At 37.8% G+C, this 144,179-nt stretch overlaps 5 protein-coding genes across 8 annotated transcripts; 1 reads left to right on the top strand and 4 right to left on the bottom strand.

The window, feature by feature from the left end:
• The first annotated feature begins 28,502 nt into the window (after positions 1–28,502).
• Positions 28,503–31,108, top strand: LOC149845103 (uncharacterized). The gene is made up of 4 exons (XM_089986997.1): positions 28,503–28,840; positions 29,012–29,795; positions 29,913–30,195; positions 30,984–31,108. Exons 1-4 carry the CDS (start codon positions 28,503–28,505, stop codon positions 31,106–31,108), a joined length of 1,530 nt encoding a protein of 509 aa, XP_089843123.1.
• A 10,968-nt stretch (positions 31,109–42,076) lies between these two features.
• Positions 42,077–44,990, bottom strand: LOC149845104 (uncharacterized). Of its 3 annotated transcripts, none has more exons than XM_089995514.1 (5): positions 44,087–44,990; positions 43,197–44,029; positions 42,814–43,074; positions 42,534–42,653; positions 42,077–42,456 (listed from the first exon to the last, which is right to left on the bottom strand). In XM_089995514.1, the coding sequence occupies exons 1-5, from the start codon at positions 44,391–44,393 to the stop codon at positions 42,406–42,408; spliced, it is 1,572 nt and encodes a 523-aa protein (XP_089851640.1). In that variant the 5' UTR covers positions 44,394–44,990; the 3' UTR covers positions 42,077–42,405. The 3 variants fall into 3 exon arrangements, with proteins under 3 accessions (XP_089851640.1, XP_089851641.1, XP_089851639.1); XM_089995515.1 differs by having other exon boundaries at positions 44,315–44,978; XM_089995513.1 differs by having other exon boundaries at positions 43,197–44,983.
• Positions 44,991–50,536: 5,546 nt separating this feature from the next.
• Positions 50,537–63,704, bottom strand: LOC149845105 (protein FAR1-RELATED SEQUENCE 5-like). Its single transcript, XM_089997463.1, has 3 exons — positions 63,508–63,704; positions 60,491–63,091; positions 50,537–50,762 (listed from the first exon to the last, which is right to left on the bottom strand). The coding sequence occupies exons 2-3, from the start codon at positions 62,595–62,597 to the stop codon at positions 50,743–50,745; spliced, it is 2,127 nt and encodes a 708-aa protein (XP_089853589.1). The 5' UTR covers positions 62,598–63,091; positions 63,508–63,704; the 3' UTR covers positions 50,537–50,742.
• Positions 63,705–70,058: 6,354 nt separating this feature from the next.
• LOC149845106 (peptidyl-prolyl cis-trans isomerase FKBP53-like) lies at positions 70,059–87,780 on the bottom strand. 2 transcript variants are annotated; one of them, XM_089997465.1, is made up of 11 exons: positions 87,711–87,780; positions 87,489–87,562; positions 72,504–72,733; positions 72,281–72,414; positions 71,863–72,181; positions 71,535–71,768; positions 71,137–71,410; positions 70,617–70,704; positions 70,481–70,522; positions 70,313–70,361; positions 70,059–70,235 (listed from the first exon to the last, which is right to left on the bottom strand). In XM_089997465.1, the coding sequence occupies exons 1-11, from the start codon at positions 87,721–87,723 to the stop codon at positions 70,157–70,159; spliced, it is 1,536 nt and encodes a 511-aa protein (XP_089853591.1). In that variant the 5' UTR covers positions 87,724–87,780; the 3' UTR covers positions 70,059–70,156. The 2 variants fall into 2 exon arrangements, with proteins under 2 accessions (XP_089853591.1, XP_089853590.1); XM_089997464.1 differs by having other exon boundaries at positions 71,137–71,413; positions 87,711–87,779.
• A 27,538-nt stretch (positions 87,781–115,318) lies between these two features.
• Positions 115,319–139,603, bottom strand: LOC149845107 (MLO-like protein 11). Its single transcript, XM_089997466.1, has 15 exons — positions 139,230–139,603; positions 138,788–138,845; positions 138,317–138,561; positions 138,004–138,120; positions 136,079–136,139; positions 128,166–128,260; positions 119,954–120,028; positions 119,558–119,643; positions 118,061–118,110; positions 117,914–117,954; positions 117,660–117,830; positions 117,508–117,543; positions 117,334–117,401; positions 117,171–117,231; positions 115,319–115,856 (listed from the first exon to the last, which is right to left on the bottom strand). The coding sequence occupies exons 1-15, from the start codon at positions 139,356–139,358 to the stop codon at positions 115,485–115,487; spliced, it is 1,665 nt and encodes a 554-aa protein (XP_089853592.1). The 5' UTR covers positions 139,359–139,603; the 3' UTR covers positions 115,319–115,484.
• Between the last annotated feature and the right edge of the window lie 4,576 nt (positions 139,604–144,179).

The raw sequence follows: 144,179 nt of genomic DNA on the forward strand, positions 1-144,179 counted from the left end.
TTTATATGGTTTAGACAGAGAGGTATGTCACGGATAGTGACAAAGTGTACAAGTTGAAAAAATCCTTGTACGGACTTAAACAATCACCAAGACAGTGGTATTTGGCTTTTCATAAAGCAATAACCAAGATTGGATATGTAGCCAATCAGTTAGACCACTGTGTGTATGTTTGGAAAAGTGAGAGTCACTTTTGCATTCTATCATTATACGTAGATGATATATTGCTGATCGGGAACAATAATGAAATGATAGTCAACATAAAAAGTTGGTTGAATACTAACTTTGAAATGAAAGATATGGGTGAAGCCTCATATATTTTGGGAATTAAAATCACCCGAGACAGAATAAAAAATTCTCAGTTTGAGTCAAGAAAGATATATTGACTATATCTTAAAGAAATATAGAATGCATGACTCGAAACCCATTGGTACTCCTGTCGCTAAAAGAGTGAATCTGAGTAAAAGTGACTACCCAGGAGAAGGCCAACAAAGATTGAATGTGTCTTATATACAAGTTGTTGGAAGCTTAATGTATCATATGTTGTGTATAAGACCTGATATAAGCTTTGTTGTTGCTCTTGTAAGCAGATACCAGAGTAATCCTGGTTGGCCTCACTGGCAAGCAGTTAAGAGAATATTCTGATATTTGAAAGGCTCAAAGGGATTACAACTAAGCTTTCAATCTAATAAACTTGACTTGATCGGATATTCTGATGTGAACTTTGTAGGTTGCAAAGACAACAACAAGTCCACCTCTGGCTATATTTTTCTATTTGGGAAAGGTGTAGTAGCCTGGTCTTGTAAAAAGCAAGGATGTGTGGCCTTACATACTCAGGAAGCTGAGTATATTGCATGTAATGCAGCCACAACTTTTGCAGTGTAGATTAGTAGGTTCATTTGCGATTTAAAGCTTGATCTAGCATTTGAACTTGTTCAACTTTTCTGTGATAACCAGGATGATAGCTCAAAGAGCAAACATATAATGGTAAAATACCATTATATACATGATATGATTGAAAGAAACGAGATAATTGTTGATTATCTACCAACATCAGACATGGTCGCTGATCCTCTTACAAAAGGGATCCCTGAGGATATGTTTTCAAGGCATGTTGCTCGCATAGGATTAAAGTATCTTTGATTACGATGAAAATCCTTGAAGGAAAACCGTAATCTTCTATGGGAAGCCGACACTAGTGGGAGCAAGGCCGACAGATTCATGGCCAAATGAGAGATGTTGGAGTGTGTGGCCATGATCCACACACTTCGGCATATCCACGAACAGGGCCCGTTTGTGAATATGCATGTGTTGTTTTCAAAACTGTTTTTTAAACTAAAATTTATTTTCAACATATTTCAGTTTTGGCCCGTTTCTAATATCTCTCGTTGTGCTTACTGCAACAGCTGAGCCTGAAGAAAATCGAGAGAGAAATTATAAATAATCATGCTCAGCCAAATGTTAAGTATGGAAAAAATTCTAAGCAACTCTTACTTAGCTCTCTCGAAGCAAACCTCAAACACTATCTTCCTTCTTTCTCCTTGTTCTTTTCTTTTCTGAAACTCCGAGCAGCAGCCCGTTCATGGACTCCCCTTTCTGCTGTGCACCCAACAGGCCTCTCTCATCTTGGCCCCTTAGGTGGTTACCTAAAAGGATGTTATCCCATGCTGGGAATCATCAAATTCAGGACCATTTCTGTTCTTGACCTCTGGCCATGGCCCGAAGAGAGTGTGCCCTCCCATATTCCATATCACCAAAGTTGGCGATATCGAAAAAGAACCACACACTTGGCCAGAGTCCCAGTCTCCAACTGACCGGAAAGATCAGGCATGACACATTTTGCCGAGGCATGTTCCAGTGATCGGCCGAAGTAATTAGCCACATAAAGCACAAAAAAAATCTGTGCGCAGTGATTTTGTGTGAGACAGAAAATTTCTGACTACTGCATGCACAGCACAATCTTCTGTGTTTTGTGTGGTCCGAGTACTTTGTAAAGTAGTGGAGCCCTATCACTAGATCTGCTCTGCATTTTGCCCTTACCTCTTGACAGAACCATTTCCTTGTCATGTTGATACCAAGAATTACAGAATAATCAGTGGGGTGTCTGTCTGAGTTTTGTCTTCTGTGTTGTGTCTGAGTTTTTTTTTTTTTTGGAAGGAACGCATCTGTGAATATTCAACATCACGGATTTTTAGTGATAATGAATATGACCCAATCTCTTGCATGAATACTCACTTGGTGTAGGAGCCACTGATGTTCACTTATGAAGGAGCCAGCACTCTGCAAAGCATCCAGGGCCCATCTATCTGAAAGATGGACGGTGCTCCAAAAGGAAGCAATATTACTTATTTGTGATGAACGATGCAAGGTAGACGGAATCGTGTGATAGAGCATGACGACACAGCCTGCCCCAGGCAATACTAACCATCTGAGATGGACGGTGCTTGTGACAGACGGTGTTATGGTGATAGAGCATAAAACCCACCATGCTGGCGTCTGGGGATTTTATTATTGTGAACTTATTGCAGTACATTTTCTATTTGTGAACCCACTAGCACAAAAGAAAAAGTGGGCATTTAGAGCTTAAACTAAGGCTTTCTCATCTCTTTCCTTCATAATCAAGGTTGCAGAAGCTTAAATGACAAATTTTTGCGTTATTAAATCTTAATTGGCAACTCTTTTTTACTATAGTGTAATTATGGCATAAGCCAATGCAAGTCACTCTTTCTACAGTCGCTAACAATTTTCAAGGTTTATAGAATTCTTAAGTGTCTTGGCTTTGGAGTCTTGCAATTCTAGGTTGTACCAGGTATTGTTTCTCAGGAATATCAATGTTGTCAGTATCAGCCCTGAATGGTTTGGCCAACGATTCAGGTGAATCGGCTAAAAAATAATTAAAAAATATTTCATGTCAATCAGAACGTGACATGCGTTAAAACCATTAAGATGATATTAAAAATTAATTTAAGCATTTTTACATTTATTAAAAAATAACCGATTCAGGTTAGTATCCAATCGATTTTCTGCCAAAATGATACATATTAGCCCGATAAGCACCGATAATGATAACATTGAGGAATATCACATACACAAATATGTTGAAGCATTTTCACAAGGTTTGTCCTTTTAGGCGAATAATCTCTGAAAATTCTTGTAAAAAAGTCAACAAAATGACCGAGAAAGTATTTAAAGAAAAGAAATTAAAAAAAAATCAGTTATCTAAACTACATAAAGACAATCTTTATTGCAATATTGCCAGAATGCTATTTACAATTTTAAAAATAAAATCATTTTTTAAAACAAGGCATCAATCTTAGGATATTATTATTATTGATGTGTTGAAAGTACCATGATATTTAAGTTCACCATATTTTGAAGGATGAAAACGCATTTTAAAATTTAGGGAAAAGTCAATTAGAGAACAACCTTTTGCCCTAAATTCCAAAAATGGCTCTCACTTTTTCGAAATTCTTAATATGGGGTCTCGAGCAACACTAGTTCAAGAAGTGGTGGCTGTGGTGGTTGGGAAGCTCGCTCAGGATGATGAAATCCAATAGAGAGAAAAGATGGGGAACTTGAGAGCCCTATCAAACCTCTTAGAATGAGAAACACCCCATGAGGTGGGAACTTTAAGGTGCGTTTGCATGTCAAAGAAACCATGTCCTAAATCTGCAAGGACTTTAGTTCCTCTCATTTCCTTTTGCAGGGATTACAAATACCATGATTGCTATATAGAGAAGAGTGACATGAACACAAAATCTTACACATTTTGATTCAAAATTGGGTCCTTAAATATCCAAACCAAACTCAGCAACAACTAGATCTAGCTGTGAGCAGAACTGAGTTTGTCTACATTTAAGTTTCTAACATGTTTTCAACCATATCTGAGGTACATAGTTACAAAGAAACAAGGTCTACAAGTTATTGAAATTCTTTAGCAGATACAACAATATTTCCCTCCACCATTGATAAGATCTCTTGATTGGGAACCAAAAAAATTCATTTTTGTACCCTTCACATCACCATCTACAGCAAAATCACACCCACAAAAAAGCTAACAAAACCCCAAAGTCAACATCCTGTCATCTCTTTTAGCATATCATTCACATGCCATAGAATCAAGAATCATAGCAACAGATTTTCAAAACCAAAAAACCAACCGTACACCCAAGAAAAAAAAAGAATCCACCACCCCAGTTGCAGCAATCACCCCAAAATCACAGAAAACATTTAAATCTTAAGCACCCAATTGTATATGCCCTATACCAGCAACAGATTCCCACAACAGAAACCCCTCATATAAGTCCTAGAATGGAAGATATACCTTAAATTAGCACTTCCTAAAACAACCACTCGTTGGATGCTCTAATTGGGTTTGTCTTCTGCTTTGGTTCCCACCAAGGCAAAAGACATTTCTCTGAGCTCAGCAGCAAGCCTCTACTGATGCAGACAAGAGTTTTGGCTGGAGAAAAAATGGGGAAAAGGGAAGGGCGAGAAGAGAGAGCTTGCTCTAATTAGAAAGAAAAGCTCATGCATGGAATCGTCTCTCAACGGGGGGTGACAGGAATGAGTCCATGCAAAATGTGCCTTTCATAGAAACAAAATCCTCACATGAAGCAAGGATTGTATTTCTTATGTTTGCATGATGCATGGAAAATGATCAAGCTCAATTGAAAGAGGGAGAGAATCAAAATCGACCTCTATATTTTCCATCTCCTCCAACTCCAATTGATCCAATAACAGTATCTCAACGACATTCTCGCGTCTTTTAGAATAGGTTTGTACAAACCTATTCTCTCTAGTCTGCACTTGCTCCCCCTAAGCGTCCATATGCTTAATAACTCCGTCATTCTCAGAAAATGACACCAACAAAGAAAAATCAATCTCATCTCCATCCTTATCTTTAATCTGACTGAAGTAAAGTGTGCCTTCTTTATCTTCTTCGTCTCTTCCCCAGGTACGTCATATTCTAAGTGTTATGCAAATGCAGCTTTTAAAGAGGAGTGACAACAAGCTATGGCAGAAGAGTTAAATGCACTGGAGATAGTGCATGAATGGAATCTTGTAAAGCCTCCACCCGGAAAGAATGTGGTTGAGCGTAAGTACGTATACAAGATAAAGAACAAATTAGATGAGTCAACTGAGAGGTACAAGGAAAGGTTGGTGGCAAAGGGTTACAATCAGTAGTTTGAAATTGACTTTGATGATACATTTGCTCTAGTGGCACATATAACCACCCTAAGGACTTTGTTAGTTGTGGCAGCCATAAGACAACGGAAGTTATGGCAATTCGATGTAAAGAATGCTTTCTTCAATGGTGATTTGGAGAAGATATACATGGAGTTACTTCAAGGTTACACTGATCCAGAGGTCAGAGTGTGTAGGTTAAGGACAACCTTATATGGGCTTAAGCACGTACCAAAATTTTAACACGCCAGTTAAGTTTCTTGGATTTGAGCAGAGATACCATGATCCAGCCTTATTTTTACCATCCTCTTGTAAAGGAAAGTTTATATTATACGTGGATGACATGATTATTACAGGTGAAGAGTTGCAAAAAGTAGAAGATACCAAGTAAAAATTGGCAAGTATTTTTGAGATGAAAGACTGGACACTTGAAATACTTCCTTGGTTTGAAAGTTTCATATTCAAGAAGAGGGCTTTACTTGTCTCAACACAAGTATGCAATTGATCGGGTTATAAATGCAAGACTGGTAGATGACTAAGAAAGTTGAGTCTCTCATGGAAGCAAATGCAAAGTTAAGGACAATAGATGGTGTTGAGCTAGAGGACTCAGTAGTGTATAGACAACTTGTTGAAAGCTTTATATACCTGACTATATCTAGGTCAGATATTACTTATGCAATTCATAAGGTTAGTCAGTTCATGAGCTCTTCCAGATAGGTTTACCTTGTTGCTATTCTCAGGATCATTAAATACATGAGAGACACCATGTCATTTGGCATGTTTTTCTCTGCATCCTCTACCACAAACCTTCGAGCCTTTTGTGATGCAGTCTTTGGAGGATCTACTTAAGACCATCTCTCTACCACAGGGTTTTGTGTCTATTGGAAGCTCCCTAATTTCATGAAAGAGCAAAAAGAAGCAAAGAGATTACTTATTTACAGTTGAGGCAAAAGAAGCAAAGAATCATCATGAATGGATGAGTGCTATAAATGATGAAAGACGAACCTTAGAAAAATTCAAAATCTAGGATATAAAAAATCTTTCTTATGGAAAGAAGACGATAGGTTTAGATGGGTGTATAAAATTAAAACCAAGAGTGTTGGAACTTTAGACAAACATATGACTTCCGTTCGAACCCTTATAGTTGTAGCCGCAATTAGAAGTTGGCCTATTTATCAAATAGATGTCAAGAATGCCTTCCTCAATAGCGAATTGAAGGAAAAAGTTTATATCGATCCATCATCTGGATATGAGGTTCCTGTTGAAAAGGTGCTTCACTTAAGGAAAGTCTTTTATGGTTTGAAACAGGTGCCTAAAGCCTGGTATGATCGTTTTGGTTCTTTTGTAGTTAAACTAGGTTTTACTTCTTGTTATATTGACGCTATTAAGAGATCTGATGCAGATATTGTTATTCTTATTCTCTACATTGACGACATGTTCATCACTGAAGGAGACAAACAAGAAGTTACTTTTATTAAGAATGTTCTAAAACAAAGCTTTGAAATCACTGATTTAGGTTTTCTTAGATACTTTTTAGGGATTGAGGTTGCATATTCTACTCGTGGCTATTTTCTAACTCAATCCAAGTTTGCTTGTAACATTATAGACAAGTCTCAAATTACAGATGAGAAAAGGGTGGACACACCTAAAATGATAAATGCAAAAATGAAGATAGATTATTTCACACCTCTGAACGATCATACTCCTTACTGCCAAATGATTGAGGCTCACACAGATTTGACCATAACCAGACCTAATATCTCACATGTCGTCCATACAACCAGTCAATTTCAATATTCTCCTACCACAGTGCACATGAGTGTCATTATGTGTATCATTAGATATTTACAAAATTTTGTTTCTAAAGGAATTGTTTTGTCTTCATCCTCCTCACTCGAATTGATTGTTTATACTGATTTTGACTAAGGATGAGATCCTAATGATAGACACTCAACTATAGGTTTTTGTGTCTCTGTAGGTGACTCGTTGGTGTCCTGAAAATTCAAGAAGTAGCAGAAGGTGTCATTATCGTTAACCGAAGCTGAGTACCGAGTCATGGATACCACAACATCTGAAATTACGTGGTTTAGAATATTATTGGAAGACATGAGGGTGCATATACAATCGCTCTCAAGGTTATGCGGTGATAATAAAAGCGTTATCTACATAGTTGGCAATCAATGTTTCATGAACACACCAAACATATTGAGATGGATAGGCACTATGTTCCTGAAGAGTACTTGAAAAAGACCATCATCCTGCCATATGTAGCATCGGAATTTCAGTTAGTTGACTTTTTTACGAAAGCTCTTCCTTCTCCCTGGTTTTACTTTTTGCTTGACGAACTTTTGATTATTACACTATAAGTTTGAAGGGTAGTGTTAAAGTATATATATAATGTAATAGGCTAAGTCACACAGACTCGGCTAGGGAGGTGCCGCACCCGAGTCGACACGCCCCGACATGAGTGCGGACATGGGTGCGGCTTCGGACTCGGTCTGGACTCGGTCAACGCCGAGTCGGACTCGGTCAACGCCGAGTCAGACTCGGTCAACGCCGAGTCAGACTCGGTCAACGAGTCGAGGCCGAGTCCGTCCACATTTTGGACTCGATCAACTTTGCCTGAGTCTAAAAATGTCCATTTATCTCTAAAAAAATGAATTTTTTTATTTAAAAAAAATTATAAAAAGAGTCAGTGCACAGTGCTGTGCAGACTGTGACTATGCTGCAGTCACAGACTGTGACTGTGCACAGTCACAGACTGTGTTGTGTCTGTGCACTTTTTAAAAAAATAATATATATATATATATATATATATATATATATATATATATATATATATATATATATATATATATATATATATATATATATATATATATATATAGCTGAGTCCCCGTGTCTAAAAATTTTAAAATTGTGCCGCACCCGTGTCGCACCCGCACCCATGTGACATAGGTAATAGGTAATATCTATTAGGGGTATTTTAGTTTTTTTACTTTATGCAATTAGTTGTGTTCATTAGGAGCATTTTAGGGTTTCTATTTTTTTATATTTTCACCCATGTATCAAGGGCATTATAGACTTTAGAATGCCCTTGAAATAGAGTAGTTGGGAGTAGTGTTGTACATATTATACTGTATCGTACAATATGTATCGTTACTTTTAGAGAAACTGATACAATACACTTGTATCACAATACAAGTGTGTATCATATCTGTATCGGTTGTATCGTATGATACATACTTGCACTGACCCATATCGTAGAGGCCATCAAGAGGCATTTACATTTTAAATGCCTCTTGAGGGATGACTCCCTCATTTATATAGAGGCCATTAGAGGGGAACCCACGCACCCTAGGAGCCGTGAGAGCGATTTGGGGGGCCGATCCGTGTGCAAGGGAGAGGACTTTTGTGATTTTCTCAAGTAAGAGTACATTTCCACCCTTTTTTCACTCAAGGAAGTGGGTTAAGGTAAAAACTTTTATTATTTGTTGCTTATTGAGTTTTTTTGGCGAAACTGTCAGGACTTAAGTTTGTTATGTGTGTGTAAACTTCTTTGTTGAATATTTATAAGTTTGTATGCCTATATTTTTATTTGGTGGTTAATTGGTTATGTTTTATTTTAGATCTTTCGATATCGCCTTCACGTTCATGTCGTACAGATGCATGACAATACTATAGAAGCATGAATGATGTACCACGACCAGGGTCATCATTGAGATGTCTGTTTTGTGATGCTATTATTAGAGGTGGACCGCATAGATTTAAGCAACATATTGCAGGTCAAGTTCAAAATGTATGTCCATGTGATTCTCCTCTAGTCCTGCCACTTTTTATTCTGATGTTATTGCTGAACTAGAAGAAATTCGAAGAAGAATTTTGCAAAAATGCAAAAATGAAAGACTTCCAACCATTGTTCCAAATACTAAAGATGATGATAATGACCCACTTGCCAAAAAAATGATCGAAGATAAAGAGATCATTGTGCAGCAGTTGGATGCAACACTGAGGAAATATTGTCTTAATGTTTGGCAAATAGGCTCTAGAAAATAGTTTAGTTTTAGGATCTTTATAATTTACAACTTTAGAAATGAAGATTGGAATGGAAGACGTTGGTTAAATGTAATGTTTTTAGTCATCATGAACTCTTAGTAGTTTAGTTATAACTTATGGCATTTTAGTATGACTTGGATGTGAATTTAATATTGTTAGTTAAGACTTTAACTATGTTTAAAATTTAAATTATGTAGATGCTTTTTATTTACATTGTCAGTTATCAGTTGAATGGTTTGTTATTAATTTCAGCAAGAGGAGAAGAAGAAGAAGATGATGATTATGATTATTGAGGTTTTATATAATATTTTGTTTTTGTTTATGTAATATGAAAGTATAAGTCTTGTGGCATGTTCTTAATTGTAAGTCTTATGTAGCTCATAGAGGCATAAATGCTTCATATGTGATTTTTATGGTTGTATTTTGTGCAATTCATCATTTTTTTATGTGATATGATTTCTTTAGAATTTTTGTTGATTTTTTTTATTTTTCTAGATTTTTTTGGATTTTTTAGAAATTATTTATTAAAAATTTATGATACGTTTACAATGAGATGCAATATGATACGGTGTTACTTTGGGCCCGATATAACCTTGGTTGAGAGTGCTCCCAACAGCTATATCTCTAGTCATTGAGAGTACTCCCAATGGCTCTTGGTGGTCCCTTTTCTGTATAAATAGAGGATGAATCCCCTCTTGTTTGTAATGCTTTTTCAAGCGCTCATTGGAATACAAATTCTACATTTTTTTATGTTCTTTGTCTTGCCCATTAGTGGTGTTTGCGTTTGTATCTTGACCCATAAGTGGTCCCTGGTTGTGCTCGTACTTGTGTGATTTGTAAGCCCATAAGAGGCATTTCTTTGTGTATTTTGTATTTCATTACAGATTGATCAAATTAAAGTGTTAGCATCCAGCAATATTTAAGTATTTCAACCTTTGGCATCACATCTTCCACTATGCATGAGAACCTTTATACTTAGATCACAACAAAATTTAACTATTCACTTGTTTAATCATCATGATTTATTTGAAAAAGATTAAAGAATTTTCATGAAAAATAAAAATGAATATAAGTAACCACTTAGAATTGATACAATCCATAGTATTATTTTTTTTCAATAATGATTCATTTAATGAATATTCTTCCTAACATCATTTTCATTCATTTTTTTAAGCAAACTTTTGCAAATCCGCCACTCAATTAAGCACTACACTTATGTGGGAGCAAAAATATTCAGCCTTGTGTTTTTAAGACGAAAAGTGCAATTTAATTTCATCAATAAGACTAGCTTCTAAACAATAGGACAAACAATGATGCATGAGAGTAATATTCCACATTTATTATAGACTGGGGAGTTTCAACCAATTTCTGTCACACAAATACTTCTCAGCATATACAAACCATTGTCATCCATATCGGCGATATTTTGAAAATATTGCGAGAAATATTGATATTTTAAGGTAGCAGATATTAAAATTAATATCTCACGATATTTTCAAAATATCGCCAGAAGACGAAATATCGTGATATTATCACGCTAATATCATGATATTTTGGGGAAAAACTCTTTTTCTTAGTTTGCATTTCCGATTTTTTTGTTTCTTTTATATTTTAAAACCTTTAAAACTATGTCACAGGGGATTCGGCTAGCAGGGTTCTGCACCTGTGTCGACGCGACTCGACGCGGGTGCGGGTGCGGTCAACCCGACCCTGGGTGCGCCGCACCCAGGGTCATTTCGGTTCATTTTTTCGGATTTTTTTAGAAAAAAAACTTTGCCCTATGAAATGGGCTGCGGAATTTAAAAAAAACCTTTGGATTTTTGGGACCCGCACTTGGGGGGAACCCCAGACCCCCTTATATATATACATTTTTGCCCCTACCGCACCCTGGTTTTTTGGAAGTGCCGAATCCCCGCATCCGCACCCATGTGACATAGCTTTAAAACATGTTTCTTTATATTTTTGGAAGAAAAATAATGCAAAACTTATTATTTTCTTAGCTTTTTTGTTGTTATTTATATTTTAATTTTTTTTTTAAACTCTCGAGATTTGTCAACTTTTGAAAATATCTTAGAGAAATACCCTCACCCAAAAATTACCCTTAACGATAGAGGTAACTATGATACAAACCATGTCAGCATAACAACATACAAAATAGGTTGTAACACTCCATTAACAGAATCCAACACTATGTCCTACTCATGATCTTGATTCTTTAATTCTTTTTATAATTTGTCATTAATGTAACCACCTTTTACGTTTGATTTTGTGAATTGGAATATAACAATTTATTGCTCAATGATCGAATGTTAATTTGATTAGTTGTAACCTTATACAGTATAGCAGCATCTAACATATAATTAGAAATAAACATATACTCTTGTCCCGCTTTTTTCATAAAATTGTCATATCCATGTCAAGTATCATATCATATTCCATGTTGTGTCCATGCTATGTAGCATAATCGTACATGTAGATGGACTACCATCAACTACTATAGAATGAGTAGTTCCATATTTCTTGCATGGTCAACCTTCCATGGGATGCAAAATCTATGGCTACATTTGTTATGGTCCTATTAATGAGTATGTCTGCTGTGGTTTTACACAGGCCAGGGTTTTCACTTGACTGCCATCTCCCAGAAAGAAGCTTAAATTAAGTGAATACATGGCACTTATTTATCTGACGACTTTTTTAAGGAGTATGGGCAGTAAATTATGACAACTCCTAGTCTTTTGGAAATTCAAAACTTCTTACGCTCCTGTTTCTAGCTATCTAAGGCAAGCGAAAGAATTAATATTTGATGGATGGTATGTTACGACAATGAAGTTGTACACGACACTTCATGTACAAAGTTTTGATGATGAACAAGTGAATCAACTGCATTTCAGCTAAGGTAATGAAGAAAGATAACAAGAATTGAAGAATTCAATGAAGAATCTTTGAAGACTTGTGTGCAAATGTAAATTTCCTTAAATGTCTTAGATTCTTGTAAGAGCCTTACTTAGAGTGCATATCTCACTTGCATTACACCTAAAAATTCTTTTGAATTTTTTTTCTAAAAGAACCCTTGACAAAAATTATTTTAGAAAACTCTTTACTCACATTTTCATGTTCCCTGTGCCTGAGCTCGGCACTGGGTTGTGCAAAGGAGTGTGGCATGTGCACGGGTTGGTGCAACGTAGGTGCTGAAAAGGTGTGTGCATGTCACTGATTGCGTCATGTGCCTAAGCTTGGCACTGGACAGTGGAAGGAGTGTGTGACATGTGCACTGGCAGGATACAGTGCACATTCATAAGAAGTGTGTGTATGCCACAGATTGTGTCTTGTGCTGGAGTGTGGCACAGGGTTGTGCAAGGAGTGTGGCATGGGCACAGGTATGGTGCAGTGCAGATGCGACAACAGATGCACGGATGTGTGTGAAGTGCGGTGGAAGTGCCCCAAGAGTGATGGATTGGTTGGTTGCGGCGTGCATGAGGCAGTCGGGCCAGCCCCGTGGCAAACAGGCCTAGCTCATGTGTGCAGAGTTCAGTGCACATGCATAACAGTGGTGTCGCATGTTGCACAGACCATTGTCGTGCGTGATGCATGTGGCATGCGAAGCACAACATGCGGTGGGCACGTGGTTGCGGTGAGCTTGGTAAGGGCTTGGCATGTGCAGCAATGTGGGCACAATTGTGTGCACAATCTTTGAGGCGATAATCCAACGAGCATTTGAAGTTGTTTGGGGCCAAGATCGAAGATTCACCGTGTAAATGGACTATGGGGAACGCATGGGCGAAGGCAGATTTGAAGAATTCTGAAGTTGAGAAATTTATGGTTCCCCAAGTGTTATTCAGGTTCCTCTTGCTGGCAGGGGCCTAGCTCCTAAAACATCTATATAGAGGACCTCCTGTTTGAGCTGTCTGGCACATGTTGCAGCAGCTTGGCATAGGCACCCCCCTATATCGCACGGGCAGCACTATGAGTGCATGGGGGTGTCCGTGTATAGTGCAAATCCCCCATGGGACGTAGGTAAAGGCCTTGGGTGTGCGGGTAGGCGACTCTTGGTGCGGCGGTGCGGTCCCAACCGTGCATGGTGGCACGGGGTTGTGCAAGTGAGTGCACAGCGCCAACGAATGAGTTTGGGTGGTGCTTTTCGCTATGACATTGAATCATCAATTGGTCTTCGGACTGGGGGTCGAAAGACCTTGTCCCTTCGGTGGTGAGGTTATGGTTGGGGTGTGCCCATGGGGTTGTGCAAGTGAGTGCACAGCGCCAACGAATGAGTTTGGGTGGTGCTTTTCGCTATGGCATTGAATCATCAACTGGTCTTCGGACTGGGGGTCGAAAGACCTTGTCCCTTCGGTGGTGAGGTTAAGGTTGGGGTGTGCCCATGGGGCCGCTATCTACTCCATGGCACGCGAGGCTAAGGCATCTGTGCGTTTTTGGCTCGGATGGCTGGAATTGAGGAAAGATGGCTTGCAATGATAGTTGGAGGCATGACATGCATCGGTAAAGGCTTTGGGATGTATTATGCTCCTCATGACCCGTGTTGGATGTTGGTTAAGTTGGTAGTGTTGCGAAGGCATGTTTCAGCTCTTTTCAACGTGCGCTTGCCTGTGGGAGTAGTAAGGCATGTTTTGTAAGATCTCGTGTTTTCGGATCTTAGTCAATTCATGAAAATTTTGAAATTTGGCCAATTCTGGTAAGAAAATCGTTTGAGGATTGAGTTTTAGACCAAGGTCTTAGAGTTTGGGTTTGACCCAAGTCTCATCATCAGGGTCTAGACAAGCCAATCGAAGTGTGGCAAAGAGTTTTAATTTCAACTTTTAAATTCAAGCGAAATTCAAGCAAATTCGGGTTATTTTCGGGCGAAATTCAGAATTTGATATTCATGTAATATATCATTGGATGCGCCTCGAAATTCTGAGTGCAATGGTATTTTACTTTTTCAAATCTGAGTTCTGGTTGGCCTAGAAATCACGTTTTTCAAAACTTTTAGCAGTTTGTTGAAATAGATCCGAAATTGGATCGGATTGCATCCAAAGTGTAGGATCCAAATTTTTATGGATTTGGGTCCTAGTTAGGTCCTATAAAAATATGGAGTTGATTCAAGTCTTAATCCAAATTTTTTTATGAGTATGGGTTTGGATCTTGGATCTGAATCCGGATTCAAATCCAAGCTCAACATTTTTATGGCTTTAAATTCAGCTAGGAGATTTAAATTGGGGTTACTAGCATATAAAAAGTCTCCATGGTCAACATGACCAATTTTGGGAACCTTTGAATATTTAAGAATAAGTAAATTCAAAAAAATAAATTTATTAATTTAATAATTTTTATTAATTTCGGGATTTGGGTTAACCCTCTTCCCTAATTAAAAAGAGTTTAGAGGTTTCCATATCTTTTAGAAAAGGAAGGTCAAAAAGTCAAACAAAATATTAAATAAGTAAAGGAGTCTAAAAAAAAAATCTGGAAACTCCCTAAAGAGAGAGACCTAAGTCTGGAAACTCTCTAAAGAGTTTCCAGCTATATTAGAAGAGAAAGGAGGGGGGGGGGGGGGCAGCCCTTCTCTCTCATTTTTCACCCTAGAGAAAAAAAAAGAGGGGAGAGAAGAAGAAGAAGAGAGAGAGAGAGAGGGGAGAAAGAAAGGGAGAGTGAAGGAGGTAGAAGAAGAAGGTTGGAGGCATCGGAGCTCAGCCCAAACGCCTTCCACAGCCTCTATTCATTTTTTCCTCAAAAGGTACGGGTACCTCTTCTTGAAACGAATGAGAAATCGGGTGGAGGTGGGGTTTCCATGCATCTCTTGATGGAAATCCATGGAGGAGCAGTGGATCCACGATTTCCACAGCTACCCATTTTTATATTATGTATTTTCCTTGCTTTTCAACAAAAAAAAGGGTATATACTAATATGTATCACATAGTGACTGCATGGGTTTTGATGCTGACGTTTTTGACAGCATACACAGGCCCAAACTGGACCTGTGTACATGCTGTTGGACCCAGCCGACAGGGTCGGTTGGGCTGGGTGTTTTCCTTTCAAAAAAAATATATGATTTAACTAAATAGCAGTTTTGCGTAATTTTTATGTTGTCGTTTTTGACAGCATACACAGGCCCAAACTGGACCTGTGCATACACTGTTGAGCCCAGCCAACAAGGTCGGTTGGACTGGGCATGGCTGTAACAAAAATAAAATAAAATAATGTGAAATCTGTTTTGTTTTTGGGGTTCGGCTGATTGGTTGGTTGGCTGGCAGCCAGCCGAGTGGCACTCGGCTGACTGCCAGCTGCTGGCCGAGCCGACAGGCCCAGCCAAGTGATTGGCTGGGTGCGGTGTTGGTTTTGGCAGGACTGGGGCAGGCCCAGTCGACCCAGTCGATTGGGTGTTGGCTTGGGGCATTGGGCTTTGAAAAAAATATATATATAGAAAAATTTTTCTGTATAGGTGGGGGTTTCCTGACAGCATACACAGGCCCAAACTGGGCCTGTGAATATGCTGTCAGACCCAGCCGATAGGGTCGGCTGGGCTGGGTTTGATCTTTTCATACATACATACATACATATATATATATATATATATATATATATATATATATAACCAACAGTTTTTTTTTTTTTGTTACTGTTGGCAGGCTGGCACCCAGGAAAGGGGTATAACGTGGGCAGTTAAATTTTCATATGAGAATGTCATATTTCATGTTCATTGTCAAGGGATTAATTTGGTACATATATGACTGTACCTTGGAGGCATGTTGATGCCACTGCATACATTACATGTGGTTATGATTCTTGCATTAGTGCTTCGGTGATCAAAATGAATCATCGAGGGTTTGGTAAGCCCGAGCTGTGGAATTGTTTTCCCTTACTCATTTCAATGCATCGCAAAAATCATGTTTTATTAATATTTCATTTTTATTGCACTGTTCTATATGTTTCCACATGCCGGAGTCCTGTGATGGCTCTCGCGAGATAGATACGAGCTTTTATCTTTATTTTTGCATATGATGTTGCAAAACTTAAGAAATTAATTTTTAATAAAAAATAATAATAATGCATAGTGTAATATACCTTCTGGGATCACCCATCTGGAGAATGGGGATCTTAGAAATCCGGTCTTGGGGAGACTGTGAGGATACAAAACTCCGTGTGATTATTTTGGTCCCCTGAACCCGATATTGAGGTTCCTTCTCCTAACCACGGTTTTAGGGAGAGTCCGCCACTTTACCTGGGGGTGGTGTGTTTTGACACAGCTGTTGTTTTTGGTACCAAGGAAGTGACACTTGTGGGTGTGGGGTGTCCCTTGTGTCCCCGACATTAGATGTGGAGGTCTAATGTTCCGAAGGTGATTCGGTCGAGGGCCAAGTTGGAACCCAGTAATAAAATATAATTGTGTGTTAAGCTACCCTGTGAACCTAACTTGACCTCGGGGTTTGTACCCGTTTGGTGTATCCGCGGGCAACGGTAATTAAAAAGAGAAACTTAAAGTTGTATGCATTTAATAGGGCATGCATAAGGAAACAAAAGACTTAAATGGAAGATAATAAAATGATTCATGCATTGCACAAAAGTCATGCATTTTCCTGTTATGCATTAGATCATGCATACTTTAATGGTTCCCTTAATCAATACATGATGGTAAGTGTTGAATGTTTATTTCTTTTTGCATGCTGAAGTTTTAGTACATGCTACAACTTTACTGTTTTTGCATGCTTAGCAATTATGATTGTTGCATGAATAAATTCCCAAATGCTAAAAAAAACTGTCTTGCTTGTATTTCCCTCAATTGCTGCATGATATCTTATATTAACCTTTTATCTCACTTGTTTCATTAAGAAGTAGCTGTGCTCAGGATTTCGATTCTGACACCCTACTTCATTGGTTTTTCGCAGGAACAGGTGATCAGTGAAGTCGACGGCTACTGTGAGGGCGCGGGAGTCACAATGAGTTTTGAGAGTTTCCTTTGTGGACAGAGTGATTCTTTATTTTGGTTCTTCAGTCTAGTGTCTTGTCACGTACTTATTTTTTATCAGTGGTTACATTACTTTCTGTTGAGTGAAACACTGTTTTTGAGATTAGTCCTTAACTCATGAATAAAGGTATTGGTTTAGTTTTATGGATGTTGATTGCAAGATCTTTTGTGGTATCTGGCTATCCAGTTGGAATTGGAACTGTGAGGACCCCGGGTCTCTAGGAAGTTTTCCGCACTGTTTAAAAAAAAATCCGCATTTTCAAAGGGGATGAGTTGGGGTCGTTACGATAAAAAAAATCCGCATTTTAAAAAAAATACTTGCAATTTTATCGTCTTTGAGTGTTTAATTTGTATTATTGATATGTGAGCCCTGTCCTGAAGCGTCAACAAGTTGTGACTCGTCCTCCAGAGCAGTCTTCTTCATTGGTATGGTTGTTTAATACTTTTACTTAAATTATATAAGTTCTGTGTGATTATGGTAATTATAGTTCAATGTTCTTTGGTGTGAATTTAAAAGTCCGGTGTGATTACAGGAACGATTATTGTTCGTGATCAACCCTAAGGGGGTAGTATCAATAAGAGTCTAATTTGTAGAAGGATGTGCATTGTAGATGTCTCATTATACCCGCAGAGGCACTTCGTCTCCTACTACTGCTCCCACGAACTGGCAGGAGCAAAGATATTTCATGATGGAGGCCATTCATACCCTGACGGAGACCATGACGGCTCAGGCGACACAAACAGCGCAGGCGCTGCAAGCGGCCCAGAACCTCCAGGCGGCACATGCTGCACAAACGGCCCAAGCGGCACAGGCTGCACAGGCAGCCGCGCAGGCAGCAACTCGTGACCCTCCTGTCAATATTATTCCAAACACGGGTGGTGTTTCTTTCGAAAGATTTCTGAAGTTGGACTCGCTTTCTTTTTTAGGAAAGGCAGACCCAGAGGCTGCCGAGAGCTGGGTCGAGGAGATTGAGAGGGTGTTCGACGTCTTACTTGTCCCTAAGGAGAGAAAGACACATTTTGGCGCGTACCGCTTGAAGGGCGATGCCAAGAATTGGTGGGACACCCTGCGAAGGGTGAAGTTCGCCGATTGGGATGAGATTCCATGGGAGACGTTCAGAGAGGAGTTTCTGGACGCATACGTTCAGAGAGGAGATTCCATGGGAGACGTTCAGAAAGACACATTTTGGACTCGATCAACTTTGCCTGAGTCTAAAAATGTCCATTTATCTCTAAAAAAATGAATTTTTTTATTTAAAAAAAATTATAAAAAGAGTCAGTGCACAGTGCTGTGCAGACTGTGACTATGCTGCAGTCACAGACTGTGACTGTGCACAGTCACAGACTGTGTTGTGTCTGTGCACTTTTTAAAAAAATAATATATATATATATATATATATATATATATATATATATATATATATATATATATATATATATATATATATATATATATATATATAGCTGAGTCCCCGTGTCTAAAAATTTTAAAATTGTGCCGCACCCGTGTCGCACCCGCACCCATGTGACATAGGTAATAGGTAATATCTATTAGGGGTATTTTAGTTTTTTTACTTTATGCAATTAGTTGTGTTCATTAGGAGCATTTTAGGGTTTCTATTTTTTTATATTTTCACCCATGTATCAAGGGCATTATAGACTTTAGAATGCCCTTGAAATAGAGTAGTTGGGAGTAGTGTTGTACATATTATACTGTATCGTACAATATGTATCGTTACTTTTAGAGAAACTGATACAATACACTTGTATCACAATACAAGTGTGTATCATATCTGTATCGGTTGTATCGTATGATACATACTTGCACTGACCCATATCGTAGAGGCCATCAAGAGGCATTTACATTTTAAATGCCTCTTGAGGGATGACTCCCTCATTTATATAGAGGCCATTAGAGGGGAACCCACGCACCCTAGGAGCCGTGAGAGCGATTTGGGGGGCCGATCCGTGTGCAAGGGAGAGGACTTTTGTGATTTTCTCAAGTAAGAGTACATTTCCACCCTTTTTTCACTCAAGGAAGTGGGTTAAGGTAAAAACTTTTATTATTTGTTGCTTATTGAGTTTTTTTGGCGAAACTGTCAGGACTTAAGTTTGTTATGTGTGTGTAAACTTCTTTGTTGAATATTTATAAGTTTGTATGCCTATATTTTTATTTGGTGGTTAATTGGTTATGTTTTATTTTAGATCTTTCGATATCGCCTTCACGTTCATGTCGTACAGATGCATGACAATACTATAGAAGCATGAATGATGTACCACGACCAGGGTCATCATTGAGATGTCTGTTTTGTGATGCTATTATTAGAGGTGGACCGCATAGATTTAAGCAACATATTGCAGGTCAAGTTCAAAATGTATGTCCATGTGATTCTCCTCTAGTCCTGCCACTTTTTATTCTGATGTTATTGCTGAACTAGAAGAAATTCGAAGAAGAATTTTGCAAAAATGCAAAAATGAAAGACTTCCAACCATTGTTCCAAATACTAAAGATGATGATAATGACCCACTTGCCAAAAAAATGATCGAAGATAAAGAGATCATTGTGCAGCAGTTGGATGCAACACTGAGGAAATATTGTCTTAATGTTTGGCAAATAGGCTCTAGAAAATAGTTTAGTTTTAGGATCTTTATAATTTACAACTTTAGAAATGAAGATTGGAATGGAAGACGTTGGTTAAATGTAATGTTTTTAGTCATCATGAACTCTTAGTAGTTTAGTTATAACTTATGGCATTTTAGTATGACTTGGATGTGAATTTAATATTGTTAGTTAAGACTTTAACTATGTTTAAAATTTAAATTATGTAGATGCTTTTTATTTACATTGTCAGTTATCAGTTGAATGGTTTGTTATTAATTTCAGCAAGAGGAGAAGAAGAAGAAGATGATGATTATGATTATTGAGGTTTTATATAATATTTTGTTTTTGTTTATGTAATATGAAAGTATAAGTCTTGTGGCATGTTCTTAATTGTAAGTCTTATGTAGCTCATAGAGGCATAAATGCTTCATATGTGATTTTTATGGTTGTATTTTGTGCAATTCATCATTTTTTTATGTGATATGATTTCTTTAGAATTTTTGTTGATTTTTTTTATTTTTCTAGATTTTTTTGGATTTTTTAGAAATTATTTATTAAAAATTTATGATACGTTTACAATGAGATGCAATATGATACGGTGTTACTTTGGGCCCGATATAACCTTGGTTGAGAGTGCTCCCAACAGCTATATCTCTAGTCATTGAGAGTACTCCCAATGGCTCTTGGTGGTCCCTTTTCTGTATAAATAGAGGATGAATCCCCTCTTGTTTGTAATGCTTTTTCAAGCGCTCATTGGAATACAAATTCTACATTTTTTTATGTTCTTTGTCTTGCCCATTAGTGGTGTTTGCGTTTGTATCTTGACCCATAAGTGGTCCCTGGTTGTGCTCGTACTTGTGTGATTTGTAAGCCCATAAGAGGCATTTCTTTGTGTATTTTGTATTTCATTACAGATTGATCAAATTAAAGTGTTAGCATCCAGCAATATTTAAGTATTTCAACCTTTGGCATCACATCTTCCACTATGCATGAGAACCTTTATACTTAGATCACAACAAAATTTAACTATTCACTTGTTTAATCATCATGATTTATTTGAAAAAGATTAAAGAATTTTCATGAAAAATAAAAATGAATATAAGTAACCACTTAGAATTGATACAATCCATAGTATTATTTTTTTTCAATAATGATTCATTTAATGAATATTCTTCCTAACATCATTTTCATTCATTTTTTTAAGCAAACTTTTGCAAATCCGCCACTCAATTAAGCACTACACTTATGTGGGAGCAAAAATATTCAGCCTTGTGTTTTTAAGACGAAAAGTGCAATTTAATTTCATCAATAAGACTAGCTTCTAAACAATAGGACAAACAATGATGCATGAGAGTAATATTCCACATTTATTATAGACTGGGGAGTTTCAACCAATTTCTGTCACACAAATACTTCTCAGCATATACAAACCATTGTCATCCATATCGGCGATATTTTGAAAATATTGCGAGAAATATTGATATTTTAAGGTAGCAGATATTAAAATTAATATCTCACGATATTTTCAAAATATCGCCAGAAGACGAAATATCGTGATATTATCACGCTAATATCATGATATTTTGGGGAAAAACTCTTTTTCTTAGTTTGCATTTCCGATTTTTTTGTTTCTTTTATATTTTAAAACCTTTAAAACTATGTCACAGGGGATTCGGCTAGCAGGGTTCTGCACCTGTGTCGACGCGACTCGACGCGGGTGCGGGTGCGGTCAACCCGACCCTGGGTGCGCCGCACCCAGGGTCATTTCGGTTCATTTTTTCGGATTTTTTTAGAAAAAAAACTTTGCCCTATGAAATGGGCTGCGGAATTTAAAAAAAACCTTTGGATTTTTGGGACCCGCACTTGGGGGGAACCCCAGACCCCCTTATATATATACATTTTTGCCCCTACCGCACCCTGGTTTTTTGGAAGTGCCGAATCCCCGCATCCGCACCCATGTGACATAGCTTTAAAACATGTTTCTTTATATTTTTGGAAGAAAAATAATGCAAAACTTATTATTTTCTTAGCTTTTTTGTTGTTATTTATATTTTAATTTTTTTTTTAAACTCTCGAGATTTGTCAACTTTTGAAAATATCTTAGAGAAATACCCTCACCCAAAAATTACCCTTAACGATAGAGGTAACTATGATACAAACCATGTCAGCATAACAACATACAAAATAGGTTGTAACACTCCATTAACAGAATCCAACACTATGTCCTACTCATGATCTTGATTCTTTAATTCTTTTTATAATTTGTCATTAATGTAACCACCTTTTACGTTTGATTTTGTGAATTGGAATATAACAATTTATTGCTCAATGATCGAATGTTAATTTGATTAGTTGTAACCTTATACAGTATAGCAGCATCTAACATATAATTAGAAATAAACATATACTCTTGTCCCGCTTTTTTCATAAAATTGTCATATCCATGTCAAGTATCATATCATATTCCATGTTGTGTCCATGCTATGTAGCATAATCGTACATGTAGATGGACTACCATCAACTACTATAGAATGAGTAGTTCCATATTTCTTGCATGGTCAACCTTCCATGGGATGCAAAATCTATGGCTACATTTGTTATGGTCCTATTAATGAGTATGTCTGCTGTGGTTTTACACAGGCCAGGGTTTTCACTTGACTGCCATCTCCCAGAAAGAAGCTTAAATTAAGTGAATACATGGCACTTATTTATCTGACGACTTTTTTAAGGAGTATGGGCAGTAAATTATGACAACTCCTAGTCTTTTGGAAATTCAAAACTTCTTACGCTCCTGTTTCTAGCTATCTAAGGCAAGCGAAAGAATTAATATTTGATGGATGGTATGTTACGACAATGAAGTTGTACACGACACTTCATGTACAAAGTTTTGATGATGAACAAGTGAATCAACTGCATTTCAGCTAAGGTAATGAAGAAAGATAACAAGAATTGAAGAATTCAATGAAGAATCTTTGAAGACTTGTGTGCAAATGTAAATTTCCTTAAATGTCTTAGATTCTTGTAAGAGCCTTACTTAGAGTGCATATCTCACTTGCATTACACCTAAAAATTCTTTTGAATTTTTTTTCTAAAAGAACCCTTGACAAAAATTATTTTAGAAAACTCTTTACTCACATTTTCATGTTCCCTGTGCCTGAGCTCGGCACTGGGTTGTGCAAAGGAGTGTGGCATGTGCACGGGTTGGTGCAACGTAGGTGCTGAAAAGGTGTGTGCATGTCACTGATTGCGTCATGTGCCTAAGCTTGGCACTGGACAGTGGAAGGAGTGTGTGACATGTGCACTGGCAGGATACAGTGCACATTCATAAGAAGTGTGTGTATGCCACAGATTGTGTCTTGTGCTGGAGTGTGGCACAGGGTTGTGCAAGGAGTGTGGCATGGGCACAGGTATGGTGCAGTGCAGATGCGACAACAGATGCACGGATGTGTGTGAAGTGCGGTGGAAGTGCCCCAAGAGTGATGGATTGGTTGGTTGCGGCGTGCATGAGGCAGTCGGGCCAGCCCCGTGGCAAACAGGCCTAGCTCATGTGTGCAGAGTTCAGTGCACATGCATAACAGTGGTGTCGCATGTTGCACAGACCATTGTCGTGCGTGATGCATGTGGCATGCGAAGCACAACATGCGGTGGGCACGTGGTTGCGGTGAGCTTGGTAAGGGCTTGGCATGTGCAGCAATGTGGGCACAATTGTGTGCACAATCTTTGAGGCGATAATCCAACGAGCATTTGAAGTTGTTTGGGGCCAAGATCGAAGATTCACCGTGTAAATGGACTATGGGGAACGCATGGGCGAAGGCAGATTTGAAGAATTCTGAAGTTGAGAAATTTATGGTTCCCCAAGTGTTATTCAGGTTCCTCTTGCTGGCAGGGGCCTAGCTCCTAAAACATCTATATAGAGGACCTCCTGTTTGAGCTGTCTGGCACATGTTGCAGCAGCTTGGCATAGGCACCCCCCTATATCGCACGGGCAGCACTATGAGTGCATGGGGGTGTCCGTGTATAGTGCAAATCCCCCATGGGACGTAGGTAAAGGCCTTGGGTGTGCGGGTAGGCGACTCTTGGTGCGGCGGTGCGGTCCCAACCGTGCATGGTGGCACGGGGTTGTGCAAGTGAGTGCACAGCGCCAACGAATGAGTTTGGGTGGTGCTTTTCGCTATGACATTGAATCATCAATTGGTCTTCGGACTGGGGGTCGAAAGACCTTGTCCCTTCGGTGGTGAGGTTATGGTTGGGGTGTGCCCATGGGGTTGTGCAAGTGAGTGCACAGCGCCAACGAATGAGTTTGGGTGGTGCTTTTCGCTATGGCATTGAATCATCAACTGGTCTTCGGACTGGGGGTCGAAAGACCTTGTCCCTTCGGTGGTGAGGTTAAGGTTGGGGTGTGCCCATGGGGCCGCTATCTACTCCATGGCACGCGAGGCTAAGGCATCTGTGCGTTTTTGGCTCGGATGGCTGGAATTGAGGAAAGATGGCTTGCAATGATAGTTGGAGGCATGACATGCATCGGTAAAGGCTTTGGGATGTATTATGCTCCTCATGACCCGTGTTGGATGTTGGTTAAGTTGGTAGTGTTGCGAAGGCATGTTTCAGCTCTTTTCAACGTGCGCTTGCCTGTGGGAGTAGTAAGGCATGTTTTGTAAGATCTCGTGTTTTCGGATCTTAGTCAATTCATGAAAATTTTGAAATTTGGCCAATTCTGGTAAGAAAATCGTTTGAGGATTGAGTTTTAGACCAAGGTCTTAGAGTTTGGGTTTGACCCAAGTCTCATCATCAGGGTCTAGACAAGCCAATCGAAGTGTGGCAAAGAGTTTTAATTTCAACTTTTAAATTCAAGCGAAATTCAAGCAAATTCGGGTTATTTTCGGGCGAAATTCAGAATTTGATATTCATGTAATATATCATTGGATGCGCCTCGAAATTCTGAGTGCAATGGTATTTTACTTTTTCAAATCTGAGTTCTGGTTGGCCTAGAAATCACGTTTTTCAAAACTTTTAGCAGTTTGTTGAAATAGATCCGAAATTGGATCGGATTGCATCCAAAGTGTAGGATCCAAATTTTTATGGATTTGGGTCCTAGTTAGGTCCTATAAAAATATGGAGTTGATTCAAGTCTTAATCCAAATTTTTTTATGAGTATGGGTTTGGATCTTGGATCTGAATCCGGATTCAAATCCAAGCTCAACATTTTTATGGCTTTAAATTCAGCTAGGAGATTTAAATTGGGGTTACTAGCATATAAAAAGTCTCCATGGTCAACATGACCAATTTTGGGAACCTTTGAATATTTAAGAATAAGTAAATTCAAAAAAATAAATTTATTAATTTAATAATTTTTATTAATTTCGGGATTTGGGTTAACCCTCTTCCCTAATTAAAAAGGGTTTAGAGGTTTCCATATCTTTTAGAAAAGGAAGGTCAAAAAGTCAAACAAAATATTAAATAAGTAAAGGAGTCTAAAAAAAAAATCTGGAAACTCCCTAAAGAGAGAGACCTAAGTCTGGAAACTCTCTAAAGAGTTTCCAGCTATATTAGAAGAGAAAGGAGGGGGGGGGGGGGCAGCCCTTCTCTCTCATTTTTCACCCTAGAGAAAAAAAAAGAGGGGAGAGAAGAAGAAGAAGAGAGAGAGAGAGAGGGGAGAAAGAAAGGGAGAGTGAAGGAGGTAGAAGAAGAAGGTTGGAGGCATCGGAGCTCAGCCCAAACGCCTTCCACAGCCTCTATTCATTTTTTCCTCAAAAGGTACGGGTACCTCTTCTTGAAACGAATGAGAAATCGGGTGGAGGTGGGGTTTCCATGCATCTCTTGATGGAAATCCATGGAGGAGCAGTGGATCCACGATTTCCACAGCTACCCATTTTTATATTATGTATTTTCCTTGCTTTTCAACAAAAAAAAGGGTATATACTAATATGTATCACATAGTGACTGCATGGGTTTTGATGCTGACGTTTTTGACAGCATACACAGGCCCAAACTGGACCTGTGTACATGCTGTTGGACCCAGCCGACAGGGTCGGTTGGGCTGGGTGTTTTCCTTTCAAAAAAAATATATGATTTAACTAAATAGCAGTTTTGCGTAATTTTTATGTTGTCGTTTTTGACAGCATACACAGGCCCAAACTGGACCTGTGCATACACTGTTGAGCCCAGCCAACAAGGTCGGTTGGACTGGGCATGGCTGTAACAAAAATAAAATAAAATAATGTGAAATCTGTTTTGTTTTTGGGGTTCGGCTGATTGGTTGGTTGGCTGGCAGCCAGCCGAGTGGCACTCGGCTGACTGCCAGCTGCTGGCCGAGCCGACAGGCCCAGCCAAGTGATTGGCTGGGTGCGGTGTTGGTTTTGGCAGGACTGGGGCAGGCCCAGTCGACCCAGTCGATTGGGTGTTGGCTTGGGGCATTGGGCTTTGAAAAAAATATATATATAGAAAAATTTTTCTGTATAGGTGGGGGTTTCCTGACAGCATACACAGGCCCAAACTGGGCCTGTGAATATGCTGTCAGACCCAGCCGATAGGGTCGGCTGGGCTGGGTTTGATCTTTTCATACATACATACATACATATATATATATATATATATATATATATATATATATATATAACCAACAGTTTTTTTTTTTTTGTTACTGTTGGCAGGCTGGCACCCAGGAAAGGGGTATAACGTGGGCAGTTAAATTTTCATATGAGAATGTCATATTTCATGTTCATTGTCAAGGGATTAATTTGGTACATATATGACTGTACCTTGGAGGCATGTTGATGCCACTGCATACATTACATGTGGTTATGATTCTTGCATTAGTGCTTCGGTGATCAAAATGAATCATCGAGGGTTTGGTAAGCCCGAGCTGTGGAATTGTTTTCCCTTACTCATTTCAATGCATCGCAAAAATCATGTTTTATTAATATTTCATTTTTATTGCACTGTTCTATATGTTTCCACATGCCGGAGTCCTGTGATGGCTCTCGCGAGATAGATACGAGCTTTTATCTTTATTTTTGCATATGATGTTGCAAAACTTAAGAAATTAATTTTTAATAAAAAATAATAATAATGCATAGTGTAATATACCTTCTGGGATCACCCATCTGGAGAATGGGGATCTTAGAAATCCGGTCTTGGGGAGACTGTGAGGATACAAAACTCCGTGTGATTATTTTGGTCCCCTGAACCCGATATTGAGGTTCCTTCTCCTAACCACGGTTTTAGGGAGAGTCCGCCACTTTACCTGGGGGTGGTGTGTTTTGACACAGCTGTTGTTTTTGGTACCAAGGAAGTGACACTTGTGGGTGTGGGGTGTCCCTTGTGTCCCCGACATTAGATGTGGAGGTCTAATGTTCCGAAGGTGATTCGGTCGAGGGCCAAGTTGGAACCCAGTAATAAAATATAATTGTGTGTTAAGCTACCCTGTGAACCTAACTTGACCTCGGGGTTTGTACCCGTTTGGTGTATCCGCGGGCAACGGTAATTAAAAAGAGAAACTTAAAGTTGTATGCATTTAATAGGGCATGCATAAGGAAACAAAAGACTTAAATGGAAGATAATAAAATGATTCATGCATTGCACAAAAGTCATGCATTTTCCTGTTATGCATTAGATCATGCATACTTTAATGGTTCCCTTAATCAATACATGATGGTAAGTGTTGAATGTTTATTTCTTTTTGCATGCTGAAGTTTTAGTACATGCTACAACTTTACTGTTTTTGCATGCTTAGCAATTATGATTGTTGCATGAATAAATTCCCAAATGCTAAAAAAAACTGTCTTGCTTGTATTTCCCTCAATTGCTGCATGATATCTTATATTAACCTTTTATCTCACTTGTTTCATTAAGAAGTAGCTGTGCTCAGGATTTCGATTCTGACACCCTACTTCATTGGTTTTTCGCAGGAACAGGTGATCAGTGAAGTCGACGGCTACTGTGAGGGCGCGGGAGTCACAATGAGTTTTGAGAGTTTCCTTTGTGGACAGAGTGATTCTTTATTTTGGTTCTTCAGTCTAGTGTCTTGTCACGTACTTATTTTTTATCAGTGGTTACATTACTTTCTGTTGAGTGAAACACTGTTTTTGAGATTAGTCCTTAACTCATGAATAAAGGTATTGGTTTAGTTTTATGGATGTTGATTGCAAGATCTTTTGTGGTATCTGGCTATCCAGTTGGAATTGGAACTGTGAGGACCCCGGGTCTCTAGGAAGTTTTCCGCACTGTTTAAAAAAAAATCCGCATTTTCAAAGGGGATGAGTTGGGGTCGTTACGATAAAAAAAATCCGCATTTTAAAAAAAATACTTGCAATTTTATCGTCTTTGAGTGTTTAATTTGTATTATTGATATGTGAGCCCTGTCCTGAAGCGTCAACAAGTTGTGACTCGTCCTCCAGAGCAGTCTTCTTCATTGGTATGGTTGTTTAATACTTTTACTTAAATTATATAAGTTCTGTGTGATTATGGTAATTATAGTTCAATGTTCTTTGGTGTGAATTTAAAAGTCCGGTGTGATTACAGGAACGATTATTGTTCGTGATCAACCCTAAGGGGGTAGTATCAATAAGAGTCTAATTTGTAGAAGGATGTGCATTGTAGATGTCTCATTATACCCGCAGAGGCACTTCGTCTCCTACTACTGCTCCCACGAACTGGCAGGAGCAAAGATATTTCATGATGGAGGCCATTCATACCCTGACGGAGACCATGACGGCTCAGGCGACACAAACAGCGCAGGCGCTGCAAGCGGCCCAGAACCTCCAGGCGGCACATGCTGCACAAACGGCCCAAGCGGCACAGGCTGCACAGGCAGCCGCGCAGGCAGCAACTCGTGACCCTCCTGTCAATATTATTCCAAACACGGGTGGTGTTTCTTTCGAAAGATTTCTGAAGTTGGACTCGCTTTCTTTTTTAGGAAAGGCAGACCCAGAGGCTGCCGAGAGCTGGGTCGAGGAGATTGAGAGGGTGTTCGACGTCTTACTTGTCCCTAAGGAGAGAAAGACACATTTTGGCGCGTACCGCTTGAAGGGCGATGCCAAGAATTGGTGGGACACCCTGCGAAGGGTGAAGTTCGCCGATTGGGATGAGATTCCATGGGAGACGTTCAGAGAGGAGTTTCTGGACGCATACTTTCTCTCTTACGCCGAGGAGCATATGCAACAAAGGTTCCTCGATTTGTCTCAGGGGACCATGAGTCTCGTGGACTACACTACCAGGTTCCGGAGCCTTGAGAAGTATAACCCAAACCTCTTCAAGAATGAGAAGGCAAGGGCAGCTAGATTTGTGCGTGGACTGAAGGATGGGTTACGGACTCGTGTGTTCGGGGGTCGTTCTTCTACCCTGGCCGAGGCGATCGAGTCAGCCACCGTACTGACCGAGGATTGGGAACGATCCAAAGGTGGCTTTCAGAAGAAAGGTGGCAACAGAGGGGGTTCTTCAGGCGGGACCAGGAAGAACCCACCAACAGGAGGGGGGGTGCAGAACGGGAAGAGGCAGCGGACCCGTGACGGGCGACAGCAGGGCGTGCAACAGGGCCGACCTCAGCCGCGGAGACAACAGGGGAAGGCCCAGCCGGCATGTCGCAGATGCGACAAGAATCATCCACTAGGTTTTTGCCCATCGTTCAAGGGGGTCTGCTACCAGTGCCAGCAGCCAGGGCACATTGCCCCCTTCTGTCCGAACAAGTCTGCGGTTCCGGGTGGACAGCCGCAGCAACCACAGCAGCAGAGGCCTCAACAGCAGCAGGGTCAACGCAAGACCAGTGGGCGGGTCTACGCAGCGACATCAACCTCCCAGGATGATCAGGCTGATCTGATCGAAGGTATATTCTTAGTTGTCGAACACTTTGCACGTGTTATGTTTGATTCAGGTGCAACACACAACTTTATTTCTTCTTCGTTTGCAAAGTTGCTTGATTTAGTTCCATCTAGCCTCGAGAGGGCTCTTGATGTGATGTCACCTATGGGTGCATCCTCTTCCTACGGGAAGTATTTCCGAGCAGTATGCGTGGTGATAGAAGGCCATGAGTTGTCCGCCGATTTGGTCATTTTGGATATGACATTTTATGATGTCATCTTGGGTATGGACTGGTTGTCCAAGCATAATGCAACCCTCCAGTGTCGGGGCAAGAAGGTAATCTTGGAGCACCCCAAATTGTCTGCATTGTTGTGTCATTCGACGAGACCGACCGATGGGGTGAGGATCATGTCAGCTTTGAAGGTCTCCAAGTACCATAAGAAGGGTTGCATGGTATTCTTGGCCAGTGTTTCTGCTCAAAACAGTCAGACGACGCCCTTGGATCAGTTAGATGTTGTCCGCGAATTCTCGGATGTTTTTCCCGAAAAATTGTCGGGTTTGCCTCCGCATCGAGAAATTGAGTTCTTGATCGAGCTAGTGCCTGGTACGGCACCAGTCTCTCGCGCCCCGTATCGCATGACACCTGCCGAGTTAGGGGAACTGAAAAAGCAGTTGCAGGAGCTTCTTGACAAAGGATTTATTAGACCGAGTGTGTCCCCTTGGGGTGCCCCGGTCCTCTTTGTTAAGAAGAATGATGGTTCAATGCGACTTTGTATTGACTACCGCATGCTGAATCAAGTAACGGTGAATAACAAGTACCTTTTGCCTAGGATCGATGATTTGTTTGATCAGTTGAGAAGGGCCAAGGTATTCTCGAAAATCGATCTTCGTTCGGGATATCATCAGCTGAGGATTAAAACCGAAGATATTCCTAAAACAGCGTTCAGGTCCAGATATGGGCATTATGAATTTCTAGTGATGTCCTTTGGACTTACAAATGCCCCTGCGGCATTTATGGATCTGATGAATCGGGTTTTCAAGTTGTGGCTGGATTCTTTTGTCATAGTGTTCATAGATGACATCCTGATATACTCGGAGAGTGTGGAAGATCACTGAGAGCATTTGCGACTCGTGTTGCAGACACTGAGAGAACATCAACTTTACGCTAAATTCTCAAAGTGTGAGTTTTGGATCGATAGGGTGATGTTTCTTGGTCACGTGATATCCGTGAGAGGTGTAGAGGTTGATCCAGCCAAGGTGGAAGCAGTTTTGTCATGGGAACAACCGAAGACGGTGACGGACATTAGAAGTTTCTTGGGATTGGCGGGTTATTATCGTCGATTCATTCAAGATTTCTCGCGTATAGCTGCTCCAATGACTCGGTTGTTGCAGAAAGGAATGAAGTTCGAGTAGTCCTCTCGCTGCGAAGACAGTTTTCAAGAGTTAAAGAAGAGGTTGACCACAGCGCCGGTTTTGACATTGCCTTCCGGTACGGGTGGTTTTGTGGTATACAGTGATGCGTCGGGGACTGGACTGGGTTGTGTTCTTATGCAGCATGGAAAGGTCATAGCATACGCTTCCCGACAGCTAAAGGTGCATGAGAAGAATTATCCCACACATGACTTGGAGTTAGCGGCAGTAGTTTACGCGCTGAAGATTTGGCGCCACTACTTTATGGGAAAACGTTTGAGGTCATGTCCGACCACAAAAGCCTCAAATATATCTTCACCCGGAGGGACTTGAATTTGAGGCAACGTAGGTGGTTAGAGTTCCTAAAGGATTACGACTTCTCCATCGCTTACCATCCGGGTAAGGCAAATATGGTGGCTGATGCACTTAGTAGAAAGGCGTCAGTCACAACAACTAGCTTGATTGGACGCAGTTGGAATCTGGTCGAGGAGTTCGTGCGATGGCAACCTTTTTCTGATGACTCCGAGCGCATCCTTTGTGCCAGGATGCAGGCACGACCAGAGATCATAGATCGAATTGAGGAACTCCAATCAGAAGATCCGGACTTTGAAAAGTTGTGCGAAAGTGCTCAGAAGCCAGAAGCGCAGTTTCGCCGGGAGGAGGACAGAACCATTATGTTCAGAGACCGATGGTGGGTTCCAAAAGCGTTAAGGGAAGAGTTGATGAGTGAAGCTCACAGGTCGAAGTATTCCGTTCACCCTGGTTCCACCAAGATGTTCAAAGATCTTCAAAGGACTTATTGGTGGAATGGGATGAAACGGGACATCGCGGAGTTCGTATCTCGGTGTCTTACTTGCCAGCAAGTGAAGATTGAACACCAGAGACCAGGTGGACTTTTGCAGCCTCTTGAGATTCCAGAATGGAAGTGGGATGATATCTCAATGGACTTTATCGTAGGGCTGCCTAAGACCCGACGACAACGAGATGCCATATGGGTGATAGTGGATCGTTTAACAAAGAGTGCTCATTTTCTTCCGATCAGGATTAGTCAAAGCTTGGAAAGCTTGGCCGATCTCTACGTAGAGGAGATTGTTAGGCTTCACGGAGTGCCTCGTTCGATAGTATCAGATCGGAATCCGAGGTTCACATCTCGATTCTGGCGCCAGCTTCAGAAAGCCCTTGGCACTACCTTGAAGTTTAGTACTGTTTTCCATCCGCAGACAGATGGGCAGTCAGAACGAACGATTCAAACGCTCGAGGATATGTTGAGAGCGTGCGCTTTGGATTGGGCAGGTGATTGGGACAAACATGTGAAGCTTGCAGAGTTTTCTTATAACAATAGCTTTCATGCTAGTATTGGTATGGCCCCGTATAAAGCACTGTATGGCCGACCGTGTAGATCTCCGGTTTGTTGGGATGAGGTTGGAGTGAGAGCAATGGAGTCTCCAGAAATCGTCCAGCATTATGCGGACCAAGTGCGTTTAATTCGGCAAAGGTTGATTGCAACTCAAAGTATGCAAAAGAGTTATGTCGATCAGCGGCGTAGAGAGCTCAGTTTTGAGGTAGGCGATCACGTGTTTGTTCGAATCTCGCCTACGAAAAGTATCTTCCGGTTTAGAAAGAAAGGAAAGTTGAGTCCTAGGTATGTTGGACCTTTCGAAGTCCTTGGACGTGTCGGAGAGACTGCATATCGGGTAGCACTTCCTCCTCAGTTTTCGCAGATTCACGATGTTTTTCATGTCTCGATGTTGAGAAAGTACGTACCTGACCCCTCACACGTAATTCACTATGAGGCGATCGAGGTACAACCTGACTTAACTACGAACAAGAAGCCGATAGAGATTGTGGAACGCCAGGAAAGGGTGCTACGCAGTAGGACGATTCCGTTCGTTAAGGTGCGTTGGCAGCATCATGGGCCAGATGAATGCACTTGGGAGCCTGATGCAGATATGCGTCAACACTAGCCTCTTTTATTTGGTACGTTCTAATTTCGAGGACGAAAGTCTTTTAAGGGGGTAGGGATGTAAGATCTCGTGTTTTCTGATCTTAGTCAATTCATGAAAATTTTGAAATTTGGCTAAGTCTGGTAAGAAAATCGTTTCAGGCTCGAGTTTTAGACCAAGGTCTTAGAGTTTGGGTTTGACCCAAGTCTCATCATCAGGGTCTAGACAAGCCAATCGAAGTGTGGCAAAGAGTTTTAATTTCAACTTTTAAATTCAAGCGAAATTCAAGCAAATTCGGGTTATTTTCGGGCGAAATTCGGAATTTGATATTCATGTAATATATCATTGGATGCGCCTCAAAATTCTGAGCGCAATGGTATTTTACTTTTTCAAATCTGAGTTCTGGTTGGCCCAGAAATCACGTTTTTCTAAAATTTTAGCAGTTTGTTGAAACAGATCCGAAATTGGATCAGATTGCATCCAAGGTGTAGGATCCAAATTTTTATGGATTTGGGTCCTAGTTAGGTCCTATAAAAATCTGGAGTTGATTCAAGTCTTAATCCAAAATTTTGTATGAGTATGGGTATGGATCTTGGATTTGAATCCGGATCCAAATCCAAGCTCAACATTTTTATGGCTTTCAATTCAGCTAGGAGCTTTAAATTGGGGTTACTAGCATATAAAAAGTCTCCATGGTCAACATGACCAATTTTGGGAACCTTTGAATATTTAAGAATAAGTAAATTCAAAAAAATAAATTTATTGATTTAATAATTTTTATTAATTTCAGGATTTGGGTTAAGAGAGTTTAGGGTTAACCCTCTTCCCTAATTAAAAAGGGTTTAGAGGTTTCCATATCTTTTAGGAAAGGAAGGTCAAAAAGTCAAACAAAATATTAAATAAGTAAAAGAGTCCAAAAAAAAATCTGGAAACTCCCTAAAGAGAGAGACCTAAGTCTGGAAACTCTCTAAAGAGTTTTCAGCTATATTAGAAGAGAAAGGAGGGGGGGGGGGGCAGCCCTTCTCCCTCATTTTTCACCCTAGAGAAAAAAATAGAGGGGAGAGAAGAAGAAGAGAGAGAGGGGAGAAAGAAAGGGAGAGTGAAGGAGATAGAAGAAGGTTGGAGGCATCGGAGCTCAGCCCAAACACCTTCCACAGCCTCTATTCATTTTTTCCTCAAAAGGTACGGGTACCTCTTCTTGAAACGAATGAGAAATCGGGTGGAGGTGGGGTTTCCATGCATCTCTTGATGGAAATCCATGGAGGAGCAGTGGATCCACAGCTACCCATTTTTATATTATGTATTTTCCTTGCTTTTCAACAAAAAAAAAAGGGTATATACTAATATGTATCACATAGTGACTGCATGGGTTTTGATGCTGACGTTTTTGACAGCATACACAGGCCCAAACTGGACCTGTGTACATGCTGTTGGACCCAGCCGACAGGGTCGGCTGGGCTGGGTGTTTTCCTTTAAAAAATATATATATATATATATGATTTAACTAAATAGCAGTTTTGCATAATCTTTTATGCTGTCGTTTTTGACAGCATACACAGGCCCAAACTGGACCTGTGCATACGCTGTTGAGCCCAGCCAACAAGGTCGGCTGGACTGGGCATGGCTGTAACAAAAAAAAATAATGTGAAATCTGTTTTGTTTTTGGGGTTCGGCTGATTGGTTGGCTGGCTGGCAGCCAGCCGAGTGGCACTCGGCTGACTGCCAACTGCTGGCCGAGCCGACAGGCCCAGCCAAGTGATTGGCTGGGTGCGGTGTTGGTTTTGGCAGGACCGGGGCAGGCTCAGTCGACCCAGTCGATTGGGTGCTGGCTTGGGGCCTTGGGCTTTAAAAAAATATATATATATATAGAAAAATTTTTCTGTATAGGTAGGGGTTTCCTGACAGCATACACAGGCCCAAACTGGGCCTGTGAATATGCTGCCAGACCCAACCGATAGGGTCGGCTGGGCTGAGTTTGATCTTTTCATATATATATATATAACCAACAATTTGTTTGTTTTTTGGTTTACTGTTGGCAGGCTGGCACCCAGTCGAGTAGCACTCGGCTGGCTTCCAGCATGCTGGCAGGGTGCGCCAAGCCCAGCACCCAGTTGGCTGAGAGTTAGGCGTGCCAATGGCAGGGTCGTGGCAGGCCCAGCTGATTCCAACTGGCTGGGTCCCGACATGCGTGGTAGGTGATGTTTTACAAAAAATATATATATAAGAAGAGCACATGGCTCTCCGTTCGTGGTATGCTTCCGGACAGCATACACAATCCCTGTTTTGGGCCTGTGTATATACTGTCAAACCCAGCCGACAGGGTCGGTTGAGCTGGGTTGTTAAATAGAAAAAAAAATTGTAACGGGGGTTTTCATTTCTATGTTCAATACCCTGATTTATCTTTGATAAACACGCATACCCGCCTTTGTATTAGTCCAATTACAAAATTTTCTCACGTGGGAAATCGTATCATGTTAGTAACATAATGTTGTTAGTTTATGAAAGCAGGGCCTGGTTGTGTGATTAGTAAAGTTTGGAATTCTAATCTATTGATGCATGATAAATTTTGAGAATGAGTTATGTACCTACAAATTTTGATTTCCCTATATGTTAGGAGTTGAAGTGGTTTATATGTCTGTTGGACCATGCTTATACATTATTCCATGACAAAGTTTATTTTGAGTGCTTACACATTGATGAACTTGACGTGTGTTGTTGCATACACATAAATACATGAATGCTCCCTTGTCTATTTCAATACAATTCATGGTTAGGAACATATTTGGCAATGGTTGCATAAAGATGCATGCATGCGCATACCAAGCATACGCACAGGAAAGGAGTATAACGTGGGCAGTTAAATTTTCATATGGGAATGTCATATTTCATGTTCATTGTCAAGGGATTAATTTGGTACATATATGACTGTACCTTGGAGCCATGTTGATGCCACTGCATACATTACATGTGGTTATGATTCTTGCATTAGTGCTTCGGTGATCAAAATGAATCATCGAGGGTTTGGTAAGCCCGAGCTGTGGAATTGTTTTCTCTTACTCATTTCAATGCATCGCAAAAATCATGTTTTATTAATATTTCATTTTTATTGCACTGTTCTATATGTTTCCACAGGCCGGAGTCCTGTGATGGCTCTTGCGAGATAGATACGAGCTTTTATCTTTATTTTTGCATATGATGTTGCAAAACTTAAGAAATAAATTTTTAATAAAAAATAATAATAATGTACAGTGTAATATACCTTCTGGGATCACCCATCTGGAGAATGGGGATCTTAGAAATCCGGTCTTGGGGAGACTGTGAGGATACAAAACTCCGTGTGATTATTTTGGTCCCCTGAACCCGATATTGAGGTTCCTTCTCCTAACCACGGTTTTAGGGAGAGTCCGCCACTTTACCTGGGGGTGGTGTGTTTTGACACAGCTGTTGTTTTTGGTACCAAGGAAGTGACACTTGTGGGTGTGGGGTGTCCCTTGTGTCCCCGACATTAGATGTGGAGGTCTAATGTTCCGAAGGTGATTCGGTCGAGGGCCAAGTTGGAACCCAGTAATAAAATATAATTGTGTGTTAAGCTACCCTGTGAACCTAACTTGACCTCGGGGTTTGTACCCGTTTGGTGTATCCGCGGGCAACGGTAATTAAAAAGAGAAACTTAAAGTTGTATGCATTTAATAGGGCATGCATAAGGAAACAAAAGACTTAAATGGAAGATAATAAAATGATTCATGCATTGCACAAAAGTCATGCATTTTCCTGTTATGCATTAGATCATGCATACTTTAATGGTTCCCTTAATCAATACATGATGGTAAGTGTTGAATGTGTATTTCTTGTTGCATGCTGAAGTTTTAGTACATGCTACGACTTTACTGTTTTTGCATGCTTAGCAATTATGATTGTTGCATGAATAAATTCCCAAATGCTAAAAAAAACTGTCTTGCGTGTATTTCCCTCAATTGCTGCATGATATCTTATATTAACCCTTTATCTCACTTGTTTCATTAAGAAGTAGTTGTGCTCAAGATTTCGATTCTGACACCATACTTCATTGGTTTTTCGTAGAAACAGGTGATCAGTGAAGTCGACGGCTACTGTGAGGGCGCGGGAGTCTCAATGAGTTTTGAGAGTTTCCTTTGTGGACAGAGTGATTCTTTATTTTGGTTCTTCAGTCTAGTGTCTTGTCACGTACTTATTTTTCATCAATGGTTACGTTACTTTCTGTTGAGTGAAACACTGTTTTTTAGATTAGTCCTTAACTCATGAATAAAGGTATTGGTTTAGTTTTATGGATGTTGATTGCAAGATCTTTTGTGGTATCTGGCTATTCAGTTGGAATTGGAACTGTGAGGACCCCGGGTCTCTGGGAAGTTTTCCGCACTGTTTAAAAAAAAAAAATCGCATTTTCAAAGGGAATGAGTTGGGGTCGTTACACGTTTGGCTCGACGGTTGAAAGTGCTAGCCGGTATGGGACGACTATGCACGTAAGTGGCGATCAGATGCACGATGGACCATGTTCGGAAGGATTTCTTGAAAAGAAGGGTTTGCTAAGTTGATGTTCCGCTAGGTAAGAAATTTATGTGTGGGAAACACGTGCTGTGAGGCTGACTAGGCCGTGAGGCCTAGTGCCGCACCGGCGTTCCTTGGCTTGAAAGGCGAAAATTTGGCCTTGGAAAAATTAGCCCGTGACAACTGGTATCAGAGCATAAGCATATAAGTGCCTAAGTGGTGAATATATTGGAGAGCCTTTGGCCGAGTTTCTCTTCATGTTGCCAAAAGCATTTTCGGAGCACTGAAGCCGGAGTGTGATGCTTCATGGTAGAGTTAACATGAAGGCTGGTTCGTTGGAGTGGGATTGGCTATGTGGAAGGCCAACTATATAGTCATCTCAGGACACCAATGTGCAGTTTCTATGTGGGCGAGAAAGATCGTTGTTTTCCTTCATGCCTCGGAAGCTTTGCGAGGCACAGTGGCATACAAAAGGTGTGTTTAAAAGAAATGAATCCTTTGGGTCAAGGCGACACAGAAAGGGCAGTGTTTGCTTATTACGAGCTCACCAATCACCAAGAAAGTGCCCTATGAATCAGGGCTTATGCGCGACAAAAGGTCGCAGTGGAATGCGGTGGACCGTTGTTGGAGTTGCTAGAGGTACGCTAAGGTATGAGACTTAGTGTGTTCGAAAGTTGCGACAATTGCAGGTTGAAGCCAGAGTGTAGGCACACCTTTGGGTTCGAGGGTGCCTTGTTTGGTGAGGGCAGTGCGAGATAAAGCTCGACTGTCGCTCTGTGTTGAGGGCAACACGGGAAAGATTGCCTCGGTTATCGCTCTGTGTTGAGGGCAACGCGAGAGGGAGTGCCTCGGTTGTCGCTCGTGTATGTCGGCATACTCTCCACGGACCACAGTCAGGATGACAGGTGGTGTGCAGACCGAGTATGGCCGAAGTGATGCAACCTGAAGTGACCGAGCCAACGAGTGAGCAATGAGGGCTTACAGGGGAGTCAAGTGAGTTGGTTGAGGGCAACGCGAGAGGGAGTGCCTCGGTTGTCTCTCGTGTGTGTCGGCATACTCTCCACGGACCACAATCAGGATGACAGGTGGTGTGCAGACCGAGTATGACCGAAGCGGCGCAACTTGAAGTGACCGAGCCAATGAGTGGGCAATGAGGGCTTACGGGGGAGCCAAGTGAGTGGAACCTCTAGAATGGGCTTCATCTTGTTTTGGCGGTCTGTGCATGAGCCGCATGGTCGAGTGGTGAAGTTGGGGCGAAGGGGGGCGCCCGAGTGTGAAATTGGTGGTGTGCAATGAGGGCACACGTGTGAAGCGAGCTGAAATGGCAAGATGCCTTGTGGGCATGGGAGACCCGCTTGAAAACGAGGACTACGCTGGGGTCCTGTGATTCTGAAAAGGGAAAGGAACCGAATGGGACAGAGCACATCATTTGGGTGAGTTGCATTATGGAACGAAACTCCTTAGATGTTAAGTAAAGAGATCGTCGAGAACGACGATGGCTTGAGTGGGGGAGAATGTTGCACACGAAATCTCGGAGAGCCTTGCAACGTGCCATAGGTATGGGACTTGGTGCGGTGCATGGGATTGAAGAGACGTATGCATGTCACTGATAGTGCCCTATGCATGAGCTTAGCACTAGGCTGTGCAAAGGGGTGTGGCATGTGCACGGGTTGGTGCAACGCAGGTATTGAAAAGGTGTGTGCATGTCCTTGATTGCAACATGTGCCTGAGCTTGGCACTGGACAGTGGAAGGAGTGTGTGACGTGCACTGGCAGAATGCAGTGCACATTCATAAGAGGTGCGTGCATGCCACAGATTGTGTCCTGTGCTGGAGTGTGGCTCAGGGATGTGCAAGGAGTGTGGCATGGGCACAGGTGTGGTGCAGTGCAGATGCGGCAACAGATGCACGAATGTGTATGAAGTGCGGTGGAAGTGACCTAGGAGTGATGGATTGGTTGGTTGCGGCGTGCATGAGGCAGTCGGGCCAGCCCCGTGGCAAACAGGCCTAGCTCATGTGTGCAGAGTTCAGTGCACATGCATAACAGTGGTGTCGCATGTTGCACAGACCATTGTCGTGCGTGATGCATGTGGCATGCGAAGCACAACATGCGGTGGGCACGTGGTTGCGGTGAGCTTGGTAAGGGCTTGGCATGTGCAGCAATGTGGGCACAATTGTGTGCACAATCTTTGAGGCGATAATCCAACGAGCATTTGAAGTTGTTTGGGGCCAAGATCGAAGATTCACCGTGTAAATGGACTATGGGGAGCGCGTGGGCGAAGGCAGATTTGAAGAATTCTTAAGTTGAGAAATTTATGGTTCCCCAAGTGTTATTCGGGTTCCTCTTGCTGGCAAGGGCCTAGCTCCTAAAACATCTATATAGGGGACCTCCTGTTTGAGCTGTCTAGCACATGTTGCAGCAGCTTGGCATAGGTACCCCCTATATCGCACGGGCAGCACTGGGAGTGCATGGGGGTGTCTGTGTGTAGTGCAAATCCCCCATGGGACGTAGGTAAAGGCCTTGGGTGTGCAGGTAGGCGACTCTTGGTGCGGCGGTGCGGTCTCAACCGTGCATGGTGGCACGGGGTTGTGCAAGTGAGTGCACAGCGCCAGCGAATGAGTTTGGGTGATGCTTTTCGCTATGGCATGGAATCATTAACTGGTCTTCGGACTGGGGGTCGAAAGACCTTGTTCCTTCGGTGGTGAGGTTATGGTTGGGGGGTGCCCATGGAGCTGTTATCTACTCCATGGCACGCGAGGCTAAGGCATTCATGCGTTGTTGGCTCAGATGGCCGGAATTGAGGAAAGGTGGCTTGCAATGATGGTTGGAGGCATGGCATGCATCGGTAAAGGCTTTGGGATGTGTTATGCTCCTCATGACCCGTGTTGGATGTTGGTTAAGTCGGTAGTGCTGCGAAGGCATGTTTCAACTCTTGTCAACGTGCGCTTGCCTGTGGGAGTAGTAAGACACGTTTGGCTTGACGGTTGAAAGTGCTAACCGGTATGGGACGACTATGCACGTAAGTGGCGATCAGATGCACGATGGACCATGTTCGGAAGGATTTCTTGAAAAGAAGGGTTTGCTAAGTTGACATTCCGCTGGGTAAGAAGTTTACGTGTGGGAAACACGTGCTGTGAAGTTGACTAGGCCGTGAGGCCTAGTGCCGCACGAGCGTTCCTTGGCTTAAAAGGCAAAAAAAATGGCCTTGGAAAAATTAGCTCGTGACAACTTTTATTAGTCGACCAATAGACTCATCAGTCGACCAACTTTTTTACGCCAACTTTTTCAAAGCAAAATGTCAACTTTCTGATTAGTCGACTAACCGACTCTTAGTCGACTAGACAAAATGTTTGATTTCAGAAAATTTAGCAGGAGTCGACTGAAGGTTTTCTTAGTCGACCAGACAAAATGTTTGATTTCTGAAAAATTTAGCAGGAGTCGATTGAAAGTTTTTCTCAGTCTACTGATGATTTCATCAGTCGACTAACTTTTTCTTTAGCCGACTAATTTTCAAATTCCAAAATTCAAAATTGTTCCGTTAAAAACAGTAGTCGACTGACGATAACTGTCAGTCTGCTAATGTTTGATTTCAGTCGACTAACTATTGTTCCAGATGACTAATATAACTGTTTTTCTGAAAACCTTTAAAAGGTGTGTCTTTTCATTTTTCAAACGAATTGACCATTCAAAAGTGACTGTTTTGACACCCCTTCATACCCTCAACGTATGAGATGTTTCAACTATAAATATGAGTGCATTTCACGCTCAAAAACATCGAATCACATTGAATTACAAAAATCAAATTCTTTGATTTTCACTCATATTCATTCAAGTATTTGTTTTCTCACTCACTTGATATTTTCACTCCAGTTTTTCACTCAAATTCTTTTGAGAGATAGTGAATTCGTGAGTTGAGTATTTCAACAACCCCATAAGCCATTTGCATTTATAAGAAAAGCTCGTAGGTTGATTGTAAGTTGTTTATTTCTTTTTCTCTATAAAAAGAAAAAAATCTCCTTGGTTTAAAGGAGGTGTTTGCTTTCAGTAGGGTTGTTACTGAAAGAAGGACCGGATTTGGTCTGTATGTTCTTATGGTGACACAAGATTGATAGTGGATATCTCAAGCGAGTTTTGCTTGGGGACTGAATGTAGGTCAGGAAGACCGAACCAGGATAAAATCTTGTGTTCTTTGTGTGAATTTCAAAATCCTTCAAAATTCCAAAGATGTTATTTAAAAGCACTATTCACCCCCCCCCCCCCTAGTGCTCGTTGCCTCGATCCTACAACACTTTGATGGTAGTCGTTTCATGGTGGAAAGTGGAGTGTTGGGCTCGAGAACATTAACATTCCTAAGTTGATTAAAGCATTTAGCAGACCATTTAACAGAAAATAGTGACAATTTTGGTCATGCAAGAGCTGCAAGACAAGATCTATGCGTGTTTGTTCATGTTCATATAAGAATATGCGTCCATGCCTATATCCAAGCAACATGATTAAAAGATCAAATAGGAAATTCATTATACTAGCAAATAACCAACCCACATCAAGAATAAATTTAAGTTAGCATCCCTTGCCAACTGATTGCAACATCTGCACAGGAACACTAACATATGCACAGTAAGAAGTAGCAACATTATTGTACAGAAACAGAAGCGTTTACAATGTTGGGTTGAGCGACCACAATGGCCATAGACATGGGATGACTTACAAAGAGCTGAATATGCTAGGAAGCGACCATAAGAACCTAGATCTAACATTGTGTATTCAGTATCAAAGCCACAGGGACTCGATTCTGGGAAGTTGTCATAATCACAACAATTATTACAGACATCAATATGCACATACCGTTCATCTAGAAACCTGATCCTGTGATAGCTACTGAAGACAACCAGATAGAAGCTTAATGATTGGAAATGGACAAATATCAAGTAAGGAATACTAGTCATCCACCCGATAAAAGTAAAGCAATTTCAGAGGCGACATTATATCCTGCAAGCACAAAAAGCACATTCAAATCATAGTTTACTTTTCCAACAAGTGATAACTTAAAAACCTTGTATGCAAACCTGAACGTTCTCCTCTAAGCCAGATTCAAAATAGAGGCCCGTTGAGCATTTATCCAGAACTTCAGGATGATTCATCCATGCCTTATGGGACTGAATTGTCTTTATCACCCAGACAAACATCTGAAAATAAAGGAATCATTGTTAGGTGTGATAAATAACTGCTAAAATTGAATGTGAACCCAGCATATCCACAATTCTTGATTCTGCATATAGGAACATTGAAGAAGAACAAATACAAAAGAAAGTTTACATGAATGGCTACAAATACAAAAGGACAGACCTCAGAAAGAGGAACCCTTGGAACCTCTAGCTGATCCTCAACTTTGACGCCGGTGCCCTGGCACTCGGGACAAAAAACAGAAGAGATCGTGCCGAAGGTTGAACTCCCAATTCTTATTTGTCCTCCATCAGACTCAAAAGCGACCTGCTTCTTGGATACAGTATTCGATCGTCTGTTTGTGGATTTTGAACTAAACCATACTTTTGACTCGCAGAAAAGAATCCAGTGAATGAGACATGATATGTGAAAGACATGAAATGCCTGCAAATCGAATTATAACATTTATACATCAGAGAAAGTTCAAGCTAACTGCCACCATCGCAATAAGATCAACAAAGGGGAAAGAGAAAAGGAGTGGACAGGAGCGTATCAGATAGATTCACCCCATGTGTGTTTCTACTGCTGCAGGCGAGGTTTCCAGTCTTCTTGTTGAGGAGAGTGGCAACATCTTTACCACGGAGCATCCTTTGCTGACAAACACCACACAATCTTTCAGATGCCAACCGCTGTCTTTTTCGTAGTTCTTTTCTCAAAGCCCTGTTTGAGACAACCCTTGGCCGCTGAATCCTATCATCACATCCATTTGATGCTAAGACGATACTGCCTTCGTTGCCTGATTGCAAACCTGGAGTTTCATTGGCAGAATCGTCTGAAACCACGCGATCTTCACCAAACGAGCCACAAGAATCAGCTGAGGAACTGGTGAGATTGTTCCATCGTCCAACAGGTGAACCCTTTCTCTTTGTTCCAGTGTTGTCTCCATTCACAACTTCCGTACCAGAAATACACAGAGGATTCAGGTCACTTCCAATTCCTTCTCTCCCAAGATCGTCCGAGTATGGGAAAATAACAACAGCAAAATCGCACTCTGGCAATGCAAGATCCCCATCCATATCATCTGCATAGTCTTGGCCCAACCAACCACACCATATTTTACCAATCCCATCGTTTTTCGCAAACCTAATGACGATATCCCCATATCCAAGAAACCGCACCCATAGCTTAGACAGTTCTTCCTTGTGCAGAACCCCTGAAATCACAAGACTGGTAGGGCCTGCCTCTTCATGCTGTAATCTTTTCAGTTTTTTATCATGACCGCTCGAATCAAGGTGCAAAGTCCCGTCCCTTGAACATGAAGTCTGCCCAGTTGAATTAGACACGGGGAATACATTTTCAGAAGCATCCAGCACCCGTTCGTCGTTGCTAAGAGCAAGACCTAAATTTATATTGTCATCAGCATCGGTTAGGAAAAGCTGTACATTATTTGCATTACATTTACGTTCAACGGAATTCGTAAGTGCTAGTAGTCGTTTCTCTCGGTCATCGGGATCGTGGAAGAAAAGGACACCATCATTAAAAGGCCAAGGGTTCGAACCCAGAAGCGTAACTTTGGCCGAAGCATACCTTCTCAGATGAAGGTTGCCACCCAGATGATCAAACAACGCGGAGTCGCTGTAGCAAGGAGTAAGACAAACGGTGCAGAAGAAGATGAACTGCTTACCATCTTCCCTAATCTCCACCGATTGATGACCCAGCGCCCGAACTCCACGAAGGATAGCCTTTGCTGCGCTTTCTCTCATGACAGTCTCCAATCGCTAGCTCTACATCACAAAATCCAAAAAAAAAATCACAAGCCCTCCTCTTGTAAACCCTAAAAAATTAACTCCCCAATTTTGCGACCACCAACTAAATCAACGCTGCCTGAATTTCGAAAAACACTTCTGCAAAACCGCGTTCCACCGCCAATAATCCGTACAAAAGGTTCACTCATCCCTCATTCCTTGTTCAGTAAAATTAGGGGGAAGTCTCGGAATCGCCTCTTCTGAAGCAGCTAGAGAAGGAGTTCCGTTTGTTCGCGACCAACCCCTTAACAAGCACGACTGCGTAAGGCCACCCAAAACGGTCGCTTAAACCTGGAGAAGGCGGGTTTCCGCTGAGAGGAAGATCGTCTGTTTCCATCATCGTCGGATACGATCGAGCGTGCAGCAAAACCCTCTTCTTTCATCATCATCATTTTTTTCTGTTTTCTTTGCAAGCAGTAGAGAGAGAGAGAGAGAGAGAGAGAGAGACAGACACCCAACGGAACCCAACTGTAATTTGTAATCCAAAGAAGCATAAAATAAAACAGCATCAGAAGGTAGAGCCGACTACGACGCCCGCGCCCCAAATTTTTCACAACTTCACCACCGCTGGCAATTTTTTATAGTGATAAATATCGCGAGATTTTGTTAGTTGTTTATTTATGAGTTAAGTTGTTGATTTTCATTTAGAATATCCATGACTTCACTTATTAAATATTCCAAACGGCTAATTAATTAATTACTCATGCTGTTAGTTGTATAAAATCAAGGTTGGTTTTGAGTTAACGGAAAAGACCCTACTAACCATTGAAACAATGATATTTTCAAAAAATAGCTGCAAATTTAATAAAATTTCTCTATACGGGCAAAATTTTGAGATGACTTCTTCTAGTTTTTTACCTAGGGTTGAGCATCGGGCCGGCCTGACCCGGCTCGGGTTTAAAGAGAAGCCTATTGGCTTAGGGCCAATGGGAAGTGGGTCGGGTTTGGCCTGGCCTGACCCAAACCCATTTATTTTCTTTTAATTTCATGATACGACATGAAAAGCTAATTCTTAATTAGTGCAACTAATTAGGTAAATAGTAATAATTAACGAATAACAAGTTCTCATGCAACTAATTAGGTATATAGTAATGGCTATTCAAGTTATTATTTAATAGTTATTTTTTTGAAATTTTATATTATTAAAAAAAATTAATAAATAACTCAGGCCCATTGGGTCCGCCCGAGTCTGACCCACGTATGTAACGGGTCGGGTTTTGGCCCCGTACCTAACGGGCTCAAGCTTAAAATCATGGCCCAAACCTGATTCGGGTCCGATAGAGCTGCTCGACCCGTTGCTCAACCCTAGTTTTACTCTTCATCGTTTAAAAAACAGGACTTAAACAAGTGGAACCTACGGAGGGGTGGGTCAATCTCACCCATCGTTCTACGTGATCTGCTCTCTACACTTTATGGGATTCCCATGGGCTTTCACTTTGCCTTTCTCCTTGATGAGATTGAGCTTCTTTTACGAGTAATTGCTTGCCCGATCGCAGTCCATGATTGCAATTTCTAAGCATGTGATTTTGGGCCTTCCTGACGGTGGAGTATTGTTGAACACACGTCTGCCCAAAAGACCTTTAGCAGCAATCAAGACTGTCAATAAAGGCCTTTTTTACATGAAGAAAAACATGCGCTGTTGATCACGGCTGCGATGAACGGCTCGTGCTCGACATGGGCATCCACTGATACTCTCTCTCTCTCTCTCTCTCTCATATTTAAGTACAACAATGGAGGAATGAAAAAGAGGGAAAACGATATCTAAGATTTTTATTGTGAAAAAAGATTAAAAAAAAAGCTCTCAAGTTTGTTAAGCTTACTAAAAGCATGGACCCACCAAGACTTTGACACTCTAAAAGTAGCACAGATTTGCTCTAGTTGGCATGAGTTCTAAGCTATGCCACCCATCTTAGTACTTGGAATTTGTTTTAATAAATTATCAAAGCAATGTCACTGGCCTCAATAGCAATGTTTCTTAGGACAAATTAATTAATTTTGTTTTTCTTGAAAAAAAATCTTTAGAAAACATTTGCAAGTATGAAAAATAAAAAGTATAAGATATATAAAACTAAAAAAATTAAAATAGAAATATATTTTTATCATGTTAGTATCACAATAAAATCATGGCATTGTCAAAACGGAGAATGATCGTATGATTTTTGAAATCCATCAGATGTACAAATTCACAAATTTCTGGCTTTAAAAAGAACCTTTTTACTTTTTACACAATGAATTTCCTCCATATATGTCCTCTCAAATATGAGAATTTTTTCCTAAATATGAGATTTTTTTCTCAAATATGTAAATTTTCTTTCAAATATGAGAATTTTTTCTCAAATATGTGAATTTTCTCTTAAATATAAGAATATGCAAATTTTCTTTCAAATATACAAATTTTCTTCTAAATATATAATTTTTTTCTCAAATATGTGAATTCACAGCTCATGGCTACGAAACTTGTATTGTATGTGTGAATGTCCTCATGCCTGTTTCATTTTTTTTTACGGAGGTTTGCACGGGTGTGAGAACATCCACAAATGTGAAAGTATTTAGTAAAAAGAGGTTCACACATTTTGAGGACATTCGCAGCCAGAAAGTACGATCATTTTTTATATATATAGTGAGTGATAGCTACCACTCACCTGGCTAGATGCTAGTGAACTCAAGAGCATTAAAGGGCATTGCTAAAGGCTTTAACGACACTTTTGAAGTGATGCTAAAAGCATTGGCAACGCTTTTGAAGTGGTGCTAAAGGCTTTAGCAACGCTTTTGAAACATCATTAAAGGCTTTAGCAACACTTTTGAAACATCACTAAAGGCTTTAGTGACACTTTTAAAGCACCGCTAAAGGGTTTTTTAACTTTAACGGTATTTTTGCAAATACGAGGCAGGAGGCCCTTTGCCTGACATATCCTGACCTTCACAACCATGAGTTGCAAATGTCTCTAAAATGTGTGAACCTCCTTTTACTAAAATCACATAAGGGGTAAAGGCATGAGGATGCTCAAAGTTTGTGAGGAGATTTGCTTGCAAAAGTTTAAACATTTGCAAATGTGAGAGTATTTAGTTAAAAAAAGGTTGGAACATTTTTGGGGATATTCGCAATGCATTGTTGTGAATGTCCTCAAAATGTACAAGCCTCTTTTTAATAAAATCGCATAAGAGACACAAGAAGGAAGACATTCATAGGTACGTGTTTATATGTTTTGTTTTGTTGTGTTTTTAAAATGAATATCACATATTTAGAAAAAAATTACATAGTTGTAGAAAAATCATATATTTAAGAGAAAAATCGCATATTTGATAGAAATTCATATATTTAGAAGAAAATTTGTATATTCTCATGTTTGAAAGAAAATTCACATATTTAAGAGAAATTTTGTATATTATCATGTTTGAGAGAAAAATCGCATATTTGAGAAAAAAATTACATATTTAAGAGAAAATTCACATATTCTCATATTTGGGAGGAAGTTCGCGTATATGGAGAAAAATTGTACATTTGAAGTGTAAAAAGGTTCTTTCAAAGCTGAAAAATTGCAAATTTGATCATTGAGTGGATTTTGAAAATTATAAGGCATTTTGATAAACATGCAGGTCATTTTTTGTTTTCAAAATATGTGATAATAAAAAACATCATAACTTTCTAGTAGATTTTGAGAATGTCATGATAAAAGTATGATATTTTCAAAATATTGTTCATATTTATCGCAAAGATTCTAAGGGTAGAGACCATCATAGCTCGGTCAAGACAAACTACAAAGGCTGGGTGGGGGGGCTCCATCAAGTTGACTTGATCAGATTGACCGCCGTATGTCAAGTCAATAGAATCATGGTTAGTTCACCAGTTTCAGAGAAAGCTAAACCTATGGATGACTTGAGCTGTCTAAGGGTGAAATAATTCAATGGTGAACTAGTGAAGTTTTTATCAAGACTCCATTTGAACATGGTAAATTGAACCTTGCCTAGGAATGACCACCTCTTCCATGCTTGGTAAAGTGTTGCTTGCCATGTAAAGCAGAATACAGGAAAGAATGATTCATATGATAATCACTCCCTCTTATAACATTCAAGAATGCTACAAGATCTTAAGAGTGGTTCATGTAGGAAGTGAGAATGGTTTGAATTTGCTTTAGATCGGAATGTAAATCTGATGGAAAATACCTCTCCAAATCTGAACATGAATACAAAGAAGTCTGATCATAGGGGTATCATTCAGATACATTTGGCTCTTATGTTTAAGATCCATATTACAAAACAATGTGTTGGATTCAGATCAAAAGTCAGACTGCACCGAGATCCATTGGCCCTATCATCAGCACCAGTTCCATGTGCAGCTCTCACCTTAATAGAACAGTTGGTTCTGCGTGTGACCGTGATAGATACATAAAATGGCAGCGAGGGAGAGGTTCCAATGCCCTGCAAGTCCCACGGATACAAATAGGGGCATTTGCATCCTGCAAGAACTGGTTTTGGGCCCCAGAGACACATGCAGAACAAGAGCACCTTTCCGTTGTGCTTGTGTTGTCACATAAGGAGGTTTTGTGTAGTGTGTGGTCGTGTTGATTTCGAGGCCCTCTTCCGGCGTGCTGTTTCTGTTCACCGCCATGGGGCCCACAGAAACGGCTCATCATCCGTGCATTTTTCTTCCTGGAATATCCAACTTTTTGCAGCACATACAAATACACCCTTCCTCGAGGAGAGTCTCCCAGATCAGTGTTTTCCCAGCCGAAGGGCATGGATGTAAAGAACGGGGTTCTACAAGGAACATCTTCTGAGCTTTTGCAAGCGCCCCCCTAGAGAGTGCATGCAGCTCTATCACTGGTTGCTTGACATGATGATGAGGAAATGGATGGATCAAAACACCATTCCATCCATGCTGTGCAAGAATCAGCAATTGCCATGCCAATGCCTGTAGCAGCAACCTGATTCCATGTTTCAATTACAACACACGTCTAATACCCAGACTCTGCTATGATGTCAGTCTACAGACAGAAACACAAAGAGAGCCAGCCTACTTTAGAAAACTAATGACAACATTCTTGATAAATGTTGGGTTGTCACCTTCATCTCATAGAGAAACCTTGTTTTGGTTCATACAGATTTAAGTTACTCATCCCAGTCCCACTTCCTTGGAAGATCCTCCATTTCTCATGTGCCGACCAATCTCCAATCCTTACATACCCTGTTAGTTAATCGCATCTTTTTCATTTGTTATGCATGCTACTTGGCTCAATTGATGCTTATTTGGGAGTTCCCATTGATATGAATCGTTTGCGTTCATATTTCTTTTCAGGAATATTATGCAGTTAATGCAGATTTTTTATATCGAACTTATTTATTAGAAGATTTGTAGGTATCCAAGCTAGCAAGAAAAAGAGTTCCCATTTCCTGTTGTGCTAGAGTAAATAACTTTTGCACTTAAATAAATACTTGGATTGAGTTCAATTCATAGTTGTATCGTCTGGTTTCCCTATGCTGTTTGATTTTAATTGTAAGCATCCTAGTTGTTTTGAAACAAATTGGCAGGTTCTTGGATTGACATTATCCTTTTTCAATTTTTTTTTTCAATTGTTCAACTTGAAGGATAATTATACGTGCATAGGATCATCAGACTCTCCCTCTCCAGGATTCATGGTCATCAGATACAGGCATTCCAAAAGCTGCAGCTGAAAACTTTACAGATAACCATACTGCAATAACTCTTCTCCACAATGCAGAAAGAAAGACCATTGTAACCTGCCGGTGCCATCAGCATAGCCTCACAAAAGCAACTGCAAGGTTGAGTTGAGATGTTCAGTCAGAAAGCTGCAAAAGGAAGGTGCAGTCTTACAGGTCTTAAGTTGTCAATTCTCCTTTGCAGGTGATGTGGAACCTAAATTTTAGAATGCAGTCCCAAGTCCAAGTCTACAGTTCCTGATGTCCAAGTCAAACGGAGATTGAATGAAGTTGAGCAGTTCAGTAGGAGATCGTCTTTGCTTCAGCCAATTGAATTAGCCAGGATTAGTACCTGCCTCTGAACTATGCTTCATCCCACGATGACTTCAATTTTCTATTTCTATAGAGAACAATTTCTTTATTTCATTGGTGTTGATGCCATATAATGCAAGAACTGATCTCTGTACCTCCCATTCAGCATAATGTAAAAGATTGCAAACACTAATTTTGTTCACAAAAATGAGATCACTAGTGCCACCCAAGCTGAAATCAAGTCTGTTTTCAATGATAAATACAAGTTTGGATCTATCTACCTGTGGATTCTATCAGTAAACTGTTGGAAGAACTATCTCCAGATTCTGCATAAATCTCATTTTTGCTCTTGATAACCTAGCAACAAGAGCAGCACAAGTAAAAATGAGCATGCACATGCAAACGTGCTTGCACACCAATGCACACATAAAAGGTACTGCTGCTGCTACTGCTACTACTATGAACTTCAGAAGAAAAAATGGAGGAATTGATTGGAGTTGTAATTAATGACAAGGTCAATGTTTTTCTTTTCTTTCTGGTGCTCAAACAGCGAAGTAGTATTATGAGAAAATTTACCGCAAAGAAAAATAAACAACAAAAGTTACAATGGAACATCGATCTCAGCCGGTGGTAGTAGGGAATGAGAGCATGCAAATATACAAGGCTGATGTGAACCACTATCCAACTGGCAATGTAAACATTCTGTGGAAACTTCGTACATGCATAAATATCAGAAATTCATTTCTATAATTTGAAGCTCCATCCGTCCAGGCATCCACAAACCAAAAGTACCAAAAATATTTTCTCTAACACAGAAAGAGGTATCAACTATAAAGGTCATACTGAGAAGAATAGAGATGAGAGATATCTTTTACCTGACCCTGGAGATGCATAAACAAGTTGAAGTTTTAAGGCTGTGAGAGTTAGTTTTAAGGCTGTGTGAGTTAAGAGAATGCAAATAATTTGACAAGAATTTAACAAAGACAAAATTTCTGGTAATTTTGGGCTAAATTTTCTTGGAATCAAATTTCTGGCATGATAAGATGGGTGCTAAGCACCATCTAAGCAATTGACGAAAAATCCAGTTTTCGAAAAGGCACATGGTTGACAAGAACTAGGGTTCGTTTGGCATTTTGAAAATTATATTTTAATAATTACTTTTTCACAAATAAATATTGAAAGTTAATTTCTGGTTAGTGATTTGACAAATAAAAGTGTTTACAACAACAACAACAACGCCTTCATCCCAAACAATTGGGGTCGGCGATATGAACAAAAAAGAAAATCATTTTGGGTCCTCCACATGAATCCTTCTCCTCCAATCATTTCTATCCAATGTCATGTCCTCGTTGAGGTTCAAAGCATTCATATCCTTTCTTATCATCTCCATCCAAGTCTTCTTAGGTCTACCCCGACCTCTTTTAGCTAATAGATTTTCCCATTTCTCCATCCTTCTAACCGGAGCATCATTAGGCCTTCGTCGAATATGCCCAAACCATCGTAAACGATTCTCCCTCATCTTATTTTCAATGGATGCAACGCCTACCTTCTTACGTATTTCCTCGTTTCGAATCTTATCTTTTAGTGTATTTTCACACATCCATCGAAGCATACGCATCTCAGTTACACTCATTTTTTGAAAATGATGTCTCTTGGCAGCCCAACATTCCGTACCATATAGTAAAGAGGGTCTAATTGTCGTCCTATAAAACTTCCCCTTCAGCCGCAATGGCATTCTACGATCGCACAACACTCCAATTGCACTTTTTCATTTCATCCACCCAACCTTAATCCTATGATTTACATCTCCATCAATTTCTCCATTCTTTTGAATGACAGATCCCAAATATTTGAAACAGTCATCCACCGCTATTTGTTGCTCACCAAGCTTTACTACACTCGCATCACTACTTCGTTGCTTACTAAACCGACATTCCATATATTTTGTCTTACTCTTACTCAAGGTAAAACCTCTTGCTTCCAAAGTCTGTCTCCATAATTCTAACTTAGCATTAACCCCAGCTCTAGACTCATCAATCAAAACAATATCATCAGCAAACAACATACACCACGACACATTTTCTTGAATTGATCTCGTAAGTTCATCTATCACTATAGCAAAAAGGAAAGGGCTTAATGCAGATCCTTGATGTAACCCAACCGTTATAGGAAAATTGTTTGTCACCCCTCCACAAGTGCGAACATTGGTTACTACTCCTTCGTACATATCTTTAATTATACTAATGTACTTGAGAGAGATACCTTTCTTCATCATTGTCCACCAGAGAACATCCCTAGGTAATCTATCATATGCCTTCTCCAGATCAATAAAAACCATATGCAAATATTTGTTCCCCTCTCTATATCTCTCAATAAGTTGTCTAAGAAGATGTATAGCTTCCATAGTTGATCTTTCAGGCATAAAACCAAATTGATTCTCCGCTATCATGGCAACCTTCCTCAACCTATACTCAATCACCCTCTTCCAAAGTTTCATAGTATGACTCATGAGTTTTATACCACGATAGTTTGTGCAATCTTGTATATCACCCTTATTCTTATAGAGAGGCACCAAAGTACTCTTCCTCCACTGATTAGGCATCTTATTTGTCAAACAAATCTTGTTAAAAAGATTTGTCAACCATTCTAAACATTTCTCTCCCAAGCCTCGATAGGTATACCATCGGGGCCAACTGCCCTTCTTGATTTCATTTTCTTCAAAGCCTTTGCAATTTCTTTCTTTTGAATCTTGCGCATGAAGTCACGATTCATCTCATGAAAAGGAATTGACAAGTCTCCAAGATCCTGAGCATGACTTCTATTAAATAGCTTATCAACATAATCTTTCCATCTCTCCTTAATCTCCTCATCTTTGACTAAAACCCTTTGTGTTTCATCTTTGATACATCTAACCATACCCAGATCCCTCATTTTCATATCTCTCATCTTTGCAAGCCTATAAATATCCTTTTCGCCCTCCTTGGTATCCAACTTGTCATAGACCTCCTTATATACCTTATCCCTCGCGTTTCGAACTACTTTTTTAGCTTCCTTCTTTGCTACCATATACTTCTCCAAATTCTCATTATCACGACTCTTACTTAGATTTCTATAACACTCCCTTTTAACCTTAATAGCTAATTTGACATCTTCGTTCCACTATGATGTATCCTTACCTAGCGGTGCACCGCCTTTAGACTCACCCAAAACCAAGGTTTTAAAACCCGTGACTCGGAACTCGACTCGTTCTTTATTGACTCGTGACTCAGCGGGTCAACTCGGTGACTCGGACCGGGTTTTGTTAATTTTTTATTTTAAAAGAAAAACAATATATAATTTGTCTCAAACCATGTTTTTCAGTAAACATATAGTCTAAAGAGTTGACAATAAAAAATTGCAAGTACAGAGTAGAATAAGTACAAACTTCTTCATAACAAGGTCACATGGAAAGATCAAGTTACATGAAGAAACTTCTTCATAACAAGCATGTCTTTGGTATTCAATGAAGGCCTCGTGTAACTGAGTCTAGAAACATACTTAAACTCAAGTTTCTAAATAGAATGGTTTAGGAATTTCAGCTAAACTTCTCCAGAAGACACCCTAGCTTTTGTTAGCTTTCCTTCCTAGTGATCTCACCTCATTGAGAACAGCAACACATCATCTTGCATAAAAAGCCAGATTGAATTAGTTGCAACAAGGTAAAACAACAATAAGAGAATGAATTACCAGAAGAAATTCCAATTATGACCAAGGGAAATGTTGTCACATGGATACATGTACAAGCATACTGTACAAGATCAACACAACTGGTATGATATGGGTGTTTCTGTCAAAAAATAAGGATGACAGGGTACAGATTGTTATGCACAGGTGTGATACAGACTTTGTACAAAAATGTATTTTTATATACAATGAAGGATATGATATGTGTTCATAAAACAACACTCAAAGGCACCCAACACCAGAACATGAAGTACAAGCACCGATACGTGTATGCTTCACTTTTTTGTTAGATCTTTGAATCATTTTTTTTGCCAATATGTTTAATCAACACATAAAGATTGATAGATTATTGTATCTTTGAACTAGTTTGTCTTGTAATTTATTATTTATTAATTATTATTAAACTGTTATTTTGAAATACCCAAAAAATCAAATTTCAAATATCCCAGAACTCGGCCGAGTCAGGCCGAGTCAAGGCAAGCCGAGTTTACCCTGCTGAGTTGACTCGCTGGAGGGCCGAGCCGAGTCAACCGAGTCACCGAGTTGACTCGGCGAGTTTTAAAACCATGCCCAAAACCTCCTTCGCCACCTTTCGCATGCAACCCGCTATCCACATTGATTCTGAATCCTCCTCGAGACACTAATTAGCTTCCTTAGCTACCTGTTCTACAAACATTCCTTGTTTAGCTTCTTTTAGTGCCCACCACTTAATTCTAGGATTTATCCTATGTCTATCCCTTTTGTGGCATTTTCTAATTTTAAGATCTAAAATTAAGACTCTATGTTGTGTAGCTACACTTTCTCCCGGTATAACCTTACAATCGATGCAACAACCTTTATCTCTCTTTCTGAGTAGGAAAATATCTATCTGACTCTTATTAACCCCACTTTTAAATGTTACTAGGTGAGACTCCCTCTTCCTAAACCACGTGTTGGCTAAGATCAAATCATAGGACAAACCAAAATCTAAAATCCTTTCTCCACTTTTGTTTCTTTCTCCTATACCATAGCCTCCATGGATACTCTCAAATCCATCCCTACTAATGCCTACATGTCTATTAAGGTCTCCGCCGATGAAAATCTTTTCACCATGAGATATCCCTTGTACTACTCCGTCTAAATCTTCCCAAAATTGACACTTAATGGAATCGTCTAAACCGACTTGAGGTGCATAAACACTAATAAAATTAATAATATTCGTACCTACTACTAATCTAATAAGTATAATCCTATCCCCCTTCCTACAGACCTCAACTACATTATCTATAAACTCACGACTAATAACAATCCCAACTCCATTCATATTCCTATGTATTCTTGTATATCAAATCTTATATCCCCAAGGTTGTATCACTTTTGCTTTCTCACCTACCCATTGGTCTCTTGTAAACATAAAATATCAATCTTTCTCCTACACATAACATCTACCAACTCTACCAACTTACTAGTTAAAGACCCTATGTTCCAAGTGGCTAACTTAATTGTATGGTCTTGAACTATCTTTTTTACCCTCACCCATCCAACAAAGTGCGGGAACCCTTGCCTATTTGACCCTACCCCCGGGCGCCGGTTTGACGCATCGCTTCTGGGCAATGTCCTAGGTACCCTTGCCCACTTATCACTGCCTCCGGGCCTATAGAGTACAAAGCGCCGCTTAGTAGGGAACGCTCCAACGAAATTCGCATATTGGTTCATATTCATAGGGTGTGACTAAATTTTTACGCTGGCTGTCACGGGCCTACCGCAACCCTCCTCCGTTATCCAGGCTTGGGACAGACAGTGTATAACTAAACAATTATGCACAGGATAAAAAACACGACCTAAAAATGTATAAAAAGCAAGTTTTTTTTTAAAAAGAAATGACATGAAAACGCCAACAAAAGGAGAATTTGGCGGAAGTACGTAAAAAAAACACCTTGAATCGTCGCTCATCGATAAGGGCTTCCTCCGTCGCCCGTGTCGGATCTCCCAAAGCGTGAAAACCCCCTCCCTGCCGCTGAGAGAGAGAGAGAAGGAGATGTGCGGTGGGAGCTTCGTCTACCTCCGGCGACCCAGGTTCCGACGAGCTTCCTGTGTGTGTGTGTGTGTGTGTGTGTGTGTGTGTGTGAGAGAGAGAGAGAGAGAGAGCAGTTAATCGGGTTTGAGGGTTGGGGGAAGGCACCGACGAGCTTCGTTTGCCTCCGGCGACCCAAAGAGAGAGAGAGAGAGAGTATCCGGTAGTCGAGGGTTTCATATTGCGTCCCTGCTCTGGTTCAGGCGACCCCAAAAAGAGAGAGAGAGTAACCGTTAGTCGAGGGTTTTGCTTTACTGTTAGTCGGCGACCCAGGTTCCGACGACCCAAAGAGAGAGAGAGAGAGAGAGAGAGAGAGAGAGTATCCGGTAGTCGAGGGTTTCAGATTGCGCCCTGCTCTGGTTCAGGCGACCCCCCTTGATTTACACCAAAAAATTGAATGAGAATCCCTGAGCCTTTCAGAAATCCACGAAATCCCCAAATCCACTACACCTACGAATGCCGATTCATGATAATCTCAACCCCTCCCTGAGAAACTGCGGCCTTCGGACAGGGTTCGGTGCAGGGCTCCGAAGTGGCGATGGACGATGCTGCAGAGGAGGTCGAGAGGTCAGGCAATGGTGGCTTCGGCGTGGCGAGGAAGGACGCTGCAGAGGATACCAAGAAGTCGGGCGATGGCGCGGCAAGGGACGATGTTGCAGAGGAGCTACAGAGGTAGGGCGGTGGTGGCCCCGGCGCGGCGAGGGACGACGCTGCAGAGATTGGGAGATCAAACGAGCAACCAAAGGGGTAGAAAGCATCGGGTCCCCACCGAACCAGCACAAATAAAAGTGTTTGGATGACAAAAATAAGTTTTGCAACTTCTATAGTTAAAGATGCTTTCTTCCAACTTATTATCATATTCTTCAAAAAAACACCACCACAATCGTAGTCATCTCTCTCTCTCTCTCTCTCTCTCTCTCTCTATTCTTCTTCTTCTTCATAACTACCAACAATGCCACACCACTATCATCATCTACCTTTTACATGTTCGCCTTTGTTCACCACCACTATCACTAGGGCTGGTAAATGAACCGAACAACTTGCAACTTGGCTTGGTCAGGTCATCAGGAGCTCATTCTTGATCGGCTCATACAGCTAGGGAGCTCCGCCACAAGCAGCTCGTTTAGCTTAAATGAGTCAAGCGTGAACATAGAGTGTTTGGCTCGGGTGAGCTTGAGTAGATAAAAAAATACATTTTTTATGCGTTATATATTTTAAGTGTAAGATAAAAGAGAAGAATGCAAAAAATATATATAAAGAGAAGGATCCATGAAAAATATACATGTAAAATATGAATTATTAAGTTTAATATATAAAAATATATATTTTAAGTGTAATATATAGAAAACATATACATACTCCACGTATAAATAATATAGAAATTATTTACACGAACCAGATCTTGTTCAGCTCGCCTCATTCAAGGACGAGCAGCCTTGAGCCCAGCTCGGCTAAACATGAACACGAGCCGAGTTACGAGCTTGGTCCCCCTGGTAAACGAGTCAAACCCGAACATGCCCTGTTTGGTTCGTTCGGCTCATTTACCAGCCCTAACTATCACCAACACCATCATCATCTTCTTCTTCATTACCACTCACTACCATCGCCATCAATATACCATTATGAGCACCACCACTATATGGCCATCACAAATATGATCATCATCAATGCATCACAAATGCCACAGCATGATCATTACCTTCATCATCATCATCTCACCAACACCACTATGATAATTATCATATTCGCCACCATGGTCACTAATAGTGGGAGTAATACAGAAGTATTGGAACTTTGCTCACATTTTTCAAGCGATATATGGCTGAAAACATTAAAAATGCATGCACAAACCTGCATTTTCTGATCATATTTTTAGGGGTGTCTTCAGTGCTTCAAGTGACAATACCCCTACCCTTTCCAGCTGTTTCCTGGCCAAAAATATGACCGGAAATGGATGTTGAAGAGGAAGTTTGAACGAGAGAAAGAGGGGTGAGCAAGAGAAAAAGAGGAAAGAGTGATTTTTTAGGCTTCACAACATTGTTTGGAAAAAGAAAACAAAAAACTACTTTTCTATCTCTGGAACACTCTTTTGATGCCAAAAATAGCATTTAAAAATCCTATTTTGGAAAGTATTATATGAAAAACACTCCATCAACATCGTCAAAATGGAATTAGGGTGCTAAGAACAATGTTCTGGGCAACATCTAGACCCCTAATTTTTTTTGAGAAATTGGTCACTCAGAAGATGCTAAAAGCACAATATTAATTGTTCGATGAAGGATTAATTTTCAAAGTGTAAATCAACAGCGGATTACATCATGACAAAGCTTAAAAGAAGAGTTCTGGATTAGGAAGAACCAAAAGAAGTTGAGCTATGAAACACATACATCATGAGAAGTAAATCTAGCAGGTTAAAGTCAGTCTACTTTTTGTGGAACCTTGTTACAACTCTTATACTGTCTTGAAAAGCGTTTTGGAATCTATCATCCACAAGGGCAATTATTTTCCATGGTTAGATTCTTACTATAAGCCAATCATAACAATCCCAATGTACGAGAGACCACAAACCAGACCCATGCCCTTTCCTATGAAATGAATGACTTAGCTTTTCAAGTTTTTGTTATTTTTCCTATTATCCAAGAACCTCCTTGAATGGCTGGCCAGAATAGAATGGTATCCTTCTTGTGCTGAAAATTATTGTGGCTATCTCTAGACAGGTGGATGAGAAATGGGGGAAGAAATAATACTTGATTTAATGTGTGGCTGCTCATGGCATGGTGGACCTCATGGAAAAAGAAGTAATGGGATCTTCAAAGATTCTTCAAATATTGCCTGGTTGTACAAATGCTAATTGAATCTGTTTAATCATTGATAAAATGGCTGGGCTAGACCTTAGCTGGACAAATCCCGGTGCCTAAGGCTCACTTTTCCTTTCTTAATTCTTTTATCATCTTGATTTTGTGTGCTTTTACTTGCATTGTGCTTATGCTTTGCTTCTAAGTGAAACTTTTTAATCTCCCATCTTTTATAATAAATTTTCTTCTTTATCTAAAAAATGTCCAAGTATATCAAACCTCAACATTGTTCACTTATCCAGCAGAACCATAAAGAAAACAACCATTGAACCATCCATATACATGACAAGAGATATCTTCCAATGCAATGAGTTCCAAGACTTCACCTTTAGTTTTAGCAAACATCTGATTTAAATATATTTTTAGTTCAGCATTGCATGGTTTTCCTAATACAACCGTTTAACCATGAAGAAAACAACCATTTAACCATCAATACACATGAAAAGAGGCATGTTTTAATGCAATGAGTGCCATGACTGCAATCAATTACTGTCCACCCAAAGTTTTAACCATCTTACTCATAGTTACTTTTAGTTCAAGAATTGCATGCTTTCCTAATAATAGTATTATTATTATTATCTTTAATATTAGCGCTACTGCAGATAGAGCAGATTGCTCGAAGTCCACGGAGGAAACCTCCAATTGCCAATTTCCAAGATAATTAATGTTCTAGACCAAGATTAACGCCAACAGTGTCAATAGTTTGGCAGTGAATCTATGCAGTCATTCGTCAGGTCTTACTGATGTTATGAAATTATATCAAGTACCTGCAAATTTTAGAACAATCATGGATGGAGATACAATGATACCAAGTCCAAGCTTATCATAGTAACTGGGAGTAAAATATCTAATCTAAGCATAAACCTAAAGAAGCCATGTGAATAGTAACTATGGGTGTAAAGGGTTCCATTATACAAATGAAATTATGTCTCAACACCTTGGCAAGCTAATCATCCTTGCAGCGAATAAGTGAAACAACCACAGATCTTCATTTGCCATAAAGGAATCCTTACAATTTGAGTTCAACTAGCAGCATAACCAGTTAACACAAATTCAAATCAGGTGACCTTGAATCATATTAGGGTACTAATTATCCAATGTGAATAATAACACGGTGACACATCAATGGTCGAAACTAGAACACATGCACCAGGCCAACTGTATTTGTAGGTGAAGCACACATGCCCATACATTGACTGTGACAACCAAAGCACAAGAATGCACAAGAGGCAACAGAATGGAATTACATTATAGATATGTGCACAGTCATACACATGGCAGCAGCAACAACAAAAATAATGACTGATAATAATTCTTCACAGGTCAGTCCAAAATGTCAAAATTGAAACACAAAGTGAAATGAAAAGGCAAAGATTACTTTGACAACTCATTTCAAAAAATAAGCCAAAACAAAGAAGATATAAAAAAGATTTCTACGTGAATGGTCTACATACCAGGCTTCGTTTTTGATAAAGCAACTTCTTCAAAAGCCTTCTGTAAACCTCGTACTGCAGCGTGGTAAGTTTTTACAGATGTTGCCCCATCCTCAGCATACTTGATGGCTCGATGACAAAGGTCATTAAATCTCCAAGTATGTGATTTTTTACAATCAGCTTGAACTTCATGTTCTTTTCCATCATTTAAATCCCTGGCTTTGGCATTTCTTGTAAACCGTTTTAAAATATAATGTGGTGGGAGCGTCCCAACACCTCTATTCATGAACACGATCAGTACATGTCTACAAACAATCCCTGAAAATTCAAACCTCTGACAGCTGCATTTGGCTATCATGTTAAAAATATTGAACCTGACAATGTATTCTCTTGAATTAGGCTCATAGCCTCTAACTATATAAGTGACAGTTGCTCCGTCATCCTCTCTGGTTTCAACCTTGAAACCAAAACAAGGATCCAATTCATCTTGAAACTTTTCAAGCATTTCCCTTGTATAAACTCCAGCTGTTTCTTTCTCCAAAGGCCATTTTGTCTTAAGAATAGGTTGTGTGAAGTTTGTTTCTAAATCTGCTTGTATTTCCTTCTCATACCAGATATCCAATGCCTTTGCATATGATAAAACAAAGTCATACAGAGTAGTCTGTGCATGAACAAACCCATTAAAAAATGCATCAATACTCTCACCTCGTTGGGTTGTAGATAGACCTGCAAAAAATGAATTCCTCAAGAAAATGGGTGCCCATCTGTGACGAATTTCAAATAATGACTGAAGCCACTTCTCTTCCTCTTCATTTAAAATGTATTTATGGCTCATTATTCCCCAACATTCTTCAAACTCATCAGTTGACTCAGTCTCATAAATGCATCGGGTGAACTCATTACTGAAACTTCTATTTGACTGAATTACGCTTTTTAGCTTTATTGGAATTTCTCTTTGTATTTGTCCTAAGCAGTAACGATGGCAGGTGCTTGGAAGCACCCTTGAAACAGCTGCATCTATGGCTTGATCTTGGTTAGTGATTATGGATATTGGAGGTTTTCCAGACATTGCTTGAAGCCATGTCGTAAACAGCCAAATATATGTTGATTCATTATCATCTAAGACTGCAGCACAACCAAAAAACACAGTCTGATTATGATGATTAACTCCAGCAAATGGTGCAAATGGCATATTATATCTGTTTGTCCTATAAGTTGCATCAAATGTTACTACATCACCAAAGTAGTCATAGGCCATCCTTGACCTAGAATCTACCCAGAAGAAACTAGTGATGTGCTCATCATCATTGACTTGTACTGCATACAAGAATGCAGGGTTTTCAGCTTGCATGCAAGTAAAATAGTCAAGCACTGCCCGAGCTTCTCCTCTTAAAAGCTTCCTTTGTTGGACTGCATCCACATAGTTTCCACAACCTTGCTCAATGAAACCAAGATTTCCACCACCTCCTTCTTCTCTGTAAAAGGACATGGTCAAATTGGTGGATGGCCTTGTTCCTATGCAAGAACCAATCACACCTTGCATGGGATTGGATGACTTCCTATGCGAGCGAAGAAACTGGACCCTACTAGGGCTCTCTAAAACATGGTTGTGTTCTATTACAAATATAGTAACGACCCATTTTCCCGTACTTCTTTTCCTTATTGCCATCTTTGCCAAGCAACCTAGCCTTGTAACGGTCCGAATCCGCTGCAACTTAATCTGATCACTGTCCTTCCTCCGATGCCGGTATCCCTCTCTAGCGCAATGAAAGTAACGACCATTAATTATATCTCTGTTGGATCTAGAGCGGGATAAAGAACCTATACGAACGCTAAACCCCATACGCCTTGCATACACATTGTAGTATTCCCGTGCAGCCTCATCAGTATCGAACTCCATACCAACATATGGATCCACAAATTCACACCCATAGGATTCGATCAAGTCCATTTTCATCTCATCATCCCCACCCACAATAACATCCCTTCCACCAGAGTTCTTCTCTTGGCCATCTTCATCATCTATGCCATTCTCTCTTTCACCAGAGCTTTCATCACTTTTATCATTCACACCAGTAGAAGGGGAGATGTCCGCCTCCGGTACATAGTCCGTCGGATAGAACTCCATGTTCACACTTCATTCAATTCAGACTATACACCAACATGAATAGCAATTCATTTAGAAGAATCCAAGCAACGTGAATCTTAATTTTGTCATACAGAGAGAGTTTACAGATAGAATCAAAGAACTCTGAGATCATTAAACCGTCACCAAGCTAAAGAAAAACAAGGAAAGAACGGATCCAACAATGACAACTACGTAAAACTTCAATAACAAATACTCGAAGCTAGGAACTGAATTCAACCAAAACTCTTGGCAAAAATCACGCCGTTTTTACATGGTGCCCGGCTCAGTACCATGCTGGATCACAATACAAACCAGGAAGCCTGAAGAAACGAACTTGAGCAAAAGCACCATCAGTTACCGTATGGTGCTCGATCCAGCAAAACGCTCCATAAAAAACACACACACACACATAGACGGGGCCGTTGAATATCAGCTCGCACACACGGACTACGAGCGCCCGATGGCCTCCGTGTGTTCCAGCACCGGATCTTGAACTAGAAAAAAAAAACATATATAGAAATCGAATCATCCAACAAGAAAACCAACAAAATCATTCAGGTGGAGAAAAGGGGTTAGCGTAAAACAACAAAAATACCCATCTAAAAATTTCCCGGAAATGTGCATGATGAAGTTTCCAGTGATCCAGTACGAATAATTGTGAAATTTTAGTTTTACAAAGCGGGAACAAAAGCAAAATTCATGAAATTGAAAAGAGGGATTATGGCGCTGGACCAGTCCTCTACCAATCGACGATTACCAGAAAACACAAAAAACTGCGGTGTCCATTAAAACCTTTTACTATAATAAAAGGGGAAAATAGGCCCCAAAAAGCAGTATTTGACCGCATTTTTTTCACCCATTTCTTCATTTTTGTAGAGAGAGAGAGAGAGAGAGAGAGAGATATTCTTACGTGATGGATCGCCGGAGAAAAAGCTCTGCCGACGGATGAGCCTGGTTCGCACGGTCGGAGGACTCGCCGGAGAGGTGGAGGAGGTGTTGAACTGTTCCTCCGAGGGAGGGTTTGATCTAATGCTGGACTCAGCATCGATGACGATGCTGGCGCACTGACCACCGCCCATCGTAGGTATCGTACGGTCCTTACGAGGTGAGTCAATGGCCCTGCACGCTTGCCGAATTCTTTTTATGGTTACCTTGTTTGGGTATTTGTATCTCGGCTTTTTTGGGGGATTCCGTGCCGTGCGTGGTCCTCTACTCCTGTGCCCTGTGCAGTGCGGTACTGGTTGCAGCACCAAAGTGCCCCGTTGGCCCGCATGAGATAGGAGCCAAATCGGGTCGGATCCGATTGGACCTCCAACTGAACCCAGATTGAATAATAAGATCCCTTACTACCTTCCCTATCAGGTCAGGCTATTACCACAGACGTAGATTTGCATGGCGTCCCCTTTCACGTTACACAAACACGCCCTACGATATAAACCATCCTTCAATCATAAGATTGACATTGATTGACCCATTAAGTGTTCCAGTTCCAGCAATTTCTTTCTCTCGTTTTATTTTTTTCGCTCACTTTTTTCTCGGGAGGAAAATAAGTTTTTGGTTTCTCTCTCTCTCTCAAAAAAAAGAGAGTTTTTGGTGGATTTCTGGAGCGCTCTATCAGGCAGCTCGTCGTTTCTTTCACTTATCATTTTCGCGATTTTTTGACATACGTGGATCTCTTTATCTGATTCCTAATTATCTCGGATTTTCTTTCATTTTACACCATCTCCCAACCCTCAGAAAATCGTTTTTAACATCTGATTTTCTGCGATCCTCTTCTCGAATATGTGATTTCGGATTATCTATATATATTTTTTCTTCCCTCGGATATGGCGTTGGTTGTTGGGTTCAATAATCATTTGTTTCTGCCATCCCTCGATCTTCAAGAAACTGTTTCTCGATTAACTGGGAAAAAAATCAAATTTTCCTTCGGACGTGACGTTTTTAGGGTTTAGTGGTCATTTTCTTTTCGTTTTTGCCCCTGATTTCCTGGTTTTTTTTCGTGTTCTCAGATCTGTCATTCTTGATTTCTTCTTTTCAGTACCCTTGAATCGATCTGCATGTTTTTTCTTTTCTTTTGACCTTTCTTGTTGATTCACATCTTGCTATTTAGTTTCAGGATTTCGAAAAGTTGTGATTATTGAGTTTAGCAGATTGGTCTTTTCTTCCTCCCTACCAACAACAGTACTAGCATCCAAGTCCATGTATTCATGAATCTCGATCTGTTACGACCATCCGAGTCCTGTTTCTAGCTCAACAGGAATGAGAATTCCATTTTCTTCCCATAAAAAAACAATCAGAATGTTTGTTTAATTATTTTCTCAATCATGTCCAGTTCATAATCAAGTATTCGTTGTATAATTGATGTGTTAGTTCTTAATTGAGTCCTCCCGATTTTTTTTCCAAACTTTTTACCAATATTTTTTAGGGAAATAAATTTTTTTTTTTTACCAATACAGTTGGTTCGCCGACCCCAATTGTTTTGGGATGAAGGTACCAATACAGTTGGTTGCATGTAAATTGAATAGAGAGTATTTTAGCATTTTACTAACAGAGATGAAGGTGTGTTTTCATGGGTTTTTCTTGTTATGTGTTTATACTGTCGTATTGAATGATCCTAGTTACCACTAAACTAAGATCACTAAAATCCAACAAAGGGCAATTGAGATATCGCTCGGGAAATACAACTATGTCAGGAATCAGGTAAGCACCCGAATACCAACCTCGAGAAAAAAATCAAGATTTTTCAAGCACCTACACTGGGAATCTTGAAAAAAAAAAACTAAAATGATGGGAAATCTTGTTGAAGAGGGCTTTCCAATGATATCAAGCATGCATAAATTGGCCCAATAATTATGAAGATATGAGCTTGGAAAGTTCGTACTATGCAACTGAGAAGGGATAGATTATGGATCCTTAGCGGATCCAAGATCCAAAGCACAAGAAAACGCTAACCTCGCAGATCCACGGCTGTCAAAAGCTGCTACCGAAATGAACAGATACTACCATGATCACCATTCTATGAATCCCTACTTTTGGAAAGTTTTTTTTTTTTAAAGATGAACCTAGGTTAGACTCAGAGAAACAAGGGTTCTGTTATTCAAAAATACAAGCCTTTCCACATCCGTTGAGCAGGGATTAGCTGATTCAATGGTACAACTTTTTGTTGTGTAGTTCTTGCGATCTGGCGTAACTTGGTTCAATCTCCTAAAAAAGAAAGGTTAATGGTATGATGCACTACTAACACTAAATAAAATAGAGAAACCAAGAAAATATGAAAATTAAAGATAAACACGTCTCAATAAATAAAATAAAATAATAAATAAATAAAGAGAAAAAACTTACCACCAATTTAGGTAGCCCTACTAAATAGTTCAGGCCCAATAGGGAGATGGATCTAGACTTAAAGGATGACTAAAGAACTCAACAGGGTATTGGGGCAGGGCTAGGATGCTTTATCACTCTCTATATCTCTTAGGTCATAAATACTAGATCAAAGGTTATAGATGTTAAAAAGAGAGAAAATGAACCATATTTATAGGTTTGTCGTGGATTTTGGACCTTAATTGAATTCAAACATCCATATCTGGCTATTGTATAGTGGCCTCATTCAGGTTGGTTGATTATTTAAGGTGGCAAGCTCTGATTAGCTGGTAGATTTCTTAAAGGATAAGAAATAAAAAAAATTTATAGGATAGGAGGATAGGTTTTGACTTAGGGAATGTCCAACCATGAAATCTCCTGTTTTTGAAAGGTAAGATGAGGTCTATCCTCATCTCCACGTGTTTCTGGGCTAAAAAAGGTAAGTTATGTTTGATGACAATTGGTTGACTGATGATGAAAATTCATTTTTTTAACTCATAGTTAGACAAATAGGCTTTGACAACACTCATAGGTTAACTTGTTTTGTTCATATCTTCCTAACCGTGCATCATTTTGTAGTGCAGTTTAGTACATTAGAAAACTAACATACTCTACTTTAAATCATCATTCTAGTGAAAACCAAATTCATTATATTTGGGAGTTAAAATCATACTCAAAATGGACTCTACGTGAAAATTGGTTTTTAGACAAGGTAAATGACTTGATTTTTGTTATGTTTGAAAGTTAGGTGTAACACTCCAAAATTTTAAACAAAAAATAAAACAAATTTTTTTTTTAAATGATACAGACTCTATCGATGGAAATGCTCTAATTGGACTAAGAACTAGAGGGCCCGCCTGAGCGCAATCACGAATGTATATTAGCCCACTAAAACTAAGTTTGTGAAAGACATAACAAAATATAAGAACCCTTTATTAAAAAAGACAAAAATACAGTGAAAACATTTATTCTGATTATGGTTAGAATTTTGGGCGAGTTACAAGTATAATAACTCAACATAGAACTAGATCCAATTCTCGTATTGGGCATGAGTCTAGGTCCAAAGTATAAATTTGTTTCAACTGTAAAATTTGAATATGAAATATAAAGAGATAAGATAATTTATGAATCAATTTAAAATATTTATCAATTAATGAATTATTTGTAAACAATTGTCAAAACAAATTAACAAGTCTTTCTATTCAAAACTAATCTTAGATCTAAATAGTTGGTTCTTGACACCACCTGCAGCATCCCGCTATCATGCCAAGCACTGCAACATCCTATCATAATGCATTTCATGCAACATGTTACAAAACATAAACATAAGTATATTCATGATTAAGCATTTGCATTATTAGGGCACATTTTCACACAAAATAAAAATTTTCAAGTTTAAGGCTTTTGTTTCTCTTTTTATCCTTCCTACGGTTTCACACAGTACCATCATCCAATCAAAAGAGACCACTCGAGTGTTTGTTATGCCGTGTATTTTAAATTTTTTTAGTGACTTGCTGAAATGGATCTACTGAGTGTGGTTCGTGACAGAGAAAAAACCCATAATGGTGGTAAACAAGATGCATCATACCACTTCTGGACCTACCACCTAGGATATATTGATAGTTTGACCCCCTAACTTCAAGAACTAAAGACCAATGAGACGTCATTGCTCTCAAAATATATAATGATCCAACAAAGTTTCTTGCTACCTACCCTTTTCAAGATAAGCCCGAGTTTGAATGAGTTAATGGTTATTTTTATTAAAGATAAGGCTCTATTGCATTTTATCACATGTGCCCTTAATCATTCAACACTTCATACCTCAATAACCCAAGTACCCCTCAAGGGTAACTTTTCACATTGTTTTTAATGACATGAGTATCATACTACTCATTCATGACAGTTATACAATTTTATTAGTTTATTTATGTTGATAACTTATTTAGTATGCGCTAGTGCCTTTAAATCAGTCGAGCATTCAGATGCCTTAGTGCCTTTAAACCAGTCAAGCATTTATTATATTATGTGCATATATATATTCTTTTTATAACTTGGTACACTTTTAGTACCCCACTGGTTCTTTTCAACCACTTGCTCTTACATGAGCAATCTCGTGTACATGCATGCTTTGCATGCCTTATAGCACATTATCATCACATGTCACACAACATATTTATGAACTTAAGGTACCACATTAGTTTTTTTTAATCACAAGCTCATTCATGAGCATCCATACGTGCATGCATATTTTTCATATTGTACATTAACACATCATGTTGTATATTATAACTTTATGATAAAAATTTATAATATAGTATTCAAAAGATATTCACAAGTGATGACACAATCACACTGCCTCAATAGATCCACATATTGTACCTTAGTATATCATGTATTCATCTAGTTCACTTCTAAAACCATTCCATATTAATATGGCTCACTTTGAAACCATGATATGCATTCAAACACACTTCTCCAATTCGATATTGTTGTCACAGAATTTACCTATCATTATAAATTATGTCATAAATCATCTAATAGGCTTTGAGATTTTCACATAAGATTCTCACATATATTACATGCATATAGGTAAAAACTCATACCTTAACTCATTAAAGGTTAAGAATTAAAAATTTTGTAAGCACAATTTATTTTCTATTCACAAAACAGTCTTGTCCAATTCTGTGTTCCCAATGAAAAATTAGTCATAAATTATACAAAACAAATTAAATACTGAGATTTTTTCAGTGAGTGACTTGATATGTCTGATTAAGTTCCCAAAAAACCCAAAGTTAAATTCGATTCCAACATAGAGCTAAAAATCACATAACATCTACTATTTTTGTTATTTGACAAAATATGTTCTAGAAAATTACAGATTTTGCAATAGCTTCCATGAATTTTCATTTTCAAACCATGAGGAATCAACCTCTAAGATTTTAACTTTATGGCTTTCTACACTTAAACTAACACACCTTAAAATCTCAACCTCAAATCCTAAGTATTCAGGAAAATGTGATTTTTATAAAGTTTTTCTATCTCCAAAGAATCTTTGTGAGGACATGTTTTCTGTCAACTTGCAAAAGTCATATATGTCTGGAACATCCTCACAACACAGAATATACACCATTCACAAGAATGATATATATAACGTAAGAGTTTGCCTAAGATCAAACCAATTTCTCTCTCAATCTTTCTTCAATAATCTGCAAATATGAGAGGTTCCATTTATCATTTGAATAGAGTTACACGATAGCTGGGATTTACTTTCCTTGACTGTAGGAATCAAATATACATTTGAGATATCTTTCATTGTAAGTTTGCAAGATCATCTTTATCTTTATTGGATTCGGTTGAGCTTATCTTAGCCTATTTGTGCTGGTTAAGTCTATCTGAACGTCCTTATGAGTTGGATCTATGCTGGCCTTATTTGGACCCAGATTGCTCTGATGCATATGATCTGCAGTATCCTTAACATATCTCGACTCAATAATTAGTTTGCATTCAGAATTCAAGGTTCACATTTGAAAGAACCTGGAGGGAATGTTCCACCTACTTTGATATTGCTGCACACAGAGACGTAATCCATTATGGTCAGATATACTCTTGGATGAGTATTCAACTCACGTGTTAGGAGATAGGTGACTGTAGCAAAGACCATTTGCAAATTCACATTCAATCTCATTCCCTTGAAATTTCCCATTTAGTTGACTATTATGTTATGTAGGGTTCAGAATTGAAAATTTATGTAAGATGACGACACAGCTCTATACAATCATTAAAACTCTACTAGTTGATTTCTTCTTGATCTCCATACCTCTCCTTTAAAGCGTGAAGGTCGATAGAGATTGCCAATGTGTGCCACAAGTTACAAATTCAACTTTCTTACGAAACTGTAAATACAGAATTGGAGAATAGCTGGTTCAATTAGTTCTAAAGAATATTTCACAAAATTCCTCCTACTAAGCTTATCAGAAACATTAAATGACAAGTACAATCAAATTCACATCAAAATTGCATCCATTGACAAAGGAATGCATATATATAATGCAGCATTAACCAAAAAAGAATTCAAATTCACATCAAAATTGCATCCATTGACAAAGGAATGCATATATATAATGCAGCATTAACCAAAAAAGAATTCGCCAATCCAGAGAACATCTTCCAGAAAAGGTAGGGAAGAAAGGGTAACAGGCTTAATGAACATTGACCAACTCAACATCAAACACCAACCAAGCATTCCCTGGTATTTTCCCTGCTCCACTGCTTCCATAACTGCATGATGTGAGATATCAGGTTAGAAATTAAGATGTACCAATCAACACAAAAAAAGGCAGTCAAAACCCACATACCCCATAGATGGAGGGATGGTTAGCCTCCTCTTGTCTCCAACTCGCATTCCTAAAAAACAAATGCACAGTTCATAAGCCAAAACGGGGAAAAGAAAAAAAAAAGTTTGAAGGCACTTTATTTGGCATTTAGTGCAATAGCTTGGTTAATATCAAAGTTCAGTTCTGTACCGTTTATTCCAACATCCCATCCTTTGATAACTTTACCCATACCTGTAAGTAACCAATCAAATAAATGACAAGAACATTTTCAAGTTCACATAAAAAAATCAAACTAAGAAATAGTGAACACTTCAAATTCCATTACCTAAGCGAAACTTGAAAGGCTTCTGACCAACACTGGAATAAAAAATTGAACCATCATTCTTCAGCTTACCAGTGTAGCGTACAGAAACCTGGCACCAAAAAACCAACTTTTGCATCTTACCATCATAGAAGGGTGAGTGCAACCTTAAGATCTAAATTAGTAACTGCACAAACTAAATGGATTGCTGGAATACAGGCAAAGATGCGAAGACTAGCTGCTATATGAACATAGCAAAGCCAGTATATAATGAGTTGAAGCTATCAAATAATTCTGTTCTCAAAGAACAACTTGGGCATGCGACATATGAAACTGACATTATTGAATGGTATGAAGACAAATAACAATGTAAACATAGATGAGATGGTATGCACTGAATTGAAAGAAGCCAGTTCTCCAAAACAGTTCTATAGCACATCTATCAAAAATAATAAAAGAATGAAACGAATCTTAAGGCCTAATTTGCTCAGTTTCTTGTTGGCCGAACTAGTCATTGACTCAGCTTTCCATAACATTGGCCTACCTTAGATCCAGGAGAAGCATGCTTTCCATCTGGCTTGCCCATAGATATCTCTTCAATAACCAAGCCATTTGGAAAGGCTCTCAACCCTTCTATAGTTTGCTCATCAGCATGGTTGCCCACCGAGGATAGATTCTCCAACTCTTTCCCTCCTGTATTTGCCAACTTTGATTTTTCTGGGCTTTTATCAGTTTCAAGATTTTTTTCCTTCTTTTCCTTTTTCTTTTTCTTAACCTCTTGGACTTCAGTAACATTATGATTTGCACTGTCAGAAAAGCTTCTGCACAAATAGTATAAATTAGTCAAAATCAACTTAGAGACTGACATATTATCTGATAAACTATTGCTCAAAAATTTCAGAATAGATGAAAATTGCAATAACCGTATTCAGACTATCATACAAGTTCTTTGCCGTTACTTTCAATCCAGCATTATCATGTTCAACATTCTCACTGGCAGGCCCTTTCTTCCTTTCAGGTTGAGCATCAGATGCTTTTCCAGATGCAGTTCTCAACATATCAGCTTCAAATTCAGGGAGCTCCTGCTTCTTCAATGCTTTCCTTTTTTTCTTCTTTGCCTTCCCACTATTTTCAAGGCCAGTAGTTTCAGATGGGTCCTCTTCCCTATCCACATAGCTTACATTAATTTAAATCAGCAAAACTCATATACTAAGCACTTACGACCAAAATATACGAAGTAAAAACAATGAAATAATGTTTCAACACTCACTTTTTATTGTCTACATCTTGACCAAGAGCACCATTCTTTCTTTTGGAGCCTATAACATGACTATTTTCACCTTCCTTATGCTTTCCTACATTTTTTTCCTCTTCTGGATGTTCATCAAGATTTGCTTTAGCTTCATCAACTTTGGAATGCTTTTTTCTACTTCCTGTACTTATAGGCAAACCATCTTCAACTTCGCTATCAGAGTCTTCCAAGACTAAACGCCTTCTTCCTGCATTTGCATTAGTCTGAAGGTTCAAGAGTTTAGGTCCATCAGTATCTTTTCTAGGCTGCTCATCATCAATTATGTTTTCTATTTTAACTGCATCACATGCAAAAAAACATCACTGACATTAAATCTTATTATAAGAAAAAATGCATGACATTCAAAAGATCTTGGGGACTATCCCTCCACTGGCACCTTGATGAGAAACATCAAACACCTCAGCATCATCATCATCAATAAAATCATCTTCATACTTATCTTCCGAGCCATAACGACTTGATTCTTCATCCGTTTCAGTCTCAATGTCGATATCCTCTCCATAAGAATCACTTCCAGACAGTGAAGGAACTAAGTGAAATAAAAAGGACTCCCCAAACAATTCTTGAACCTGACCCAAATTTTTACAGTTAGAGGATACGATTCGTCCTCATCACGAGCATGGTTGGGGCCAACATGGTAACCAGAAAGGTGTATGCTTCTTGAGCCCAGAACCGAGAATACCACATCTTCTTCCTCTTCGAACTCAAGATTTATTGGGCATGACTCCATCTTCTCAGGAAGTAGAGAGCACAAAAGGACAGGAGCATTATTTCCAACATTGCATTGGAGGACACTCTTCTTCGGTGATGAACCATTACCCAATGTAGCCTACACAAAATAACCAAATTACTCACATCAAACAAAGAATATAAGTATTTCTGAGGAATAATAATGCTATTTTGCCATATATGCATACTAATATTCTGTCATGAACTAATCCAGTGAAATATTATAAGAAATTAGCATGTCCATGAAGAAAATTTCTCTTAGAACTTGCAATCATTCTTTGCACTCATAAATTGTCAGAGACAAGGACACAACAAAACATAAATAAAATTAACTAAAAGAAAGATAAAAAAGTTGAAAAAAAATACATTAAACACAAATATTAACTTATATTATAAATATCCAACAACCCATGGGGATAGTTACCAAGTAAGTGGAACTGAATTTTTTTCCTTTTGTTTTTGTATTGCATGTTTATCGTTGCAACTTCAGTTGGTCTCAGGGGAGGAGTTCATCAGGTCAAAAGACCTCTATGATGCTTTTCAATAGATTTGGAGGATTGGGAGGAGGAGAGATGTGGCTGATCATGCTAAAATTGCCAGTCTAACGGCAGCAGAAAGACTGACTCAGGACATGGTCTCGGTGTCACCTTATTCTGATGATGAAGAATGCCATCTAACCATATCCAAGAATAATGGAGCAAGGAAATAAATTCAAGAAATACTCAGAACTTAAAATACAAAGAAAAAATGCATGTGGTTGCAGCCTATGGAAGAGCATATATAAATGGGAAGTGGGAACCCTAAAATGTCAAGTGAAGGTGCAATCACTAGAGAACAAGATGATGTATGAAAAAGTTGAGGGTATGAGTTTTGATTTTTGAGAGTACTACAGAGACAGAGGTTCTTCATGTTAAAGTGTGTCCACGTGTGTGTATATATATATATATATATATATTCTGTTTTATGTAAACTGAAATACCTGTCTTTTTCTTTTTTGTATTTTCATTTTATTTTTGTATTTTTTTTTTAATATAGCTGTTGGGCTGGTCCTACGACTAGTTGGATCAGCTCCTTTGAGTCCCCAAGTGCCTATTTAAAGGCACTTCTTCCTTGTATTTGAGTAATGCTTTCTTAAGCATTTTCCAAGTGAAAGACTATTTTTTTATGATTTGTGTTTACCCATAGTGGCTATTGTTGTGTTCTTTTGATTGTGCTTCACTTGATTGTATTGTCCCTTGATGGACTAAGTGCTTGTGCACTTTTTTGTTTGTTGTTTATCCTTATTGGATTATCCATTGTACTTTCACTCTTCTGATTACATGGTATTAGAGCCTAAGGCTCTTAGGATTGTTTAAAGCTTTTCCAAAGATCGTGGTTGCAATAGAAGGATCCTTCACAAGCTTTGTTTCTCTCAATCAAGATGGGCAAAGAAGAATATATGACAGTGATCGTGTTCAAGCTAAACAGCTCTAACTACTTAATGTGGGCCTCCGCCATTGAGCATCATATCAAAGGCAAAAAACTATAGGGGTATGTGAGTGGTACCATATGTGAACCACAACTCATACTCACCAAAAAGGATAGGGATCAAATTAAAGCTCTTAGTGATGAAGAAAAAAATAAAGCGATCAATGATTTCAACACTAAGGTAGAAGATTGGGAAGCCGAAAATCCCAAATTCTCTCTTGGTTCCTAAATAGCATGGAACTCAAGATTGCCACAAATATAGTTAAATTCAAAAGAGTGTGTGAGGCTTGGATCTTTCTTAAGAATATGTTCATGCAAAAAGATTGGGCATGACAATATTTTCTTCAAGAGAGAATTCACACCACTAAACAAGGAGATAAAAGTTTAAAATATTACTATGGTCCTTTCTCACCTCTTTGGGATGAGTTATCATTGCTTAAGCCTAAGTAGAAAGGGCCCTCTATTGAAATGAGGCAAAAGCAACTTGATAAAGAACATTTATTTACCTTTCTTTTCGGGTTAAGACCCGAGTTTGAACAAGTTAGGTCCAACATTTTGCATATGACCAATGTCACCTCTCTTGATGATGCTCTTAGAGAGGTGTACCAAGTCAAGACTCAACTTGACTTGTCTAAAGGAAGTGAGCAGGCTCCCGACGTGTCAAGACCCAGCAACAATATTAGAACATATAAACCACCTCAATTTTGAAAAAATAACAATGGAGGAGGAGGAAGAAAGAACATTTGCCACTTTTGACAAAAGCTAAGACACATCAAACTGGATTGCATTAAGCTCAAAAAGAAGGTGGCTACAGTTGAAGACACCTAAAAAGAGTGAAAATGCGAGTATAAAAGGAGAAGATCTTAAGGATTCTATTCAGCATCTAACGAAACCATTGCAACTATTCCTTAAGGCATCTTTCATCATTGCTTCTACTTCCGGTGTCACCGTATCTACCTCTTCCCCTCCAGGTACGCTCTTGTGGATTCTTGACTCTGGTGCCTCCTTTCACATGACTCCTTTAGAATCTCTTCTATCCGAATGCACAAAATCCTTTTATAATTCTTATATTTCTACTGTCGATGGAACCAATTTGAAAATAAAAAGTATTGGAACATTCACGAATATTTCAAAAGATTTTCAAGTTCCTAAAGTTAGAGTTGTTCCAAAACTCAATCTAAATTTTTTTTATTTCGCAAATCTTGGATTATGGGTATGAGGTTTCTTTCTCATCAAATAAATGTTGGGTGCACGATCGTCAATCAGGGAAGCTAATTAGAGAAAGCCATACGAGGGGAAATCTCTACTACATGGATTTTCTTCATTTACCTAAATATTATTTTTTTAATTTTGTTAAGGAAAAAGATATATCTTTATGGCATCAAAGATTAGGCCATCTAAATGTATCTAAATTGACCTTTTTTCCTTTTTTGAAAGACCCTTGCATGAAAGAGTTTATATGTAATGATTGTATTTTTAAAAAAATAAAGAAAATTCATTTTTGCTCTAGAACTTTTGTCTCTACCAAACCTTTTGAACTTGTGCATTCGGATGTACGGAGACTAGCTCCAGTCATGTCAAAAGGGAAGCTCTCTTATTATATTATATTCATTGATGATTATACTAGGTATAATTGGATATATTTTGTGAGGCAAAAATCTGATGTTTTTTCATGTTTCAAAGAATTTCACAAGATTATACAAAACCAATTTCAAACTAATATTGTCATTTTTCAGTCGGATTTCGGGGGTGAATATTTTTCTAATGATTTCAAAAATTATTTGAAAGAAAACGGGATTTCAGGTCAAAGATCCTGTCCAAATACTCCATAAAATGGATTACCTGAGAGAAAACATCATCATATCATTAAAACTATGCGAACTTTATGTATTGTAAAAAATGTTCCAAAAGGATTTTGGGCTGAAGGAGCCTTGACTGCAGTCTTATAAACTAGATGCCCTCATCCTCTCTTCAAAACATGTCTCCAATAGAAAAACTTTATCAAACCTCTCTTGATTTGAGTAGATTAAGAGTTTTTTGATGTAAATACTTTGTACTTATTGAAAAAAGAGATAAATTATCCCCCAAAGTCCTTGAACGTGTGTTTCTTGGTTATGCCAATAACCAAAAAGGTTATTAATGCTATGATATAAAAAATGACAAACTATATATTTCAATATAAATTTTCTCGAGAATGAAAATGGTTTTGATTTTGATAGGCCTAAAGATGATCTTGAGTACTCCTTTTTATTTGACTCGTTGCTTAAAAAGGCTTCCAATGAAATTATACATGATAAAAATCTTGATGATATGCATTTTGATGATTTTGGTGTTCACATGGAGGATACCTAGAATCTTGATATTCAAATATATTGTAGAAAAACGGGTGAAAACGCTCCATGTGCACTTGATAGATATACACAAATTCAAAATCTAGGTGAAGCTAGTGTTAGGAAACCTAGTAGAACTTCTAGACTTCCTAAAAGGTTCGTATCCTATGAAACCTTTTCTCCTAGATATAGAGTTTGCCTATGTCTATTCATTCTTTTTATGAACCTTCAACCTATAATAAAGCTAAAAATTCCCGATTGGATCGATGCCATGAATTAGAAGGCCTTGAGAAAGTCAAGACCTAGGAAATTCAACTATTACCCTTAGCAAAAAAGACTATAGGTTGTAGGTGGGTTTATAAAGTCAAAACAAAAAGGAATGGATCTTTGGAAAGATATAGGGCAAGACTAACGGTTAAAAGATATGCTCACGAGTATGGGATAGACTATGAGAAAACCTTTGCTCCCGTAGCTCGTATAACTAGTGTTAGAACTCTTGTTGCCTTAGCATCCATTAAAAAGTGACTTATCTATCAACTTAATGTCAAAAATGCATTTTTGAATGGTGACTTAAATGAGGAAGTGTACATGGATCCTCTTCTCAGTCTTGAGATCGAGAGAGGAAAGGTTCTTCGATTGAAAAAAACTTTGTATGGGCTTAAGCAAACCCCCAAGGCTTGGTATGATAGGTTTAGCAAAGTTATATTAAACTTGGATTACAAATCTTGCTATAGTGACAGTACTCTTTTTGTCAAAGATACAAGTACCAACATTATTATTCTTCTATTATATGTTGATGATACGATCATTACAAGAAGTGACAAAAAGAGAGTTGGTGAAATTAAAAATGTTCTTAAAAATCATTTTGATATGTTTGACCTTGGTTTTCTAAGATATTTTTTAGGTATTGAAGTGGCTTATTAACCTACAAGATATATCCTGTCTCAAATGAAGCTGGTTGCAGATATTGTTGCTTAATTTAGAATTTTTTATGACAAGAAGGTTGATACGCCGAAAGTTGTAAATGCAAAGCTAAAATTGGAGGATGGAACTCCTCTTGAAGATCTAACTCCATACCGGCAATTGATTGGATCCTTGACCTACTTATCCATCATAAGACCAAACATTGCTCATGTGGTACACTCAGTTAGTCAATTTCAATCAGTCCTTTAGGGGCTGACCTATCTTTTTCTTTTTTGCATTTTTATTTTATTTTGTATTTTTCTTTTTTGAATATGGCTGTTGGGCTGGTCCAACGACTAGTTGGATTAGCCAGCCCCTTTGAGTCCTGAAGTGCCTATTTAAAAGCACTTCTTCCTTGTATTTGAGTAATGCTTTCTTAAGCATTTTCTAAGTTAAAGACTATAATTTTTATGATTCGTGCTTGCCCATGGTGGCTATTGTTGTGTTCTTTTTTATTGTGTTTCACTTAATTGTACTGTCCCTTGGTGGACTAAGTGATTGTGCACTCTTTTGTTTGTTTTTATCCTTATTGGATTGCCCATTGTACTACCGCTCTTTTGATTACATTTTAACCTCATGAAATTAGTCTTGCCATATAGGCAGGAAATTATCCTACTAATAAACTGTTCTGAAAGAAAAAATTTATTTAAGAAAATATAGTAGATTATGAAGACAAGGGCCGCAAGACCATCCAAATTAGCATACTAGATCACATGATATGTATTAGGAAGAAGTTGAACAAAATCTTTATAGCAAGACGGAAACTAGAAAAGGAAAAAAAAAAAAAAACTGGCCATTGAGAACAAGATTTTGCAGCTTCCATTGGATAAGTGCTATTATTTCTTATTCTAGACAATTGATTTACCTTATTTTCTCACCTCTTTCTTATTTGGTGCGAAGTGTTCTAAACTTAGATCAAAACCTTTGGTTTCTGTTTTGCTATTGTCTTAAATAGGAGGTTTATGACTATTGCATATAAACTTTAACCTGGAAGGGATGCTTTTCTTCATTCTTGTCTAATGATATTATGATTCACCATGCCCATTTCTTGTTAATTGTGCACAAATCATGGACATATTTTTGTACCATGTGCAGGCCAAGATGAATATTTTTACATAAGCATAGTTGTCACGGGCCTATTTCCTTCAATAGGCCAGCACGACACGACGGTCCTTCCTCACCACCGCAAGCCTACTTTTCGCTCGCTTGCCAGTCGCGGAAGCTTGTAATAAGAGTGCAAGAGACTAAGAGAGAATAGAGGGAGAAGAATTGCAATCACAAGAAGCAATCACGTGGGTGAACAAAAGAAAGCTCAACGCATTTGATCCATTCACAATTTTGCTCGCAGGCTATTACAGTTCAAGTATACGGGTTGCCCCTTCAGGGTATTGATTCACCTGAATCGGGCAGTTTACATCAGACTCAACAAAAGCAAAACAGACTCTAGATGCAACTTTACAATGTAAGTCACAAGAGAACATGATTCGCCCTTCAAATCATGCGCCGTCCTCGGCGCCATCTGTTTCATGATAAGCCCTGACTTTAGTCGGGTAGCGGTTGTTCGTCCGAAAAGCTTGCTCCCACGTAAATTTCGATGTTTCCTTCCACTGCACTAGGTATTTATTCGCTTCGCCCAAGTAGTTGATCTTGTGATGAGGTGCTTCTCGGCTCGTTGTGCTGTTGGAGCCCTCTGTATGATAAGAGCGTGTTGTGGCACGCTGCGTTCTAGATCTCCATCGTCTGGATGAAACTGCTTGAGGTTGCACACGTGCAAAACCGGGTGCACCTTGAAGTCTGGGGGCAACTCCAGCTTGCCCACCTTCTTTATGATAGTGAAGGGTCCTTCATACTTTCTGAGCAGTCCGCGGTGCCGCACGCAGAAAATGCTTGTGCGACTTGGATATAACTTCACCAACACTTGGTCCCCAACTTGGAACCCAGCGGGCCGACGATGCTTGTCTGCTCACTTCTTCATTCTTTTTGTCGCCTTATGTAGGAATGTCTTCGCCAGCTCATTCTGCTTGTGTCAGTCGCGAACAAACTGATAGGCGAAGGATGGCCTTCCCTTTTCTTGCGCAGCAAGAGTGTGTGGGGTCAGTGGTTGTTGCCCCAAGCCTATTTCAAACAAGTTGTGGCCTGAAGACTCGTTCTTCTGCAGATTATAACAGAATTGTGCCGCGTCAAGGAGCTTTACCCAATTTTTCTTATTCTCACTAACAAAGTGCCTAAAGTATTGCTCGAGTATCCCATTGATGCGCTTTGTTTGCCCATCTATCTGCGGGTGAAAGTTTATTGAAAACAACAAATCAGAGCCAAGTAGCTGAAATACTTAATGCCAAAACTTGTCCGTGAAATGAGCATCGCGATTACTCACAATGCTCTTTGGTATGCCTCAGTGCTTCACCACATGTTTTACAAACAACTCTGCAGTCTTCCCTGCAGGGCACTCCTTCGAAACTGGGATGAAGGTGACATACTTTGAGAAACGATTCACCACAACCAAAATAGAACTGAGGTTCTCTACCTTTGGCAGACTAACAATGAAGTCCATGAAGATGTTATCCCAAGGACGTTCTGGAATTAGTAGAGGCTCAAGAAGACTGACAGCCTTCTGGTTTGTCCTCTTATCTTGCTGGTAGATGAGGCATGTTCACACATACCCCTCTGCATCGTTCCTCATCTGCAGCCAATAGTAGCCGCGCTCAAGAAGTGCTAAGGTCTGCTCCTGACCAGGATGGTCGGCCTATAGTGTATCATGGCACTCCTTAAGCAGTTCTTGGCGGAGACTTTCCCACCGCGGCACGAAGACGCGTCCTCCTTTTATCACGAGAAAGTTGTCTTGTAGCTAAAATTATCGAGTCTTTCTTGCATGCGCCAGAGAAACAAGGTGTTGTGCTATTGGATCCTGCTGCGTACCTTCACGGATGCGACTCAGCAATGCGCCCTCCAAATGCACTTCAGAAGGTTTCGCGCGTGCAACTGCCAGTTCAACCCTGCGGCTCAAGGCATCCGCCACAACATTGGTCTTTCCAACCTTGTACTCCAAGGCAAAGTTGAACTCAGCCAAAAACATTTGCCACCGAGCTTGCTTAAGCGTCAACTTCTTTTATGTCTGAAAATAGCTCGTGGCAACATTTTCCGTCTTAACGACGAACTGGGCACACAAAAGGTAGTGCTGCCATGTCCTGAGGCAATATACGATGGCGGTCATCTCACGTTGACTCTCATATGCAATCAGATGACCCTCCTGTATAATAACTCCGCTGATGGCAAAGTCTGATGCATCTGTGTGGACCTCAAAGGGTTTTGAGTGATCAGGCAGTCACAACACTGCCTCCCTAACTAAGGCTTTCTTTAAGTCATCGAAGGCATCTTGGCACGCTTTTGTCCATAGCCATACCCGATTCTTCTTTAACAAATCTGTGAAGGGTGCAACAATGAGGGAATAGCCTTCGATAAAACGTCGATAGTAGTTTGCCAAAACAAGAAATGACCGCAACTCTGGTACTTTACCTAACGAAACCCATTCCTGGATGGCCCTTGTCTTTTGCCCATCCATACGCAGCACACCATGCCCCACAACGTGGCCAAGGAAGTTGATCTCCTCCTGCCCGAAAAGACACTTTTCTTGTTTGACACAGAGGTCATTCTCCTTTAGCGCCTGAAACACTCTTCGCAAGTGCCCGACATGTTCCTCCATATTGTTGTTGTAGATCACGATGTCATCCAAGTAGACTACCACGAACTTGTCTAAGTACGAGTAGAAAATCTGATTCATTAGGGTCGTGAACGCGGTTGAGCATTCGTCAACCCGAATGGCATTACTAAGAATTTGTAAGCACCATAACGGGTGACGCAAGTTGTCTTCGGCTCATCGCCATCTGCAATTCTCACCTGCCAGTAACCCGATCTCAAGTCTAGCTTTGAAAAGACTCGGGCACTGCCCAACTGATCGAACAAGTCTGCTATTAGTGACAACGGGTACTTGTTCTTCTCCGTGACCTTGTTCAAAGCACGGTAATCCACACATAACTGTTTGGAGCCGTCATGTTTCATCTGAAATAAGACCGGGGCGCCAAATGGGGTTTTCGATGGACGAACGATGTCTGCATCCAACATCTCGTCCAGCTGCCTGGGCAGCTCTTTCAACTCAGCTGGCCCCATGCGGTATGAAACCATTGTGAGAGGCTTCGCTCCTAGGGTCAACTCAATCTTATGATCGACCTTATGTCGTGGTGGAAGACGCTTTGACAATTCTGGAGGCATCACCCCCTGAAACTTCTCCAATAGTGGGGCTAGGGTCAGCGGCACTGTTGCTTGCACCTTCCCTTCTTCTGCATGCACGGCAACTAAGAATGTCTGCTCCCTATGCTTGACATCCTTCTTCAGTTGCATTGTCGATAACACTGAAGACTTGCCTTTCTGCGTAAAGCACTGCACTGTGTGGGACAGGTCTAGCCTCATAATCGTCAACGTGTTAAACTTTGGCAGCATCATAACATTCTAGCTCCGCAGAAACTCCATACCCAAAATCATATTAAAATCGTCTAAGAGCACCACAGAGAAGTTGGCTTTGTTGGCCCAACTCTCCACTTCGATAGCCACATCTCTTGTTTCACCAAGGATGGGCTTGGCCTCAGAGTTCACTGTTTTGATGATCCTCTGCTTTGGCCCTGGCTTCAAGCCCAACCGCTCCGCCTCTTCCCGCGAGACGAAGTTGTGTGTGGCCCCGGAGTCTACCATTGCTGAAGTAGACTTTCCATTCGTAATGACTTCGAGATACATCAATTCTTTGTTAACCTACATGTTCTCAACTGTGCAACTTCTCGTTGCGTTGATCGATCGCATAGCCTCCATCTTTGGTTGCATGGTCTTAATATCACTGCATTCTTCCTGCGCAACATTGACATGCCCATCGTCCTTCACGAGGCGCTTTGAGCACTGTCTGGCGATATGCCTATCGCCACAGAGCCAGCATGTCACAACCGCACCCTCGTTGTTGTTGTTATACTTTGTATAGTTTTGTTTCTTGTCGGATTGATGGCGTGTTGATGCCTCACCTTTGTTGTCGCGTCACTCATCCTTCTTGCCTCCGTGGTCAGGCTTCTTCCCGACTTTGGTTGATGGGGTGAAGGGCTTGCGTTGAGTGTCAACTAAACGCTCGGTCGTCACATATACATCTTCCAAATTACTAGAGTTGCTCCTTTCCACTTCGGACTGTGCCCATGGCTGAAGTTCCACAATAAATCAGTTGAGCTTGTCCTTGTCTGGCATGTTAGGCACCTCAAGCATAAGCTTCTAGAACGTTCTGACATAGTCTTGCAACGAACCAATATGTTTAAGATCCGCCACCAATTTGTCAGTTTATCTCTGCGCATTCCTCGACATGAAGTAGTTGCGCAACTCCATTTTGAAGTCGTTAAAGGTGTCTATCACACATTTACCCCTCTCCATATCACTGTGCTTCCGCTTCTACCAAGCGATATCATCTCCATCGAGTAGAGTTGTTGCAGTCTTGATCCTAAGATCTTTAATGATCATATTCTGAATATTCAAGTAGTCTTCTACTTGGAACAAAAAATTCTCAATGGCCTTGTTGTCGCAAGAACCATTGAACTTTGTGGGTCTTGGCACATCAATCATTGATGGTCTCTCACCATTTCCGCCATTTAGGGTCACTGTCCGCTGCAATGTGTGATTCTTCAACTGAAGCTTCTCTACTTCAGTCTATAAGTCGGCCACTATAGTCGTCAATGAAGTGACATGTTCCATCAGCAAGATCACCTGCTCTTGTAGGCTCGCCACCACATCATTCAGTCCACTGAACGATTCAACTGCGCGTGAAATCGCTTCTTCGTGCGAAGTCACATCTTCCACCAGCCTATTGACAGTTGCAGTCATCTCCTCTTGGCCCTGAGGTGAACCCATCTCCTCAACTACCATGCCTTTGGTGTTACGCAAGTTTTGATAGGGCGCCACGATGTCTTGCTCACAAATCGTAACATGTTGACGCGTTTGTCGACACTGACTCCAGAGTCTCTTCCCTAACACGAGAACGAGCTTTGGTACCACTTGTCACGGGCGTATTTCTTTCAATAAGCCAGCGCGGTGCGACGGTCCTTCCTCACCACCGCAAGCCTACTTGTCGCTCGCTTGCCAGTAGCGAAAGCTTGTAATCAGAGTGCAAGAGAGCAAGAGAGAATAGAGGGAGAATAATTGCAATCACAACGGGGGTGATCAAAAGAAAGCTCAACGCATTTTATTCATTCACAATTTTGCCCGCAGGCTATTACAGTTCAAGTATACGGGCTGCCCCTTCGGGGTATTGATTCACCTGAACCGGGCAGCTTACATCAGACTCAACAAAAGCAAAACAAACTCTAGACGCAACTTTACAATATAAGTCACAAAGGAACAATAGCAATGTTGACCAAAAAAACTTGTGGATCTTTCAATCTTTGTTCATGCTTTTGTAATTTTTGTCATTTGTATAGGTTATAGTTACACCATTATTGTCAAAAATCGGTATCACCCCTGAATTGATTTTTAAAATGATTCAGGAAATCAACGTATTCCAATTCTGAATTGAATCAAACTGAATCAGCCAATTTTTAACCAGCAGATGACACATCACAAGATATTAAAATATTAAAAAATAAACTATTTTTAAAAAATAAGCTGAATAAGCTTGGTTTCGAACCAATTTCTGGCTGATACGATATGAATTGGCCAATTCGCAATGATAGTTATGATACTACAACATTGGGTTATACTATCAAAACCAAGGGGTATCAAGTTCAAGTTCAAACCCCACATTGTTTGACCTTGAAAAGTGAACGTAACTGTTTTGGCCTCAAAACATAATCATTTATTTTTTTCAAGATGTCATTGCTTTCAAAAGTGTTCTTGTAATTTCAATAAGTTGAATGCAGTCAATGTCAATATAACTAGTTTAATGCAGTCATAGATATCAACGATATTTTCAAAATATCGTGATATTATCACTGTATTTTCAGCAAACAATATTATAGGTAAAATACCATGATATTTTGAAAATATTGGCAATTTGATAATATCATGACATTATCAATTATTGTTATTGCTTTTATTTATTTTCAACATCTTAAATGTCTTTTTCTTCTCTATTTTGCATTTTCACTTTATTATATATGTATTTTATTATGTAAGCATGATATTTCCTTATTTTCGTTATTTTTTTAAGCCCTGAGATTTTTCTGAGATTTATTACTAAATCTATAATATCGTGAGAAATAGCCTCGTCGAGACATAGCTGATACCGATTTTTGTGACTATGGTTTAATGTTAGATAACCCCCACGTCCCAACACACACACACACACACACACACACATATATATATATATATATATATATGATAACTATTGTGTGAATTGGGCATTTCCAAAAAAAAATTGCAAATCCAACCATGTAGATGTGTTTGGCATGGTGAATTTGCCAGGAATTGACTATTGGATCGCTATTTTCGATGAAAAAATATGATTTTTGGGTGCTTGAATATTTATGAAGATTATGAGCCATTGATTTTAAAGCATTAAAAAATCTCATTTATGCATCATAATAAGATGATTCAAGAGCTAGTCCTTATAAAACCAAACATGTAGAACACATCTGCACATTTAGATTTAAGAAAAAAGAACAAGAATCCATGAAAATCACAGTTCACATGGTAGTTCTCATATTCTAGTGATATATATATATATAGAGAGAGAAAAATCGGATGGTGTGCCCTCGTGTGCCCCAAGGTCAAGCACACCTCTTCATGCAATCTAACCCTACGGATGCATTTAGCATAGTTTGGTTGGTAGGAACCACATCTTGGATTGTATTCTTTGGAAATAGGATCATGATTTTCAAAGTGGTGAAATTTTGGTGCATTGTGAGCCGTTGATTTTTTCTGCCTTCAAAAATCCTTCTTATACATTGCAATGATGTGATCCAAAACAAGTTTTTTATTAAACAAACCATGTAGATTGCAGAGTTACCAGAAGTGTCATAGGACATGGGGAAGTGCGTTTTCTTGAAGCGCATTTCAGAAGCGTGAAACGTGGCACTTTCGAAACGTGCTGGGAAGGGCCAAAAAAATTTGAGAAAAGCACGTTTTCCCATTTAGGGGAAGCAAGCTTCTGCTTCCCCTTCTTTTTTCTTTTTTCTTTTTCCTTTTTTCTTTTTTCTTTTTTTTTATTTGTTTTTTCTTTTTTGTTTCTCTTTCTTTTTTCCCTTTTTCGCTTCCCTTCGCTTCCACCTCGCTTCTAATTAGGTCGCTTTCGATTTGCTTCCTAAGTCGCGTCCGGTTCACTTCTCTTCTCGCTTTCGAGATGATTCTTGGTTTGCTTCTAAGTTGTCTCGCGTTTTTCGCTTCCTAAAATTTTGAAAGTGCCTCGCTTCCCGAATCGCTTCCCGAATCCCGCTTTCCTGACTAACAACTCTGGTAGATCATATATGTAGGATTTTTTAAACCATTTGATTCGATTAACCAATTTAGGGTTGGGGCACATGAGGGAACATCAAAACATGGGGGCACACCATCCTCTCTCTCTCTCTCTCTCTCTCTCTCTCTCTCTATATATATATATATATATATATATATATATATATATATATATATAGAGAGAGAGAGAGAGAGACTTGGATCATGCATTTTGGAAGGAAAAAAATGGTATTTAGAGCCTCAAAAATTTATAAAAATTATAAGTCATTGATTTTTGAAACCTTATAAAAACATATCCATGCATCGGAATCAAATGCTCCAAGAAGTGATTCCAAATGAGTTTTGGAAAGATTGTTTCTATTTTTTTCTAAAATCTGACCATACAGATGTGATCTACATGCTTGATTTTGTGGGAATCGACTTTTGGATTATCTGATTCCAACACCAAGTTAGGTTTTTATAATATTCAAAAATCAACAGTCTACAATTTTAAAAAATATTCTGCTTAAAAAAATTTTTTTCTCAAAAAAACATGACCCAAGTGTGATTTTCTAGCAAATCAATCATGCAGAACACATGGATAGGGTTAGATTTTTGAAAAACAACCTCAAAACTTTACAATACAAAGTATTGTGGACTGTTGATTATTAGCGCTCTCAAAAACACATCTAAACATCGAAAATCCATAATCCAAAACATGTCACTCACTAAATGAATAATAAAAATCCAATATGTAAAGTTCAATCGATGAAAAACTTGATAGTTAGAGAAGGAACACCATCGATTATCATCAATTGTAGATTTTCGACCTTCCTTTGATTGGATGGTCATATATATAATATATAGAAAAATAAAAACCTCCCCAATGGATGTTTTATTGGATTTTTGGTGTTTTTTTCAAAATTCTGGTCGTACTGATGTGATCTATATGCTTGTTTTTATAGGAATCAGTTCTTGGAGCATTTGATTCCGATGCATGGATAGGTTTTTATAAGTTTCGAAATCAACAGCATACAATTTTCATACATTTTTTAGGCTTCAAATACCATTTTTTTCTATCCAAAATTCATGATCCAAGTGTCAATTTATAGTAAATCAATCATTCTGAAGACAACTGTATGGTCAGAATTTTGAAAAAGAAACACCAAAAAATTTCCATCGAGGAGGTTTAGGAGGGTTTCAATTGGGGAGGTTTTTATTTCCCTATATATATATATATATATATATATATATATATATATATATATATACATATCGAGAGAGAGAGAGAGAGAGAGAGAGAGATTCTTGTATTTCATGCATTCCTAATATCAAATGAGGTTTCAAATTGCCTCGGATGCTATCTGTTTTTTGTGTCTACGGGCGTTTTTATATCTATTCAGTTTGTTGGAATCACTGTCATGGCACCGCATCCATAAGTTGTCATAAACAATGACACAAAAATAATAAAGGGAAAACCCAAAAGAAACTAAAGCACCCATAAACAAAAGGACCAAAAAAACAGTACAATCAAGAGCACACATAAGTGAAAAATCCTCTCACAAAGTAGAATCCCAGAAACGCAAAACGAAGAAAAAGAATCCTTCATTTGTATTGATGGTCAACATGAGGACTGAGTAAGCATACCTGAGAGATGTGAAGCCTCCCATTTTGGTTTACAGATTGAAGAGTGAAGGGGCAGCCTGATTTGATCTCCACCCCTTCCAGCATTTGAACCGATGAGACCCATTTCACCATATTCATGAATCAACACAGACAAGTCAGACTCCAGAGAAAAACAGAACGAGAAGAAAAAATCTATTCTGAAATGAGAATACAAGAAAAAAGTAATTCACGGGAAAATCTTACCCCAGAAAGCCATTTTCTTTGGAGAGAGAAAAACAGTCAATGGGCAGGTGATATCCCTTATGTTTTCCCTCCCTTAAACCCTACAAAAACCCTTTCTCCTCCCTCCCATTATGCACATTTCACGGGTCAGACACCTGGCACAAATGGGTAGGTCAACTACCCGCCGGTTGGCAGTAGGGGTGGCAATCGGGTCGGCGGTCGGGTTGTCGGTTTGGCGGGTCAGAATACCTCAACAGGAACACGACCCATTTATTAAACGGGTAACCCCGCATGACACGGTTAACCTGTTTAATAAACAAGTTGGGTCAACATGACACGATTACACAACACGGCAGCCCATTTATTAAACGGGTTGGCGGGTCGGAGTTAGGGTTAGATAAGTTTATATATATATATATATATATATATATATATATATATATATATATATATATATATATATATATATATAAACGGGTTGACCCGCCCACCTAACTCGTTTATTAAACGGGTCAAACGGGTTAGCGGGTCGGAGTTAGGGTTAGATAAGTTAATATATATATATAAGTTAATATATATATATATAAACGGGTCGGCGGGTTGATGGGTTCGTGCAAACGGGTTGACGTGCCCACCTAAACCGTTTATTAAACGGGTTGGCGGGTTGGCATACCCCTAACACGAACACAACCCGTTTAATAAACGGGTTAGGCGGGTCGACCCGTTTACGACACAAACCCGTTTAAGCCAAACCCTAACCCGGCTAAGAAGTGGGTTGGCGGGTCAAGTCAGATTTTGCCACCCCTAGTTGGCAAAATGTAAATGAGGGTCGGATGCAGCATATACCAAATCCGACTAATCCTATTGTCATTTACCCTTTGTATGGAACCCGTGTTAAAGGGAGTTACAAGAAGTCGGGTTGAGTAGAACTACTAGAATTCAAGGAAAAATGAATTTTTGAGGAGTTGTGGATGCCCTCTTTTAGTTGGAAGCCATAAACAACTCCTTCAAAGATTCAGGTTTATAGCCACTTCTGATTTCTCACCTAACCTAGCATGGTATTTGGACTGGGCCAGGGCTTATAAATTAGGTGCTTATATATAAGATCTATTAAGGTAGAATCCTATTGTTTATTGAGGTAAAATAAGTGAATATAAGATTTACAGAGGTAAATGGGATAAAAAATTGAATCATAGAATATTTAGGAACCCATCGGAATCCTTTTGATTCAAGGAGTTAAAAGTAGGCTCTCTTCAACTCTCTCTTAAACAGCAGCCAAATGCATGAGATGAGTGACACATGATAACCGTCTTCGATTCCTAAACAGAGCCTAATCGAATTTGGTTTGGGAGTCGGAGCCAGATGCAAAAGAATTCAAACCAAACCTGTATCCAAATTGAGAATAAAATCCAAACCCGACTGTTTGAATTTGGATAAATGGGAACTTAAGCTTTTTGTTGTTAAATTTTAAAGCATTGCACGATCACTTATATTTAGGAACGCAAAGTTTTTTTAAGAAAGTTTATTACTGGTAAAAAACTAAAAAGTACAGGAAAAAAAGGTTGCTTCAGTACGTCATTGCTGGCCCACACGTTTACTAACATGGTGTTTTTTCGAAAACAGAGGTTTAACGTTGGAATATTAACAGTTATTTTAAAACATGCAAGGGTTTGAGTAGATTTCTTTGCAACACAGAATCCAAACTGAATCCGACCACATAACACCAAAAGCTGACCCGATTTATATAGTCGGATGCAAAAAATTTAACCAAACCCGATAAAACGGATTCAGGTCGGTTGGGTAACTGATCAAAACCCATACCATTTACATCCTTAGATACTTGGCCGACAGCCCGCCCATTAGACATGTGGGCCTACTTGAGCTCGGTCGGACAGGGTGGTTTAGACCTGTGGGCCCGCCCATTTTTCGTTCTACCCCATAGGTTTTAAGTGTTTTATGATAGATTTGAACCGTGAGATATGTTTAACATGCTCGATTTAGTTAGAATCGACTCTTGGATCATGTTTTTTTTACAAAAAAATTATATTTTTCTGAGCCAGGAAAATTTGATACCTTCATAGCCATTGATTTTGGATCACTGAAAAAACATGTATACATGTCAAATTCTAGTGATCCAAAAGTTGGTTCCCACTAAACAAAACATGTAGATCACATCAACGGTGTTAGACGTGAGAAAAAATATTTAAAACTATAATTTTTGAAGGGGCCTATCGAGACCTAATGAAAAAGGAGCCCTAAGGAACACATTTCTCTCTCTCTCTCTCTCTCTCTCTCTCTCTCTCTCTCTCTATATATATATATATATATATATATATATATATATATATATATATATATATATATATATGTGTGTGTGTGTGTGTGTGTGTGTGTTTCTTAGGCCCCCGTTTTGGTTGTCTTCTTAGGCTACTTCAAAAATCATAATTTTAAGTATTTTTTTGCATGTCTAATACTGTAGATGTGCTCTATAGGTTTTGTTTAGTGGGAACTGACTTTTGGACCGCCCAAATCTAGCATGTCACCACAACAAAGCAGTGGATTAGCGACGACCACATTCCGTCTCTAATCCGTCGCAAACGGGCTTAGCGACGATGAGGAAATGGTATGCTTATGTCGCGAATTTTTCGACGCTAACTGGCGACAGAATAAATTCGTCGCCCGGTTCATCGCTAATTGCGACGGAATAACGAGCGACGTATTCCGTCGCCAATCCGCCGGTACTAAATGGCGACCTCGGTTGGCGACGGATTTACATCTGTCGCTAAGCCGTCGCTAGATTTATATGCATAGCGACGAAAACATCCATCGCTAATCCGTCGCAAACACGAAAAAAAATAAAAAATTTCATTTGAAAATTAAATACCGAGAACGGTACAATTTATATTTCTTGTACAAATTATATTTCTTGTAAATAAAAAACAAACTACACATAAAATTTCATATAAAAGGAATCTACAACAATTAATCGTTCCACCTTAAAATTAATAAGTTTAATTATTTACAATTCAACAATTACAATTTGGAAACAAAAAAAAATAGAACTTCTTCAACACAGTTCTCTAATCATTGCCAAGATTTTGTGTGTCTTCTTGTTTATTGCCTTTATCTGTCCCTTCAGCTCCGCTACGTTGATTATCGCTAGCAGCCTACACAAGAAAAGAACAGTCAGTATTGATAAACAAAATATAATGAAATAAATTACACACTATATGTGATTCTATCATGTGCTCATATGTGTTCTAAGGCAATAAAAAAACTTTATATGTGATTCTATCATGCTCATATGTGCTCTAAGGCAGGCAAAAAACTCTATATGTGATTCTATCATGAATTATATGTGTTTTAAGGCATTAAAAAAATTTTATATGCGATTATATTATGCTCAGATGAGTTCTAAGGCAGTTAGAAAAACTCTATATGTGATTCTACCATGCCCACATGTGCTCTAAGGCAAGCAAAAAGTTATATATGTGATTCGATCATGCTCATATGTGTGTTAAGGCAGTCAAAAAATTGAATATGTGATTATAGCATGCTCATATGTGTTCTAAGGCAGACAGAAAAACTCTATATGTGATTCTATCATGCTCATATGTGCTCTAAGGCAGGCAAAGCAAAAAACTTTATATGTGATTCTATCATGAATGATATATGTTCTAAGGCAGTAAAAAACTCTATATGTGATTTTGGCATGCTCATATGTGTTTTAAGGTAGTCAAAAAACTGAATATGTGATTATAACATGCTCATATGTGTTCTAAGGCAGTCAAAAAACTGAATATGTGATTATAGCATGCTCATATGTGTTCTAAGGCAGTCAAAAAAACTTTATATGTGATTCTATCATACTCATATGTGCTCTAAGGCAGGCAAAAAACTTTATATGTGATTATAGCATGCTCATATGTGCTCTAAGGGAGGCAAAAAACTTTGTATGTGATTCTATCATGCTCATATGTGCTCTAAGGCAGGCAAAAAGTTATATATGTGATTCGATTATGCTCATATGTGTTCTAAGGCAGACAAAAAACTGAATATGTGATTATACCTGAGAGGGACCTGCAATCGAAGATTCCCTGTTCAGTACAAAACTGTTGAACTCATCTCGGAGAAAGGGGGCGACAATGTCATGGAAGTAGTCATTCAGTGTGTCCTTAATGATCTGGCGTACATCATCACCGGAAAGAATAGACTGCTGCTTGGAGCTTATGTCGGCGGAAGAAGTCTGTGAGTCGTAACTGGAAGAAGCAATAACTGGTGAAGTGTTCATATTACTCTCAAACCCGAACACGCGACCTTTTTTGGGTTCACCTGCTGCAGTCACCCATGCTGCAGAATCAAATGATGGATGCTGAGTAGCGTCATCGCCATATCGCTCTACCATCTGTTGCACATATGCCTCCTACAAAATAATGTTTAAAGTATGCATTAATAATTAATGATAACATTATGATAACTTGCATATTGCAATGATTATTAATAGAATAACTACATACCGTTGTCATTCTCGCCTTCTCTGATACGAAGACTCTCGTGGTCTTCCGTTTATGTATTTCAACAAACACATCCTTATATGGTACAATGCCTCATTTTTATGCTTCCTGCGAAGTTAAAGGACAAAAGATTTAGTTCACAAGTTTGCAACAATACTTATAAAATTAATATTATATATTGATGAGTTACCATTTTTTTCAGGTGGCTCCCAAATGTCTTAGATCCACCTGTGTGTAGATGAGCTTCAGGCATTTTCGCTCGATTTTATGCAGCCTTCGCAGAGCGATTTCGAAATGCATCTCCTGCCTACTTATCGCACATTTCATCCCAATAATCTCTCCTGATAGTAATAGGGCCATGGCCCTTTCACTGTAGTGGATCATCTATTACGCCATATGCTTTTTTTATTGCAGTCTTCATATTATGCAGCATGTCTGCAAATCGATTGACAGCCACCTTCTGCTACACCTTCCTTGCATCATTTTCTTCCACCATAGTTGCGAAGCGATTCGAAGCCTACAAATATTTTCAGAAAGTTAGTAGACATGACTTAAAAAAAATTAAATATGAAATACATTAACTATGAGAAATAACTGTATACCGTGAATGAGGACCATAATTTGTCTAATACCTTTTTTGGGTACTCTTTCCAATGAGCAACCGGTCCTGGTAGATGTTGAAGAAGTGAATTCCTAATCTCTCGTACTACTTATTGTGGTTCAAACTTTGTGCTGCACATGAATTGGTACATAGTAAATATCAATATAAAATATTTATAAGATATGCAATAATTGAAAACAAAATACTTATGGTCGATTATCGATATACACTATTCGAATGAGTTTTCTTGTGCCAGACTGAGAAGACCCTGCTTCCTGTGTTGGCTCCTGACTTGTGTGATCAACTGGTGTAGGTGGGTCATGTATAGGCGAAACATCATCTGTAAAAAAATATGTTAGAAATTCTTAGAATGAGCATTTGAACTAATCAAGTATTCAATTAGTTAAATGATATACCTATCACAGGAGCCCGTGAAGATGAAGGCTGGGCCTAACTACTACTGGATGAGCGACCATTATAACCTCCACGAACAATATTCTAACAAATAACATATGTCATACAATACATTCAAATAATTCACATCAAGTATTACAATACATTCAAGTCATTTGCGTCAAGTATTACAATAATTCAAATCATTCGCATCAAGTATTGCAATACATTCAAATGATTCGCAACAAGTATTACAATACATTCAAATCATTCATATCAGGTACTGCAATGCATTCAAGTCATTCACATCAAGCATTGCAATGCATTCAAATCATTCGCATCAAGTATTACAATGCATTCAAATAATTCAAATCATTCACATCAAGTATTGCAATAATTTAAATCATTCGTATCAAGTATTACAATACATTCAAATAATTCAAATCATTCACATCAAGTATTGTAATGCATTCGAATCATTTGTATCAAGTATTACAATACATTCAAATAATTTAAATCATTTACATAAAGTATTGCAATACAACTCATTCATTCGCATCAAGTATTACAATATATTCAAATAATTCAAATCATTCACATCAAGTATTACAATGCATTCGAATAATTTGTATCAAGTATTACAATACATTCAAATAAAATTTTTAATCATTCACATCAAGTATTGCAATACAACTCATTCATTCGCATCAAGTATTACAATACATTCAAATAATTCAAATCATTCACATCAAGTATTGCAATGCATTTAAATAGAGGTTTGTATTACAAGATTTTGCTCACTAGCTTGAGAATTCTTCCTCATCACTTGTTTGACTTTCTTCTTCTTCTTCATTATTTACCCATCCACTTGGTACATCATTTGGATCACATTTCTCTATGAATGTTTTATCGGCCAATGGAGATATGACATGCATATCATGCGCAACATTGTGACCATAAGCGAAGTCATATATATCATCTGATTGATAGTAATCGCTGTCTTCAGCTAACTTATCTTCCTGTAACTGATCATACTCAGGGTATAGTTTGGACTTCACCTTGCAAACTGCCCACCATTCATTTTTATTTGACTTTTTTATACTCGGATATGAAGTATAATAAACTTGTTAAGCTTGCGAGGCTAATATGAATGGTTCATATGTTCCAAACCTAGATTTATGATTCACCTCCACAATGCCTGAAGCTTTGTCGAGTCTTGTTGCAGTTGGATCAAACCAATGACACTTGAATAACGTTACTCTGTTATTTATGCCTAAGTAAGTCAACTCCATTATTTCCTCTATAACACCGTAGTAATCATGTTCATTTTCACCGTAGCTGCTACCGTTGACACACACGCCACTATTCATCGTTGATTTGTTTATACCATAATCTTTTGTATGAAATCGATAGCCATTTATGATGTACCCGTTGTAGCATTGCACAACTTTGGTCGAACTATTTTCTAAATCACATATTCCTTGATCTTTAACATCACCATGGCGGACCTACGCACAGACAAAAACAATGATTGTGATCACGACCAATTAAGTAACTTAGTGTTGTTTACAAGTACAAAATTTATGTTAGCTTCTTTACCAACTATTTCAACCACTCTACAAACTTAGTTTCACATTCTTTTTGTACTTCTGCATCAGTGAGATGTGAAACTTCTCTTTGCAACTCCATATCAAATCGTCTGCAAGGCACAAATACTTATATTACTGAGTCATGTATCCACGTATAGAACATAAAATGATTTATAATTGTGTTGCGTCTATATATACTTATTTGATGTATGGGTCGATCGCTGAGCAATTAAAAAGAATATAAATGTGTGTTGCATCTTGCTCTCGATCTGTCAAGAGCCTTGATCGACAACTACCAAGTGCATGCCCAAGTGGTTGAAATATCGACAACGTGTCAGCTACAGTTACTTGTTCTCCATCATCGTTATGGGGCGGGCATGTGTAACGTGTTGGAATATGTGGTTCGAAGTACATAGATGAGAAATTTGAAATCTCTTCTAAAGTGTACGCCTCACAAATAGAGCCTTCTACTCTTGCTTTATTACGAACCTTTTTTTTGAGGTCGAACATGCATCTGGCAAAAATATATATTTCAAATTTTAAATATCTGTCATTAAAGAGACAAGTATAAAAAAACATATACCTTTCAAATGGGTACATCCATCGATATTGCACAGGGACACCAAGCCTTAGTTCATATGGCAAATGTATGATCAAATGTTCCATAACATTGAAAAATGCTGGCGAAAATATCTTTTCTAGCAGACAAACAGTGGTGATGACAGAGTCCTCGAGATTCTTTACATCTGATACTACGACTTCCGATGCACACAATGTTCTGAAAAATCCGCTCAACTCAGACAATACCCCCCATATAGGTTTGTCTAACATATAATGGAATGCTAGGGGTATCAATCGTTGCATAAAGATATAACAATCATGACTCTTCAACCCATATAACTGTTCATCGTCAATTTTTACAGCCCGAGCAATGTTAGAGACATATCCATCTGGAAATCTCAATTGTCTCAACCATTGACATACATGTTTTATTTGATCAGGTCCGAGCACGTACTTTGCCTTTGGTTTCAGTACTTTGCCATTATACTCTTTGAGTTCCAATTCTGGTCTTTTACATATCAATTTTAAATCCATACGGGCCTTCGGATTATCCTTCATTTTCCCTTTAACATTCATTACTGTATTGAACACATTATCAAACACATTTTTCTCCACATGCATCACATCCAAATTATGTTGTATCAATAGGGTCGGCCAATACGGTAGTTCTCAAAATATAGATTTCTTTGTCCAATTGTGATCCTTCCCAAATCCACGGAAGGGTGTAGGATTGCGGGCATCTGTTAATACATCTGAAAAGTATCGCAATCTTCTTAGAATCTCTATGTCAGACAATCTTGAGGATGGACCTTCCATTTCAGTTGTGCTTACTTTAAACACATTCTTTTATCGTCGGAACGGATGGTCGCTGGTTAGAAATCGACGATGGCACTTAAACCTGCAAGGCTTCCTCCCATGCCTCAATCTAAAAGCTTTGGAATCCTCCATGCAGTACGGACATGCCAACCTCTCATGTGTGCTCCAACCAGATAGCATACCATATGCAGGGAAGTCACTGATTGTCCATAGAACAACGACCTTCATGTTGAAATTTTGTTTTTTGTGGGCATCATACGTGGTAACACAGTCATCCCACAGTACTTTTAGTTCATCAATCAATGGCCTTAAATATACATCAAGATTTTGGCAAGGTGAGGTCGGACCAGGGATCAACAGAGACAAGAAAAGATTTGGATGTTTCATACACAAGCTTGGTGGAAGGTTGTATGGAATTACAAATATTGGCCAACATGAGTATGGAGTTGATCTACCCCCAAATGGATTAAATCCATCTGTACACAGACCGAGTCTAACATTTTGCACTTCCATTGTGAAGTTTTGATAAGTACAATCAAAGTGCTTCCAAACTTCAGTGTCAACAGGATGTGTGATCTTGTTTTCATCGTGTCGAACTTTATTTGCATGCCATCTCATGTGTTTAGCTGTCCTTGAAAACATATACAATCGTTGCAATCTAAGAGTGATAGGAAAGTAGCAGAGCGACTTGTATGAAACTTTTGTTGATCTTGTGCTACCATTGCCTCTTATCTTTGGCTTGAACCGAGGATGCCCACATGACGGACATGATATATTGTTTTCCTGCTCCTTAAAATACAACATGCAGTGATTTGGACAAGCATTAATCTTTTTGTAACTCATACCTAGAGCGTTGACCATAACTTTCGCATGATAGAAATTTTGTGGTAATTTCTCATCTTTGGGCAACATACTATTCACAATCATGCACAAACGGTCAAAACATGATTGACTCAAATTATACTCGAACTTCAAATTCATTAGTTGAAGAACTGCAGATAAGATAGTGTGACTCTAGCAACCGTTCCAAAGTAGCTCATCAGCATCTCTAAGTAAATCATAAAATCTACTAGCTGCATCGTTTGGTGATTCTTCATCTACGACAGTTCTTATATCACTAGAACTCATAGCAGAACCCAGTTCTGTTCCTGCGGCATCAAATATCAAATCCGTATATGGATTATCGTGCACCACATTCACCCGTGCATCAAAATCGTTTTTAAATTCTTCTCCATGAAACATCCAGTTCTGATAATCACTCACAAAACCCTTCCTGTATAGGTGATGTCTAACACTATGAGGTTCTGCAAATCGATTATTCTTACAAATCTTGCAGGGACACCTAATCTGACCTGTGGGATCCACTGTACTGACACTTGCCGTTGCAAATTCAATAAAACTTTCAACACCATCTATATATTCATGAGATAACTCATTGTCCACTATCCTACGGTACATTCATTCACCGTTTGCAGTCATTTTCTTATGATGTTACGAATAATAACCTAACGAATTAAAATAGAACAATCAGAATGCTACGATAAAGAAAATATCAAATTTATCATGCAATATATAATGTCATACAATAACAAGAATTTTAATGCATGCATTGATAACTTAATATTTTCATGTGCAAACTATTAATGACACGATACAATCATTTGAAGCATGCTTTCATTATACAATTTCACATGAAAGTCATAATCAAATTGAAAGTAACTACATGCAAGCATGAATACAATTACATCAAACATTGCAATACATCATAATCATTCATATCAAACAAATGACAAACATATACCTGCAGCAAAGACACTTCAATATTTCACTAACTACTACCATGCCTAGCATGAACTCCGTACTCAAAAAATAAGAACACTTTATATTCATATATTAAAATCATGCTCAGCATGATCTTCGAACTCCAACAAAGCAACCCTAAATATCAACAACTAAGTGAGTGTGTGAACAATAAAGTCTTACACCTAATAAATTAAATAACATGTGATACACTTGCATCACTTACTCACCACGGGTATTTACCCGATTTGCATTGTTTTTGTCACTTACTTACCATAGGTGGCTGAGCACAAGATGGTTCCATTGAAAAATCTGCACAAAAAAATGTTGTTTTAAAATGAAGTCACCACAAGAAAAAAGAGGTTGTTCCGGCAGAGGGTCGACTCCCCTGCTGTTCCGGCAGGGGGTCGACCCCCTTACGGAACATAAGGGGTTAACCCCCTTACGGAACATAAGGGGTTAACTGACCCCCTGCCTGTTTCGGCAGAGGGTCGACCCCAGCCTTTCCGGCAGTGAGTCGACCCCCTGCCGTAACAGCAAGGGGTCGACCCCCTGCCTGTTCCGGCAAGGGGTTAAGCCCATGCCAGAAAGGCGGGAAGTTAACCCCCTGCCGGGGTCGACCCCCTGCCTGTTCTGACAAGGGGTTAAGCCAAGGTTGTTAAATGCGATGAGGCGAAGCGAGGCGTTGAGCCTGCGCTTTGCCTCTGAGGCGTACGCCTTAGGTACTGAGGCGTACGCCTCTCACAACTGGTATGGAAGTGAAGCGGTGGGAGGGGAGGCAGTAAGAGAAGGACCACGCGCCCAGCTGGTACGGAAGCGAGGGATATGCCGATCGTCCGGTGGTCGGAGAAGACTGAGCAGCAGCTGCAGCACAACAACTCCGGTGGTCGGTGGTCACAACTGGTCGAAGGTTGATGAGGGGCGCATCACAGCAACGCCTTAGTACCTTGAGCGTGCGCCTCGCCTCTGAGGCGTATGCTTCAGGTACTGAGGCGTACGCCTCTCACAACACTGGGTTAAGCCCCTACCGAAAAGGCAGGGGGTTAACCCCCTGCCGGAACAAGCAGGGGGTCTACCTCTGCCGAAAAAAGCAGGGGGGCCGACCCCCTCGTTTACCTATCTCCGGGTGGCGGCGAACGACGGGGCTTGCAGACGGTGGGACTGGCGAACGGTGGGACCAGCGAACGGCAGGAGCGGGCGAACGGCGGGAACGGGAGCAGCGAAAGAAGAAAAGGAAAAGTTGTCTGGGATTAGGGTTATTCGAAATTTTGCGATGGCTTAGCGACGGATTAATTTCGTCGCTAAGCCGATGTAAATGAAATTTACGAAACTAGCGACGAAAAATATTTCGTCGCCCAGTTCATCGCTATGTAGCGACGGAAAATCTTTCGTCACAAAGGCCGTCGCCAAATGTTGCGTTCGTCAAGACGAAACACTACGTCTCAAAAGCCATCGCTACTTAGAGACGGATTTTGCGATGAGAGATATTCTGTCGCTATTTTCGTAAATTTCATTCATTATAGCGACGGATGGTTTTCACTCGTTAATCCGTCGCTAACTAGCAACGGAATACTTCCGTCGCTAAAGTCTGTCGCTAACAACGTATTTTCTTATAGTGTGTATAGAAGTTTTTTCGGTGATCCAAAATCAATGGTTATAAAGGTACTAGTTTTTTAGCTCAAAAAAATATGATTTTTCATCAAAAAAACATGATCCAAGAGTCGATTCCTGCTAAATCATGCTTGCTAAACACATCTAATGGTTCAAATATATTATAAAGCACTTAAAACCTATGGGGCAGAATGGGACACAACAAGAAATGGGGTCTAATATGGAGCAGTGGTAATATACCTGACCCCATCCCTGCCCAACCCGTACCCGATATGATTTTTTTCAAAAATTTGACTTTAAAGATGTGTTCTGCATGAGCAATTCACTAGAAATCGACTCTTGGATCATGCATTTTGGATGCAAAAAATGGTTTTTGAATCCTTGAAAGTTTTAAAAAATTGTAGACCATTGATTTTGGAACCTTATAAAAACCTATCCATGCATCGGAATCAAATGATCCAAGATCTAATTCTTATTAAAACAAGCACATAGAACACATCTCTAAGGTTAGAATTTTGAAAAAACACACAAAAAAAAAAAAAAAACTAGTACGTGTCGGGCATGGATGGAGTCAGGTAGATTCTCATTTTCTTATATATATAATTACAATAATATGAGAACTAGAAATATGAGAACTAATGTGTGAATCACAATTTCATGATTTTTTTGTTCTTTTCTTTTGAATCTAACTGCACGACTGTGATGTATACATTTAGTTTTATAGGGACCCGCTATTGAATCATCTGATTTTGATGCATAAACGAGATTGTTTTAAGGCTTTAAAATCAATAGCTCATAATTTTTATAAACATTCAATCATTCAAAAATCACATTTTTTCATAAAAAATACATGATCCAATAGTTGATTTCTGGCAAATTCACCATGCCACGCACATCCACATGGTTGGATTTGCAAAAAAAGTGTTGGAAATGCCCATATTTCTAGTTCTCATATTCCAGTGACTATATATAGAGAGAGTGTGTGTGTGTGTGTGATTGGTAGATGCTCACATCGTTAGCTGCTAAATGGCAGTCTTTATTTTATTTATAAATTTTGACCAAACATATGCAAACTATGTACTTGATTTTATAGGGCTCAACTCTTGAAGTGTTTGATTCCGACACATTGGTGGGTTTTTATAAGTTTCAAAAAATCAATAGTCCAAAAAATTTGTGAAATTTTTAGACTCTTATAAAACCAAGCATATAGATCACATCAATATGGTTAGATTAAAGAGAAAAGAACAAAAAATCCATGAAAATCGTGGTTCACACATTACCTCTCATATTTCTAGTTCTCATATTTTAGTGACTATATATATATATATATATATATATATTGGTAGTTGCTCACTAGTTAGGTGCTAAATGATATGTGCTACATGGGGTTTTATGCCATTTCAATGTTTTTTTTACAGTTTTGACCCAATAAATGTGTTGGTCATGGTCGATTTACGAGGAATCCACACCTGGATCATGTGTTTTTGATGAAAAAAATGATATTTTAAATCATCAGATTTTGAGGCATAAACAAGATTTTTTTAAGGCTTTAAAATCAATAGCTCATAATCTTCATAAATATTTAAGAATTAAAAAATCGCATTTTTCATCGAAAATACATGATCCAATGGTTGATTTCTTGCAAATTCAACATGCCAAGAACATCCACATGGATTTGCAAAAAAAAAGTGTTGGAAATGCCCATATTTCTCATATTATAGTTTTCATATTTTAGTGAATCATATATATAAGATCTATGCTAAATATGGCACAATATTAAATAAAATACCTTATCAGATTTCCTGTGTTTTTTCAAAATGTTAACCATACATATGGGTTTAGCATGATTGATTTACTAGAAATTGACACTTGGATCATGCATTTTGGATGGATAAAATGGTATTTGGAGCCTAAAAAAATTATGAAAATTGTGAGTCATTGAGTTTTGAAACCTTATAAAAACCTATCCATATGCATCATAATCAATTCATCCAAAAACAGATTCCTGTAAAAATAAGCATATAGATTAGATGTGTATAGTCATGATTTTAAAAAAAAATCAACAAATCCGATAAAATATTTCATTTAGCACACACACACACACACACACACACACACACACACACATATATATATATATATATATATATATATATATATATATATATATATATATATAGAGAGAGAGAGAGAGAGAGAGCCTAATTACTACTTGTTTCGATAAAAGAATTCAATCAAAGTTGATTTTCACTTCTCATGTTCCTTTGAGATATCAACTTTCTGCAACCTCACATACCAGCTCAAGCTTGAAGGAGAGTACTACAGTTGGATTTGCACTAGGGTTGGTAAATGAGCCAAACGAACTGATCAATGAATGTTCAGGCTCAGCTCGTTTTGCCAATGAATTGAGCTCATGGCTTGGCTCATGTTCAAATTTAGCCGAGCCAAGCTTGAGCTAGGCTCATCCCTAAATGAGACGAGTTGAACACAAGCTGACCTGTGTAAAAACACACCATGTTATTTATATATAGAATATATATAGAAAATAACCATATTATCCTTTCAAAATGGCACATTATTTGAAATGCCTACCAACTTGACAAGATCCCCCACATATCCAAAATCTCCAATTCTTGACATTTTTAAAACATTGTTGCCCTTCACACATGCAAACGTTCGCGAAATATATAGGTACGTTGTAGGAAGTTCAAAACCTTTAAATATAAAAGAGATTTTACAAACCTCTACAAATACAATACAACATTAGCAAATATAATCTGCAAACCTCACTTAAGTAAATACTCCTCAAAAAGCTTCGCAAATGTGTGCTGACATTCACAGTCACCTGTTGCAAATGTCCTCGACTTTTACACTCTGATTTGACCTCTGCAAATACAATATGATATTCACAAATATAGTATAACCTTCGTGAAGAAAACCTATGAACTATATTCAACTAAATACTCCTCACGTATGGTAAAAAATGTTTGCTGACATTCACAAATACTTATTGCAAATGTTCCTGACTTTCGCACTTTGATGCGACCAAGGACGGATCCAGGAATCTAAACTAGTGTGGACACAAATGCACAGTAAAAAAATAAATCTAAACCCTAAATTCTGACTACATGATTCATAAATACGTTAATTGAAAAAGAAACATAAAACCTCTAAAATTCTAATCAAAATTAAGCGTGCATTCATGGAATCATGTTTAATGTTGATTGGAAAAAAGACAAAAATGCCTAATTAATATTCATGGCATTTAAAAAACCAAATAAAAAACTTAAATTCTAACAAAAATCAAAGATTTAGGGATTTGATAAGTAACAACCAAAATCAAGCATTCATTAATGGAATCATGCTTAATAATATATAAAAAAAACACAAAAACCCAAAAATTGTAATTAAACATTTTTATCATTTGGAAAAAATGCAATCCAATACCTTAATCTCTAAAAGATTCATGGATTTATGTTCATTGAAAAACCCTAATATTCTAACTAAAATCAAGCATTCATTACATGCCTAATGCTAATTAAAAACATACAAAAAACCATAAAACCCTAATTAAACATTTATGCTATTTAAAAAATAAATTAAATAAAAAACAAAAACCCATCATACATTATGCTAAAAAAAGCAAGTAAAACCCCTAAAATCAAAACATTCATGCTATTATCAAATAAATCATAAGAAAAAGAACACAAAAAAATTTTAGCCTTTAATGAAACATTTATGTCATTTGGAAAAGTCCAAATCAATACCTTAATTCCTAAAAAATTCATAAATTTATGCTAACTGAAAATAAAAAACCTAATTGTCTTACCAAAATCAAGCATCCATTACTTGCCCCATGCTAATTTTAAAGATACACAAAAACCTTAAAACACTAATTAAACTTTCATGTTATTTAAAAAATAAAATAAATAAATAACCTAAACCCTAATAAACATCATATAATAATAAAACTTGTAAAATCAAAATGTTCATGCTATTAGCATACATTATGATAAATGAAAAAATAAAACCCTAAGTAAACATTTATGTCATTTGAAAAATCCAAATCAACACCTTAAATCTTAAAAAATTCATAGATTTATGCTAATTGAAAAAAACACAAAACCCTTAATATTCTAATCAAAATAAGGCATTCATTACATACCTAATGCTAATTAAAAAATATATAAAAACCTTAAAATACTGATTAAACATTCATGCTATTTAAAAAATAAACTAAATCAAAGACCTAATTCCTAACAAACATCATACCCTTCTAATTAAGAAAAAAACAAACCCTTAAAATTAGAACCCTATTCAAGGAATGATTTGAAAAAGAAAATTAGAAAGAAGAAGAAAAATACAGTGGCATGTCACTATGCCGAAGAGGCGGCCAAACAGCAGATGGACTGACACAGGCATTGTACTTGAGAACTTGACCCCTCCTAAACAATGAGAGAGAGAGAGAGAACATGTGTGAATGACAAATGGCTAGAGGGCGGACTAGCGGAGGCATTGGCATCTTGGTTAATTCTAGTCTGATGGTGTTGAGGTTAGAGAGAGGTGGCAAGGTGGGGGCGCACTATGCAGAAAGAGAAAGAGAGATAGAGGGAGAGAGAGAGAAAGAGAGAGGTGGGGTCGGGAGGGGTGAGCTTGAGAGAGTTAGAGTGAGATGTGGGGTAACGATGCACTCGGTTGTGGCCAGTGGGCACACATATCGTGCTTTGCCACCCTGACCATTGGGTCAAGCTAGGGTGGTGCCCGCCTTGACCCGATACCCGTTAGGGGGATTTTTTTGGGTCAGAGTGGGCATGTGCCCACCTTGCCCATAATGTGGCTCTGCCTCTGGTTGCAACCTTCGCAAATATAGTACTACCTTCACAAATATAGTATGATATTCACGAGGACAACCTGTGAACCTCCTTTAACTAAATACTCCTTACGTACATCTGCAAATGTGTGCTGACATTCGCAATTACCTGTTGTGAATGTTTGTACCTTTGCATGCTTGTTAATTTATATATAAAGTCACTGCAGTCCTTTCTTTTGTTTGTTTCTCATTAAAACCTATGGATCCTCCATTTTTTAAAACAAAATCAAGGGCTTTCACACACAAAAAAAAAGAAATGGATCCAAAAAGCCAAATCTGAATTTTAGAAATTGTGGGGTTCATTCTTCAAGGTTACACACCTTTTCTCCTTTATTGAGTAGAGATCAGCTGAATCAAGAGCTCCAGATCTTCGTTTTGATCTGGCAGCTTGCGAGTATTCGTACCTCGTATGCGAATTCTATAAAAAAATGAGCTCGATGATGGGAGCCACCAAAACTCATGAAAAATACAAAAACAAGAAAATATATGAACGTTATACTACAAGGATGAGGGTCAATAGCAGTGACTCTTTAACGACAATAAAAAATCTTGTTGCTATTGATCAAACAATAACGACAAGATTTTTATCCTCGCTAATTGATAGGTAATAGTAGGGACCTAAATATATTGCCATTATTTTTCTACTACAGCCATGAATGTCACCACTATAGATTCTTCAATAACAACAATATTTATGTCTCCACGAATGCCTTGCCTCTGCACACATCTCATCGTTAAAGATCTATGCATAACAGTGAGATTCTATGGTCGTTAGATATTGTGTTAAAACACATTAACATATATATTTAATGACTAAAAGATCTTGTCGTTATTAATCAACAACAATGAGATCTAGCTCTCGATATTATAGATTCGCCATATAACAATGACAATTATGTCACTGTTATAGAGTGAGGTCAAAACTCCCATTTGACCAACATTTGGGGAAATTTTTTAAGAGGGGAGCTCCAACGAGGCCTCTTTCTCTTTCTCTTTCTCGTCTCTCCCTGCTCTCTCATCTCTTCCCTACTCTTCTCTCCCTGCTCTCTTGTCTCTTCTCTCCTTGCTCTCTCATCTACCTAATGTATCTCTATCTTTGATCTCATTACCTAGTTTGGTGTCTCTTTTCTAGGGTTTCTTGTTGTTTCTGCATTTTTTCCCTTCTTTTCCTTATTTTGTGGTGATAGTGGATTTGGGGTTTGGTGTTGATGGGTGTTTTCTAATTCTGTTTCTTTTTTCTTTTTCTTTTTTTTGTTTTGGGGGTTGTTTTTTTGGTGATGGATTAGTGGTGAGTGCAGATGTATGCTCTCTTTGTTGTGGTTGGGATCATTGTGGGCATTTGCAGGTTTCAATTGGTTTACAACATCTGCATCAACCACGAAGTCAGGTTGTCTACCACACCTCTCTCTCTCTCTCTCTTCATTTGGTTGGTTTTAGGCTCGAATGTTGATTTGTTATGTTTTTTATATTCAACCTGATGCTGGCCTTTTTTTGTTTGTATTGGTTTGATCATATCTATTGCATGGATCTGATGATGGTATTGCTTTCTTTTTAATAGTTGTCGCTTTTATGATAATGTATGCAATAGCTTTATCATTAAAACAATCATGAAATGATTGAATATAATAACTTGCTTTGAATCATATTGCCATCACTTTTATTTGTTATTTTTAAGTTCCTTATCCAGGATTTTCTCCTGTACCAAAGATGACATTTTTTTGTATGCTTTTTGTGATTGAATAATAGTATATAGGGACATATTGATTATATGTTGATTGTTGAATTTCAGAATAGATTTTTTGAGTTGGATCAAGTTGCATAATAAATTTTCTGACTTGTGCATGTTTTAATGCATTGTTGTGGTGCTTTTTGTGTTTGATAGGCTTTCATGTATCATTCACATGGCATATTCTCCTACGAATTTCAAAGATCCATATCATTTAGGTTGTGAATGTTTATAATTTTTCTAATGTTTTGTTTTGTAAACATAAGAGAATCTTCAAAGTTAGGCATATTAGCAAATGATGTGTCTTTGACAACAATTTAATATTGGTAATTATTTTGTTGAGATGGTTCAGATTTTATAGTATGTGGTGCCATGCGATAACAAGTTTGTTGTGTCAAAAATCAACATGTCCAAAGGCTATTCTTTCTACCAATGTGCTCTTCTTATGCAACTAATATAATAGTTGCCTTTGAGATTGTAATATCAATATTCAACAACATTATGGAGATATATTAATTGCCTTTTTTTTATTTTTCCCTTCAATCCATAAATGTGCCCTACAAGTTATTTGTAAGTCTTCAATTATAAGGCTTCATATATATTTGTGGATCCAATTTGGCTTCTCTAACAACCTTTTGCACACACACACATATAGACATAATTTGGAAGTGATATTTATTGCTTTATGAAACTGATTATTTCTATAAATGACATTATGAACTGAGTGTTGTTATGTGATTTTTTTCTACTCATGAAATCATTAATTTTTATTTAAAAATTGCTTGTTATAAGCAAATTTTGCCCTGGTGTGGCTTGATTAAATACTAAGGGAACTTCATAGTGATCAATACATTTTCTCTTGTCATGGGTGTGGCTTGATTATACACCATGAAAAAAGGGTATGAGATAGAAAGTTAAAAGCATGATTGTAAGATTGCGGTAATTATCTTATGACATCACCTCTGGTTTCTAACATTGTCTCTTTGCAAAAGCAAACAAACATATGTCAATCAATAAAAAATAGCATCACCTCTGGTTTCTAACATTGTCTCTCTGAAATATATTTTTTGAAATGAATGCTTATGTGCCTATGTGCTTATGTTTTGAATGGGGATTGAACCTAGTTTAGAATTTATGTGACTTGTTACTCTTGGATAATTCAGTTGATCTTTTGATACATGGGCATTAGTAGGTTACATCTATTGTTTTGGAATTCATAAACACTGCAACATATTTCCATCATAAGCGGAGAAGGAAGACCTTGTGTTGTTAGAAAGTCTTAGTTGATTGGAGGACTCATGGTTAGACCCAGGAATTGATACAAGTGCAATTGAATTACCTATTAAAGAGTTGATAAAGCATCTAAGGTCACAAAATAAGTGTAATGTAAGTGCATGCGTTATTGCACTATTTTCTACCTTTGTGTTCCTTTTTCATCTTAAAAAAGAGTTAAAAAATGTATATGACCCTTGTTTATATTTCATAATTGTATATTATCTTAACTCCATAATCTTGATGTTGTTGTTCAATTGATATATCTGCAATTTGTGAATCAATTATTCATCATATATATCAAATTTAATGTTGTTTTTGTGTGTATGTCAATATTCTTGTATGATTCAATTATGTACAATATAGTTTAATCTAATATTGTTTACTATAAATGTCGACATATTCGCAATGAGGACATAAGCCTTCTTCCCCCCTTAAGATCGGTTCACCACATGCTAGCAAGGTGAACACCTAGTTGGGATCGACTTCATATCATAGGTGAGTGATACTTCAAGAAAGGAAGAGGTGACCCCCACACACCATAGGCCACTGCAGCTGTAGAGCCATCCACGGTAGCCTCAAGTAAATATTAATCAAATATTTTTTTTATTATAATTAAAAATTTATTATTTTCATTCTTATTAATATTTGTTTTATTTCTTACTATAAATTAGCAACTACAAAATCTTTCCAATGCAAACATGGGAAGAATAAATGTATAGCCCACCAAAGAAAAATCAAGCAACGAAAGACGTCGTGGATGAGAGCTCCTATGTATTCTGTAGGAGGCTTTCATGCATCATCAGGGAACATGCCATACCCACTCACAACTCATGAAAGAAGGTCCCAGATGGCGAGAAGATAGTGTTGCATGAGACATTTTATATAAGTATATTACCTAACTATAGTTTGATGAACATATTAATCCATAAAAGAAGCGTTACTAACTATATTTTGATAATTTGGTACAAGAAAAGTTTGATTTAAATAAAGATATAGCTGAACATCAGTGGTGCATAGAGAAACAACTTCAGCTATCATACTCAAAGTGTGAGAAGGTGTCATAAGCATTACCAGAAGTTTCAAAATCATGACGTTGCAGAACAACATCCTCCCAAGAGAATCAACTCTAAAGTCTGGAAAGTGATTTTCACTTTTTTCACTGGAAACTATTGGATTGTAAATATTGAATATATATTTATAAGTAAATAAATTTTTAAATTTTCATCTACTAATTGATCTTTCTTTGGTTAACAATGAGCGTCGAAGAAAATTTTGGCAAATTGAGCAAAACAGACGGTCTAACATACTAGTGTATCATTTTCATACCTTCAGAGGTATTATATGAGGGTAAGTTTCTTATTTCTTAAGTTTATTTTTGTTTTCATATAGTACAATGTTAAATATGTTTGATCTAATAGATTCTTAATTTGTTATTTATAGATTGAAACAGATGGACAAGAACTGATAGCGAGTACATTCTACAAAGAGATGCACACTCATTCATATCGCATGACATTCATTTATAGCGAAGCAGAAAACACCTTTGTAAGTAACTCAATCTTTGTAGTGTCACATTCAGAGCAATACAGACATGTGAAGGGGATGAGTGTATTTTTTCCTCTACCCAAACCATCCTACTCCAACTAGGCCAAAATTTCACAATTATCTACTCAACTGAAAGCGATGCAGACGAAGGTTCAATAATTAAGAGATAAAATGATGCAAGAGAGAGAAACAACTAAGAAGCTAAGAGAGGAGATAAAGGCCTTTATGGATGCGCAAAGACAAAACCCTTCATCCTAGATCCAAAATTTTTAAACTCTTTGATTATATGAGAAGTATATATGTTTTGATGAATTAACTCTTTGCTATAATTAAATTTTTATTTATGTGAATATTAGAAGTGTATATGTTTGTTGCAGACTGGAGATGATGAAATAGAGTGTAAGGGGTTTGTATTTGAAGTGTGTTTGTTGTAGGCTTGGTGAGTATGTAGTGAGTTTATATTTGAAGTGTGTTTCTTATAGGTTTGGAGAGGACGTATGAGGTTTATATTTTTGAAGTATATGTTTATTTTTTGAAGTGTATTTGAAGTTTTTGTTGAATATATGTTTAAAGTGAATGTTTGAGGATGTATGTTTAAAGTTGAATGTTTGAAGTGTAATGCTTTTATTGAATGTATGTTTTAATTGTTAATTTTAGTGTATTTGAAGTGTTGTTGAAGTGTATATTTTTTAGTATAATTTTTTTTAAAACTAATTGGTAATTTTTAATTTGTAATATCCTATAATGATGACATTCATATCTCACCATTACAGGCGAGGTTAGCCTATAACGACAAGTTAATTCTTCCTGTTATATCCTACAACAATGAGTTAATGCTCACCGCTATAGGCTATAACGACAACATAGGAATTTTATAACCTATAGATAGCCTATAACGGCGATCCAGAGATCTCGTTGTTATAGGGTATCTCACCATTAAAACAATCTCACCATTATAGTTTACCTCGCAACTATTAGTGTTTCTAATTTCGGCGAGCAAGCTCGCTGGTGTTGGGTCACCTTTAACGATGACTTATAAACATCGCCATTATTAGTCAACAATGACCATTTTTTTACAGTGACTTAACAACGACAATTCTCGCCACTATAGGCCAATAGCGACAAAAAATAAAGTAATTGTGATAAAAAAATCATCACTATTGACCCTCATCCTTGTAATGTTAGGGCTTTCAATACTTATAAAAAAACAACAAATAAATGAAATGAACAATAAAAGTGAACTGAATCTCACCTTTTAGCTTAAGTGGCCCTTCCTACGTTATTGACGTGCGTGAGAGAGCATGAACAACAATTCGGCTAGGCATGAGCTCCAAAAGGGGGTGAGATAAGGATCTGAGCACTAAGCTAGACTAGGCTAGGTTGGTTGAAATTTTTGTAAAGTAGGGACACAAACACCAAATGGACACCAGATGTAGAATAGAAGGGTGACCTTTTAGTTTATGTAAAAACCCCAAATCAGATTTTGGGGGTAAATCAATGCTAAATCTTGAATTTTTAGGCTCAAATCATAAAAAAACAAGTTTACAATCGTCAAAAACATGTTTAGAAATTCCAAAAAGTAGGATTTAGTGGAAAAAATTAGACAAAAAGGGCCAGATTGTTGTCGAAAACCCTCGATCATTGATGACAATTTATCATCGGTGTTGGGTTTACTAACGACAATCTAGGGGGTGTTGATGACTATTCTTCCATAACAATGTGTTATCCATATTTCTTGCCATTAGGAAGAGTCTAAATTTGGTGAGAGGTACTTACCTAGGTTGTTCTTTTACCTTCGCACAAGCTGCAACATTCATTTAGAATTTCAATTATAAAATTATATATTCAAATCACAAAAGTAATAACACAAGTATATACATTTAAATTTACAGATATACATCTAAGCTTTAATATTCATACAAATAGAAAGTGCATTATAACTTTACACAAGTTGTATATCCATTCAAATTTACAAAAGTATTCAATTACAAAAGTTATAGGTATTCAAATACAAAAGTATTTCAATTTATAAAAGTATTTGAAAATAGAAGTCATTGTTGTGAATGCTATAGGTGTGCTCTTAACTCCTCAAGCTCCTTATCCTTGTTACTCAAATTTGCAAATAAGTAAGCAAGTGAGGCTGCATATTCATCGATGCGATCCAGATCTTGCACCACTGGCATGCATTTCACATGGATCGACTTCCTACAAGTGTCGATATTGAATACGCATGCACCAAAGTAGAGCAAAAAAGATCTCACCTCCTTGTTCACACTAAAAATGCCCTTCCCTCTAACACATGCTAGCTTTTCCGTCATTCTCCTCTCCTTACTAAGGTCATAGTGGTTCCTCAATCAAGATAACTTCAGCCTCTCACCTTTGAATGTATCCTCCTTCACTTCAAAATAAAGATCACACATGTGTTGAAATCTTTACACCGATGTGCACTCATAGGTTCTCGATGGCACTTAAATCCAGTGATTCATGCTATGTCTTCCAACATAATAGTCATCTCAATATCTTTGAACTGGAATGTATTAGTTGTTCGATTTAAAAAATGCACAACAGACTCTAAGAGACTTTGACTGATCTTCCATGGTGTGACCTTCAATTTTTTTTGAAAATGCATCTAATATAATCAGTCTTTCACGTACTTTGATAGTGAGATGAAGCACTCGTATGCTTGGAACCATTAGAACCGGTGCATGCGACTTGTTGAATCTTGAGATGTAAATGCTACAATCACAATAAATTTTGTTGGAATAAGTCAAATATCATATTTTAATTATTGAATATAAGACTCAAATTCAAACTAAACACATATATGACAAATTAGTCAATGAATTGCAATACTCAGTATAGTTATTTTACAAGCATGCATTAAACACATATATAGCATTTTAAATATTGAATTACAATAATCAATCTAGTCATCCTAAAAATATGCTTGACACATACATGACAAACTAATCAATTAATTACAATATTCAAACTAATTATCTTACAAGCATACTTCACACACACACACACACACACACATATATATATATATATAAATATTTTTTTTTAAAGATTGAATCTCTATCTCAAACTAACTATCATAAAAATATGTTTCACACACACACACACACACATATATATATATATATAATAATTTAATAAATATATATATTCAAACTAGTTATCTTATAAACATGCTTTAAATATATATAACAAATTAATCAATAAATTGTAATGCTCAACATAGTTATCTTACAAACATGTTTCATATACACATACATATATATAGCATTTTAAACATTGAACTGCAAGAATCAAACTAGTTATCTTAAAAACAAGCTTCACACATACACACACACACACACATATATATATGACAATTTAATCAATGATTAAATATAAAATTGACAATAATTGCAAACATCTTATAAACATGTATAAAACAAATGAATAAAATGCATGTCTACGAGCACTAGACCTTGTTTGTCACTGCGACCTTTTTTTCTAAGCATTTCTCCGAGCATCCTTATGTGCATTTTGTACCCCAGCTTTAACCTTTAGTGGAGGATTCAATCCAGCCAAAAGACCCCCACTTTCCTCCACTTTCTAATGGCATTCAATATCAATCTCTACCTCGCACTTCCAACTTCTCTATTCTTTACTAGCTGAGGTACCTTCTTCACTCTTAGACATGATCATTTTTCTCTATTCTCCATATTGTCCCTCTTCATCTCGTCACTGCCACTGTAGGTGGCTACATCTCTAGCTTCCTGTACCCGAGCATTGAGGTTAGCAACAACCTCAAACTAAACCAATGGCTTGAACTTCTTCACTATTGATTGCATACATGAGTGCCCCTCTCCCTCCTTAGATGCTTTCTAGATGGGAAACATGAATGTGGCCACAAACTCGTCAACTTTTTTTTGCAGATTCAACCTTAGATTTGAGCAATACTGAAGGTGTTAGCTGTTGCTTGATTGAGCAGTTGACTCATGCTATATTTTTTATAAAAAATGCCGGGCACCCAGGTTTTTGGCTACAGAGTAGTCTCCCTCTTTACCCACTTGTCAAGTGCACTTCATACTTTATATGAAGAAGTATCACCCAATGTGTAATTTTTTATTTGCATTTTTCTGTTGAGTTCTAGTAGTAGCAGATGGTATGGATATGATCTCATTCGAGATAATATTTTCAGTCGTTATTTTGTAGTAAACAAATTTAGAATTTTCTACAATAACAAAATGCGAAATAAAAGTAAACAAGCAGGTAACAGCGGCAGAAAATAAGATATGGATAAAGCATTGCAAAAAAACAAACAAAATAGGCTATTGAAAATGCAAAAAAAAAAAAATTAAAATGATACAAGTGTTATCTACTCATGTTTATAATACAAGATACACAACAGATAAACAACTAAATTCGATGAAAGAGGCATACCAATCGTTAAGAAAATAAAACGACACGCAAACACTCACATGCAAATGATTTAAACAAAGGAAAATAGAATATGCTATTGAACATGTAAAGATAACTTGAAAATTATATAATACTTCTACAAAACAACTGACAAATGCCAATGTTTCAAAAATATAATTGATTTATACCATTGTTTCAAAAAATAATTGACTAAATCGTTAAAGATGTGCTTACTGAAAAAACTCATCGTCGATGATTCTAAAAAAATCATCGATGAAGTATCACCGATGAATCACCAAAATTTTTTGTCAATAGGAAGAATATTGGGAACCATAAAAAACCCTAATTTATGCAAAAAGAATCCTAGGGTGTGGATCATCAATTTTAATTGAAGGATCCCATTTAATGCTCATACGAAATTTCGCAAAAGCATATAGAATTCACATTGCAATCATTCTCAAGTTTTGCAAATGTCTGGTAATTCCATAATTTAGTCAGCAATTGCACATATACAAAGCATATCGACAACGAAAAGTATGAAAGTTATGACATCTACAACAATGTGTGAATTTCATCTAGGGAGATTCATAGTAACACTTCACGAAGGTCATATATATATATATATATATATATATATATATATATATATATATATATATATATATATATATATATATATATATATATATATATATATGGGTTAATTTAGTCAGCAGTTGCACATATACAAAGCATATCCAAAGTTGGCATATGATTTGTGAAGTTTGTTTTAGAGTGCGACATTCACGAACACGTATATGCAAATGTCACTATACATTTACGGACCTCCTAGAGGATCAGTTACTTAAGGGATATTTGTATGGTGGTTTACAAAATTCATAATATATATGTGAATGTCGTAGGATATTTGTGAATTCACGCAGATTTTTAGTTACAGAAGTTTTGCATGACCTAAGCATGAATTTTTGGATCCGCAAATGCATGAGGCAAACTTTTCAAGGTTGAACATTTCAATAAGAGTAAGTTCGCATGGGTATCACGAAACGAAGAAGATGCACGTGTTTGATGTGCAAATCTACATTGTTAAAATGAAAACTATCTAGATTCCCAAATTTGTTTAGGTTAGTGAATCTACTTTTTAGTAAGAGTTGAAGATATCTGTTGTGCTAAGGGTAAAAAGATTCTAAAAAAGTGTATCAATGATTTTGGGTAAGGCAGATTTTGCAAATTGTGAAACATTTCAAGAAACCCGTCATTTTTAAAAGAACACTACCATCATTTTTTATTTAAAAATACTATTTTAAAGTATTTTAGTTATTTTAATAAAACTGAATTCATCTAATGTTAAACACAAATAGTTTAATGTTAAATTAACCCATATATATATATATATATATATATATATATATATATATATATATATATATATATATATATATATATATATCAGTAATGATAGGGTGTTCCCACCTAACAGAAGCTTCAAAATTTCACAATGTGAGTACTTTTTTCAATGATCTACAATCATTGTTTAGTGAAAAACAAGCTTTTAATCGTGTGATTATGGCAGTTTTTAAGGTCTTTAAAAATCCACGGCTCACAATGTACCAAAATTTCATGACTTAAAAAAACCTATTTTGATGTCCAAAAAACATGATTCCTATGAAATAAACTGTGTTAAGTACATCCATAAGGTCTGACTGAGAAGATGCAACCGACGACCATGATTTAAAGTAAGTGAGAGTAGGGTGCTCCCGGAGCAACCTAGCATTACTCTCTCTCTCTCTCTCTCTCTCTCTCTCTATATATATATATATATATATATATATATATATATATATATATATATATAGAGAGAGAGAGAGAGAGAGAGAGAGAGAGAGAGAGAGAGAGAGAGAGAGAACAACCCATCTCAAATAATAAAATGAAGTCAAAATTTACAAAGACGTCCTTCAGTGAGTAAACTTTCCAATTCCACAACTAAATCACTGGAGGAAAAAAGGGCCAGAAATTTCTGGCACATTATAGTTAGCCTAGATTCCTTTTTTTTCTAATTTCTTTTTCTTTTGTTTTTTTCCTTAATCTATTCTTGTTGGCATAGACAATGATCTAGTAATCTCTATGGCATGATCATTGGGAACAATTCTCAAAGACACGGAAGTTGGGCTCCGAATGAGAGGTACGTTGGTATTGTTTGAGTTTTCATTAGTATCATTATGCATGGTTGAATTAGGCTGCAGCTCAACCTCCACAGTTTTGCGAGTCATCACGCGCTCCAAAGGCCATTGCTCCTCATCTTCACTTGAGTGGAGAGTGCTTGTATCTGTTCGTACGGTTGAATCATCTCCAACCATCCCATGCCTCCGCTTCCTCCTTGCAGCTTTGCCCCATCCATGGATCGTCTCACGTATTCTTCGTGGTATAAGAGCTGCTTTGTAGTTGGTACCCATCTGTACATTTATACACATAATCAGGCCCTTCATGCAACAGAAAGCTAGACTGGCTGCTAGAAAAATGATCAAAATAGTGGGGGAAAGAATCGTAAATGACATGATATTCTACAAAAGACAAGCGGGTCAAGGTTATCAGACATTTAAATGGATGAGTGGTTCTGTTGCCATAGCATGTTTTGTTCCCTGCCCCAGCCGACAAGACCGTGAAGAGCTGTGCCTACTTTAAGGCCCATGCTGCACCATGATAAAAGTTCTAAAAGAGAAGCACCCTTAACCTGGTTTTCATTTTCTCCTAAGGTTATTGCAAATACATAACCATATTTCTTCAATAATTCAATTCCATATCCATGCATTAACGTACTTCAAAGAGATGACTTGTTTTTCTTATGTAATCCAAGTTCACAAGATGAGTTATTTCTAGTTAATTTAACCCACAGTGACAAACATGACAGATATTTGTCACCCATTTTAAATGTTCAGAATATTGAGACATTTTTGTTGAAATAAAATTCTCGTGACATTTGAATTTTTATTGTTAAAATATCAAAGAGAAAAAAAGTTGGTGGCATAAAGCTCATGTCTGTACTGTGCAAGCCTATTCTCTAATTCATATTTAACGCACTTCATCATCCCCTTCTCCTTTGAGTGCTGCTAAAATGATGGCTCAAAGGCACTCCATTGTTTTTCTGCTATTTGCGACTACCATTATAGTAGTTTTTTTTCTAATTTTCTTAGTTTTCATGTTTCATTTTTCAATCTATAAACTTTTTAACTAAAATTACAAGAAAATTGAAATTTGAAAATCTCAAGAACATTTACAATTTAATTGCAATTTGAAAACCTTGCCGCTATGCATTAACCCTAGTTAATAATGGGAAATAAGCTCTCTCTCTCTGAGTTAATGATAATTCTTGATCTGCTATTGTAATAACACGTGGGTATTACTTATTTTACCTGACAAACTAAAGTTGAGTAGGACCAAAGCTCACAGTCAAATAATGTTATGTCATCAAATTCTTGTATTATGTTCTGCAATCTAGTTGTAGATTCAATCCCATCATAGCATGTTTAATGATAGTCATTATGTTTAGGAAGTGCAGGAGCAAAGATCATAGTAGGGCCTATAAGGCTAACCAATAAATGTTATACCTTCAAATTCCCATATTATGTTCGACAATCCAGATGTAGGTCCAACCCAATCATAAAATACTTAATGATACAATGATTATGTTTGACAAGTGAAGAGATTTTGGATGGTCTAGTAGTAGAGACTGATAACTTATGAATTACTATGATATCAAAGATTAGTACCTGAGTAACGAGTGCATATAGTGGAAATGTGCTGTAGCTGCAAAGGAACTGCCCTGCAAATCTGCAATGCTAATATATAAAAACATGCGCCAAAAGAAGCAGCTAAATCACAAAAATCATCGTTAACAAGCTCCTGTGCTCAGCACAGATATATGACACGTACCCCAATATCAGCCGTATATAAACAAGTAGATGGCTTCGTATAAAGCAGGAGTCATACCCAAATTGCCACTGTAATAAGGAAAGATCCGTGTTCATAGCTCAAACACCCAATAGAGAAAAAATGGCATTCAATAAATTCTTTAAAAAAAGGACAAACTTTTAGTAGCAAACTCACCCAGAACCAAAAGAAGGAAGCCAGCTCAAAAGAGTTCTGCAAAATGTTTACCAAGAACATTTAAAATTTGTTCATACTTCATATTTAGTTAATAACTGTGCAGTAAATGAAGCAGAAAGTATTCCTGAATCATAGGAAATGGAATATCCCACCTGAAAAAGAACAAAATGAATTAAAGATAGAAGTAGCTCTGGCTTTCTGAACCAGAAAAGATCATCACGAGGGTTCACTTTGTATGACTTAAAAGAGCCTGTTATGCCAGCATTTTCTAGGGCAAGTGTTGCAATGACATGCTGCAGCTTTGTTCCCACCAGTAGAACAAGCTGCACGGTTCAAGTCCAGATTCCACTCAGTCATATAATGTGTAAATAATTTCAAATCATTAAAAGCTTCCAAAAATACTGACCACAATTGGAATGATGGCTATCCAGAAATAAAGATTAGATCCTGTGTCATAAATATGTGAACATAATTAAGTAATGTATTGATAAGTAATATTCCTGGAAGACCCGTGGAGCATGACTTGAAATAGAGTGACAGAAAGAGCCTTCACCATTTATATTAAACAGCATGAATGCAACAACGAATCCCCAAAGTGGCGCACTGCAGAGCATTCAGCAAGAATACAAATTTAGCCAAATGCATCACATGAACATGACAACAAAAGTAATACCAAAACAACTGCAATGAATGATATGACTTTTCTTTGTACAGAATGCTAACACTTGGTATTGTGAAAGCTTGAGAAGAAACATGACATTTTTTACTAAATGGAAAAGGACCTAAAATAAATTGAGTTTTTTTGCCCCATCCACGGATACTTATCCAAGGATAGGATTGTAAGAAATTGGGACAACATGAATGGACACCTAAATAAACAGTATCACTTTTTCCATTTTATGAGATGACATTTCAATTGTGAAACTTTGAAAAGAATTTGACATGACAAATGCATATTGCAGGCATTGAAGTATTACTGCAAGTGGCAGGTAAATTAAGCAGCCTAAGCCCAAGCAAGGAGATATTAACCATGCAAATGTAATGAGTGCACAAATTGAGAAGGCTTCATCCAGTGAGTTCCTAGGTTGAGAAGGCTTCAAATTGCACAACCAACTTCATGCACATGCAACAATTAGCTATCTACACTTGAATGATCTCCCAAGATTACATGAAATTATAAGACAGTTAAATGCTTAGCATATAATAGCCCTAGATTCTTTTACACTCTTCAAAGGTGGATATCTAGGATTGGAACGAGCAAGTAGCAACAGGAACTATGAAAAGAAAAGAGGGGAAAAAAGGAGCTTAGCATTAACCACAACCAACACTTGAAACATATGCATTAAAAATCAACCAGCTTTTAATAGACAACACCTCAACAGCATCAGATAGCGAGTACAATGGCTCACCCCAAACTTGAAGCCCTATGACCATGGAGATAAAATTTCATGATGCATACCATCAAGTTATGGATATTCATTTAGGAAACTATAGCATGTAACACAAACTTTCCATGCCATAGCGACTCGCACAAGATTTACTATTTTATAACACCTTAAGATTTTATGCAAAGATGAATTCAACATGGGATGGTTGGAAACATTCAAAAACATCTTTCTCATTTTTCTTAACAGCCATATAACATCATTCACAACAAATAACACTTTCCCTTCATTGAAAATGGTTCATAGTTCCATCAAGCAATAAAACATAAAAGGAATTATGTTGACACATCTTAACTTACAATATAATAAAAGCATATACAGCTTTTTAAGAGCTCACAAATTGCTACCACAAAAGTACATGAAACAGGTCTTTCCGCTTCTTGTGAACAAAGGCATAATCCATCTGAGATATAGTAATTAAGCTAAATTCATGATACACCAAAATCAAATGTGTAAATATAATAATTCAAGTCCTTTCACTGCTAAATAGGCACTGGAAATATCAAGTGCAAGGTCTTAACCAAGGGTCTAGTACGCAGCCATTATCCTTATAATATAAAAGGAAAGAAGAAAGAGAAGAAGAAAGGAAGAGGAGTTGCATATACCTAACACCAACTATAACTTGAAACTCCTCCTCCATTGAACGGATCATGTAGCCATGAAAATCATACTTTGCCATGAGATTGTGATTCTGAAATCAACAAGAAATATAAGACAACATCAAGATATTTACTAAGACATGTCTCATACTCTGGATCAATAGAAAGAACTAAATTGACCAAGTCTACCAAGCATATACAGTAACTCCAACAAAATCAGCCCCATTCGGAAGAATAAATTGGTAAAGGGCCAAAAAGAGGAACAAAAAAAGAAAGAGCCCAGTCAAGTCAGAAGAAAATTCTAACTGCTTACAAGGCATACAAAGCCAGAACTAATAGGACCCACCAAACAACTAGAGCTCATAAAAGTATCAGTGGTCAAAGCTTGTGAGTAATGCATACCGTGATGAAACCCATGCGCAGTGTCAGATAATCAGCACGTGCCACTGAACGACCAAACTGGCGAAAGAAACACGTCTGCATCCACAGACATTAATAACACCAGTAATAAGGTCCTGACGACTAGTTTTGCCAAAATGGCAGTCATAAGGACCCCTCAATTGTCAATGTGAAAATGTGATTCCAGATCTGTACAATTATAAAGGGGAAACTCTACAAGACGTTTAAAGGAAGGGAAAACAAAGTTAAGACTGGAATAGAATCTATTAGCAAAACATTAAAAAAGAAAGACTTGGCTTACAGCCTCAACTGAGATATATATAGGAAATGACCATAACTAACTGATTCACTTGATCACCACACCAGGATACACAGTCATGCCAATGATAAGTCATAAAAAGTAAACACCGCATGGATGAAATCACAGACACAGTGTTTGTAATACCCGTGAATTTTATCCGATAAATAAACTTGAAATTTATGTTCTTGAACTGAATATCAGATAATTTTATTACTGTATGTGTTAATTGTATGTAGATATCGGATATTCTATTTGGATCTTCAATGTTGGAACCTTTATACCCTGTTCAGAACTTCGATTTTCCATTTGAATCTTAGTTAACGGATCTCAAACATTTTAAGTGGATAACCAATAAGGAATTTTAAGCAAATGGATTGGATCTTTGATATTGGATCCTCCATATCAGGGTCATATTGGATAGTGGATCCAGGACAAATGGAGTTGATCCACGATGTTAAAACCGGATTTTAGTGAGGAAAATTTCAATATCGGATCTATAACACTTTCATGGGATCCGTAGTAGCTTATGCGAAGTTTAGACCCACAATATTTCTTTTGGATCCTGGACATCGGAGAGGTAAAAAGGGTAGGGAACCAATTAAAATTTACTTGGATCCGTTATAAGCCACGTGGAAACCACAATAGTGTAATCTGGATCCACAGTTCCAAATCATATGATCAAAATTTTGGATCCATGGATCCAGATTTGGTAAGGGGACTTGCGAAGCCGAATGGACTTTGGATCCATAATAAGTTGGTAGGGATCCATAATAATGTAACTGAATCCACTGAATTTTATTAGAGTTACATTTTAAAAACTTAAATATCTAATAAGTTAAACGTTTTAAAACGGGTCCGGATCCTCTGGTGGACCCGGACATGCCCAAACCTGGACCCAGCTGTGATGGGTCGCGGGTCACGGGTTCGGTCAAACCAAACCCGCAACAGTGGTGCGCTAAAAAGGTAAAAAAAGACACACATACATTTGGACCTGGGTCGGCTCCGGATCCGACCCGAATCTGCCAACCCGTTAGGGTTAAAAACTCGCATGGCCAGGGGGTTCTTTTAAAATTTCCCCTGCGCCGCTCTCCCTCTTCCTATTTCTGCTGGGGTTTCCTGATCAACGCCCTCCCGCACCCTTAAAATCACCCAAGGGTGAGGGGAGGCCTTCACCCCTGCACTCTTTGGCCTCTCGCTCACCGATGGCCTCAGCCAACACCCTAGCTTCCCCTCCCGTTCCTTTCCAGCCGCCAGCAGCAATCGCTGCCATTTCCCCTTCACTCGTGTACTCTTGTTATCTCTCTCTTTCACGATTCAAGGAAGAGACTCTGCGGAGTCATGGCTGATCGATAGTCGCGGCAATGCCAACAGGGTCATCGTCGTCGGAAGGCCTTCCGACCACCTGCTGTTCGGTCACCGGTCACCTCCTGTCGCCAACCATCTCCAATCGTCAGCGACAACTCTTCCGCCCGAAAAGGTAGGGTCTGTACACTTTTCTTGTTCGGGGTTGATTGGATCCGGGTGTGGTTTGGGTTAATCAAGAAAGAAAGCCTGTTTAGATGTATCGGAGTTTGGGGTTTCTCGTGTGTAACCCTAATTAAAAGAAGGGTGGGAGTTATGGTTGTCGGAAAACTCGAGTTTGTCAATTAGGTATTCCAACTGACATTTTGAACTGTAGGGACCATCCGTTGCCATAGATCTTTTTCGACAGACTGGGTATCCCGGTTACCCTGCATTCCATTGGTTAGGTTGCAAGAAATTCAAATCAACCGGTTTATTTTTTATTTATTTTTTTTTTTGGGGGGGGGGGGGTCTGTAGATGTTGCCTACGGGAAAACCCTGTTTCATACATAATATGATCTGGTCTTCGGTTGTATTTCGGATATTTACTTTAAAATATGTTACAATCGTGAGTGTGTAATTTTTTTAAATAGCTTCTTTTTTTCATATATTCTGTTTACGAATCCTGCTAAATTCTTTGTTAAGTTATCGATAATAACGGAATCTGGATTTTTGGTTCTAGTAAACTACAACTCAGTCGATCTTTGTAACTGCATTAGTCTGCATAATGTTAAATAATTGATAGTTTGATTTGGGTAATTTCGGTAACTGTTCCTAGCAAAAAAAAATTGTGCATACTTTCTTGGGTAATACTCCTGATCTGAGTAGTTGGCATTAGATGCATAAATTGTCATTCTGATAATGCTTGAACCCTGAATAGGATATTCATTATTACCGGATGATTTTCAATTAAGCTGTTCAGATATGTTCCTTTTGAATCACTCTACTTATACATATACCTATATCTATATATATGAAAAAAATTAACTAAATATATATATATATATATATATATATACATATATATATATACATATATATATATATATATTTACACATATCGAAATAAAGACTGACCTGTGAAGTCTGAGTGAGCATTCAATATTTACTAAAATGTTTGTGCATGCATCTGTAGGTGCTTATGAGTCTGATGATCATCATGTATGCTATAACTTTGTATTTTGAAGGCCTGACCAACTTATAGATTTTATTTTAAATGTTCCGTACAATGATAGTGAACATGCCATTTGGTTAATTAGGTTTATGCTAATGACAATACTGCGAGATCTTGACGCGAATGCTGGCATGTTTCTTGTTTTGTCATCTTTGCCCAAGAAAGAACAAACTTCAACACTTGAAAGATAATATAGGTTGAATTTTAAGAAAATAGAAGTATTTTGGTTGATTTACATATTTGGTGTAATGGACCATCTTCTATCTGCAAGTTAAATGGGACATCTTGAATTCTGTGTAACACAGGTTGTAGTAAGTTCAATCCTTAGCAATTGACATATATAATGATTACATGTTATATTATTTATGTTCAAATTATGAATCGGATCCACATAACTTATAGTTCTGTTAAAATAGCAAATCTTTAAGTGTATGATAGTCTAAAGATGTTATATTATTTTGACGGTTTTAATACTTGAGTAATACGTAATTTTGTGGATTGCTATTAAGTCGGATTTTCCTATTATTTTGTGGGCTGTGATCAGATCTGAGTACTTGTGATCATGTATAAGCTTATACAGTTGTATGCATGATGTGTGAAATTAAATATGTTGCAGTCTCATAAGCTTCTTTCTCATCGTTTAAAGTATGTTGGCTGCGATTTGTTTTAGTGGAACCCATATGCCTTCTCAGAGTAAAACTGATTCAGTCCTGTGCTTCTCAGTGATGTTTGAGATACATTCTCTAGTATGTCTTGTTCAGTTATTGAAAATTTGGTGTTCAACTACATAGTAACTTGTATATTCAGTTGATAGTTAGTTGCATATTAAGCTGCATAATTTATGATGTTCAATTGCATATTACTTAAAATGTTCCAATGCCTATTATATGTATATCATCTAGAAGATTCATATGGCCATTAAGATGCTTATTCTCCAATGTCCATACGCTTGTTAAAAAGTATATTTTTCTGAAGTACTATTGCCTAACACTACATAATTGCTGAAAGTATCAAATGCCAACTAAGCTGAATGTTCAAATGAGAGTGTGTTGGGAGAAATGTATATAATTGTATTACCAAATCTCTAGGACTATAGTGCATGCTCAGTAAAGGACACCAACAGTGTCTTTGCTTGTTGGCGGAGTTTTTAATACATGCCACCCTGTGTTGGGATGTCACAAGTCAAAACCTAATGGTACGTGGTGGCAATTTGCTAATGAAGAATAAATAAATAATAATAAGGATGATGAATGAGGAACTGAAAACCGAACCTATGGGTCGGTTTGTTGTGGACATATGAATGTCAAGCCAGTGTGTTGAGGGTCATGCATAGACCATCGAAGTTATGATGTGAATCCACATGAAAATGAAAAGATAATATTGTTGTCCGACTGGTTTAAAGGCACCGGGGGCATTCGTGCTTGATTGGTTTAAAGGCACCGGAGCACTTTGAGTGGGTTATGCAATCAATACGACAAAGGATGGGAACTGTTCTATACCCCTTAGTAAAATGACTAAGATTGGGAATTCTACTGCGATGATAGTAGAAAGAAGTTGGGGAAATGCCCCATACTTCGGGAAAATAATTAAATGAAAAGATTAACCCACTCAGATTCGGTCTTACCTTGGAGAGGGTAGGTGGTACAAAACTCTGGGGACATGTGTTTAGTTTCGAGCGTAAAGCGACTCGTTGGTCCCAGTCCTCAGAGTTGGGGGACCCGGACTACCAAATGTGTCCTAGATGGTAGCTTCATGTTCTTCTGCAGAAGTTAGAGATGCATCCTGTTTTGGTTTTGGCCTTTGGGAGGTTCTCTCGGTCATTGACCGCTCCCTTAGGATTTTCAGTCTCAGTTAGAATGTTCGGGTTAATAAAATACCCTTGAATAATATATCCCCGAACGTTCTCTTCTGTGATGGTTGCCTTGGCCCGTGTGTACCCGCGGGATAAGATAATATAAACACTATTTAGAACAGTTAGGTATCACAGTGAGTGGAGTTATTAAAGGGACATTTGCATATTCTTTCAGCATGCTCTATATTTTGAAATTGAAATGAACTGAAATCCCGAAATGGGTAAATATGAGATGATTGAACTATTACATGAAAGTTATGTATGTTATTGTTATTGTTGTTGCATACTTACCTCACTTGCTTATTAATGTTGCATACCATGTTCTACCTGCTCATGTGAATGACTGTTGATTACTGGTGTTGTTTTACGTGCTATGGTATATGCTAAAGATTCACACTTGACACTCACATCACATGCTAGATTCATGATATACCTGCATTAAGAGTTACAGTTTTCCTACTTATACGTGGTAGTCTAATTCCAATCAATTTACTATTTTTTTCAGGTAAAGAATAGGGTTTATGAGCGGCTTCGGGATGAGGCATCGGATCAAGATTTTTGGATTTATTGTTCCAGGGATCGCTTGAGTTTATTGTAAATTTTAACTGTTCATATCATTTAAAACTCTGATGATTTTCATTAATATTGAAATGAAATAAATGTCTTGGGTTTCTCTCCACCGTAATGTCTCGAAATGCTTAACCTTATTTTTTTTCTTGTTTCCGCTGTTAAAAAAAAAAATCTTCAAAATTTGGGGTTAAAAATTTCGGGGCGTTACAGTGTTGAGCATGTCCACAAAAGCTTCATATCATGTTCCGTTTGTGTCAATGTTGCTTGTGTCAGGAAGGATGTGCAAGGCTAAATGAGGTGCCCACACATTTTTGTGACAGTCCTTTTTACCTCAAGAGAGGTTAGTCTGAAAATGAGATAAAAGTTCAACCAAGATCTCACCTGTATTGATAATTACACTCTTTCATATTCAAGTCCAATTGTATGCATAGGCCCCGGGGACAGGGGTCCTAGCCTCGAAGTTTTACGCTGCCGGCATGACGACCGTAGGTATGGCAGGCTGAGCCAGTGCGACCAGGTCTTCCTGCCGGGTTCGGTTTCTTCGGGTTATAGATTAAAAAAAAATCAATTGTATGCAGCCTTTATTGTTCAATCATATCTATGACCTAGGTAATATTACCGTTTTTTACCAAGCCAGATACAATTATAGTCCTAGCTGGATCTGGGTCCACCAAGAAAAAAAATCTGATTACCACCCAATTCCTTACATTTTGAGGGTAAATTATGTTGGTATAAAGTTAATCCTGACAGTAATATAAAAAAGTAACTTGACTCAGTGGTCACAAATAACTATTAAGTTCATATTCTCCTAAATCTATCTAGAATTTCTCTACAATGGCAGAGCAAATGACACTATAAAAGAACATCCAAGTGAAGCTCGTGAACACTTTACAGGCAAGCCATAAATGAAACCACCATCAATTTATGCAACATTTTTGACAAAAGAAGAGAGAGATAGTATTCCAATATTTTATCAGCATCTACTCCAATTCCAATATTTTCATAAAAGAAAACTTCTATTACAAACCCCAACCAGATGCCACTGAACAAAAGAAAACTGCTAATATTAAGTTAAAAAGTTGGACAAAGTTACATTAAATCCAAGATTTCCAAACCATTCAAACAACAGAACCGGATGAGGATGCAAAGAATACTCATCATGCATAAAAAAGGTTAGCTGACCTGTGATTTTCAAACTGAGCAACTAGAAACCAAGATTCATGAATAGGGCTGCAAACGAGCCGAGCTTGGCTGGCTCGGCTCAGCTTTTTTGGTAAAACAGTCTGTCCAAGCTCTGCTCGACCTCGAGCCAAGCTTGGACAGCTACAGCTCGAGATCCGCTCGGGTCAAGCTTGAACTTAGCTTGGCTAGGCTCGAGCCGAACATCGAAGTTTAAAAAGATTTTGAAAACCGTGTAAAAAGTTTTTGAAATCAACCGGAAGAGGGATTTGAATTCCCGGCCTCATTGAAAAGTGCCCAGCACCCTACCCATTACGGTAAAACCTTTTTTCTGTTTATTGTGCTAACAAATATATATATATATATATATATATATATATATATATATAAACCTTATCTTTATATAACTCTATGATCCGAGTTTAATCGGGCTTATCGAGCTTATCCGAGCTCAATTGCCTACTCAGGCTTGGCTTGTTTATGTGTACCGAGCCTGAGCCCTTGCTTAAGCTTGGCTCATTTATTTTCTCAGACGAATTTGAGCCAAGCTTAAACGGGTCGAGCTCGAGCTAGCTCGGTTCGTTGTGCAGCCCTATTCAGGAATCCCAGAAGTGAACCATTACATGACCAGTAAATCTATGGAAAAATCACAAAGTTTAGGTCATGGTATTCTCGGAACTCCGTGTCAGATCAGCCACATGAGACTTGGTGGCTCAGACAAGTCACCATTTTTTTATTTAGTTTATTAGAAATAAATAATGAACATATAATTTATAATACAAAAGACAAAAAATTAGCAAGTGTGTGTGCCTTATTACGTATAATAGTAATAATACATATAACTTAAAAAAATTACATGTGTATGTGTGTGTATATACAAAATGAGTTTGCCGAGTTTTTCATTGTTTTTTTCTGGCCCCATAGATGTGTTCGGCATGGTCGATTTACTAGGCATTGACACCTGGATCATGATTTTTCGATGAAAAAAATATTTGGAGAATAAAAAATTTACAAAGATTTTGGACCATCGAATTTTAAAACCTTATAAAAACCTACCTATGTGTCGGACTTGAAAGCTGCAACCTATAAAATCAAAGGCGTAGAACACATCTGTATGGTCAACATTTAAAAATAAAATTTTAAAAAAAGTTCAAGAAATCCATTTAGCACGCTTTCATCTCTCTCTATATATATATATATAAAAGTTTTATCATACATTTAATAAATAATCAACATATACACAAGTATTAAATTATAACTTTAACAAAAAAGCAAATAAGACTCAGTGGAGTCATGAGTTGACTCGTGGAGTTGGCTAACCATGGTTAGGTACAAATATAAGCTGATAAGCAAAGTTCCATGTTATAAAATCTGTTCGGAAAACTCCATTAACTAATACATAAACAGTTAGAATCTTCTGCAGTGATTATATGAAAGAGAATCTTCGATACAATCTAAACTGCATAAAGTTCTCTTTCTTACAGACCAACACATAACATCTCAGACAACTCCCTGATGGAAAAAATTCTAAAAAATATTCTAGCAAACTCTGGGTCTCAACATGATTTAACAGAAAATAGAAGTCATGGTGATGAACTTGATATTAGTTATGAAACAATAAAGGGACAACATAAGGTACCCCATGCATTATTCCTGATAGGAAAAAGATCATAATATTGAAAGTGCCGAACTAGGCACCAACCATGTTGATGAATATGATACTAACTAAAATGATATAGCAGCAGCAAAGAAACTAGTTGTTATCACAACCATGTCCAAATTTGCATATTCCACATACCATCCAAACAACAAATCTGTTTTTGCTCCATGACCTTGAAGTATGAAATTTCACAAATGTTGATTGCCTTCTCATGGTCATCTGCTTAGTGATTTCTGCAACAAAGTTAATGTTAAAAGAAGTCCTAGAAACAACATATATGAAAGTTGAACATCAACGCATAGACGAAAGACAAACATCCTGCAAGAACGCAACAGTGGCCAACAGCAAAAAGACCATCATGAACTACAATAGATAAGCTCAAGATTACTATTTTAACTTACAAGAATTTGTGATATCATGACTACTATTTATCAAACAAGAATATGCCATTAATGTACATTTACTTGCAATATAAGCAAAGAAGAGAAACACAACAAACACATTGGATTTGGAGCAGGCCTTAAGCTATTGACAAAACATATTTGAATCTCACCAACGTGAGTTATAAACCAAGTTTACATACAAACACATGCTCTTGTGTGCACACAACACACAGCCGGCAGCAATTGGAACTCCATAGTCTGCAATTAGAGAAATAAAAGACTCACTACCACCAAGCTGTGGTAAATCATGCATAGTATCATACAAAGGGAAAATTTCCATTTATGGTCCAATGTTTTACTCCTAATTCCAAAATAGGCCTCATGTTTCTGAATTTCCTGGCATGGGCCTTTATTTTCCTGGAAACTGACAAACAGGGGCCTGCATTTTATTATTGTTTACTAACAAGTTAAATCATAAGTCAATATTACTACAATATCCTTCATAATCAAATGTTTAAAATATTTACCCTTTTCTTTTTTATGAGGATAAATATTTTTCAATTTTAAAGGGCAATACAGGAAACCAATAAAAATCACATTCTTCGAGATGATGGATGTTGACTTGAGGTCCTTATTTGACAGTTCCTAGAAACCTGTGGCCAATTTCAGGAATTTCAAAAAAGTAAGGCCTATTTTTGGAATTAGGGCCAAAAGCTTGGCCCCTAAATGGAATTTACCCTATAAAGAAATGTTTCAACCAGATTTTGCTTCAAGGAAGTGTATAAAAGTTCTAACCTGATCCAAATTCAAATCATTATCTGACAAGAGTTTAGTCTTATTGGACATTGAACCTCAGGTTGAAATCAGTTAGACCTGTTTTATTGTCCTACATATATTCTAAGTATCAAGGTTGTATGTATCATACTGTATCGTACAGCACGTATCGTTACTATGAAGAAAATCGACATGATATGTACTCGTATAGCGATAAGATTGTGTATCGTACGATATAAGCCAATATCGTACTGTATCGTACGATACAGGGTCGATGCACTTAAAATGGCCAAATCATAATTTTTCAGTTTTGGCTTTTAAAGACCTCTTGAGGGCCGACTCTCTCATTTGTGTAGAAGTCATTAGAGAGGTATCCACACACCCTGGGACTCGTAGGTCTCATGAGAGCGATTTGGAGGCCGATCTATGCACAAGAGAAAGGGTTTTTGTGGTTTGTTCAAGAGTGCATTTCATCATTTTTCCATTCAAGGAAGTGTGTTAAGGTAAAGAAAAACCTATTATTTGCTTCTTATTAAGATTTTTTGGAAGAAGATGGCATCAAATGATCCGGCATGACAATGGGGCACTCAAATATTGAGTAAAAACCAATTAAAAATTGAGTACAACTATTGTCATACTGTTTTTTCGGGTGATATCACTTGGTTAAGCATCATTTAGCTGAAACACATTTAAATGTTGTGGTGAAATAGCAATGTCAACAATTACTTACTGGTTTGAGAGAAAAAAGACAACAAAAAGAGATGAGTGAGGCAGAAATATGAGCTTCATACTTTTGATCCTACAACCCCTAGTACAGCATAAGAAGTAGGAAGTTCTGTAGCGAAGGAGAAAGGTGTGGCTGGTGCTAGTAGTAGTTGTGCCGCGAGCAAAAAACAAAAAAAAGAAGAGGGAGTTTTTCGAGAGAAAGTAGAGCTAGAGGCTTTATTAAGAGTTTTTTCCCTCCTAAGGCTGTCCCTGGGACACAATCCGACATTCGTACTGCTAGGACTCCTCAACATTTAGTTGAGCATGCAAATGTCGCAGTTAAGAGATGGTTTTATGATGCTAGCATTCCTTTTAATGTGGCAAACTCTTTTCATTTTCATGTCATGATAGATGTCATAAGCAGTATCGGGCTTAGATATAAAATGCCTTCATATCATGCTTTGAAAGGAAACACTTTATATACTAATTTGAATGAAGTGAAAGCATATTGTGATAAAATGGAGAAGTCATATAAAGAAACTGGGTGTACCATCATGACAAATGGGTGGACAGACATAAGGTCAAGAACTTTGATAAATTTCTTTGTTTATTGCCCCAAAGAATTGGACCCCATGTACTGCCCATTGCATAGACCTCATGCTTGAGGACATCAGCAATATAGATGAAATAAAGTACACAGTTGAATGCTGTCAAAAAGTTGCTAAATTTATTTATATGCATGGATTTTGAATTTGATGAGAAACTACACTAGTAGTGCTGAATTGATTCATAGTGCAGTTACTAGATTTGCTACGAATCTTTTGACAGTGCAAAGTTTAGTAAAGAATAGAACTGCACTAAAAAAATGTTTTCATTAGATGAGTAGAATGCATATCCACAACACAAAAAAGAAATCCAAGAGAAATTATAGATGTTGTATTAAGAAGTGAATTTTGGGATTCATGCATTAAGTTGTTGAGAATAACTATACCTTTGGTGAATGTGCTTCGACTGGTTGGCAGTGAAGACAGACCAACTATGGGTTATCTCTACAAGGTCATGGATAAGGCAAAAGAGGCCATTAAAGATAATTTTAATGGAAAGAAAAAAATGTGTATCCCTATATGGAACATCGATCATAGGTAGATCGGACAACTTCATCAACCTCTTCATGTTGCAACATATTATTTAAATCTTGCATTTAGATACTCCCTTACATTTAAAATGGATTGCATTGAAAGGTTGAACCCTGATTATGGCGTTCAAGATCAAATTCATAAGAAATGAAAATTTATGATAATGCATTATATGATAAGAGGAGGCTTGCAGTAGTGTGAAATTGTGTCATGTTGAGTCCAAGTAATTTGTTTTGTCTATTTCAATTTTAATTTCATATTATTATTTAATTATAATATTTTGTATGAGTGTATATGTTATTGTCTTATTGATTTCTCATTTTCTAATTTTTTTTCAAACATGTGGTGGACCAGGTTTAGAAGTGATGTTCTAAACTTGAGAGTTTTTGTCATTCACATTCTTAGCTAAACATGTAGTGCAAGTAGATGTAAGAAAAATTGGAGCGTCTTTGAGAAAATACATACAAAATGAAGAAATAGATTGGAGCACAAAAGGCTAAATGACCTCGTCTATGTTCGCTACAACTTACAACTGAGGCAAAGGTATATAAATTTATAAATTTTATTTGTCATTTTCATGTGTTTATTTAAAAAAAATTATATTATACAAAACCCAATTAATTTTAATTTTTTCATGTCATCTTTTTAGGCAAATAGAAAAGTTATCATCAAGGAGGCACAAAGAGCAATTTGATTACATTTGTTTGGAAAATTTTGATGTATTGGATACATGGACTCAAGAAAAAACATACATTTTAAAAGAAGAAGACATTCAGTAGATAAACGTGGAAGGAGCTCAAGACATAGATAATGAAGAGCCCACGTACATTAGAGATGACATAAATATCGAAGGAGGAGAAGAAGAAGATAATGATGATGATGATGGTATATTTTTAAAAAGCCTAGTTATTATTTCATGTGTTATTTTTAAAAAACTTTTTTACAATGTCTTATGCAGCTCATAGATACATACATGTTTCATATGTGATTTTATGGTTATATTTTATACATGTTTCATATGTGATTTTATGGTTATATTTTCTGCAATTCATCATTGTTTAGAATTTTTTTTCATGATTTTTTTGGAAATTCTGAAAAAATTTATTAAAAAATTATGATTTTTTACGATACGATACATATCTTATCTTATTTTGGGCTCGATCGATACGGGTAACGATACAATACTTACAACCTTGCTAAATATATGATCCTTCTAATTTAATGCATTCATATTCTATATATGTAATGTGGGTGCTTCTGAGCCCCTAAATCACCTGCATTGACACAACTGGGTGCGGGTTCGGCACCCGACATGTCTAGGTGCAGGTCAACAAGTGTCGGATGTAGTCAACCTCACACCTGACCATTTCCATCCAAATTTTGACTTGGTCAACTTTGACGAAGTCTAAAATTATCCAAATTTGAAAAACAAACTTTAAAACCTAAAAAAACTCATAGTTGTGTGTATATAGAATATAAATTTGCCAGTCGTTTGTACATGCAATCTAATAGAAAATATTATTTTTTCATAATTTTTTATTTTTTATTTTATAAATTTAAGCTTACAAATGTGATCTATATAGTTTCTTTAGTAAAAAAAAAACAGGTCTTAAAATCATTTTTTTTTGTAAAACCTAAGTTTTTTCAATGGATTTATAAAAATCAATGTCTCATAAAATTTCATGACTCATAAAATCTTATTTTTACATAAAAAAAATGATTCATAGTATAACGCCTAGCAAACAATTAAACACATCTATGAGGCTAGGTTGAGTGGATATAACATGCAACTATGATTTTCCAACTAGATTGTATACACAGCAGTAGTAACATATATATAGAGAGAGAAGGAGTCACCAAACAATGTTTACTGGAATTATGTTTATTGAACTGTGAACTAGGTATTTCCAATGCTTTTTTCGCAACACAGTCCGTTTGCTAGGAATCGACTATTGGATCGTGTAATTTCGATGAAAAATATGATTTTTAGATGCTCGAATATTTATGAGAACTCTAAGCCGTTGATTTTCAATCCTTAAAAGATCCTGCTTATGAGTCATAATCAGTCCAGTTCCCATAAAACTGAGCATGCAGATTGCATCTGTACGGTGAGATTTAATAAAAAAACAAAAAAAAACATGAAGATCTCGGTTCATAATCCAATGTACATATTCTACTGACTATATACATAGTCACTAGAATATGAGAACTATCGTGTGAATTGTGATTTTCTTGGATTTTTTGTTTTGTTTTTTCTTAAATATAACCGTACGCATGTGATCTACATGCTTGGTTTATAAGGACCAGATCATAAATCATTCGATTATGATCTGTCACAGGAATTCGGCCAACTAGGTGCCGCACCCGCATCGACGCGACGCAGGTGCGGCACCCGGTGTGGTCAACCTGAACCTGGGTGCGGTCAACGCACCCAAGGTCATATATGTCCAAATTTTAGACCTTAAAAAAATAAGTGCCCAATGAAATGGGCTTTTGAGGATTAGGGCAAAACATTTTTGCCCTCTCCTCTGTTTCCCGACCCCGACGTTGCGAGTCTGCAACACCCCGATGCCAGCGACGCCTCCTCTCCATCTCCAAGGTACGCATTCTCTCTCTCAATCTCTCTCTATATGTTCCCCTTTTTATACTGTGTGCCTCTCTCTCTCTCAACTCATTCTCTTTCCCCTTACTGTGTACCTCTCTCTCTCTCTCAATCTCGGCTAAATACCGTTGTTGCCCATTTTTGAAAAAAATATTTTACCCATTTTAGGGAAAACCCAATTCGACTGGCTCGTTTTCTCAAAAATCTATCTTTTAAGAGTTTTTACATGTAAAACCTATGTAATATAAACATTATACATAATATACATTTAAACATTATACATAATATATCGGTTGGCTTTTTAATTTGATTTATTGCATGCATGATGATGAATTGATTTGATGATATTATGATAATTGTTTTTTATTTCATTAGTGTTCCTGTTGTTAACGGTTGAAACTTAAAAATTATATATATATATAATATAATTTTTTATAGTTTTTCCCTCCCGCACCCCGCACCCAAGTTTGTTTAAAGTGCCGCATCGCCGCACCCACACCCATGTGACAGATTATGATGCATAAACAAGATTTTTTAAGGATTTAAGATCAATGGTTCATAATCTTCATAAATATTCAAGCATCCAAAAACCGTGTATGTTGATTCCTAGCAAATTTCGTACACATCTACATGGTTGGATTCACAAAAAAAGCGTTGGAAATGCCCACGGTAATCTCATATTCTAGTGATATATATATATATATATATAGAGAGAGAGAGAGAGAGTAATGCTTTCCTTAGGCCCCCTTTTTCGTTAGGTCTCGTTAGGTCCATTCAAAAATCGTAGTTTAAGGTTTTTTTCCTCGCGTCTAACACCATAGATGTAATCTATAGGTTTTGTTTAGTGGGAACATGCTTTTGGATCTCCGGAATCAGACATGTATACAGGTTTTTACGGTGATCCAAAATCAATGGATATGAAGGTACTAGTTTTTCCCAGCTCATAAAATCATGATTTTTTGTCGAAAAGACACGATCCAAGAGTCGATTCCCACTAAATCGATCATGCTAAACACATCTAACGGTTCATATCTATCATAAAACACTTAAAACCTATATGGCAGAACGGGGCAGAATGAGAAATGGGGCCTAATATGTTCAGTTCTCTCTCTCTCTCTCTCTCTCTATATATATATATATATATATATATATATATATCACAAATCTAGCTCTCAGGTTTTTCTTGGCAACTGAAAATCTTGGGGGAAATTCAAATTTTATGTTTTTCTCGAAAAAATATAGACACGTTCATGATTGAAAAAATATGAAAGCAAATTGAAAAACTTATTAAATATATTGAAACTTACAAAAAATAGTTGCTTATAAATATATTGAAATTATGATCTAACTGCTCATTTAGTAACAAATATAAGGTTTCCTATTTTATTACATTCTAACAGTAACTAAGGCTTTTTGCTTTATTAATATGTGATGGTTATGTATTGGGACAATTTTTAGTCCAATATCGATGAGGGAGAAGAGAGAGCACCCAAGTAATGGTCTATAAAAAAGACTGCCCTGCCTCTCCTTTCTCCACAAAGCACAAGTAACATGGTTCCCTTTACTGGGATCTGTGAAAGAAAAAAAGGGAGAGTACTTTTGAGTTGCTTAATTTAAAATCTCTTTCCTTTTAAAGGTTCTCTCTTTATTGAGAACCATAAAAATTTAATGGGCATTTTGTTTATCGACAAAAATACCCTTCATGCTATCACTATTAGCGTGTATTGTATCGCGTATTTACCAAAAGTCACGATAAAACTGCGAGAAATTAAAATATAACAAAATTTTCAAAATATTGCATTTTAAACATTTATTTTTCGTTTTAGTAATATTTTGTGTTTTTTTGTGCGATTTTCAAAATATCGGCGAGATTTGTGATTATATATATATATATATATATATATATATATATATATACACACACACACACACACACACACACCCAAGTTTTTCGAAATTGACATATTGCACCCGCACCTATATGACATAGTTCATAAACTTCGTATTCCATCTTATGCAACACATAAATGCTATGACACAGGGCTACTCTGTTTTTACTTCCATACTGTATCCACTTCTACACTAGTCATATTGGAAAACTTTATAAAAATGGCTGCATCTCCATATCCTCAAGTTGTATCTATGTGACATCTTAAATGTTATTTTCCATCAACTACAGAGAGAAAATTTTGCACAAAGCTACGTCAGGACTTGGTGAGTCTCTCTCTCTCTCTCTCTCTCTCTCTCTCTCTCTCTCTCTATATATATATATATATATATATATATATATATATCAGTCACAAATCTCACCGATGTTTTGAAAATCACACACGCACCTATTTGACATAGTTCATATTCCATCTTATCCAACACATAAATGCTACGCCACAGGGCTACTCTGTTTTTACTTCCATACTGTATCCACTGTTATCACAACACTAGTAAACCTACCACTTAATAAATCATGGTGATCCATATGGGCCTCATCCTCCCACCGTCTCCATGTGTGAATCTGTTAAACAATGAAATTCATGTGCAGATTAGGTATAGAACTACCAACAATTTAGATGAATATGAATAGAAATAAAAAAGAAAATGTTTTTCTTTTCAGAAAGAATAGCAAGATATTAACTAATAAATGCTAGGTCACATGGATACAGATGCGAGAACGGGACACAATGAGGATATGCTTTGTACGATGTGATAATTTTTAAAAATTACGATACAGGGACATGGCTGTACACTCACATAGATATATGTATGTGTATAGAAAAACAATCTTAAATCACTATAGCTAGGAACATTGAACAATGAAACTAGGTCGAAACTCGAATGTGATGCAATTAATGAAAAATTTCAAAAGAAAAAGAACTTAGGTGAATAATGAAAAGTAAATAAGATCATAAAAGGATATAGACAAAGTTAATGACACAATGTTGACTGTGTCCATGAAGTGTCCAAGTGTCGTGTCGTGTCGTGCCGACACAAGATACACATGTTGAATGAAGTGTCCATGCAACATAGAATAAATGACAAGCTAACCATGAAAGCTTACACCTGACATTTAGATAGATTGATATTTCATTATCCTTACATGGTAATGTTCTGTGCAAAATTTCTAAAAGAAAGATGCAAGATCGCATGAAGTTCACAAACATTATTTTTACATGAATGCATCAGAAAAGTAATAGCTTGAAAGAAATAAACAGAATGAAAACCCATAACAATCAGAAGTTTTGTCCAGAACACAGTAAAAAGAACTGTAGGTGTGTTTGCAAGCCACAGAAATGCACAAAAAAAAGTGTCTTCCAACAGCCCCATTGCAGCAACCCAAATGCAGGCCTCATTTTCTCAGCAGAAAAAGACCCCCATTTTCAATGGTAATCCCCTTTTCTGTGGTATTGTTTCCTGTTAGCAGGGTGGGTAGGGTGGAGAAGAGGTGGTTTGCGGGGTTCAGGGCGTAACAGAGCCAAGCTTGAGATGTTCAAGCTCAGCTCATTCTTGTGACGAGATGAGACAAGCTCAAGCTTATTAGGAGCCCAAGCTAAACCATCTGAGCATGAGCTAGCTCATTTAGAAAAGCAAAAAATTACATTTCTCATAGCTGAAGTAATAGGATTTGGAACCTACTGAACTAAGTTCTAAGTAAGCTGTAAGCAATATGATTTGAACTCTAAAGTTGTTGATTGTAAGCCAAACACTTCGACCATTTCATTACACTACACACTATGATATGAAATACATGTAAAATATATTTATTACTTATCAACGAGCCAATACAAGATAAGGCAAGCCAAACACCCATTCTTCGTGTTCAGTTTCCGAGCTTATTTTACAAGTCCGAACTTGCTGTTTACAATCCGAACACAAGTTGAGTGATGAGAAGCTCATCTCATTTCCAGCCTGAGTAGGGTGGTCTCCGTCTTTGATTCTGCAAAACATAGCAAGACCTCCTTCTGGTCAGGCAAATGCATCCTTAGGTGCATCTATCTGGTTGAGAGATAAGACATGGAGTGCCTAGGAGGCAGACAGACAGCTAATAGCATTTGAACTAGAATAATATATATAACTTGATTCCAAGTTGCTTACTTTTTTTTTATTCTTTTTTGATAGGCTTGAAGTTTTGCATGGTTTATAGAAGGATATCATGTCCAGCCTTCTATTTGCAATTTGCTTGGTTTTTTCACTCACACAAGATAAATACTCGGACAAACATGCATGCATGTACACTACATGCATGCATGCATAAACACACGTGCATGCACACAGAGGTAAAGAGACACAGGCACATGCCCTGTATGCATGTTTTTTCACATGAACATGAATAATAAGGAAAGGATTTAAACAGAACAAACTAGCATATTAACTTTTACAACCTTCACAATTGCCAGTAGCATTGTCAAGCAGCTATAAAAGACATGAGTTATTGCCATGATAAAGATGAAGCGATGAAGCTGCTCCAACCCTTCAAATGAAACAAAAGGTTCGCGACCCTGCACGTGGTATATATACATAAGTTCTGATTTTCATGAAAAGAACAAAGAGAGTAACTAAACACATAAAATCATTGGCAAAAAAAAGTCTTACTGAACTACATAATTGTTTCTGATTGTAAATGTTGTTTAAGGATGGAAAAAGCAGAAACATATAAGTTTGAACATCAACATGACATGGAGAAGGATCACTTGCCTCTGTGCAAGTGTTGCGATTCAGACCGGTCAATTTCCTCCTAAACGAGGGGAGAATAAAAGCAGACATCAAGTTCCGACCTTGCAGACTGCTGTCTTCAGTCCCTACTATTGCAGCATCTTCTGCCTCAGATCTGGTACATGGAGAGAATTTACTACTATAATATCTTGATTCTATGCAGATACTAGAAATTGAGCTTGAAGTAGCCGCCAAAAGCAGTGATATAAAGCCGAGGAGCATAAGTTCTGCAACAAGAGCCAAGCGACAAGCTTAAACATATAGCAGGTGCGTGAACCATAAGTATTCCATAAAGAAGCATCCGGGAAATTGATTCACGAATCTCTTCTTGAGAAAATAAAAAAAGAAACCCTTCTGAAAAAACAACATATTCAAGAGCAGCAGCCATTCTCGTTGTCTAGTTGATCATATTCACAACAGGAGAAGATTTCGATCCATTTTAATGTGGCGTACCTTCTTTCATTTTCTCCAATGCTTCGAACAACGGATTCCGCTTGGTTCTTCGCAACCACTAAAAGCAAAAAACATTCGTTAGCTCCCATCGGTAAGAATTAGAGCCATCTAAAACTCAAATAATTTCATTGTTCATGCCCACAATCGAACACTGTTTCACCAAAAAACTATAACGAACCAATTGGTATCAGAATCTGCAATCAGATTCATAAAAACCCATCAACAGGACGCTCTTACTTGTCTAGAGAACAGGCGATTCTGGGTTTCAGGAACGAACAAGACAAATCATCAAAGAAGTAGATATGCAGAACCCTCTTCCTCGAGAACAAAAGTTAATCACAACCCAAATGTGTCTAAATCAAAGTTTTAGAGTCCACCAACAAAGAGAAAAGAACCGATTTAAGCAATAACACAAAAGCATGAGAGAGAGAGAGATGCCCACAGCACTGAGACGATGAATCAAGCGCTCGACGAGCAGAGAAACGGCGACGAAGGCCATCAGAACGGTCGCAACAGACCACGTTGGCGTCAACGCCAACGATCTCACTTCCATTGAGCTTTTCCCATCCATCGTTTTCTCTCCTTCTTCTTCACATCAAAACTTTCACTATTTCAAGAAAAAAATATTTTTATTTCAGCAGCTTCATTCCCAAAGAGAGCTCGGCGTCGCTCCTGTCCCACCATAGAACCTCAAGATTCCACTCATTCATATACAATACCGATTAGACCCGAAGGAGGATTGCACGACCCTCAGAAACCACTGAAGAAGGCCCAAAAAACACTCCCCACAAAGGCTTCTTCTTGATTTACACAGTATTCATTTCTCTTCCTAAAAACCAGAGAGAGAGGAATAGAAGGGCGGTAGTCAGAGAAGTTCTCATGAGCTTTCTCTTCGAATCAGGATTTGTAGTGAGAGAAATCCAGTGTGTCTTTCGAAAAAGCCTATTGTCTTGTAAATTTACCAATACGCCACTGTAGCTGTGCCCATATAATTAAAAAATTAGAAAAAACAGGAACAGGTTGAATTGGATTCGGGCTTGAAAACTGTCTGACCATTGTTTTGTTTTATATAATTAGGTTTGCGAAGCAGGTTATATGTTCCCCCGAAGACGCATTGTTTGCTAGTGTTTGGGGTCTGAATGAGCCCAAGCTAGTGGGGGCTTGTGTGAATCAGTATCAATTAGCATCGGAGTCCGATGCACTTGCAAAGACTTAAAGTATTTTTTTTTGTCATTTTTGCCAAGAAACAACGGTTTGAGAAAAGAACAAAAATATCTTTTATTTAGAAAAGTAAAACGATGGTTCGAGATCCTCCATCTAGAAAAATGAAAACGCCGGTTCTAGAATGATGTTAACTCTTCAAAATCCAAACATTTCATTTTCGCCCTAAGCAATAAACTTTTGCACCATCCGCTATAATAGGAGCTCCCTTTGATGACGCATCCTTTGCTGTCGTCTGCTGCCCCGAACCCTCTTTTATCGTCGTCTGCTTTCATCAAAGCACCATTTGTGGTCGTCTGCTGTTGTCGAAGCACTCTTTGCCTTCGTCTGCTACCAACGAAGCACCCTTTGTCGTCGTCTGCTACCACTGAAATATCTTTTATCGTCGTCTACGCAGTGGCAGCATTGTTGCCACCATCAACTGTGTCTATCTTCTGGGTGTTTCTCCTTTACTATCGGATTACCAAAAGTCGTATCGTTTCAGTGAGTTTCGTGTAAGGATTCGTTATGTAAACAAATTGATTTGTAAATCTGAATGTTACATCTTACAATTGGTTTTACTATTCATGTTAAATAACACATATTTTCATACTGAAACAAATCGATTTGTACTTATCCACCTTCTGGGCATCGAAAAATAGTTAGCATGATTTGTTCTTATAAAGCAACAATGATTTATACGTTTGAAGCAGTAACGATTTAATGAAATTACCATGATTTATACTTAAGTTTGATAAATCGTACAACAATGTTTACGTATAAAGCTCAAACGTTACAACGATATGTACTTATGAAGGTTGTGATTTCTACAATGATTTGTAAGTTTGAAGCAACAACGATTTAATGAAATTACCATGATTTGTACTTAAGTTTGATAAACCGTACATCAATGTTTACCCATGAAGCCCAAACGTTACAATGATATGTACTTACTTATGAAGGTTGTGATTGCTATATCGATTTGTAAGTTTGAAGCAACAACAATTTATACATTTAAAGTAGTAGCAATGTGTATTTATGAAATTACCTCAATTTGTACTTAAGTTTGCTAAATCTTACAATAATGTTTACTTATAAAGTCAAATATTGTGATGATTTGTAATGTTGGTGATTGTTTAACGAATGAGATAATTTATAATATTATATACTTGGGAAGGCAGATGTAACATATAATGATGTGGTTAAATTTATGTGTTATGCAGGTTAGCAATGTTTAAAGCTCGTCAGACAAGAAGTCCCATGTCATTCGATTTTATGAGACTTAATGAAATGATCCGCCATTCACATCTATATGAGCGCTATGAAGGGTACCAAACTATAATGAAGATTGAGAATGATAAAGAAAGGGACAAAGCGTTGGGAGGGCAATATTCATTAGATATTAAGGCTGAAGATCAAAGGAAGCATGAAGAAGAACTAAAGATGAAGAAGAAGAAGGATGACAAAGAAAGGGAAAAGTAAAGGAAGAAGGAGGAGAATGAAAAGCAAAGGCAAATGGAGAAGAGGGAAAGACAAAGGAAGGAGGAGGAGGAGGAGAGGGAAAACCAAAGGAAGGAGGAGGAAGAGGAGGATGAGAGAGAAATGCAAAGAAAGAATAAAGAGGAGGAGGAAGAGAAGGAAAAGCAATTGAAGAAGGAAGAAGAGAAGGAAAGACAAATGATAAAGATGAAAAAGAAAAGGCAAAAGAAGAAGCATCAGGACGAGGAAGAGAAGGAAATGCGAAGGAAGGAGAAGGAAAAGGACGAGGAAGAGAAGGAAAGGCAAAGGAAGGAGAAGGAGGACGATGAAGAGAAAGAAAGGCAAAGGAAGGAGAAGGAGTACGAGGAAGATAAGGAAAGAGAAAGGAAGAAGTAGGAGGAGGAAGAGAAAGAAAGAAAAAGGAAAAAGCAGAAGGAAGAGAAAGAAAGGGAAAGGAAAAAGCATGAGGAGGAAGAGAAAGAAAAGGAAAGGAAGAAGCAGGAGGATGGAGAGAAGAAAATGAAACGAAAAAAAGTAATTAAAAAGCAGAGTAAGGAGTTGAAGGAGCGAAGAAAGAAAGAGGAAAGTCAGAGGATGAAGGGAGGGGATGAAAAGGAGAAAAGTGTGACAAAGGTACGTAAATTGATCATGTTTGTCATGATTTATTGTAAGAGTTATTACTATGTATAGCGATTAATGTGATAGTGATTACTATAATAGTGATTACTGTGAATGATTTACTGTTATAGGTATGATTATGTATAGTGATTACTGTGATAGCGATTACTATGAACGATTTACTGTGATAGCGATTATTGTGAACAATTTATTGTTATAGGTGTGATTATGTATAGTGATTACTGTGATAGCAATTACTATGTATAGCGAGTGTGCAACGATTATTATTTATAGTGATTACTGTGTACAACAACGTGTAGAAGTACAAGTGGAACTAATTTTGATTTGATATGAATAATATGCTATTTTGTATTACAAGGAGGTCACAAGAGAAGTATAGAACTAGGTGAAAAGCTCAGAGGGTGGTGTCAATGGCCTGTAGTTTTGTTGTGGTATGGACAACTGGGTGAATATCAGAACAATCGATTATGAAATATGCACTTCGGCAGCCTTCTAGACCAGCATTATTTTGAAACGTGCTGGAACACCATGACCCAAATGTTAAATAAGTAGAATAATAAGACGAACACATTCCAGTTTGATTCTTTTGAGATCACCATGACCCTAGAAGATGTGGTGCGGATTACGGACCTTAAGTGCCATGGAAGTGTTATCCTATTACGGGATTCAAACTATACCGCAAGGGACAAGTGCATGACCCTTCTAGGAATGTCGATGGAGGACTGAAGGCAATGCATTTCTAGTGGAAGCAATTTTATATCGATGAAGGTTTATTCTTTCCGTAATAAATGGGAATGTTGGTCTGCTACATGTGCATTTGAAAGAACTAGCCAAGAGTTATGCAACTTCCTTTTTTATTTTTTTGGACTTACTTTATTTTCTGATTTGTTTAGTTCGAGAATAAGTTACTTGTGACTGTAATTCTTGAAAGGCTTAAATAAAGTCGACAACTATGCAATGGGGTGTTGCTATGCTCGCACACTTATAAATCAACTTTATCGTGTGAGCAATGGTACAAAAACCATTGCAAGGTTTTGGCCATTTGTCTAGGTAATTGTTTATTACATATTTTGTAGTTGTAGACTAAGATAATTGAAGGTTATAGTCTTACTAATATATATGATTTTGTAGGCCTGATTGTGAGAGCATATTGTCGTTTTGTGTCCTCAGTGTGGCCCTGCGATTTATGGTTTTTCAAAGATCTAACGGGAGGCTATGTGACACTTCTCATCAATACCCGATTGACTGACATTAACTGTATCCAGCAGGTCATTTTTTTCTTGTCTCGTCCATCTTTGTATTAAATATGATTCAGGTATTTCTTGTATCTTCTCTTGATTAAGTGCCTTTAATGCATGACAATATAAAATATCTATGAATTCATACATTTTGCACATGCATTCAACTGTTTTGTTGTCAACATTGTATGTAACATGTGCTTCTTGCCTTTTCGGATGCTCTTCGCCCTCCCATGCGATAAGGTATTTATGCATATTTTTGGTTTGCACGTGTTCTTCTATGTTGCAATTCATGACCTGTATAACCTCATTCTTAATTCATTCAAATATAGTTAGTGTATAAAGATCTGCAAATCACATCAATATTTTTATGCCCAAAGTTACAGGGTGTGTATTGAAGCATTCCACATCTTGTTCAAGTTCATTCTGTCTAAGACCGTTTACAAATAATTCATATTGTTCCATGAAGCGAAACATTGTTAAAAATGAATACAGGGTTTTCTTCAGTGTGGCATGCATAGATTCAACTTTTTGTGTGCTTATCATACCTGCACAAAAGTATTGTCTTCCATATGCCAATGCCACTTCTCTTTTTTTGTATATAAATTTTATAACCACAGATAGTATTCAAGGTCGTATATCTGAATCATTGTCTCCGAATAAGACATAAATGTGACCTCTTCTACGCTCTCAAGTACACACCTTGTAATTTTTTTGTCAAATCCTGTCTTCTGATTAAATATATTTCTTATGTTCTTTGCTGCATTTTGAAAGATATGCCACAAACATAGACGATGATGTGCATCGAACCATACATGAGACACTGCAGTCGCAAT

This window comes from Nuphar pumila, chromosome 2 (assembly GCF_984573655.1).
Source record: "Nuphar pumila chromosome 2, dmNupPumi1.hap1.1, whole genome shotgun sequence".
Taxonomy (NCBI): Eukaryota; Viridiplantae; Streptophyta; class Magnoliopsida; order Nymphaeales; family Nymphaeaceae; genus Nuphar; species Nuphar pumila.

What these genes read in the sequence shown, in the direction of transcription:
- LOC149845104 (XM_089995513.1), bottom strand. Translation starts at nt 44,393, where the DNA reads ATGAGAGAAAGCGCAGCAAAGGCTATCCTTCGTGGAGTTCGGGCGCTG. An exon ending in CAAGGGTTCCTCTTTCTGAG is followed by an intron (nt 42,654 to 42,813) that starts GTCTGTCCTTTT and finishes CTTTATTTTCAG; the next exon opens with ATGTTTGTCTGGGTGATAAA. An exon ending in GCTTAGAGGAGAACGTTCAG is followed by an intron (nt 42,457 to 42,533) that starts GTTTGCATACAA and finishes TTGTGCTTGCAG; the next exon opens with GATATAATGTCGCCTCTGAA.
- LOC149845105 (XM_089997463.1), bottom strand. Translation starts at nt 62,597, where the DNA reads ATGGAGTTCTATCCGACGGACTATGTACCGGAGGCGGACATCTCCCCT. An exon ending in TTTATCAAAAACGAAGCCTG is followed by an intron (nt 50,763 to 60,490) that starts GTATGTAGACCA and finishes TCTTGTTGCTAG; the next exon opens with GTTATCAAGAGCAAAAATGA.
- LOC149845106 (XM_089997464.1), bottom strand. An exon ending in AAAGTAACGGCAAAGAACTT is followed by an intron (nt 71,414 to 71,534) that starts GTATGATAGTCT and finishes CTATTTGTGCAG; the next exon opens with AAGCTTTTCTGACAGTGCAA. An exon ending in ACCATCCCTCCATCTATGGG is followed by an intron (nt 70,236 to 70,312) that starts GTATGTGGGTTT and finishes CACATCATGCAG; the next exon opens with TTATGGAAGCAGTGGAGCAG.
- LOC149845103 (XM_089986997.1), top strand. Translation starts at nt 28,503, where the DNA reads ATGACGGCTCAGGCGACACAAACAGCGCAGGCGCTGCAAGCGGCCCAG. An exon ending in AAGGGCGATGCCAAGAATTG is followed by an intron (nt 28,841 to 29,011) that starts GTGGGACACCCT and finishes CTACACTACCAG; the next exon opens with GTTCCGGAGCCTTGAGAAGT. An exon ending in CTTGATCGAGCTAGTGCCTG is followed by an intron (nt 30,196 to 30,983) that starts GTACGGCACCAG and finishes CGGTTGTTGCAG; the next exon opens with AAAGGAATGAAGTTCGAGTA.
- LOC149845107 (XM_089997466.1), bottom strand. Translation starts at nt 139,358, where the DNA reads ATGGATGGGAAAAGCTCAATGGAAGTGAGATCGTTGGCGTTGACGCCA. An exon ending in TGATTCATCGTCTCAGTGCT is followed by an intron (nt 138,846 to 139,229) that starts GTGGGCATCTCT and finishes TTTTGCTTTTAG; the next exon opens with TGGTTGCGAAGAACCAAGCG. An exon ending in ATTGGAGAAAATGAAAGAAG is followed by an intron (nt 138,562 to 138,787) that starts GTACGCCACATT and finishes CTCTTGTTGCAG; the next exon opens with AACTTATGCTCCTCGGCTTT.